We start from the raw sequence: 121896 nt of genomic DNA, 5'->3' as shown, positions 1-121896 counted from the left end.
TGTATGACCTTAAAATAGGCATTAGGCAGATTTGAGGTATTCAGTCTGCTGTGGAATCTAGCCCACAGTGTTTCTGCCTTTTCTTTGAGTTGAAACTGTTTTTTGATTATTATTATTTTTTTGTTTGTTTTTTGTTTTTTGTTTCAAAACACAGGCAAAAACATTAATCACTGAAGGCAATACTAACAGGGGCAGCATAGGGCACACATTAGCAGTGAGAGAAATATTGGCTGTGTAAATGCAATACTTTATTCAACATTACATACTACTCCAAAACTGTTGTTTTGGAGGGTTGAAAGGTGTATTTTCAGGACAGCTAGTAAATACGGTATAGAATGATTTCTGATCCATATTATGGGATTGTGTTTTAAATATTTTTAAAATAATTTGTTTGGAATTTCATCATGCAATTTCTACACATCTGTTTTTTAACTGTGTGCTGTTTCACAAACTGACATGAAATCACCTAACCTGTTCACAGATGTATTTCATTCCAGAAATACAGAGGAGAGAATAACAATATTTGCAAATGCTGTTACTGGTCTGGGTACCCCAGAGCACCATCCTCAGAAAGGGCTCTTTTGGACTAGTTGCATCTAGAGGATGGACAGAGAGCTAGGTTATTTCTTTTAAAGTTGTTTTTTGAATAAAAATAAAGTTTCTTATTTTTTGAGACAGGTAGCCTCCAGCCAACCTTTAAAACCCAACTGTTTTCCATTCTCATTTTTCTTCTCTCTCTCTCTTTTTTTTTTTTTTTCTTCTCATTATTATCATTTCTTTCTTGTTTGCAAACACTCATTCTATCCTAGCAGGATCTACTTACATCCTGCAGTGGGACAATACGCCCCCAAGAGAGTTGGGTTTACAAGAACCTGGTATGTCCCATTTTCCAGCTGTGGACAAGTGAGTCTCAGGGAAAGGAAAATGACGTGTCTAAAATCACACAGTGAGATTAATGATAGAGACAAACATTGAACATTTAGGCAGTAGTCAGATGATCACTAAGGTTGGATTTCTGCATTACTGGACCACCTGGCAATACAAAGTTGGTGCAGAGAGGTATGCATTCCTTTTGAAACATTCACAGCACATAAGATAGTGCTTATGTCAGCTGGTGCCATGAAATAGCCCAGACTACATGAATACCATATGTCATTCATTCTCATCTCTCAGTTTCAGTTTGGGATGATGGACTGTTGAATTGTGGTAGGAAAGTTAGCTCCTACTTATGAGGCAGTTATTACCGCAGGAAAAAACGTAGAAGGTCATTGTGTCACAAGAAACTATTTTCTCACCATTGAGTGCCAGGGCATCACAGTTTCCAGGATGCAGCAGGTGCCAACATGGATTTATTTCTGGCTATGCCCCTGAAAGGGGCCCTGTCCTGCTTAGAAGCTGCTCATAGAGATGTGCAGCTGAGATGAGCAGGGAGTAGTACTTCGTGGTTATCCTGGGCTGCAAGAGCAGGGAAGGAGGAATGGGGGACAAAACTGATTTTTGCAAAACCCATTTTTGGTTGCTGATAAAACCAGGTACAGCAAGGCCCAGGAGTCTCTGGCTCCCCTTCCATGAAACATCTGGATCTGTGAGAAGAGCTATGAGTACCCGAAGTTTATACTTCAAATACAGGCTGATCAGCAATATGGGGAGAATTTGAGAACACAGGTGTTCCCAAAGGTCTGCTTGCAGCTGTTTCTGAGAAAGGTGTTCAATGAACACTGAGGAGAAAGGGACTTTGGTTATCTGGGAGGTGGCAGCTCTTGGCTCTTAACATTCTGTTCCCAATCAGTTTGGGGCTGAAAAGTAAGCAAGACAGTGCTGAAGTTCAGTATGGTGTTTGGAAGGCTCATGATGTGAGTGTGACATGCAGAGTCAAAACGAGCATTGCTTAACTGAATATGCATCCTTTCTCTCTGTCTTGTGACTTCTCCTGATTGCTTATCAGGTTCTTGGTCTTTGCTACGATGTGCTGGGGTCATCTTCAGCTGGTCTCACAGTCTTCATGAAGCTTGTTATTTATACCCCTCAACTGATTGGTGGCCTAGAGACAGGAGAGTCTGCTGTCATTGTCATTGACCCATGTCATTAGGTGGTTCCAAAAATATCCCATGCCACACTTACTGCTCCTGAGAACCCTAGTATACCACTTGTATTTGATTGGGGTTGTCTTTCCCAGTGCAGGGAACAGGAAGTTAGCAGAAAGGGACTGGTGAAATACTGAAGGGATACAGAGGGGATCTGCTACTGGAGTGGGGTGGTCACCTAATACTCAATTAAGTCAAAAATTGTGATAAGTTCCATTAAACTTTTAAAATAAATACCAATTATTTGCACTTTTGGTCATCTTGTTTCTGACCTGGGTTTAGGTGCTCTGAAACTGCAGTAGCCATAGTATCTAACCATCTCCTTGGCTTCTCTACATAACTAGGTCATATGTACTCTCCCAAGTTCAGCCAAACCGAGATCATTGCAACACATTCAAAGATGGTGTGATACATTTGACCATATATCATTCTTCTTCAGATCCTGATTGGCTGAGCAGAGAGGGACAGGTTATGTATCAATCCAAAAAAAAACATTCTTAGCAATGTTTTAGTCGGATAATATTTCTGTATACCTATGTTTATTAGCATATAAATGTAGTTCATTTCGAGCTTGCAACTGTGACTGAAACACTAGAACAGATTGCAGCCAGAGCTGTAAAAGGGTTTGGTCTGCACAAGGGCATGAGCTAGCCATCACATGGGAGACACTACTGGTCAGGAAATAACGGTGTAGTCAGATTTACTACTGCAAGTGCACCAGGAGAAGTTTAAGAAATTACTTCTCCCAGCTCTTCATGGCTACTTTTCAATTTTATGACAGAGCTGCCAGCATGATCCTGCTTCAGTTCATCCAGCTCAACCTAAACCAGAGATGAAGGTGATTTGAGAAGACCTGGCTGATTAAGCATTGAATCTACTAGGATTTACATAATCTGTTCTGGTGGCTCAACAGTGGGTTGGTAATCACCAGCTGAAAGATGGTAAATGACAACTGTGGACAGTAATGAATAGTTAGAGGTCATAACATCTTGAAGGCTCCAATTACTGCCATCGCAACTCTGTGACTATGCCTGAAGATACAGTGTGGGAGTGACTTGACTCTGCCAGTGACTAAGCAATTAGCCCCAAAGGCAACATGGCACATTTCTCTGTGCCTCCATTTCCCATCTGTGAAAGGAGAATAGTGCTGTACATTCACTTTTTCTTAGTACATTCTGCTTTGACACCAAGTGTAAGGATTCAACAGTAAACAGGAATTTCTCAAATGCATCACAAGGGACCTAGGAACCTACTGAAATATAACTAAAACAGTAGTTAGAAATTATCAGAGATGCAGCCATTTCTTTGCAATAACAACAGTTACACTTCATCTCTTTCATATTCTCTTTTTCATATAGACATATCAGAAAGCTCTTATTTCCCTGTATTGAGATCACAAGGCAAACATTTTCTTGGAGCAAAATGCCTGCTAAAACATTTTGGTTTATGTAAAGGCACAAAGTGGTATTACCTATGGGGCTTCAGGCTTCAGGGGCCTCCAGGCAAAATACTCTACATGCTGAAGAGGAAATGCAGTTACTGAAGTCAAGTTTATGTTTTTTAACCTATTTTTCTTGAGATAACTTTGTCAGATTGTCAAACAAACTCTCCAAAGGGATTTGAGTCACAACCACATTAAACTGGAATCCAATCTTGTTATGCTGGCCTCAGCAAGTGGATATTACCTCTGAGCAAGCCTGCACTGTATTAAGCTACCTTCTGTTTCTTCAACCTAAGCCGTGAAAGTATAATCATATTTCCTTTTGAAAATGACTTGTTTTTCTTCATTACAGAAACAGGATTGATTTTCCTACAGAGTGTTACACTTGTCGAAGCAGTCATAATCAAATTTCAGTAAAATGTCCCTACACAAGTAATTCCCACAATTAAAACTGGAACCTTTCTGAATACCTGTCGTGCTGGATTCTAATCACTGTATTTATTTGGAATAGGCCCACTGAGAACATGGGCCAAATCCACAACTTGTGCAATGTCACTGGAGATCTGTAGATACCAATTGTGGGTACAACTACCTACTTGCAGTGAAATAAACAGAGTCACTCATTAATACTGGTATGACAAAAGGAAAAAAAAACAAACACAAAACTGGTTCAATAGATCAAAATAAATTCCCTTTCATATCTGTGAATGAAAGAAGATATATATATATATATTTAATCAGTATCCCAAACATTCCCTCATCTAACCTCATCTATTTAATAAAATAAAGTGGAGGTGGAAAGAATAATGTTAATGTTTTGGTACTTAGCTTAGGAGACAGTTCAGTGGCCTGAGAACTCCCACACTAAGCCATGGTAAGAGTGCACTAGCTCTACAGGCTATATTTTGGGTGAAGAGCCTTGCAATTTAATGAAGACGTGGGTCAGCCTTGAAGAACTCATGGGCTAAGACTGCATCCCTTTGTGGGACTCTCAAGTGCTGCCTTCGCTTCCTCTTCAGCAAATCCATGACTTCATTGTGAAATCTTGTTGTTAAGCTGCCATGTTTTCTTGTACAAGATATGGAACATGTGATCTACGCAAAATTCAGTTTTGAAAAAAAGTTTTTAAATACCTTTTCTGATGCTTTTCATTTTTGCAAGTGTGCTTTTCCACTTTTTCTTCCCTTCTCCCTTTTCCACAATATCCTGTCTCAAGTGTGCTCTACATCTTTGGAGGCTTTTCTTCTTTGTCTTCCTCCATTGGAAAAGTCACAACTGAATAGACATTACTTTGAAGAGGTTTTTCCAGGATTGCTGAAAAAGTCCTCCTGAAGTCACCTGCCCTTTTGTACCGGCGAAGGGGAGATTGAAATCAAACCCAGCAAAGAGGTGCAAACCAGTCTGTGATATTATTACAATGAATTCTGCGGGTCAATCCCGAGACCCACAGCAATTACTTATAGCCCTAGTATGTGTAAACCAATTTGTTCAAATTCACCTTTCCTGGATGAAGCTTCTGAGAGGAGGCAAATAAGGCTGTTTTCCCAATCACACCCTGCCTTTCCCATGCACCAGTAGCCAACAAGGCAGGCACAACCCTCCTTCAAGTGACTGATACTCATTCACATGCTCTGAGCATCCCTCTTTTCTCTCATAGACACACACAAACACGCTCATGTGCATACGCACACACCTGCAAAATGCTGAGAACCTAAGTCGAGCAAATGATTAAGGCAAAATATGTTTTAAAGAAACAGTTGAATCATAGCTCTCACTGCTTGGCAGCAGATAGGTGATATAAAACTAGCTATAAACTTGCCCTAAAGGGAAGCTCTGGATTTTCTCCATTACAGGGGGGTCAATGTTTAAAACAGGGCAAACAAGAGTGCTGCTGAATTTGCAGCTCCACCTATTTTCTGAAGGTCAAGTAGCCTGACCTCCTTACAGCCACTCACACAGAAGCAAGTGAAAATAAACAAAGTATTTGCCAGCATTCCTTTTGCTTACATCCACTTAGTATTATCTATTGTATTCATTCCATTGGAGAACATCATGTTATTAAGGGAGGCCAGCTCTGCCAAGTGTTAGTCCCCCAGAGGGGACTCACCCATGTGTTAAACATTTTAGCTCTCATAATAGAAGGCTATGCTCTATATTTCAATGACAATTCACTTAGTGTTTACAGATGAAATACTTGGGAGTGCATCCCAGCAAGCAGTGTTTGGTTTTCATACTGAGAGAGTGAGCAGTAAAAAATGTAGTGCACACTGATTGTGAGACAGATGTGTCTTGTGGCAGTTAGCAAACCAGACACTCAAGTTCATCTCAGGCACTTAATGTGTACATCAGCCTTGCTGAGTTATGGAGAGCTCTAAGCACATTTTACTTCTAGAGGCAGCAAGTAGCTGGGAGAGTGGGGTGGCTGGAGAGCTTCAGAAATGTAGCCTTCCTTTACAGTTAGGCAAACGAACTGCTCCTTTCTACACATGGTCATTCTGAAGGCATCCTGTGATAGAAAAGATGGAAATATCTCCAGTTGCTTGTTCTGCTTTAAAGGGGAGAACAGACTTCACATAACTTTGTTGCTGTAAGCAAAAAGGATGTGAACATCAGGGGGAAAAAAAGCAGGGAAGAGTGGAGGGAACAGCAGATTCCCCATGGAGTCATTCACCAACTCTCTTCTAAAGCAGCCTGGCATCCAGAAGCGGCATGCACTTTGGAGGTATGTTCCAGTTTCAGTTTCCTTTAAGTAGGTTTGACTTTGTCACATTTAAAGTGAATGTATTGCCTTGTTGACATGAAAGTTGTGATGACACACCACCCTAATTGTTTGCTGCTCTAGAGAAGCGCAAACCTGCAGACGATGCTCTATGACATGTTTTTGTGCTTCTCTTTGTTATAGTTTTCCAGCAACTGATCATCACAGCAAGTCAACCTGCAAATAAGTACTCCTGAGCACTTTAATGAGGCCCTTATCCGTGGTCAACTTAGGAATACTCATTGGGCTCTCCCCTGTTGAACAGCAGCAACTCCAAATAACCCTCCCATTAAAATGAATGCGCTGCTGTCAGAGATGTCAGGTTGAAGGGGTGGCAGGCTTCTGAAGCCAGTTATTGCATCATTCTTCTGCGGGGCCAAGGTACAATGCCTACCAGAGTGATTAGAGCAATTACTCAGCACTGTTTGTCACAGTCAATCACATCTGACCAGCATGAATGCAGCCCTGACCTAGACCTGCCTTTCTGGCAAAGCATTAGTATTGGTTGTCATCTTTCTCTTCAGTAGCTCCATGCATGCACCTAAGTTGGAAATGCACTAAGAAAACTTCCTAGCAATTATTTCTCTTTCATTTCTCTCCTTGATAGACCTCTCCAATCATCTGGTGCATGCATTCTTTCCCTTTTGTCTTTCTGTGTGTGTTCCTGCTGACATACATTGTGACTTTCTACCCACAAGTTAACTAGCTAAACCTACTGCTTGGAAGTCACTAACATCACCCCTTCTCTTTTGTTGCTGAGAAACCCCAGTCTTAATGAGTCCAGGTCTCTGTAAATCTCCTTTACAACAATACAATCCAGTATGAATATTTTGTAGTAGGCTCCATAAAGTTTAAAACATACAGTAAAAACTTGAGGTCAGGTAAAAAATGTTTTTTGATTTCTTTTTGTACTGCTGGAATTAGGATATTTAGAAATTCTGCTTGAGCCCCTGACTTGAGTTGCCTGGCATCTGTACAGGGGTACTAGTTCTCACTCATGCTCTTCATTACATCTTAAGCTTTGCTTGAGATATTGCTAGATGAATCATGCAGAAAAACGAGAACAAGCCAATCTCCTGCTCCCTGCTCTTTTGCTTTTCCTACACGGACACAAACATGCAGTTGTGCTGCACCTCTGAACTGCCACCCTCTTTTCTCCTTTTTTCCTGTGCACATACAAAAAAGATTCTTCATCAGTTGTAACAAAGAAAGAGCCAAAAGGCATTGAGATATATGTTTCAGGAGGCCCTCTGATCACAAACAATTTCACTAGCTACGTTGTCACATTAGGACAGTAATTTCAGTATTGCTTTTAAAACAGTTGTTCAAAGCTATCAGTTACCAATACGCTATTAAACACAAAATGCTTTGTAATTATTTTTCCAGGAAGTGGCTACAAACTACGCAGTTTATAGTATATACTGTGTTCTATGATTGTCTAAGGACCCTAAAGTTTAGAAAGGTTCCCAAATGCTTTGCTAAAGCCAGGAAGCAGGAAACATGTCACTGGAGATGATTCTTTCACATGCCCCTTGAATTATCTTAACTTGGTCGAGGCATTCAGCACTCTGATACTTTTTGGATACCATGGATAAAGGTATTGGGATGCTGGGCACAGCAAAGAGCATTTCAGCTCTCCAACTTCAGGGATAAAAGTCTAGAATGCTTTGTAGTTCGTTAGATCCTTAAATCCTTAGAAAAGGTTTAAGGATAAAAACCTACAGTTGGATTGAAAATAATACACATTTGCAATAATAGAACAAACTTACAAATAGATGAAATAAGAAAATGAATTATTAAGATTATACTTAATAAGTACCATTTTAGCCGATTTAGCTTCTCAACTGCTTGTCAGGCTATTTAGCCTTTACAACATACCCCAGGGCTGGCATATACTGGAAAAATATTAAAGGTATATCTTTTTTCTTGCTAGTAAAAATGGTAGCTAGAGCCATCCAGTGCAACTGCCCTGCATAATTTTTTTCTTCTCTAGCTCAGAAAAGAGTAATTGTTTCTTCTTATTTACTCTTCATTATTGACAACAAGGAAGTAAGGCAGGGGATCAATTCAATTCTTTTACCTTTTCTTTAAGGTTAACAATTGCTTATTTTAATTGGCAAATTCCTGGCTTCAGCTTTAATCTGTCTATTCTTGCAATCTAGGACACAATAGCAAAGCTTTGTAAATCTTACAGCAATTGTCAGTAGATGCATCTTATTAAATGTAACTGTACTCAGCCTTATTTAACAGCAACCTATGGGTTCAAATTCAAAATGAAGGATGAAGCCCCGGGTGGGATTAGACTGATTTGGTAACAACCCCATACTTGCTGTTAGTTAAGGGAGTTCACCGGGGTCCTTCCATGCTTAGCTTAGAAGGCAAAGTCAGAGGGTAATTCTGAGGGTAGCCAGAACCACTCCAAAGCTCTGTCATCTGACTCAGTCTCATGCTGACCATTTACACAACGGTTGTGACATTTCTTGAGTCTGAGGCAGGAAAAAAAGAAACCGCTGGTACTAAAATGTTTTAACAAATTATTACTACAAAATGGATGCTCATGAAGGCAATATGACATATAGAATAACTAAAGAAATTTGAAGGTTCAAAATCTTGAACGTAAGTATTCTTGAATATAAGAAATGAGTTTAATTGCATGGCTGCACAATGGGGTTTAACCAATCAACCTTTTTCTGCTGTGTGGCTAACAGGTTGCTACATGGGCATTGCCATTTCTGCTGCAACTTTTCTCCCTGTAAGTGGTTTCAGTATAAGTGCTCTTATCCATAGAGACCACATCGAATGTTGTGATTCTCCATGTGGGTGAATCCCTTGCAGGACCAGAGCTGTAACAGAGCTAAAGAAGTTGGCAAATGTTCTTTCTTGTTGTCTGCTCTCAGGTTTGCAGATTGTGCAGATGGCCATGCTTCTCTTGTTGGTAAAAGACCTTACTGTGTTAAAGGACCCTATTTATGAAACTCAAGAAAACAGTAAAGAATAGTGAAGTCGGTTGAAGTACTAAGTACACATATAGAGCACAGCTAGGCCATCGGCTTGGTAGATTTTTCAAAATATGAAATAATAAATAATAAACATAAATAATAAATATAAACTCCACAAGATTCACCTATCCATTCATCACCTATTCATATTTAACAGTAATTAAACAGTAATTGCATGCATGTCCTGATATTTTCCTAAAATGTTTTGGAGTTCAACTTTAATTTGCCTCTCACATCGGCAGTTCTCCCACTGTGAGATGGCCAATAAGTTCAATCAAAGACTTTTTTTTATAAACAAAAGTCCCTGCGAAAACAAACTAAACTCTTAAACTAAACAACTTTCCTCGTGCAATAACTTCACTACTTGACTGAACTAATGACATAGTGCTACACTCAAATTAATTGTTGGCCCTTACCTAGTGGAAGAATGGCAGGTCTTGGTGATTCTGTAAAGTTTTGCAAATGATGAGGAAAAGGCAAAGAAAAAGAAGTCAGGTTGTTGCATCTGACTCCACTGCAGCTGATTGCACCTGGCAGTCCATCTCCATCTGAGTTGGTAGCTGTCTGAGTACAGTACAAGGCTCTGTCTTTTAGCATCTATTAGGTCTGAATGGATTTAATAAATTCAGATACCAGCTTTCTTTCTCCTTCTTTATTGACTTTTCTTTGATAACAACTGACTTCTCTCCATGTAGCTGAATTATCATTATTGTTACTAATCACTGTCAAGTGCCCAGTGTTGTACAAGACAAAAGTAGTCTCTTTTACCAAAGAATTTGTGATAAAAATATAGAATTACTGACTATACCATGATCAGTCTTGAGATGATGACTGTACTTAACCCTCTGCCAGAAGAATTTACCAAAATGATAAATAGCAAAAAATTAGTTTTTCCAAACCTTGTAGAGAGTTTACACTTCTCTGCTCGTGCTTTTGGAGCACCTTGGGGATCATTAGCACTACTGACAAGTGCATGGGCGTACCCAGGTTGGTTTCAAGTGATCTGAGTGGCTGGATGTGGCAGCCTGGAGCCCTACCTGAGTTAGTTACTCTGCTAAGAATCGAAAGGTTAAAGCTTTTATGAGAATGGATTGCAGTTATTATATGCAGTGCTCAAGCTGACTAGCAGCACAAAATAGTTGTTTTATTATTGTACTTCAAAGTGCTCCCCCCCTTTTAGGTATAAGCTCGCAGTGGCACGAGCTTCAGCAAATCCCCAAGATAAGCCCAGAACTCAGAAAGGCACCTCTTTAAATAAATAAATAAAATAATATTAATAAAAAAGCAGCAGTTACCTTTGAGCAGACACTTCTATTTGTGTAGATGTGCTGGGCCAGTGGTCACCCTCCAGCTCTATACTGACCCAGCAGTGCAAAGGAGAAAAGCTATTAGCTGAATAAATTTGTGGCCACAGTAAATCTAACAATAGAGCCCCAAATTCCACATCAAACATGTTTTGGCTATAGGATGCAAAGTACTGCACCAGGATAAACTCACTCCACCATTTCAAATGTTCTAAAAAGTGTTTTGATGGATTAAGTTGGTAGTTCTGAGTTTCTGTCAAGTTACATACTGTCTGTTTCATTCAAAGGTTTGCTTGTAAGCTAGCATCTGATCCATCTCAGTTCAGTACCAAGTCCACACAAAATAAAACTTGCACAAACACTGTATCATGTATGGCCTATTGAACACAAAAGCAGTCCTGTACATGTGCATATCTGGATAACATCTGTACCACACTGTGCTCCAGCGCGGAAGGTCTGATATGAGGAGTGCAGAACATCGTCTTCATCTTTAGTGTGGGAAGTAATTGGGAAGAAATGTTTCCCTTGGCCCGAAACCAACCTCAAGAATCCTCACCCTGGTCTAAGCTAAATGTAATATTAATCACATATTAACAGTCTGTTCCCATGGTTATGGAAAGTGTGTTCCTTTGTATCTGCTGTTGGTAGCTTCTAATTCTCCAAATTCTCTGTAGAGACTTGGCTGTAGCTGATCTGGGTCTATGAAGTCTGCTCCTATTTTTCCACTCACTGTTAAATTCAGCTTCTAAAATCACATGTATACCAAATACAGGTTATCCTTGTAGGAAACCTACAACAAACTGTGATAATTATAAGCTTTGGTCTGGTAGTCAAACCAAGGAAATAATTTTGGTTTCATCAGAAAAAAAATTCTTAACTTTTTGTTGGAGGGAAAAGAATTTCCCTCTTTGCTCTACCTGTGCTGATAGAACAAGGTACTTGCTTTTGTGTTCATTTTTGTCCCTATGGTGGTTTTAAATTGAGTAAGGATACAGTTAACTTTGATGTAATCTTATTTGAAAATATTCAACTGAAATACTCTGCCTTTCTCAATTTTGCATATTCTGAGATAAGTTGTTTCAGAGAAGCAGACTTTTCTGGACAATAGATTATGTTACCTAAAAATTCTGCCTCGTTGTAGGCTTCCCCTCTCCTGTTTCTCACAGTTTAGTTTATTCTTTTACAGTTCACTCACTGGAGAGAAATTTTGTTCTTTCACAGTTACAGTCACATACACTAGAAGGGTTTGGGACCTGATGGAAGAGACCTGTCCAATTTGCTGTCTCTTAATACTATTATGGGAAGAAAAGAACAATTGCTAAAGAGAATAACAAAACAGAATATGGAGCTATATCACGGTGACTTGTAATATGCAAATCAAATTTTCTACAGTAAGCATTTACTTCTCCTTCTGTAACTTTTCTCTCTAAACATTCTAGGTTGATGATTTATACTTTTCTCATACTTGTAAAACCTAACCTAGTTATAGCTAGATGTGTGAGTACTGTTTTAGGCTTTATGTACCGTGTTACTGTGTTACAGAGATTCCCTTTTGCCTTCACATCATATTTCCAGCACATAGTTCTGTTATTGCTTATCACAAAATTTGAGACCTTGACTCTGAGAAGACCTCTTGAGGTCTTCCAGACAGGTGCTACTTCCCCAGTATCTTAATTACACTCTTCCCTGGAGTGAATACACAGTAGGCAGTCTGCATTTATAATTTAACCCTTCAAAAACTTGCAATAATAAAGGAGATACACACAGACAGTTTGCATAGGATATTAAAGCAATTATTCTGTTCCTATATAGCATGAAGAATTTAGATTTGGATACAGCAATAAACTCTATACACTTCACATGCCTCAATTTTTATGTCACTCCCAAAAGAGCTTTGATTCAGGCCAGTCCCAAATCACTTTTTCAACATAACTTTCTGTTGGGACCATTGAGTCTCTGCTTTTATCTCTCTGCTCTAAATGAACTTGCTCTGGAATTAGCTGCTTCCTGATTTAAAGTCTTTCTCTATGACAAGAATAAATTCCTCTTATTGCCTTGCTTGGCATGTACTTCCAGTCTTGCTATGTGAGACTTTCAAGTTTTCACAGGCAGTACTTTTGCTTCCTACATGGGATTTTAAATTTGTATTTATATATAATTTTATTTTCTATAGTTACTTCTCCCTCAGAACAAAATAGATGGATTACTTTCCTGACTTCAACCAGTAGTTGCTACACAGAGTTTGCATTTCAGTAGATCACTGATGTTGAATACATCGTGATGAATACGTGTTGAATACATGTGTTGATACAGCACAGATAGCACAGTAGAGATCCTACTTACTCTGATACATTTCATGATACTGTAATTTCACAGTAAAATTAGAATCCATAGGCTGCAGAGAGATTCCTCAACTTGTCACAGTTTTGTTTTACCAAAGAAGTAGTAATGAAGCTAAATATCAAATTGAATTAACAGCTTGAAGATGATTTTAAAAAGGGAAAAGGGCTCATGTAGGTTGCCTGAAGTCATGGAAGCAGAGTACAGAACCACCAGGACAGAAGAATCATCTGGTTCTTCCATGCCAACTATCACTGCTTACTTATCTGCTACTCTGTGATTTAACAAATTTAGATCTGAATTTTTTCAGCAAAACATAGCCAACAATGAGTGGGATTAGTGTATAATTCCAGCTTTAAATTTTTCCAATTTTAAAAAGATTTCTGTTAGAAACATGCATCTGGGTGAACACCATAAAGCTAATGCAGCAGTGGATGAGACTGGGTGATTAGTTTAGTAATACTTCACTTCTTGCTTTTTTATTTCAAGAAAGGCATATTAAAAAACAAACGAACAAATTAAACCTGCACAGGTCTTATGCAGAAAGTATTTGCTTTTCTCACTGCATAAATAAAAAACTGAATAACTTTCTAATGATGAGTACTAAGCTTTTCAAAAAATGACAAGGAGAAAATTGTGCCAAAGTAAATACACAAAAAGTGCCTCTTAAAAAAGACTCTGTCATTGCAATTTACCTGTTCTCTTGATATGCAGGACCTGAAGGACACTTGCTATAGGAACTTAAATAGGTTTTAAAATATCTTTTTTTGTTGTTGTTTTACCAGGGACTTTTCAAAAAAGTATGGTGTTTTTGCTTGGAATTTTATTTCCTTCTAAAGTAAAGGAGGAGAACACAAGACCTCTGAATATTTAAGTCTTTGATGATGGTTTCAAACTTCCAATGAAGCTGGTGATTCCTTGTTTTTCAGCCCAGTTAATTCTGCAGCCAAGTGTAACAGCCATTTTTGCAGACAAAATATATTGCTTTTTAATATATTTACATCAGGGGTGATCCTGCCCTCCTTGCTAATGCAAAACCTACAGTTCAGCTTCACATCAGGCATTTCTTGTCACCAATTTATTCTCAAAATTATTGATACTATTCTTACCAGAGTTCAAACTCCCCTTTCTTTATGATTTTAAGTCACATCTGCAGTGTCTTTTCTGTCCCTGAAGGTTGATGACTTGGGGCCAAGCAATATGTTCACGTTCTGGTAGTCTGTCCTCTCCTTCTTGCCTGACTTCCACAGAGCCTTGTTGTTGACTATCGTGTATGCAGTGCTGGCAGTTAAGGGACAAGTTCCTTGCTGAGAAATGTCACAACTTGGCAATACAGTGTCTTTATAGATACTTTTGGCTTTAACTGCATGGTAGCCTTTGTGGCTGGGAACACAGAATTCTCCAGTTCCACTTAAAGAATCTTTAATTAAAATGCTGACAGGTTTTTGGCTGGTATTGTTTAGTACTAGCAATGCACATGGATTTCTCCCTAGCAAGTCCTCCCTCTTTTGACCATGTTGTTGCTGTTATTTTTACCATCATCATTAGGCTTCTGCTTTGAAATGATGCCATGTGGATTAACAGATAATTTATAACTAAATTGTATAAGTCACATATACAGCACCTTCTGCAACTGAAATAGGCAATAGAGTCCAATTTTCTGAGGTTGGTAGTATTTCAGATATCAGTGAAGAGTAAGCTAAACTGTGTCCAATATTGCTATCCCCAGTGTAACTGCAGCTGTTATTAAGGGCCAGTACAGAATGTGGTCATACACATGGCCTCTGAATGGAAAACCAGCACTGTCTTTAAAAGAAAACTTTGCCTGAGATAAATTTAAATCAGATATCCACAGGAGCTTCACCTGCCTATTTTGAAACATTCAAGAGAATTGAAAACTTCAGTGACTGGAGCTTCCTGATTACAGCTTCCTGATTAGGTGTCCTCTCCAAGATGGGTGGCAGAAAACACCCATGTCTCCTAAAAGCAATATTCCTGTTTCACACAAGGACAAATTTGTGTTCACAGAAGTAACTGAGTCAAAAATGGTGATATGGGAGATCTGTAGCAGAGGTACTAACAGAACTCATATCTTCATTTTTCAGTGCTGTGTTTTGTGTATTGGAAGATACCCACATTTCTGTACAGCAAGTATTTCTGGAAATTCCTGTGATTCTTATTGTCCTCCTTTGATCATGTAGAATACCATGACAGTTGTTGGGAATAGACCCATAATAGGTTTCTTTTAGTATTTTCTACCAAGTAGAGAAGCACAGACATCCTAGAGGGGACTATCTTTACTTCAGGCAAGGAGAGTGCAAACACTTGGTCTTGAATAATTTGGTGCTTGCTGCCCATTCCCCAGTCCTGTTATTAGCAGAACTCGTTCTCAATGCATTGCAAATCTGTAGTCACTCGGGAAGAACAGTGGCATCATTGGTGCAGGTCGTTCATTAACTGTGGGTGGGGTGTACAGCTAGCACTGCCCTCAGTAGTTTAGAGAGTACATGGTGATAACTTCAGATAGAAGATGACTGAGCACTGGAAGTAACTTATGCATCAGTTTGATGCTGCAGTTTGTGATCAGGATCTTCAGAACACAAGATGACAGTCTTGAAACAAACGTAATCAGATGACCTCTATCTCATATATTCATGCTTGCACGATGAACTTCCATAAAATAAACCACAACATTTTGGGGGGCATATCCTGATGGGAAGAGCTATAGATAGGTATTTATTTTAATTTAAATAGATAAGGTCTCCTGCGTCTTAGTGTGGCTTATTTAGTTCAGCACTTCAGCTGGTTGTTTGCCATGTCATGCTGATCTAGGACTGTTCTCCTATCAATTCTAAAGCTTTTGACATACTGCATTCAAGATCATTTTGGATTAGTGGGAATTCTAGACCCTAAACTTTTGATTACTTGTGACACCTCATTCATTTGGTCCACAAGCATGTACCAATGGATGATTTTATTCAAATTAAAAATTTCATTTCCTCTCCATCACATTTGGATTTATTTTTCACCCCCCATCCCCATGCTAGAAATATACACAGAATATACACGCATGCAGCCAGTAGGACTTACAGACACACATCCACAGTAACATGATTCGATATCACTAACTGTAACAGGAGAAGAGCAGTAATGCTCAGGTCCCTAAGTGGATGTGGCATTGTTTAAGCCTCAGGCATACAAATTAAAGCACCTAGTAGCTGGCGTAATTTGCTTGGTCAAATATCAGGACAATTTTTCCACTAGCTCCATTCTAAGGAAAAAAAAACAAACAACACACACACACAAACTTTGAAAGCAGCCTCTCCTTTCTTCTATTCCCTGTATCCTGAAACGGATTTGAAGACAGTGGAATAGCTGCTGGTATTGGAAATAAAATGGTACTAGAAAGTAAACAAAGCATAGCAGTAGCAAGTCACAGAGGCCAAAATAGACTTTAGGCATGAGGACATTTCCCTCACTCTTCAGAAAAGACCATGCTCAAGGAAAAAAGGAAAAATATTTGGCCAAGTAAACTTGGTCAAAAGTTACTGAGGTTAAAACAAAACAAAACAAAACAAAACAACAACAAAAAAATAGTTGTAGGCCCTTTAATAAGCAGCTTTCTTATTGCAGCACAATTAGGTAACTAACATGGCAGTTGAAATTCAATGAGAATTGGTACTTAGTTCCCTTAAAGTGTCTTTTCCTCGAGCATCTGTTATTCCCACTACCTAGGAATTACAGTGTCTCTAATCACAAACTTAATTTATCACAGCATCATTATTCAGGTTTCCCCTTATTTGGTTAATTTGACAAACTGCAAAACATGGGTCTATTGCAGGCCAGAAATGTCCAAGTGTGAAAAACAAGCTTTTTTTTTTTTTTGGTATTGTTGTGTACACTTACTACTTGGCTATGTTGTTTATTGTCTCAGGTAGTCAGAGAAGTGAGCTTGTGAGCCTGCCAAGCATCTCCCAGAATAGGTGGATCACTGGTAACATTAGCATCTTCTCATTGATAGCTCTTCCCTGTAATCCCTGACATTACTGTCAGTATTTGACTTCACAGACAAGAGCAGCACAATCAGTGGTACAACTGCACTTCTTATTTCAGCTGATAGCCACACTCATGGATAGCCAATGCAATCCACTCCTCAACCATAGGTCCCTGTTAGCATCTCTTTATGCTGTCCAATAAGCCATCCATTTTCCATTGCCAGGTAAAGAACGAGAGGGCATTCCAGCAAAACAACACTTGTATGGTTGTTTCTCAGAGAAGAAATGTGCTGAAATGAAGTCGCGCTGAATCCTGAGTTGCTTACTCGGTTTGTCCTGTGTGGGTTTTTTTTGGTTAAGTTGTGACTGAACACAGTAGGAATTTGTTTTGTGAACACCAAAAGAGAGACTTTTATATGCGTTTGAGCAGTCATAACAGAACTCAGTTGGGCTACAAGGTATTAAAAAAAGAAAATGCAGAAAAATTAAAGAAAAACTGCTGAAAGAACTCAGAAATGGCTGTTGTTGATATTGCCTTTTCCATTTTTTTTTTTTAACTTCTCCTTTGAAAATACTAGGACCTTCCAGTCTCTTGCTTCTCATACACATTTATTCCAGTGTGACCACAGCTGAGATACTTTGGAAAGCTTTCTTGTAATTTATTACAATGTTTTCTTCATCAGGAGATGAGGAGAACTGTTTCAAGAGGGAGTTTCATTGCATTTAAAATTCTAAAGTTCATTCTATTCCATATAATAAACATCACCACAATGCCGGAACTGATAGCACAGCCTGCTAAACAGAACAGGTAACTTATAGAAAAAAATCCATGTGTCATGGCAATGGCTGAAACTATATATCTAGCATCATCTTAGCTTCGAGACTGTCATTATCCCTTACCTTGACAGTAGCATTTCATTTCAATTCACAGTTTTTCTGACTTCCTCCACAACTTGAAACCTCCTTTTTTTAAAAAACTCTTGGCCCAAAATGGGAATCATGGACAGAGAGCGGTGAAGGGATCTGCCCAGACTCACACAGCAGATCAGGAGCAGAGACAGGAGCTGCACTCCTGATCTCTGACCCCATCCACCAGCAAGCTCACAGCAATGTGTAAAGGGCTGGCAGAAGGTGGTACAGGTTTCCCCAGGGACCTGAGCAACATGAGACCACAGGTTTATAAGTGGAAACTGATCCAGACATCTAGCTCACAAAATCCAAGCCCTGTGTACCTCCTCACATGGCTTCTCAGCACCCTTAGAGGAGGTCTGTTCTTCAGCTCTGCCAGTTTTCCTCAGTACTGAAATGATGCTGCCTCTCAGCTGCTGCAATCTTTGACCTCTCCCACATAGAAGTTAACAAAGTGCCCTGCTGTGGGACACGTGGAAGTGTCCACTGGGAAACCACCAAGAACTGACCAAATTAATTTCAAATACGCTGAACCCGACTGACATGAATTGAGATCTGCTTTCATCTCCGGTCTCCTCATAGATTATCATATATGCCAAAATAAAATAGACGATGTATACAACATCCTAAACTCACTCCACTGAGAGCTGGCTACATAATTAACTGGAAGAAAAAGAGCATCTTGCTTTACTCTTTTTACAATATGAATTTGACAGGCTGGTGACAGAACATTTTTTATCTCTTGGCAATATTTTTCAATTTCTCTCTTCCTCATCATTTTCCTTGAAACAGCTCAGTTTGGTATATAATTTATATGGGCAACACTATACAAAGTGAATGTGTTCTCCTGTTTCTGTACGCACAATAGTCTTTGAAAGCAAGGACAGTAACTAAAGTGCCTAAAGATGAGTATGTCATAGAGCCTGGCTTCGGGTTCCTGGTCTTGAAATCTTATAGTAATTTTTCAAAATGAATTTCAGAAACGCCATGCAGAGACTGACTTTAGTTTGTTACGGGAATCTGTGGAAGCTCTGACTCACAGAGGGGATACTACCTTGCAACTCAGTACTACATTTTGAGTTCAGAAAAAACACCTAAAGCAGTTGTGTCATAAAGATGTTCTTTGTGAAAGTAGGGAAATGATATTCAAAATACTAATGAATTTCTAACGTATGTATGGTAAAAAGTAAGCAACTTATGGAACAGAATTGAGAAAATATTGCATTCCTTATGTCAGCAACAAGTTTTTTTTCCCTTATCAACATATGATTTTTCCTCCACTCTGTTGCTGTCACTGTTCCTCTCCCATATGTGCATAAAGGTCATGATCCAGAACTCCCTAGACTGTACCCCTGAGTAGTAGAGCATAATGATGGCGCAAGACATAATTATTTAGCAGCTTGATCAACTTGTCTATTAAGTTCATAAGTTGTTTACTTTCTAAAAGGTAAATTATAATCTACAGGAGCAGAGACTACCTCTTTTTTTTTTTTTTCTTATGCTTTACACTGATATTAACAAAATAGACCCTCTACAGTCCCTTCCAAACTGGATGTTTGGAAGTTTTGCTGATGCGATATGACAACTTTAATATTAAAACATACAATACATTGATAGTAACTGTCTTACCTTGTGTTTCAACTAAACGACAGTATTCAGTCCTAAAACAGAAAACAAAACAAAACAACAAAACCCTAAGCAATCCAACCCCAAACTGATCACTTATAGCTTTTCACAAAATTGAAAAATATCTGAAACACATGTTGGGGTCTGAGTCATCTATTTGTGCAACCAACTTGGGATAGACATATGGTTTACAAAAAAGATGCATAGAAGATATATTGGATAAATTAATCAATATTTAGTTTATATCTGTTTTACTGGGCTTATCTTCATTAAATTAATATGTCTTTTTTTGTGTGTGGTCATGGAGTGCTTTGCATAAAAACCTCCTTGGTAAGCTGAGCTTTCCCATACAAACCCCAGCCAAATTCATCTTTCTTCCTGAAACCACAGTTTGCTTCTTGGCATGAAATCCATGACTGAAATGCTGATGACGACTCCCAGAGAAATCTTCCAAACATGCTTCATAATATCATGTATGATATAGTGACAAGCTATATGTTTCCCAGGCACTCAGACTGAAAATGGAAATGTATAAATCTTTGTGGAAGTTTCAGTAATTTTTAATAATTTGTTCTTTTGTGGCATTCCTATGTGAATGATATATTTGTCCTAGAGCAATGTGAATTCATTTCCCCACATCTATAATATCTGCAGTAAGCTAAATTAAAAATACATTTGTACTTGTACAGTTAAATGATCATATTTAATGAAATGTCGGAGATGAATCTTAGCGAATAGTCAGGAAATAATTCAAGAAAGAGCAGCATTTCATTACTGGCAGTCGGGGAAAAGCAAAGAGATTAAACAAATGGTTTACTCCTCTGAGACATCTGAGGAGGCAGGGGCAGGTGGGAACATCAGACCTCAGCGGGGGCTTTTACCTGGGAAAGGGGAGTTTCACACCTAACTCTTGGCCAGTGGAGAAAGCTGGGGCACCTGGCTGGATGTGGCTGTGGGTGAGGCATTGGTGGCAATGGTAGAACATCCTGAGCTGGAGGGCACCCACAGGGACCATTGACTCCAGCTCTGCTGGGTGGCAGGGTGGCGGCAGCTGCGGCTGGCCAGGGTTAATGGGGGACACATGGAGCTCAAGGGGCCCGCTAGGAGGACAGGGAGCCAGGGGCACTGCTCAGGGGGGGAAGGAAGAGTTTTCCTTATGGCAATGAGAAACAGTGGAAAGGTGAAGTGCAGACTGAGTTGTTAAAGCCATCCAGGTATTTTATTTCCATGAGAATTAGGGCTCTGTTGAAAAACTCCCTGGGGAGCTATTGGTCTCTTTCACCAATCGTCCATTGTTAAAAAATTTGGCCTCCAGCCCCTTGGGGAAACCTGTCTGGTTGGGAGCATGGCTGCCCTTACCTCTCTGTTTAATTGACGGGGAGAAATAAACACTTACCAAAGAGATTCAGATCTCAGGTACGCTGGCTCGGTCTTTGCCATGCTTGATTTCTGTTGGGTAAGGAGCAGAGAGCAGTGAGGCACCCACCTCACCTATGCTTCAGCCAGTTATGATGTGAATCCAGCCCTCTGCCCCTCTACCTGTGTTTGTCAGATGGGAACACTTGCAGTGCTTCTCACCCACCCTCCATCTCTTTTGATTCTTTAAACTGCAAGATCTTCAGGCTACAGACCACCACAGACTAGGTCAGGTCTGTGTAGAGGGTGTGGCCCAACCAATTGCTCTGTGCTACTGTAGAATGACTGCTACAAATGTATGAAAGAAACTAAATCAACATCCATAAATAGGATCAACATTTTAACTGATTAATTTTCTCAAGTTCTGTAACAAATCCTCTGGGAGCACTGAAGCCATCTGAATATCAGAATTAAATTCCAAACCAAAGATACAAATCTAACGAGACATGTAGAAATGACAGAGAACACACTGATTTTCCGGATTCAGCAGACAATACAAATGAAAGAAGACAGAAAGAAGGTATGAAAAAATTCCATATCACAAGAATGGTCTCAAGAAAATGCAGGAGTGCTGATCTTCATGTCACATAAAAGTACTTCTATAGTATTTTAAAGATATGAACGGTCCTTGATAATTTTCAGGGACATGAAATAAGTGAGATATGCATACTCCAGCACTGAATTAATAACAGAGGGTAATATGTACACATACATATATATAGGTACACATAGCTGACAGTGCAATGGTGACAAGGGTGTGAAGACACAAGGAATTTCTAGTCAAATCCATGCAAGTGTGCATACCTATGGGCTGCCATTTCTTCCTTTCTGAATTCTATCCTCTCTAGGACACTGCAACCACAATGTTTTTATGAAAGAGAGCTGAGCTTCTTGTACCTCATTCTCCTTTTGTTTTTCTTTTGCTTGTTTTTATAGCAATAGCAAATTAAGAAAGCAGATAAAATAAGTTAGTCTAGCTTACACATCTGTGACCATATAATGTTTAAAATAAACACCTGAATGCATAGAGGAATTTACTTGAGATTCTGATTCGCAAGTGAAAAAGAAAAGACTGCTGGATTAGTTAAGCAATTAATCAGGTGTACAAAGCCATCTGAATTCTCTGAACAACACATTGTAGAAGAACTCAGATCATGCATATGAAATTGAATCATGGAAATATGGTTGAGGCACATCATGTTTGAATGAGGAGGGTGCCAATCACTTCTGTTTGTCAAGCTCCTTTGTGATGTGAGTCACCAAACTTAAGGAGACAAAGGGTCTGAGCGTGGGTCAGCATAATTCTCATGTCTGCTCTGATTACTTTCAGGGATATACATAGACACTTGCCACACATTTCTAAGCAGGTTCTTGCTTTTGAAGTCATCTCTCTTTTCTCTTTTGGACTTGGGAGAGAAGGACTGGAAATAGGTTCAAAGCACAGTTGCAAAATTTGTTCTGCTGTAACTTGTCACCATTACCTGTTACTGTTCTCCATTACAGAGCCTGAGGTCTCAGAGGTTTTTGTGGCAGGAGACAAAAGGGCTTTCTACACAGGAATACTGCCAATGCTTTTTTGTGCCACATGATTTGGGGCTGGGAACTTATACAGTAGATTCTCCAACAAGATATTTTTCTCCTAATTGCTGCAAAATACATATTCACCTACTTAATGAAACACAGAATGATAATACTGAAAGATGTTATCAAACTGTCACCTTTCAATTCCATTGAACTCTGTTTGGATAAAGATGTGCTTCAAATCTACTTTACATTTGTAATTTAAACAGGACAAAATATGCCACAGGCAATTTTACACAGCAATATTATTTTAATTTTCCTTTTTTGTATCAAGTTACAAAAGGGGATTATTCAAAATAAAACTGAAGCAACACTACATTTTTAAATTCTTAGGAATCCTGGAAGATTTCTCAATATTCAGAGTGTAAATAACCCATGAGAAAACAAAAAAAGACATTCAACACACACAAACTTTCTTAAGTAGAAAATTTGCATGGTGACTCTTGCATTTAGTAATTCTCAGCAGAATTGCAGAGGTGCGCAATGAAGTTTTGAGTTTCAAGCTCTGATTCAGCAAATTGTTTTATCATCTGCACAATTTTAATCTGATATTCTTTTTTTTTTTTTACTGAGTTTTACTTCAGTTACTTCAGTTTACTCAGCTGACTCCTTAATGCTGTTGATATTTCTCTCTCTCCCATCCTACTGTCCAATCCCTACTAATCCTCTATGTTATCATGTATTCACTTTCCCTTAGTTTTGTTCCTTCAGGCTTCTTAATCACAACAATCCTTGAGGTACCAGAAACAGCACAACATTCTACATCACAAACAGCAGGTCCTGTGAAAACCTCTGCCAGGAACCAACCTTCCTCAAAGTGTGTTGTATTAGGAGCACTGCAAAGAGCAGTGAAGAATGGCTGCTCAGGACAGGCAAGTTCAAACTGGGAGGCAGCAGCAGCCACAGTTGTGTTTCCGTAGGAGAAAAATGAGCTTGTGCATTCGATAAACCACAACAACATCTTAAGATCTCATCCCAGCTGCACCAGAACAGCAGGAATCAAAATACTTGTTAATGTTGTAATATGTTTGCTTTCAATCAGACAACAGAAGAATTCATTCCATTTGCTCAATATTTTGCCCTTGTGAACTCCATTGCCACAATAGCTTTGTAAGCACATCTGAGCAATTCCACAGTGGGTTTTACATCTGTGGTAAGTCGTATCTGCTGTGCCTATATGCAGGACTTGTGTTTTAAAGAGACTGGAGTGAATGATTCTTCCCCAAATTTGATTCTGTAAAAAGCTACTTGACTGCTCCAAGTGATCTTTTTTATTCTTCATCTTAGTTTACTCTTAAGGGTTTTTCGTTTCATCTTTTTCTGCTGTCCTAATGTACACAAATCACTTTTAGAGATAGTGTCATGCGTATGAAGGGAGCAATTTATCAATACAGACACCTCTTTGATGAAGGATGGTTTGTCTTTACAAAGCTGGACAGCCCCAGCTGAATTTCAATTTGCTATGGCATGCAAGGGATTTAGGGGATTAAGGTTGGTGAGAGGCTTTAAGCATCAACCAGCTTATTATTGCTGAAGGAATATATGATTTGAAAACCTTGCTTGTCTTGATTTTTTTTTCTTTAGTATGTAGGGATGAGGTGGAGAGGGATGAGTAAGAAAAGCAATAACCCAACCTACTTGATGATTTAACAGTGAAATTTATTTTTTTTTTCAGTCACACTGCCTAGTTTTGATGGGACAAGTAGAGCTTACAGGGCCACATCCAGTTGACATCAACTAAATATCTGACTGATAATATTTTACCACTAATAATGGATACAAACATTTGTAATAAAAACAAAGCTGTAGGGGAGGGAGAGACTGGAGAAGGCAAGAAATATAAGTCATAAGCATTTATGTAAATGAAGAGGTGGTGAACCGCTACAAATAAGTATCATTGTGAACATAGTGTATTGTCTGCTCTTTGATACAAGTAAATTGCTAAGGAATAATGTTTCCAGATGCAAAAATGTATTAAATATCTCATTCACCTGCTCTTTGTTGGAATGACAGAGTGGAAGGAAGCCCAAAGGAATCTAGTGGCTTAAAGCTATGTTAGTTACTTTGTGCACCATGATATTAATTAATTACTGGTAAATACAAAAATGCTGTGAATCAATCACCATGAAGTCTAACATTAAAGTAAGCACTATGATTTTTTTATTGAAGTCTGATTCTTTTAAGTAACTAAAACATTACAGGACTCATTTATGTGTTATGCTAACACAGAGCCATTGTGGTAAGTGTTACACTCACATGAAACACAGTGCTGGGGAAAATTACAACCGTGAGTCCCTTCCCAGGGCAAAATTCGCAGTATTCAGTTCTGAAGATCAGGTCTAGCTGCCACCAAAAATGTCTCTTTTCTTCAGCAGGATATGGGATAGATCTGTACTTGTACAGAAAGCAAAAGAAATTTCAGTGTGAAGTAGCTTTTTCCTTCTCTTTCCCTTCTGTTCTCCCCTCAGTTCTCATGTTCACAGAGCTGGAGACTAAAGCCCTGCCTCTGTTCTCAGAGCAGAACAGCACTGCAGACAGGGGATGGCTGTTTTAAATAAATAAATAAATAAATTTATTTTTGCAATCAAGTCCATCTCTCAAAAGAGTTTCCTGGTGAGCAGCTATCAGGTCTTCCTCACACCCTCCTTGATGTGGTCTAATGAGTATTTAAGTGTTTTTCACAAGATGTGGAAACATTTCAGCAGGAGATAAAGCCTCCTCAGAATATTCCCATTTCAGAACCTTTCCCAGAAGAGCAGAGATTTGAACTAGGATCTTTTCCAATCCAGGCACTCTATGGTACACTAGGGGAGCAGAATAACACTGCCCCAGTTCTAAGACTGTACTACATTATTCTCCATGAAAATTAATAATTATTGCTAGCATAAAGTCTTCAATTTGAAATAAGATGCTTTCCTTCCCTTTCCAACATCTTAAACCATATTATATACATTGTATTATTATTATATATATTTGGATTTTATTTATTCATTTTATTTATTTATTTTATATGTTTTTGACCATTGCCTTACCCCTGGAAGTGTTTAAGGCCAGGTTGGATGGGGCTTTGAGCAGCCTGGTCTAGTGGAAAGTGTCCCTGCTCATGGTAGGTGTGTTGGAATTAGACGGTCTTTACAATCCCTTCCAAACCAAACCATTCTGTAATTCTATGATTCTATGGCTAAATCACTATCTATCCACACAGTGCTACATGTAGGCTTCTCCATGTCCCCTTGTGGCCATAATGGTCCCTTCCTCTACAGCATGGACCATAACAAATCAGGATAAAACACACCTCATGGCTGTGCTATATTATCTCTGCTAAGGTTTTAAAAAGGAGTGCCAATTAACTACCCTCAGTCTAGTATCCTCTGGGCTGTGCATAGTTGTTGTCTCTGAGTTTTGCCAAGGACTTTGAATTTGTTTTTGTTTACTGTAGACCTCATTATTTTGTTTGCTTGTTATTTTTATACAACCTCTTACAAGCTTAGCATAGTTTGTGTGTAGAGTTGTACATCTCATAGAAATCCTAACACATCACTTACATCTACTGCATTACAAGAGAGATATGTCCTGAAATGAAGATGCAGGCCTTTGAGGAAGTGTTACACAACTCATGGCATGGAGAGTAGGTCTTTCTGGATATAGACAAAAAATGTCTTCATGACATCAAGGAAAGTCCAAATGTATTTGAGACCCAGGTCTTTTTCCACCATGATTGAAATGTTCAGCTCCCCTGTGCTGCTCTCCTTCCATATAGCCACATTACTTACTCCAGAAAGCTTGTGCTCTTTCTAATTTTATCAGTTGTCTCAATACAAAATACAACATTTCTCCATAATGCTTGTTTCCTCTAGGGTAGAAAGGCACTGCTTTCTGTACTGTTTATCCTCTGTTAAGCCACCCACATGTTCCTTTCCTGTTCACAGCGTTGTTTATTGCAATGTGTACACTGACTGAACCCTCCACACGGTGGTATCCTTTAATACTCCACACTTCTACAGGGGTTATGATGTATGTAATGCTGTTCTTTTCCCTTATGTGGACTCTCACATACGCCTGCACGGGTAGTTCAGCACAGATCTATTTTTCTAAACATATCACTTTGCAAATTATTACCACAACATCCCATAATCAATAAAACAGTTTGGGGAAAATACATACAGTTATATATCTAGCAGCGTTAATGAAATATCTACCTTCTATTTCAGGCCAGGCAACAGGAGACAAGTGGGGGGGGTGGGGGGGTGGGGGGGGGGTGGGGAGACAACCAAGAAAAATCAGATTTTCTATAATTATATAAATTACAGCAAGAATGACTGTAATCACCTAAAATGCCTCTGGGGAGTTGGATTAGCAGAAGACAATTTCTCAGATCCATACTCCAGGGTTTAAACCTTGGGTTGGGATTCAGAATTAGACTAACAAGCTAAAATAATTAACCCTTGGAAAGCCAAAATATGTAAGGCAGAGGTGTACTATCTGTACACTATCAGTTTCTGGCTAAAGGGGAGGAATGCATGATTGATATTGTTTTATAATTGCTGTGGATCTTTATATTTGGCCAGGCTGGTCAGATCTCAACTTCAGTCCAAACTGAGCATTCTTCACTGAAAAAACTTCCCAGTTTCTCTCCTTTTTACCTCCAATAAAAAAAGCAACAGCCACTCAAACAAATAACCCTTAAAGACAACAACAAACTACCTTCAGTAATATATGTCTATTGATAAATATATGGTAAAATTTTTGATACAGAACTAATCCTAGTTGATATGAAAGCAAACAAAAATATTGTAAAGGAAATTCAGAAGTTGTCTAGGAAAATAAAATAGATGTGTGGTTAGGATATGAAAGTAGATAAGCAAAAAAAAGAAAATTAAAAAAAAAAAAAGCAATTCCCTCATTTATTTATTTATTCTTTAGAAGAATGAGACTTCTTGAAAGAAAACCTCTTGTCTGTCCTATGGATAATGTCTTTAATAGAAGAATTAAAACACTCCAGGGACATCCTCTCCACACTTTCCAGTTTTGCAGTGGGAGCATGGCTGGCGCAGTAGAGGAGAGCAGACTGAGCAGGTAAGAGGTGCCTGTTTCTCTGTGTGGATGTTTCCCTGGCTGTGGACAGTAAAATTTCTAAATACCTAAATAGACAGTAATATTTCTAAATACCTCAGCTTGGATTTCACACCAGAAAGAGTCAAAGCTTTGACCCTAAGCAGAACTGTGAGTGCATAGAGTTGTATTAATGCTATCTGAACCTCCTTCTTTGTGTTGCAAGTTTTGTGCTTCACCTGGAATCTCAGTCTGGATTTGAATCCAATATACTGCCACAAAGTATAGTTATCTGAAACTTGAAGCTACTGAATCTGCTACTGCTTGTAAAGACAAGATGTCCCTGTCCAACAATGAAAACATCAATAATTCTCTTAGTCATAGTGAAGCATTTTTTCCATGCAGATATTGCTTTGAGAATAGAAATTCATATGAAAAAACATCAATCAGGGAGTTCACACAAATGAATACCTTACAGCCCCAGTGGTAGCCCATCTTTGGCAGCCAGTATTGAAGATTAATGCTGATAAACACTACATTCAACATAACGTGATTTCTGAAAATAAATCAATTTATTGGATTCCCAGACATATGTATTTTGTAGTCAACCATTGATTACTGACTCAGCTGATTCTGGTGTTCATTCATCACATCTGCTTGTATAAAAACTGAACTATTCTCTTTCAGGACTTCATCTAATATATAGAACAATTACTTGTGAAGCAGCGCTGTTCAAGTTAAAAGACATTACATTTGATAGCTGCACACTGAAGTGGCTCCATTTACGTAGCACAAATGTGACAGAGATAGATATAGTTTGTGGAGATAAGTATTGTGAATCAAAGAGGCACTGTTGCACTTTGAACTGTACTGAATGCTTCGTGCTGCATATTAGGGATGATACTTTACTGTTTGAAGATATTGTCTGTGTTTATGACATTAATTTCTTACCAAAAAAAGATAAAGTGTCTCACTCTTGCTAGCGAACAAGAAGTGAAAGTTCTTGTGTCCAAATCCTTGCCTTTTAATCACAGCATATTTCCACTATAAGTACTCTTACTCAGTAGTCCAGCAGACTTTGCAAAAATAACAGATCTGTAAGCAAATTAATGCAAAAGGAAGGATGGTAAAAGGGCAAATCATTTTGATGAGATTAGTTTGTAGGAATGGCAAGATAACTCCCTAAGTTATTGTTGATTCTTTCTTCTTTTTACCTAAAAAGCCAGGCTTTCTTATTCAAGTCCCAATTTTGTGCAAGTCCTTAAACAGGTGAGTGGCTCTATGAACTTGAATTAGATAGGTTTCATACATCATGTTAGGCACACACTTAAGACCTAGCTGAACCAAAGCATCAGCTCTGCTGAGTAAAAAAAAGTGTCCTAGGTATACATTTCTGTATTTCATTAATCTCATCATTGCTGATAGGCACTGTAGTCAAGGATAAAATGACTGATGACACCTTTATTGTATAAAGCACAGTTTTCCACAAAGCAAAAATGCACTGCTTTCTTATCATCTATGCCTAGAGTCACAGAAAGCATCTCTATGATCAGCACTTTTGTATTTCTGGGGGAAGGATGTTTGGTTATTCCATAATTTTATTAAAACTGGTGAGAACATGATGACAGGGATAGAGAGAATGCAGTCAATGAAAGCTGGAAGCAGTGTTTTTCAGGAGTTCATACTGTTGAATAGGAAAGCTAGATTCAACTTCAGCAATTACAGAGTCACAGACTCACAGAATCATCTAGGTTGGAAGAGACCTCCAAGATCACCGAGTCCAACCTCTGACCTAACACTAACAAGTCCTCCACTAAACCATATCACTAAGTTCAACAGCTAAACGTCTCTTAAAGACCTCCAGGGATGGTGACTGAATCACTTCCCTGGGCAGCCCATTCCAGTGCCTAACAACCCTTTCAGTAAAGAAGTTCTTCCTAATATCCAACCTAAACCTTCCCTGGCACAACTTTCGCCCATTCCCCCTTGTCCTGTCACCAGGCACGTGGGAGAACAGACCAACCCCTACCTTGCTAAAAGTTTTGCATTTTTTTATAGGAAAGGTTTACATTTTTATTGGGCTATCAGAAATGAAAGAGAAATTGTTTTCTCATTTTTTACCTGGTAAATTATTTATCATTGGGAAAATATTTTTGAGTTCTGCACTGTTTGTCACATCCTAGAGACTCTTTTTTTTTTTTTTTTTCCTGAAATGATCCTAGGTCTTCATTAAGAGAAGTATTAACCAAAATGCTCTGGAAGCAGCAGGTAATTTAGCTGAATGCACAACACCTTATTTTCTTTTGTGCTTTCTCTAACCCTTTTCTCTAATCTGCTTCTGTCCACAAGGTTCCAAGCTTGTTGTCCATACCACTGGCTTGTCCATCGCTAGAGATTCCTCAGCAAAAGTCCTATTTGTCCATGGAGTTAGATGTTGTACCTTCTTTACTGATGACAGCAAAATTCCAGGTGTCTGTTTTGTGTCTGTTTTCAGTCACCAGACTTTGCTAGTGACTGTATACACTAAACTGTACACACTTGAAATTCATTGTGCAAAGGCTCCTTCTCTCAGCTGACCCCTTGCTGTGTTCTTAGGAAGTTAGATACAGCTGTTATGAAATGCTGGTTAGCAAAACCTGCTAGTCTGGAGGGAGAGAGGTGCATTATGCAATGCAAATTCATTATGATCATTACTATTATTATTTACACCAAATAACTCATAGCTGTTTATGAAAAAGCCACTACAATCAGTATGTTAGGGTCTACAGAGCAATTTCACTCACACTGACACTATTTAAGAAGGGCTAGACCTCCCAGAAAAGATCTTTCAGTTCTGCTTTGGAACTAAATGTAATAGTCTTTTTAATACTGTATGAACAAAAGGAAGATAATCTTCTGAATGCAATGCAAAGGAAGTCAGAGCCCAACACCCAAAGAGTTTTGTTTTAACAAGGGACCAATTAAAAGCCTTTGATCACCAGATCTGAATGTTCATGAAAGAGAATGTAAAATAAATAGAATGAAGAACACAGCCATGAATGGTTTTGTGAATTAGATTAATTTGTTTAAAAATCATAAGTGAAAATTCAGCTTGATCAAAAATGATTGCTAGACAGTCTAAAGGCATCATGATGAGAAAACGTGCTGTTCTAGGAACACCTAGAAAAAATGTGCATGCAGTCTTTAGTCTGGAAATAGAAGAAAAGATCCTGCTTACATTTCCAGCTGCAAAACTGTTTTTCAGGAAGCAGGATGAAGCACAGATTAAGCAAGAGAAAAAGAAATACATGAGCATTGTGGAAAATAGATGGGATTTCATTCTGAAGATGTAGTTCTGGGAACAGCAGAACTAATGACACCTGTTTTCCCAATGGCTTTGTGTCTTGTGGTTGACTTCAGACCTGCAGGACTCACATAAAACAACACATCTAGAGCAGCCTTTGCCTGCCAATTTAATACTTCCTGTGGCTATTGGCTCCTATTTACTAGTCTTACTCTAGTTAAGCAGTTAGTATCTGTCAGAAAGAAATGGAGAATGGGAGGATGATTTTGTTAAGTCTGCCAGAGTATACGTAAGGATGGTAGGATCCTTGTCAGTACGGAGAGGAAGAAAGTCTGCCCAGTCCATATACTCTAAACATACAATCCGATTATAGTAGCATGACAGGTAACACACCAGGGGCCATCACCTCTTGCAATCACTTTTTGCTTTGCAGGATGTGCTTCCAGTAATTATGTATGACAATCCAGTAATTACGTATGACAATTTAAATGTGTAAAAATGGGTGACTCAATGCCCATAGGAACTGCCAGTATTGCACTTGGTCCCATACAGCCAGTGGTGCCCTAAGAACAATTGCCGCTATTTTGGCATATCCCTGGTGGAGCTGTGTCTTGGAGTCACGATATCACAAGTAGTCATCTAGAGCACAGTTTGCCTTTGTCTCTATGTGTACAGTTGAGCATTTCAATGCAGGGCACAAGGAAAGGGGATTTAGATTCCTACAAAATTAAAACGATGATATTTTCCATACAAATAACACTAGTGTAATGTCTGTATGTGAAGCGAGTCATCATAAACTGAGCTGCAAAATTTCTAACGCTCAGCTGTTCTAAAATTGTGCAGTGACTTCAGTGGTGTTACTTTTCCATTTACAACTGCAGAGAATCTGTAGAATGGTCTTTGATTAAAAAAGTAGATTATTCTTGGCGTACATATTATTCTATTCCATTCAATTTTTTTCCTCAGTATTTATATATATATATATAGAGTAATATAGAGTAAACCTCATTATACTTTGAAAGTCTTTGTGTTCATTGGTATTGTGAACAAATTTTTAATTGCCTCACTGAACTGCTACCATACAGTCAAGACAATAACACAACTGCCATTGATTACTGACATTTTATTTACTCTCATTTTTCTGTACAATCCAGGTTTCTTTTCTGTTGTTTCAAACTAAGCCAATTGCGGAACTGACATGTTCTTCAACGACAGCTCCATCAGTCTCCAACTATAACAATAATAGCACCTTTAAATTAGATTGAAGTTTTGCTTCCAAAATGGCTTTTACAGTGAAGGCATCTCTCCTCTCTGTACTGCACTGCTTGCATGTTTATGACAACCTGACTGTAATTGCAGCTGAGAAAGAATTTAGGTTTAAAAGCTGTTAGTCCCAGATGTACAACCGAATTCGAGTCTTCATTACAGAAAACATGGCAGATGGAAGAAAACCAGACAAGGTCGGAGCTGTTCAAGAAGCAGCAAGAGGAAAAGGTGATTATCCAGGCAAAAGCCCACAGGTACCTTGCCTTGTTGAGCTGTCTTTTACTGGGGAAAAGCTACATCTGCGAGGAATGCTGCTGTCCTTTTAGAGGTATTGTGTGGAGGCAAATGCCAGGGAGATTTATGTGGTTCATTCTCTGACCTGTGATAATGCATCATTAGAGCCCTCCGTGTTTTCCACCTTTGTGAACAGAGACTCATAACGGGGACAATCATGAAAAAAATCAGAAGAGAAGTAGCAGCAGCGGCAGCAGGGGGAAGAGTGGCTCAAGCACACAGAACTTCACTCAGGAGTTGAACAGAGAGATCTTTTTTATGTTGTACCTTCACATCAGTTTAAGAACTTCATCCCTCCCTACCTATCTGTCCAAACCTCAGGCTCATTGACAGAATCAGAACATAACACAAAGCCCAAAAAATCTCCCACAAAAAATCTCCTTGTTTAACCCTTCACTTTCTTGGTGAGCATTATAATATATTTAGAGGCATAAGAAACTTATAGGGAGAGCTGAGGTCACTTGTGGTCCCCTTGGAGAGCTCTACTGGGTCCTCTGAAGTGAAATGATAAAAGCGAAAACTATTTCATGGCCCTGTGTACCTTTGCTTTTATCCTGACCCCAGGCAATTTTTTTATTTAGCATGCTGAAATGCAGGACTGCTGCTCTAGCTGACTGACTGAGGAATAAGTTTGTATCTATTTAACTGAACCAGACTAGCATCCCCTCTTCTCTGGCCGTAGATGGATATGGATTCAAGCAGTTGTAATGCTTTTTTGAGAACATTACTGAGACATTTTAATCACGGCTTGCTGCACTGGTAGATTAGTACCCAACGCAATGACCTTCTTTTTGCTGTGGACATGAACATGCCAGAAAACCAAACTGTACTATTATTTGTCTTGAACCAATAAATTAGGTTTAAATAAACAAGAGAGACAAGTGCAATGCACTTTGAAAATCTGAATGCACCTGTTTTGTAGTGGAAAATGGAATGTTCTTTTTTTTTTTTTTTTTTTTTTTCCCCCACAGAAGTGTTCCTGCCTGTGTTTGTCTCTTAGGGGACAACACTATAACCTGAATTTATGCATGGCTTCCTACATATTTTGCACTAGGAGATTATTAAGAAACAAAACAACAAAAAAAATCGGTGTGGTTAGGAGGTATTAGAATACATTAGTCTGATTTTCTGTCTCCTCCACTGCACTGAAGTCCAATACCACAAATGTGCACAAGAAAATGTATTGTTGGGAGGCAGAAGCATGGAGAAAAGAGGTATGTGAAAGACTTATAACCACATGTAAGATTAACCATTAACATGAACTGCAAGGGCCACATGCTCCATTCCTTTGCGCTGTTGTTTTGGCACTCCATTGAGGAAAAATAAGCACAAAGTACTTCCACATCAAGAAACCTGTGATCTGCACCCACCTTATATTCTGTAGCTACACAGAAAGAAAGGGCTGATTGTGAAAAGGGAAACTAGTTCCCCTGAGCCCACAATATTTCAGAATATTCCAGCCCAGGGTTTTCTCAATTATTCTCCTGTGTGTATACAGAATGAGATGCATTTTACAACACAGTGGTGGTTGTAACAGCATGTACCAACAGATGGAGAAGTTAGCAATCCCCTAGGGAGCTCTGCCACCTTCTTTGTCTTGGGAAAGAAGAGAGTAGCATCTTGCAGCTTTGTGGACAGGTGCAAGAGGATCTGCTGCCCTTCTCTGTAGGGAAAAGGTGCTGGGTTGGATGTATTTTTTCACATTCCACATTTAAGTAGCTGGTTCATCATCAACAGAACTGTCCTACAATTCAAAAATCCCTGTCTTATACATCTAATGTGTTGTCCTCCAGACAGAAACAGCAACATAATGCATACCTTCCCCATTGACCAGAGTGTGATTCCACGTGTGAAAGTCAGAGGCCATGGCATGTTTGTTCTGTGCTCATGTTCCCAAATGGGAATCACTGTGGTCCAAAAAGAAGCCTGCCTAGTAAGCAAGAAAGGAAGGTTTTATCTTTTAGAAATTTTAGAGGGTTTGCTTGGTTTTTGGTTACTCTTTACATGCTTCTGATGGCACAGAAAATAAATAATTCAAAAGAAAAAAACAAGAAAAACAACTAATCAACATAAAAAGGTGGCAATTTGATTTTGGTGAGGCATAACAGATGTTTTGCTCAAGCACAGTTGTATAATACATGCGTGAAAAAGAAAATGTTTTATTTCTCCTGTGTCCTGAAAGACATTTAGTAAAAATAATTTTATTACTACCAGGTGTCTGTCTCAGGTGGTCAGGTAAAAAAGTGAAAATATTTTTGCAATAGTTGTAAACAACTTTACAGTATCTTAATCACTCATGGTTAAGATTGAGATAGTGCAGAAGTTTTTGATGCACAAGATCAATGCAAGGCAAAACAGATTGCAATAAATTCTCTGATACTTCTGCCTACTTATGTTTGGCCTGTGCAGTCAGGCACTCCTGTGGAGAAAATGCAACTGGTCACTGATGTTTTAGGCATCTTGGCATGCAGAAGCCTATTAGAAAAACATTACGTGCCACAGAACAAAAGTGTATCAGGGCTGTGTGAAACCAGTGCTCCCATTGCTTTTAATCTTCCACTGCTGGATCTGCAGTATTGGCACCAATGATGAAAAATATCCTAGCAAGGTTGCTAGCCAAGGATGCAGAATTATTGGGAAAGCAAAGGCTTTTCAACAACCTGAAGAACCTGTTGTTTGTTTTATGTTGCCAGTCAAGGTTCAAGATCATTTGAGCCTTAGCTAAGGCTTCCTAAAAGGTTAAGTGATTTAGCGTTCATTCCCATTTCTACTGAAGATTTTGACTAGGATTTCAAAAATTTTGCTAGATGGTCATTTCTTCTCTCTTGCAAAATGGATGCCTTCAGAAGGCAAGTAATTTCAGCAGTGGGTAGTAAGTGAATACGAAACACTGCATTTCAGTAGAAATTAGATACTTACAACTCTTTGATGCCCTTGAGATTCACAGTTAATAAGAATGCTAATAATAATACAGATTAGAAATAAAGGATATTTGTCTGTCTTAAATGTCTTTTCAGCTGAATACCTAGAAGCCCTCCAAATGTGCAACATTCTTTCTTTTTTTTTATAAATGTGAAGCCAAGCCAAAGGAAGATTGCAGCCGTGTGATAACATCCACTGATACATTTCTAAACAGAAGTACATTACAGCAATGAAACAAACAAACAAGCAACATTGTAGGAAAAGAAAGTCAGATTTACTCAAAAAAAGAAGAGGGAGAGATGTATTTCCTGAGTTTTGCACTCAGGAGGTGCACCCATTTGTAGCAATGCTTTTGTTCTCTGTCTGTATTGCTGTGGTGCAAACATGCAGGAATGTGTGGCTCACCTGCTGTTGTCCCTAGCAGACCATTTGGATGAGAGGGGCTTCTGCAGCCATGCTGCTGCCAGCAGCTCAAGCTGGCCAGAGCAGGCCAAGGGGCTGCAACTGCAGCCTCCCCAACGGCGGGTAACTCCCCATGTAACAGCTGCAGGGTGATCATATTGAAAGTTCCACATTTGGCATTTTGTTTTACTTTCAGATGATTTGTCAAGAAAATAATTAAAGCATTAGAAATCTGATGTTCCATGCAAAAATCTGATTTTCATAAACATTGTTTGTATTTTTTCTCCATGCCCTTTTTTTGATCATTGTTTCTTTAAATATGAAGAGGAACTAGGAGTTCTTTGGGCACCTTTTTTTTCTTTCTTTTTTTTTTTTTTTTTTGGATCGTTTAGCCTTCTTTTATTACCTGCAGTGCAGCAACAATATGCCAGAAACAAAATCATACATGCAAAAAATGCAGCCACTATCGTGTGATACTGCTACAGGTGCTACTTGGAAAAGAGGAATGAAGTTTTTCATTTGGTAGCTTCAGTGGCATGCAATTGTTTCAGGAAGAGGTCTCATGAAATAAGTGGGAACATTACGTGGGAAAGTAACTTTGAAGGTCACTGAGGCAAAGGAAATAAATATATTATTTCTGAGGAGAGAGAGCAGAAATCAAGACAGAAGACAGCCAATTAATGAGAAGAGTAATCACTATGTGGGGAGGATAAGGCAGAAGGGCTTGCATAACACCAGTTCCTGTGCTGGTAGTTGTCATACTAAAGATATTGCTACTTTATAAGTGTGGATCCTCTACTGATCAAGAGTTATAACCTTCAAGGTAAGGCAGCTTTAGCATGTACACTAACCTCAAACCACCTACCTTTCAAACAGCATCAAGCTTTAACTACACATCAGTGTCAAAATGACCCTGCTCCCTCTCACTTCACCTTCTCCCTTCCAGGCAATACTCTTGCAAAAGATTTGGTAGGTTATCACGGGAAATACCAAACAAATTAACAGCAGTAAGAAAAGGGGATTCATTCTAGGATATCTTACAGAGCTAAAAGATAGTGAACCTGTTCAGCACAAAGGAATAATATTTGGTGTCAGAAGTAAATTGCTCTCATCCATTAGTATTACATTTAATATATTTGTTGATTCTGGAGATATTACATGCATGGATGAACTCACACCACTCTTCCAAACCTTGGTGTTGATGTATTCACACTTCAGAGCTTTTCAATGTGACAACAGTTTGGAAAAAGAAGAGAAGAGCTTTGCCCACTTACTTCCTGATGTCATCATATGGCATCTTTAAACAAATAAATGCAGCAAGTGTTAAAAAAACACACATGTGACTAGCTTGCAAGATATCCTTAAATCTTCTTAACTCGTAACTATTCCCTTCTCATGCACAGAGGTCAAATTAGTTTTCTAACAACATACACTAAGATGATAGCAGATCCAGGCATCTGGACTCACTGCTCCAACAAAAGCAAAACTTCCAACTTGAGCAGTGCTGGAGAGCCTTGCAAGAGGGGAATATATATATTTAAACTCCTCCAAATGATATGAAATCCACCTCATTGTTCACACACTTCTGGAATTAAAAAATCGTATCTATATAGTCATAGTCTAGAAAATAATGTTCCAAGAATTCTTCATGTAAATCTTGACATTAAACCAATCTTACCCTTGTCTTGCCACTTGAATCATTTATTTAAGCCGTGATAATAAAAGGTGTCAGCAATTCAGTTGCAAGCTCTTGAAGATTTCTGCACGCATTGACCTTTAAGTGTTTGCATCTTGACAGGTGAGCTGTTCTTAATGTCTCCTATGAGATATGGTGGGGGCAAGGGGTCAGGCATGCTAATGATAAAATTACCATTTACCTTTTACCTCACCAGTCTCAGTGCCTGACATTATAAATGTAGGTAACCTTTCACCTGAAGGCTCTCTTTCTTCTGCACTGCTAGAGATTATGGAGAAATGAATGTGCTTGCAGTTGCAGAAGAAGCATCAGTCATGAAAAAAGGTGCTTTTGGTGATCCTTTCCCTTTAATTTTCATTTTTGTTATTTTAAACCAAAACGATATTTTTAGAAAAAGTATGAAGAGGTGTATTCTATTTTATTTTATCAAAGAGATAGCTATCTGGTTGTTTCTATCCCAGGATGCTACTTCTACTCGAGCCTATTCTGTTCCTTCTTATTAAGATGAAAGCACTATTTGTTAATTGATTAATGCAACTGGATCTGGATGAGGGGATCAAGTGCACCCTCAGTAAGTTTGTAGACGACACCAAGTTAGATGCGTGTGTTGATCTGCTCGAGGGTAGGAAGGCTCTGCAGGAGGATCTGGATAGGCTGGAGCGATGGGCTGAGGCCAACTGTATGAAGTTCAACAAGGCCAAGTGCCGGGTCCTGCACCTGGGGCACAACAACCCCAAGCAGCGCTACAGACTGGTAGATGAGTGGTTAGAGAGCTGCCTGGCAGAGAAGGACCTGGGAGTATTGGTTGATAGTTGGCTGAATATGAGCCAGCAGTGTGCTCAGGTGGCCAAGAAGGCCAACAGCATGCTGGCTTGCATAAGAAGCAGTGTGGCCAGCAGGTCTAGGGAAGTGATTGTGCCCCTGTACTCGGCTCTGGAGAGGCCACACCTCGAGTACTGTGTTCAGTTTTGGGCCCCTCGCTATAAGATGGACATCAAGGTGCTCGAGCGAGTCCAGAGAAAGGCAACGAAGCTTGTCAGGGGTCTGGAGAACAAGTCTTATGAGGAGCGGCTGAGGGAGCTGGGATTGTTCAGTCTGGAAAAGAGGAGGCTCAGGGGCGACCTTATTGCATTCTACAGGTACCTTAAAGGAGGCTGTAGCGAGGTGGGTGTTGGTCTATTCTCCCACGTGCCTGGTGACAGGACGAGGGGGAATGGGCTAAGGTTGCACCAGGGGAGGTTTAGGTTGGATATTAGGAAGAACTTCTTTACTGAAAGGGTTGTTAGGCATTGGAATGGGCTGCCCAGAGAAGTGATTCAGTCACCATCCCTGGAGGTCTTTAAAAGACGTTTAGATGTTGAACTTAGTGATATGGTTTAGTGGAGGACTTGTTAGTGTTAGGTCAGAGGTTGGACTCGGTGATCTTGGAGGTCTCTTCCAACCCAGATGATTCTGTGATTCTGTGAACTGATATCACAGCAGTCAACAAGGTTTCTCTCAGGGATAAGCAGTCGCATTAATAAGATTGTATTGAAGATGCTCATTATTTGACATAACCCAACAGAATCGACTTGTTCACATTCACATCCTGGTCCCAGTTCTCCTGAGCTTCAGGAATTTTCAGACCAGAGTAAAGATACTTCTTCCAAAGGTGGTACTTTTCAATCAGTGGTGATGGATGCACAAAAAGAGCCTTGATAGGAGTCTGAAGACTATGGAAGGATTGCTGATCTCCCATACATTTATGAAGTGCCTGATTGCTCAGAAGTAAAAATCCTAATGGCATTTTCAAACTCACTTATGTGCTTTTTGAAAGTGAGCCTTATTGACTTTCAAGGATACCTGTTCTCCCACATCATTCAGGTGCTTTTGAAAACCAGCTATCGATATTTTATGTGTGGCCACCTTCTTATTACATGATACGTTTCAGAATTATGAGTAGCAGTTTCTTCCTTCTAACACATACACATAATATTTTCTTTCACCTAATACATACATTTCTGAGAAACAGGGGCCACCTTTCACAGATGAAGAATTAAGGCAGAGAGACAGGTTAAGAACTCTGACATACAGTTATGGTGTGTTGTTGAGGAACATCTGGGTGCAGCAAAATCTTTTGGTAGGTTCTTCCACATTTTGGGTGCAGTTGATCTCTTGCACAGAGTTTATCATTGGTGGCAGTTGCTGCTAAAAGTGTCCTTGCATTCAGATATGGTTTACTGAGCATCTCTTTTTCTACCATCTTTTGTTTGTATCAGCACAGGGACTGAGACAAGCAAATTATCTTTCTCGGGTCTACCAGAATCAAAGCCCAGAAATATAATACATCTCTTCAGAGCATTGGCCCTCATGGACCAAATTTCTTTTCTTAAGGGACACCTCCTACAGAAAGTAATACAATCTGATATGCTAGGAAGCTTAAGTGACAAGAGCACGGAGTATTTACTTTTCCATGTTAAAAAAAAAAAAAAAAAAATTCTAAAAGCCACGCATACTGTGGGTAGGACAACTACCATCTCTAGGAGAAATGTTAGAGAGGGTGCTAATGCCAGAGCCTGTATTTGGTTGATTCACTGGAGGTGATTCATTTCATCATTTGAAATATGTATTCTTCTTGCTGAAGTTAAAGAACATGAGGATGGAATACTTAAGAAGAGACAGACATAGAAAATGAGATTCCGGTCATTTCAGTGATCAAGAGCCAAATGATCAAAAGCTTTAATAAAATTACCTCCCAAGAAGAACAGCTCCTTTCTGATAAATACAATCATGCAACTGCTGGTATAAATCATACACATTTAAGACTATATAGTTCAAATATATATATTTATATTCATCTTAGTGAAATTTGGTGTACCTGTGAATCTTCAGGCACAAGTCTTGTTGCATTTTTTTCATGTACTAAGGATATACATTTTGAAAAATCTTCATTCAGATATATCAGCCTTAATAAAATCATACTCTGGGAAGCCTGTAAAAATTGTTTTATCTTCTTCATATCAGAAGACCTGAGTAGATCTATTTCTGGTTTTACCTTTTCATATAGAGACAAACACAGAGTTCAAGCATCTAATAAATGAAAGGCACAACTTAATCACTGTACTAAGCTGGCAGAGTAAGGAACAGCCTCAGTTTGTACCAGATTGAAAGGACAGTCAGTTTACAAAGCTGAAAAAAAACACACAATCCACCAGAAGAAATGTTGTCCATCCAAGAAAAGTTCATAGCTCCTCTCTCACATAAACCTGCACTGCTTCTACCGTCAGGGACTTTGTGAAGTAGCGAAGCAGGACAGAAAGCACAGGAAAAGCCTTCTTCTGGGAAGCTTGTGCTTAAATCAAATGTGTTGAAAAGACACAGACAGGGATGTCATTCAGGCTGGATAACTGGGCAGAGTTATTTCCAGGCTTATCAGATCATGTTCCACTTGCCTGAATACTCGTTTTACTTCTGTGCGTCAACACAAACTCAGTTGCCAGCACCAAAACCAAGATTCATTTCCTCAGCACAAAGGTCTTAACTGTGCTTTTCAGCAGGTTTTACTCCTATCCCTGTGCCCATGTTTCTTCTGGAATGGATTGCAGCTCTTGCATTCAAATTCTGCATTCACCGTGGCATAACTTCCCTCTAGTTATGGCTTAGACCACAGAGGCACACAGACTCAGACAGATAAGTAATAAATTTCAGAACAGTACAAGAAGTTGCAGAGAACCACAGAATTGCTGTCAATGTTTATGATTGGATTTTACAGGTTGTGACATAATTTCATCCGTTTATCCATTTTTTCCTGAGACCAGGAGTCTGGTCCATGGTCTGGTCTGCTCCATGCCTCTGAAAACTTTCAAGCACATAGTATCAAATCTGTTAAGGAGAAAATATTCTGCTAGGAAAATATTTCTTTCCCCACCTCCAGTATGTAGCACATTGAAGGATAAATACGAGCCAAGTTCATTCAGTCTGGTAATCAATTTATGAATCTGATAGCTAGAAACAGAGCAGTACTGTGACCTCTTAAGGGCAGATGCCTACACTGACAGAGCACACTCATTTAGCCCTCACAAATCCTGCGATGTTTCTCAGCATGGACCAACATGATCCTTGCAAAGCCATCCCAGTAAGAACCCCCAAATGCTGGATTAAGCTCTGTCTCATCTCCTCTGTGTTCAATGAATATATATGATGCTAACTAGCTTGAAGGAATCTTTCTTTTGATTTCCCAAGGGATATCCACAGAAGGTTTGATCCTGCAATACACTGAACCTGCTGAACATTTAAGGAAGCCAGAGGAATTTGAAAGTGTAAAGCAATCTCCTGGCTAAAGATATGAAGAGGAGATGTGTTGCACCAGCAGTGTCTTATGCAATGTCATGCAAAATATTTCCAGGATGGTATCTAATAAGACACACACTTCCTGAAGGGAACTCTTGCCAGGTATACCACATTCCTGAACATGCAAAGAGTATCTGGTTTCATGTCAAGGACCAAGTCAAATCAGAAGACTTTCTATGGTATCACTAGCTGTGTAGCTCACACCTATTAAGTCCAACAGGAAACATATTTTGCAGATTGACTAGAAAACTAAGATGATAGGACACATTTTAAATACAGATGTCTCCACTTGAGAGTACTTTTATTGTTTCTTAAAGCTTTCAAAACAACATTAATCATGCAAAAAGGCAAAAATGTGGCATGCCAGTTCAGGAATGGAAGAAAAGGAAACTGACTTTTTCACAGAAAGGTTTATGTCAACACGTTTCTGAAAATTTATCAGTAGTCAAATAACTCTAGTGACAGATTGAGCATTCCAGCAGGGACTGTGGAATGTAAAACATTGTGTTTATATTACATAGTTTATGGGAAAATATAGTCTGTTAATACAAAGAGTAAACAGATAGGTCTTTTATATTTCACAAAGGCACTTTTTTTTTTTCTCAGTTAAAATAAAAATAAAAATTATAGCAATGTTGATGGGAAAGCTTACTTGTAATTTAGAAACACTTTGAAATGTGTTCAGTTTGACAGAAAAAAAAAAAAAAAGAGAATTTTATAGTAGCTCATCCCCAGTATTCAAAGCTTGCTTTATTCTGGGGAAAGACTGGAACTTCGGAGAAGGACAGAAGGACTTTGGATCTAACCCTTATATGTGAAGGAATGACCTTTACCTCTTGCTATGCTTTGTACACCACCAGACTCATGGAAACTGCTTACAAATCAATAAATGGATTTTGTCTTTTTGTAAGTATCTGTAGCAGGAGGGATTTGTTTAAATGAAAAAGGCATAGTTCATTCTTTCACCTTCTAGATTCCTCATGATGGATAAGATTTAATCAGGGGATGAATTAAACATCTTACTTTTGGCATGCTATGTCATACAGATGTTTCTCAATTGTGAAATAACTGAGTTGTGCATGTGTGTGTGTGTACATACAGGTATGTATGCAGGTGTAAATGTACATAAGCATGCAGAAGTGCATCTCCTTAGCAGCAATGAAAGCACATAATCAATGCAGATTACATTTAAATCCAGTCTGGTAATCCTCTGCAGAAAAGCTGGAAGGATAGTTGGTACTTCAGAGGTTCCGCTGACCACTTCTTCCTACTCTGGAGATGCTGAATGGAAGTCTCAGGTGCAGCATTGCCAAAACTGTGCCCCAGAACTGCTCCTGTCTGCCTAGGACTGTGGTGCGAAATGGCCTTCACCCCTCATGTAAATCCTGTGTCTCCAGCCAGCCTTCCTGCAAAGCTGGTTGGAGACCAGCTAAGAATTTGGATCTACAGATTGAGGGAGGGAGAGATGAAGTGTAACAGTGAATGTCAGACTGTATTTCCAGTTACATCAGACCAAGCCTACAGTAAGTTTGTTTAAAGCAAGGATATCTTTTTTTTTCCAGATTTTCTTTGGTGTAGCAGAAAAGAGAGTTTGTCCCTGAGTATTTATGTCTTTCAAAAATCTCAGTCAGGCAGAAAACACTTTTTAGTCAGTCTCTGAGATGCTAATGAAACCCAGAGTAACCCACTGATATGCAAAGTATCTCATTTAATGGATTTACACACACACACACAGATATACATACACAGTGAAACTGAAAAAAAAAATCTAAATCTAAGGCAAAAGAAAAATCCTCAGGACTAGATACAGTACTCTTTAAGTACAGAGCTGTTTAAAATATCAATCTCCTTATTGTAATTTGATGTGTGAAATTCAGGCGTGCATTTACAATTCAGATCCCGTTCCTTAGGGATTCCCATTTAGGGCCTGTTCTTATGATTTATTTAGTGCCTTTCTTCACTTACTTATGCTTGAGATCGTTAGGTATAATGCACATATATGCACAGAGATAAAATGTTTATCATCATTACTTCAATGAAGTCATTTGCCATGCCTGACACCCTCTAATGTCCCAAGTGCTTCAACCCACTGGCTCATTTGCCTGGCCTTGCTCTCTCTCCAATTTTTCATCTCAAATTCTCAATGTGTTCCCTTCATCAATCACGGAAGTTTAGCGGGTAGCAGGAGGGAAGGCAGCAGAATAATTACCCAAATATAACAAAAGAAGGTCCCCTCTGTGCTGCAGGAGGGACGTGGGAAGGACAGAAAATGCATGAGTGTGTACTTCATGCTCCCTTGAAAACATTAATGATGTTTAATGGAAGGCAAAGAACCCAGTGGAAGCCAGCGTGGTCTCAAAACTGTGCCCCACATCACTAGTCTGAGGACCTGGTGCCTTCCTTTGTTTCCTCTGGCTGCTCTGCTTCCCACTGTCCCCGGCTGCCAGCATTTCCCCACCGTTGACATCTGCAGTCAGGAACCACATTGAATGTACTCCCTTTGATCTATTTTTCAAAAAACAGGATCCAAATCACCGTGCCCTGACTACATTCAGCTAATTGGCCCTTGCTTTCGATGACATCCGTGGAGTGGGGCTGAGCAAATTGAAGATGAAAGTGTGGGCAGGGGTGGGGGCAGGGGGAAGTCAGCATGGCCCGGGGCACAAAATCACACAACTGGGGAGAGGCAAGGAGGCTGAGGGGTCTGGGGCAGCCCTCAGGTGGCTCTGTGTGAGGTGGCTTTTCTGCTTGGAGAGGAAGAAGATTGTGCTTTCATATCCCTCGGCCTCCCCGGTGCAGAAACCAACTGCAGCATGGTATTTCCCCATGACTTGAAAGCAGGAATGTACAGGCCTGGCAGACCACATTGCCAGGGAGGCAGACCCTGTAGATGTTCACACTCAGGGAAACAAATGTTTTTAGGGTTTCCTCAGAGCTTGGTGAAATGATGGTTGCTGTTGTGTGCTACATCAGGGAAGAAGCAAATCGGTGCAGCATTCAAACATTAGACGTACCACTGTGGCTTGCCCTAGTTAGGACTCCAGAAAAATGAGCTTGATAAAATGATAGTCCAGAGTTGGGTCAAATTAAAAAAGAAAAGTGTCTCATAGGCCACAAAACCAGCACACAGTAAAAAGCAATCCTCTTGAAACAGAATCAAACAACATGAGATGGAAATGAACAACTATTTTTTTTTTTCCCAGTATGTCCATGCTGGGCTTTGAACGTTTGCTCGAACATTAATACTCACCACACTCAAAATACAACCAGTAGTGACAAATAGCAGAAAGAATACTCACAGGTCTCTGAATGCTCCTGGACACTTCAAAGAATACAAAATAAACAAATAAACATAGTAAAAACCTCATTTTTCTTTCAGAGCATCTTTCTCCCTTTCCCCAAATATGAAGAACGTTGTTTGCAGTGCACCCAGAGGATGGGGCTCATAGATGATCACGGAAAAACTTTCCTGTGGGGTGAATGCGATCTCCACAGAAAATGCCATAACAATGGCTGTCTTTAATGAAAACTTGGGAGATTTGGTCCTGGAATGCATCTACTGAGAGAGACAGACATCCTACCAGGGAATTCCCAAGCTGTTTGTTTGCACACAACTAAAGTGAAAAAAAGGGAAGATGAACTACTCATACTGGGATAATGGTTAAAGTCAGCACCTCTAAAGAAAAGTAAATTTTTGTGATTTATTTTTTTAGGGAAAAGAATAAGCCTATACAATGTGATACTTGTAATCTCCTCCAGTTTAAAGTGTGGCTGTGTAGAGATGTACTGATCTGGGGATCATATCTGGTCCTTCATGAACCTTCCCATATGAAATTCTGCAATCTTTTTTGAATTCATCTAGCGCATTAGTCTACACAACATCTGATAGTAATGAGTTCCACAATTTGATGAGACATTATATGGAAAGAAAACAATGGACTTTTCTAGATCTTTGATAGAGATTTACCATTTCCGTCCTCCTGTAACTGAGAATTGTGCTGGTTTTCATGTCTTTTCTAAGCACCTCAAAACCAAATTAGAAGATTCTATCTTTCTTGACTAGCCATCTTGGAATTATACATTGGGACCTTTTTCTGCTTTTTAGAACTGGCCAATTCCAGCTTAACAAACATTCAACAGTCACTCATTTTTCCTGCTACACAGTTTGGTCTATCTTCTTCTTTCTGAGCCTGCAGGAGGAGATGATTAGAAATACTATACTTGAAGATGATTATGAAGGAGATGAGATAAGGTTATGATTGTTGCTTCAATCACTACAGTTGGAAGAGGATTTGAGCCACAACATTAGCAAGTGATGGTTTTGTTATTTTTTTTTTATTATTCTGAAATATAAAAATTGTGCAATGTAGCACTGAAATTGAAAGGCTATGGAGAAAATATAAAGTTACAGAGGAAACGATGAAAATAAATTCCTCCAAACAGAAAATGAATTAACATTCATTCTAGGGGAATGGATAGACATGCAAAAAAACATCCAGGTATACTACTTCTCTGTTTGTTTGTTAATATTTAATGAGTTTGTTAAACTCATTTTTTGTTTATTAATACTTTTCATTAAAGCAATACTTGGAGTGATTTAAACACTAAAACAAGTGTCCACCATGTAATTTGCTACCCTGCATGTCATAAATGGTAAGCATTACGGAAATTAAGATATTCTATCAAAAAGTACTCAGAAATCTACTCAAACTCTGGAAAAAAAAATCAAAAGGAATTTAATTTTGTTTTTGTTTTTGTTTTTAGTCTGATGTAAAATGTTCTGGATTTGTGGACTATCAAATGTCCATCCAGCAGCATTGCCTTATTTTCCAACTGGGACTTACAGTTCTTGGCAGCCGTTCTGTACCTTTTACTCTCATAAATACTTTCCCAAGAGTAGGTAGCATGTGGCTCAATATATTGAAATTGTATGAGACTGCCACTCACATTTACTCTATGTCAGATTCAGCTCTTCTAGATGAAATGTACTGTGTAAATAAGAAATAGAGGAGAGATAACAGTTCAGAAATTGTTCTTTGTTTAAAAGCTAGGATGCTCCATCTACTTTCTCCAAGCAATTGGCCTCACTCTATTTTATCAGTGTAAATTGATGCAATGTACCTGAGAACAGAGGTGCTCTGGATGGTAAACATAGTATTGTCTTTTATTTTTGGCCTTGCCAACAACTGTGACATCCATTTTGCCATCTACTTAATGTAATCATAAACATCTTTAGACAGTCAAGACAGATGTTTGCTGAGGATGGGAGGTGGTCTGTCCATGCAGCAGCAGGCGTGGCTTGTGGTCCTGGCCAGGACAGAAGCAGTGACTCCACCTAGCTCTCCAGCCCTTCCTTTCCCAGGGTAAGAAAGATGTGACCCACAGGTGCCTCTTTCTTGAGAAAACAACATTTTTCTCCACTTCTGCTGCTGGGGGCATCTTGAGCCAGCTCTGCTAAGTTTGTTTCATATGAGATGGTCCGCACCTCTCAAGCTTCACAGTTCAAACAGAGGAAATTAAACAGTCAGAAGCTCCAGATGTGGCACTGTACTCCTCTTCTCTGCACTCCTCATTGTTACAATATCTTTGGATTGTTTTGATATCACATTTAGAAAGTGCCCAGATATTTCCTTTCCATCAATGTCCCTCCCCTATGCTCAATGAAACCTGTTCTCTGTGAAACAGGTTTTCCCCTTTCTTGGGATTCAGAAACTACAGCAATAAAACCCCTCTTTACTGCCATGCCAAAAGGATAAATGCAGTCTTGCAGGGCTCCTAGGTGAACTGGGACATTAATGAGTAGGGAAACAGCAGTGAAGATGATGGCTAACCAATCAATAATGACTGAATTACAGTTTAAAAACTGGATGTGTTAGGTAGTTATTAACAATGTAATTATTCATAAATGTGCCTAATTATTCATAATTATTCAGAAACCTTATTACTTCCCTGATTGTCATAAGTGATCTCCGAGGCCAATTATTATTTGATTATGGCCACAGGACTCTATGTTGGTATTACTTCTTTTGTCCTAGAAAAGTACAGAGAAAGCTAGTGAAGTGAAATTAATGGAGGACTACTGGCATTGAGTAGTTCTTTAAGAAGAACAAGTCTGATTTGAAAACCTCTGTTACCTTTCTTTTTAGCCTTTTCTTCAGGTTTCTTTGTTTCCTTTATTACAGAAGCTGCTGCTGCCTAATTAGGATTTTCTTGTTGTAATTGCTGCATTTGATATCTTAATAGCATTACAGTGAGTGTGCAGGAGGAAGGGGGAAAGGGGCAGAGGGACTATCAATGCACATGTTTGTGAAGAAACTGAAAGCTCCCCAGGCTGTATGACTGAACCAGAAAGGCCCAGGAGCCAAATCCCAGCTAGTTCAGGTATCTTGTAACTCAGCGGGAAGCTCTGTCAGATCTGGGTACAGAGTTCCTCACCACTGATGGTAGGAATGACAGCAACATCTTTCCCTTTAAACAAACAGTTAAGCTTGATTGGAATAATTTCCACAAAAGTGGGGTGAGGAAAATTTATTTTACATTTATCATGTAATGCTTAACTTACTGTTACAGACCAGGGAACTCCAACCAAACTGCAAGCTTGGTCAGATGCTGAACCAGATGTAGTCAGGGTGCTGATGTAATCAGACCTTATCATCAGAAAATCTGGGATTTTTGTCAGAAGATGCTGCACTAATCAAAGAGGAGCATCAGCTTCTTTCCACTTTCTTTTCTCCCCTGAAAACATTAGACCCATTATATTGTGGGGCGGCATTAGTCACGTTAAATTAGCATATAGATGAGTTCTGGGGGTAGGAAGGAGGGGGAGATAGGTTATGATAACCTGATGCTGTAATGCAGAAATCTTTTGGCTTATATATCAAGCCCCACAGAGCCCTGAGCTTGTTACACAGGGGAAAATTGCAGTTTCCCAACAGGGATGCAACCAGCTTCTTTTGTGTAATTTTACTGACAGTGTTTAATAAGAAAATACACACCCAAGCACTGAAGAATCAAGAACCGGGCTCCACAAAATTATCCAACTGTCTTAAAAATCATGAGATTTAAACCCCCTTTTTAGGTTCCTTTTTTCCCTTCTGGTTTCTGAACCAGAAGGGTTGGAAATCTTTTCTTCAAACCAATAGCCAAGATTGTCCTTTTAATGACTTTAGGGGTATAAAGGAAAACATTAGACACTGCAAGAGCTGTCAGGACCATTAGTGGCTCACAACCACTACAGTGTGAAAAGAAGGGCTGCCCAGCTGCGTGGTCATTTCAGCATCCCATGATCCAGAGTGTATGCGTCGTAGCAGGGGGTTCAAATGGAAGTACTGCAGTTCCTCTAACCCTTCCCCCTCCCATTATCAAAAAGTCTGTGACTAGGTACTGTCATGCATACATATTTAAGTGCCGTCCTCTGGCCAGATTCTGACCTCAGTTACACCTCTGTATCCCCAGAGCTGATTCAGTGATGGCAGTAGAATCTGTGAAAATGAGACCACTGTCCTCCAAAGGTACTCTCACAGCTGAAGATAGGGTGGAAAATAGTTGCATGCTGAGAGAAAGTTACCAAATATAAGAAAAAAAAATAACTCAGCAGCAGCTGAAACGTCTAATATGTATACACACTGTTCTGTTTTTTGTTTGTTTGAAAATCCCTTAGAAAGGTTAGCAGGAATTTTCTTCTTTTCATCAGACTATGTGATATAAAGTTAAACACTGGTAACCCTCTTTTGCAACATTTTCTACAGTTTCTGTGATCAGGAATAAAGACATGACAGAAATACAGGTGCAGAGTTGACTCCCTTCTGAGCACTTTTTGAAGTTAGGACTATACAGTCTTCTGTTAAAGGCCTCTGAGTAGTTGGCAATGGGTCTCAAATAACACAAGTTGCTGTGCTGAAAGTAGTATGAGAGGAATACACTTTTCAAGGTGTCTCTGAGTAAGAAAAAGGGCTTTGCATGGTGCATGTTCAATGTCTAGGTTCTTACAAAAAAAAAGTAGTGGGGAACATGAGGTTTATGTTTTGTTTAGAACGTATAAACAAATTCAGAAAATACTAGTCTTTAGATGAAGACTGAAGACTTCTTCCTACATCAGAAGTCTTCATTTCGTTGTGAAAGTGAACTTTCTTTGGTCATGCTTGCATATCTTTAGTCTTTTCTCATAAAAATCATGACAGCAATTCCATTTCTACATTTCTGTTGGAAATCAGTGCCCAGTTTGAAGACTCGGGATACTTCCAGGAGGATGTAACAAAGCCTGACACAGCAAGACAGAACTTTTGAAAAGCTCTTCAGCAAGTTCTGGCAGAACGAAAATCAGGAATCTTATTCTGCCTCAGTTCAATCCAAATCAGAGTATATCATAATACAGGATCCAAATCTCAGAGAATTGAGTTAGGACGCAGTCTCAGGTTTTGCAAGAGAGTTTACATATGTAAACAGTCAAATTTGCCTAGTGAATACGTATTATTTGTTTCTCATCAGTCCAGAGAAGAGGATGCATTGGTAAAAAATGTTTCTCATTTGGTAACTGAGCATAATTGGTGGAGCAGAGAAGAAAGTCTGACACATACTTTTTTAACATGGCTGCAGATTTCTGACTTGTAAGACAAGCCATAGCTACCCACACTGTCTTGTGCCTCCCTGACTTGCAATAAAGTACATTTCACTGCACGCTAAAGGATAAGACTTAGTTGGCTCTTAACACATTTGATGACAGTCATGTTTTGCAGAGGACCACTGCCTGGGGAATTAAAAAGGTATTTTCTTTCCATGAGTGTGAAAACCCAAGACTGTTTTTCACTAAGCAAAACAAACAGGCATCAGGTATTCTAACAATGAATTTAGTCCTCTTAGAAAAGCTAAGCAAAGTTCCATGCAAACTCTCACAGGCAGCATAGACTACAGACCTTTAGAAAAAAAAACAAACCAAACCAAAACAACAACAACAACAACAACAAAACAAAAAACACAATGAGATAAAATGGTTGTAAGTGTGTGTGTTATTTGCTCCCCCTCCTCTTGTGTCTTTAAAGGGTTGGAAATGGAAGAATGTGACTGCAGAGCATAATGGGTCAACACTGCAACTCTGATCGCTGGAGCATACACTCCAAATTTTACGCTACATTAGGTAGATTTTAAAACCTAATCTGCTCCTACTAATGTTTTATTGGTAATTCTATGAAAGTACAGATTGCTTGACAATAAGGGGGACATGAGAGAGGTACCTGGTAATCCACAACTTTGTGACACCCCAGTGACCTAGCACTTCAACGCATCCAGCACATCTCAGCTCATGTGGGTGCACTGTAACAAGCCTCCTTTCAGGTCTCATTCCCTTCTGCTGTGATAGTGAAGGCTATTCATTTAACCATTTAAATTTTTTTCTTTGGTGTCCACACAACTCTGATGTATTGATCTAGTAAGAGTGCATTCTGCATTCAAAGGTTAATGCATTGGCATGATTTGAAAACACGCTCCTGTGTTCAAATACCATGTGAGGAATTGCGAAGTTTTTGGCTAAATCTCTGACAGGGCTGTTGAAATGCTGTGCTAAAATACTACTCACACGTTTTCCACTGATCCCTAAATACTGCAGTAAAAACAGAACATCAGCAGCAAAAGACACTGGAGCTGCCACATTATGACACTATATGCTGAACTAAGTTAGGTTTTTGATTAACTCTTTCTAAAGCCCCAGATGCATATTCCCACTGTAACCCTTGTGTTTACACTGGTGTTCGGTTTTGCCACGGAGTGCTTTCAGGAATTAAACAGCTAAAAACTATTTGGTTTTGTATGGCTAACTTTGGACTGGTCTAGTTCTTTGGATTGACTTGTCAAAGGATCAGAGGCATGCCAGGGCTGGTACAAGAAAACACACAGGACTGTATGGCTGGCAGAGAGAAGAAAGCTGGTAGAGAGGTTCCATCACCATTGGAGATGCAGCTTCATGTCCAGGGGCCTGACCTCCAGCAGCATCATGACCAGAGCACTCCCCTCAGAGCTAGGTGCAAGTCACCCCGTGGACAGATGGGACTGTACCCAGACTGTGGCTGAACCTGCTACCTGGAGACCTGCTACATGGAGAGAGCAGAGTAGTGGGGTAGCGTATCTTCTGATCGGGCTTGTTTGTGTGTGAAGCCTGATCATCGTCTGGCTCTTGACAGACCTCATAGAAGAGATGAGGAGGAATTTGCTGCTTGCAGATCCAGGAAGGGCTTCAACATGAGCTGTGCCCGTCTGTCATGTCTGAAGCACTTCTGGTCTTGTCAGGAAACAGGCCTGTTGGTGGCAAGTAAGCATTACACCTTGAAATGATGGTGCTGGAGATTTCAGGTGCTGCGAAAGTCAGTTCTGCAGATGGTTTCAGGATTAAATGTGATATTAGGCATCTAAGGTGAGGAAAGTGTAATTCTCATATCTCCACAACTGTATCAAGATCCAAAGCAACTGAGAGCATCTCATTTGGTTTACCTTTTTTTGAAATGTTAACCAGCAATCCTTTCTAATAGAAGTGGGGATGGAAGGGTTGGACCTTTATTCAGTTGACCTTCCATGCAATTTAGAGAACACTTTGTGAACCTTCATTTCCTATTCCATGCCTACTGTAAGCTCTGCTCTCCTATAATTGTGTACTTCTTCTGGACAAACTTTAATTTATAGTTATTTTACTTCCTCTGTTTTATTCTAATAATTGTCTTACAGATGTATTATAAATAATCAGGGTCCCGTACATTACAAACAAGTGCACAGAGGCCCAGATTGAACAGTCAGGTTGTAATTCAGTCTCCAGGCTGAGAGGTTTGCTACCATACCCAAACCCTTAAGCTATATTCTTTAGTGTGGGACATTAGCAGGATCCCTCGATTGAATTACAGCATTGTATTCCATCTGGGACTCAGTATTGTAGTGTACTTAACATTGTACTACATAGGGAGGCATGAGAGTAATGGAATTTTACAGTAATAAGATTTTTTTTTTTATTAAATGAAAAATAGGCCTATAGGATACCCAGTTATGTAGCATTAGCAGAATTAGAAATAAAGATCTCTTAAAAACATACTTGAAAAATAAGCAAATGTTTTATTTTCTAAATATCATAACGTGCTTGTAATATACAACCAACATGCTGCAGTACTAAAGCTTTCTCAAAATGTAGAACTTATTATGGAGTTTTTATCACAATAATTACAATTACTATCAATATTAATATTTGATTTTGGAAACAAAGACCCCCCCCTCCCCCCTCCATTCAGCGAAGTATTTTGATACATGCCTCAATTCATCCTCACAAACACTAAGCTTATGTACATGCTTCATTAATCAGTCATTTTAAAGATGCTTTCTGAAATCAGTGCTAAAAGTTATTTTTCCTTTTTCATTCTGCCTAACAAATCTATATACCAGAGAAAGGCTGGTAGAATAGCACTCACAAACAAGTAAAAGAAGGGTTAACGTCAGTTCAAAATCTGCTGACTGACTTGGATAATATCATATCATGTAATTAACACAAAACAGACTAGAAAAGTTCAAATTTTTATAAGAAAAGAAGTCAAAAACCAGGCAGCAACAACAGAAATAACTCCCTATATATTTTTCTTTTTAATTAATATTTCATGACCAGTTAACTAGCAGTCTGTTATCTTCCTAATAAAAGCATTAAAACCAATAAAAAATATTTATTGCCACATTTTTAAGTTTTAATCAAGGGCAACCCCCTCAACATATTCTTTTTAAGCTCCGTGACATGGTGAATGATTAAGCTAAAAAAAAAAAGCATTTTATGCTAAAAAGAAAATGCTGAGCATTGGTTAGTTAATTAACAGTGTCCTTTGGAAGTGCAATAAATCTTGGAAATGAGGAAGAAATAGAGATAATAGTCTGAAAGATATAGTGTGCAACTCAAGTTCCGATTTCACTGTGCTAATATCAGTTTTGTCATTGGCTTCAAGATTCAGAATTTTCCCTTTGGTCCTTACGGCAGAGATGGGGAGTGTTTGGGGATCTCAGGACTCCTCTGGGAAATGCTGGGACTTGAGGTGTCCAACAACACAAACTGGAGAAAATGCAAGTACAAGCACTATGGGCTTTATTGGCCAAAATAAAATCTTAACAAGCCCCTAATGTACAGTGGAACAAATTTTCAATCACTGGAGGGTTATAATTGGGCAAATTGAAGTAAGCAGACAAATCCAGTCCATTCAGATGTGCTCTAACTGGCTTTTACTTCATTTTACCCTTCATTGTTACCATCTCCCTGGTTATTATTCAAATAACCAGTTTTTACCAATTTCTCAAAGAAAACATTTTAACCTTTAGGCATGGATAAAGTAAATTTATGTTACTACCACCATTACTACAACTACTACCACTATTACTCTTGTTGTTGCTGTTGTTGCTAATTATTACATGAATAAATGTTCATAAAAAGCAATAAAAACAATCTGAATAATGTTTTGGCAAAGGTTTTACAAGAGACCTTGTCATGTTTCAAAGAAATACATTGGGCAGGCACATTTCTTGATCTTCCAGGAAGGATTTAACTGGGAAGGAATTCAGATAGAGCTCTCAGTCTAGAGTTCTTTGCAGAGCTAGTATCCCAAATACCATGACAGACTAAAGGAAAAGACAAAGGTAGGGATGAAGTTAAAATTGAAAATGTGAGAGACGTGATATTGCAAGCTTTCTGGTTTCCTGAGGGACATAGACAGAAGTAGCCTGCAAGTCTTGCCATCTAAAAATTTTAGTGCTTCCTCCTTCCCTGTCCTGCCCCAGGTAGTCACCCTGTGGCACAGCCAAGAGAATGACATGCACCGGCACCTCAGGCTTCATCCTGGACCTGGGAGCAGGGATGATGCTGCAGAGGCTCATGTTCTGTTCCATGGCCACTAGCATGGGGCAGGAACTTTTGGCAGAGTGACAGAAAAGAGCAGGAAAGAGCACGGCAAAGAGCAGAATGCCTCACACTCCAGTAAATACATCCATCGCTTGGTCTGTCAGAGCCCATAGGTAGACTGGCACTGAAGCCAAGAGCTGATTCAGGTAGAAAGATTTTATCCACTTGGGGCTTGGACAATACAGAGCTGAAACTTTTAGCTGTTATGGACAAGTATATCCCCTTTTATTTAGTACTACTGACTTAGAGTCTTTGCCCCAAATATATTTTCATTAAAAAAATAAATAAATCTCATAATCTAGTTTGTTCCTATCTAAAATGGGCATGAAATCATGAACGTGATCCTATACGTTGCCAAACAACACACAATAATTCCTGTATGTTCCAGTTTCCCAGTGAAGAACAAAATGTATTGTACCACAAGTCCTTCTTATATATCTCTGCATTTGCAATGTGCAAGTTTATTTCCTTATGATCTGTAATCTGCCTGCCCTTTCAGGAGCAATCCCACATTAAATATTTTAAAATTTACAGATTAGTATTTGATTTAATAGATTCTAGACTTAAAATAACTTTGATAAAGCTGAATGATTAGTCAGGATTAACTCAAAGCCAGATTAAACTGACTTGTACTGCTGAGGAAGTGAAATAATATTATTTTTGTAGGAAGGTTTCTCCCTTTTTTGGTCACACTTTATGTTATTCTTCAAGCTATGAGAAGTGTAGAAAGGGTTACTTAATTATTTGCAGCTGTTTTAATAAATAGACTATAACAGCACAATAGCATATAACCAACTATAATTCCACACACTGGTAAGTATCTATTGTATCCACTGATCATATCTAAAATGGGCTTATAACAGCCATTAATTATTTATTAACCCTTTATAAACCACTTAGAAGTGAAATGTAAATATCAAGAACAGTCTTGTGGGAGCCAAGGATAATTTTTCACAGCAGGTAATTGGTATTTTCAGCTTGTACATGTGATAACTCTGCATCTCATGGACAAGGGTGTAGTTAGTGAGAATCTATGTATTTTTGTACATTCTTGTAAAAAAATTAAGTCCTTGACTACTGCATGCTTTAGTCATGGTTCCATTTACAGCTGTGCTCAGGGAGTGCAGCCATTTTGTACTTGGATGTGCTGCTGTAGAATCACAAACCACAATCACATGAATCCTATTATAAAAATAATACTTCTCTAATAACATGATATAAAGTTTTCAGGACTCTGAATATTCAATACAACGCTCTATTTGTTCTGAAAAATAAAAAGTCATTGACAAAGTTTTTATTTTTTTATTTTTTTTCTCTCTCTCTCTCCCTAAATTTCAATATCTGGGGATCTTTAAGTCACTTTGCTCTGACATCTGAAGTACAAAGGTGTTAGCAGAGATCACTAATTCTTAGAAATCAAGAAGTGGATCAGAAAAAAAATGAATATCAAAAGACACATCCTGCTTTATAATATTTTCAGTACCAGGGCTAAAAGTCAAAAAAAGTATTTCCAACATCTTCTATGTAATGCTCAACCCCTCTCCTCTCCTCTCCTCTCCTCTCCTCTCCTCTCCTCTCCTCTCCTCTCCTCTCCTCTCCTCTCCTCTCCTCTCCTCTCCTCTCCTCTCCTCTCCTCTCCTCTCCTCTCCTCTCCTCTCCTCTCCTCTCCTCTCCTCTCCTCTCCTCTCCTCTCCTCTCCTCTCCTCTCCTCTCCTCTCCTCTCCTTTCTCAACTTTCAAAATACTTTTAAACAGATTCGAATGTACATATTACTAATTTTACTAAACTTGCTGGAAACATAAGTGACAGAGTTTTAAACACACAACACTGGTATAACATAGTTCCATTTTTAACAAAGACAAAATTCACTACTTGACTTTAAGGAAAAAAAGACAGAACACTGATGTGTTTATGAAAAACCTGACATTTTATTGCACAAGCAATGCAGGAAGTCAACCTTCTTTCTTTTATTTCTGATTCTCAGCTTCTGAGCTACTGTAATCAACAGTAGTGATTGCAATTGGGTTATTATACTGGGCTCTGCATATCACACTGCTCAATCTCAGGAAGTATACTTTCATGATCAGGCCCATGGTTTATCTCAGCAAGAACAACTCACTTTTAAGGTGTGTCACCCACAATTAGTTTTAAATACTACCTGCAGTGAAATTAATTCTGATGCAGAAGGAGCGTGTATGGTGTACACAATACTTGCTTTTGTATTCATGCCTGGTATAAGCTATCTGTGCAGGACTGACAGCATCCTTGTTATCATCTAGAGGACAGTCTTCAACGGTCAATCAAAACCCCAAGGTTGAAAGAAGCAGACATAATGCCAATCAACGTCTTCTCGTTAAAACTGATTTCAGATCGTAAATTGACTCTCCTTGACCAGAATGAATCTGGATGTTTGTGTAGCATGTAAGGCATTCCTCAGACAGTTGGTAGCACCAGCAGCAAATTGTACAACATTCTGTGTGTCCAGAGAGTCAGATGAATTCTCCTTCATGGAATATTCCTTGTTCTCTGGGACCTACAAAGGGATTAGTCTTCAGTTGTTTTCATTTTATTAATTAATAAGGGTGATATTTAAATGCCTCTGAGATACCATTGGTAAGGATGACTTCTACATCAGCTGACTGGCTCTCAGGTCATACTCACTGCTACAAATTCTCCTGGTATATATGTTTTTCTTCTTCCTTTTTTCCTAATGTCACTCTCACCCCTTCTAAAAAAAAATCCTACATCATTGAAGTCAGGGTGTCTTGCCAATGGGGGCTTTCTCTAGACTCTACTACATAGCAGTGCACAATATTCTTGTTCGGCACATCATACTTCCCTTCACATTTTTGTACAATGAATCTGTCAACTTTTTCTGGTTTTGCATCTTTGGTTTGTAATACAAAAAATATTGCATTGCTTTTATTTTTCCCTCTCTTCTTATTCTACAGAATTGCTTTTCTTTCCATGACATTGAATCAATCACTTCTTTAAAAGCAAACCAACTTTTTTGTTTGTTTGTTTTGTTTTTGTTTTGGGGGTGGGGTGGGGAACAATAATAGAACCACACTAACCCCACAGTGTAGCAGTACAAAATGGATTTAAAGAATTTCAGCCTGCTAAACATCCATGTATTTCCATTGATGACTGAATTACAATGTTGGAGGTATAAAGTAATTCACCTCCTGGAGGGTCATTTTCCAATCTTGAAAAAAGAGAATTCCCTGAAACTAGGCAACTTTTGTGCCACCTTGTGGCCCCTCCTGTCTAAATAACAAATGCATTTTAAATTCCCTTATCTAAAGTTTTAAGTCTTTAAGTACATTGGAAACTTTCAGAAGTAGTAAACTATGAAGTAAGGAGTCAAAAAACACTGCTTAAATTATGAAGAGTTTCCTTCTTTGCTATCTTTTCTCACAAATTTTATTTGGCTATTTACCCCTCCAGGCACTTGTCCATGCCTTGCCTTTGCATAGCAGAGGTGATTATCACAAATGGTAATCTTTTTGTTACTACAGCATATTTCTGGGTTGAGATCTTGTCATTTCCAGACACTTTTCACTTAGGCATTTCAACGCTCTCAGCAGGTAAGTCCTGAGTTCACCCTTATTCTATTGTAGAAAATGGATCAAATTATCACCACCGTGTCATTCAGTAAAGTCAGTGTAGTAGCAAAGGTGATGAACCTTTCCAAATAATTATACTGTAAGCTGTACTAGCCACAGTATTTCAAGCGTTGCTGCCTGAGCTCAGTCTCCTCCATCTGTATTTGGGCACCAAAACTGCAGCAGAGTTAACAAGTTCCCAGAAGCTGCAAAGATGGACAGACCCCATTGGATTCAGAAGGAATTTGAGATGCTAAAAATGCCAGCCATCCCACATCTGGTCACAAGATAACTGCTGTGATGATCTTACGAGTGTGTTGCGTCTCCATAGTCCCACTAGGCTGCACCTCCGACACTGAACGCCAGTATTCAGTCTAGCCAGGCTGGCTCCTTATCAAGGCACACATGCAAGCCTAAGGCTAAGTGTAGAGTGCTTTCATAAACTGCAACTGAAAATGAATAGGGACAGCCATCAGTGGGAAAATCTGTCTTAAGCTGTGTGTAAAAGGCTGTGCACTTTACCTACATCATCCCATAATGACAGAGTTTCACAGACTCACTGAGGACCAACCCAACAGATCTGCTGCTGGAAATGGGCAGTCTGACACAACCCTGTTTGCTAGCCAGATTTTCTCCTGCAGTCTCCTGCAGATGGTATCAGAACACCATCTGGACACGACTCAGAAATGCAACATCTAAACACCGCTTTAGTCAGTAAGAACTGGGTCATGGGTTCTCTTTGTAGCTCTCCTTCTGGCATTCACCTGACAGAGTCTGACAGGTACTCTCTCCAGAGCGGGAACTTGATGAGATTCCTTCAATTAGAAGATCAAACCTCTTCCTCAAGTTTCCACTGTACCCAGGGATACTCTATTTGGAAAAGGACTTTATTATGATGATATTCATTTACAAAGTCCACCGATTTGAGAAATGGTCCAAATAATAAGTGCTGTCAGAGTAATTACAAGACTATGAGGCTAGCAGTGGTGGTGTTTGTTCTGCTAATTGAACTTAATTTACTGTGAAGATTTACAGTGGCTCCTGTAGCTTTGAGTGCACTGAGTTGTGGTTCTGCTGTTTATACCAGGGGGAGAAGATTATCAGGTAGCCCAGTGAGAACCATTACTGAAATGATCCTACATGGCAGGCTTTCCAGTGTTTTTTTGGACACAGCCAGCAGTGTGGGTAGCTATGCTGCTTCAGGGTGGCACATGAAGTGGGCCCTCTGCCTGCAGCTGTTGGGAATCCACCTTCTACATAAGGTGCGACAGGAAAGCCAGCAAGCTCCATATTACCCTTTTCTACTTGCTCTGCAAACGAGCATGGTGCTATGTATGTTTGTATCTGGAATGACTACATTTCAACGCATGGGAGTGCCACTGAGTGCATGTTGAAAAACTCTGTTCTGTTTCCTTCCTTGCATATGGCCTTAAACTGGGCTTTCTAATCATGGTGATTTACCGATGTTTTTGCCAGGCTCAAAACTGGATGGCAGTTTGCAATGGATGCTGGCAGACAACCATGCTAGGGTGATTACATATCTATAGGTAACCATGAGGAGAAGCATATCTGAGGGAATGCCTACAAAACTGGAATGGCCATGCATGTGTCCTCTGCTTGTAACTGAGCCATATGTTTACTTGTTGCATGGGGGATTCTCATTTTGTGGGAACTCATGGGGTTCTTCAGGAGGGAAGAGCTCATAGTGAAGGAAAGGAAAAAAATGATTTGGGGTAAAAAAGAAGAGGGGTAAAAGAGAACTTAGAAAGAAAAAACAAAACAAAACAAAACAAAACAACAACAACAAACAAAAAAAAGGAGACACACTGAACCACAACCCCAGCTGTCACAGACTGATTTTCAGGCTACTTCCCAAGGAATAAGCTTATGGAAACATTTTCTTTCTGCACTCACATGTGTGTATTTCTTGTTTCCATGGTAGCTTTTGAGGCTACTGACCAATATCAGTAGAATTTCACGGAACAGTAGATCTCTGAGAGATTAAGTACCTTTTACGAGGGCAGGCTGAAGGAGAAAGATCCTACTGATATTCCAGTCCAAGGAAAACACTTGAATCAGAGTTTACACTTTCTCAGACAGGAAAATTAAAAAAATGTGAATCTGTAAATGGTCAACTGGAGTGGCTTTATTAAATTATTATTATTAATAATGATAATTATTATTATTATAATTTGGGAGCTATCTTTTTGCCCTTTAAAAGCAGGGTAGGACCACAGTGGCTGCACTCAGATCCCTGAAATCACCATCACTATTCTGATTTAGATCAGCAGAGCTGACATTAGCTGAGCTGTGTTTACCTTCCCCCTTCCTCCCCATACAGAACGATGGACCTGAGATATCCAAGAGGTCAGCAATGTTAAAAGCTTTTAATGGATGGACTCATGACCATCAAGCAAGTCTGACATCTGAGTATGGGCTGGAGAAAATCCAGTGTTGTGACAGGTGCCAATTTGAAGGCAGCTGTTAAAGAATCTCCTCTCAAATAGCAATGCAGATGACAGGAGGTATTGCACTGGGTAAGCCCTCTCCTCTTTGTCTCTTCTGCCTGTTACCTGTTCTGCATTACTGAGGCTGACAAGACCCATAATAAGATCACCTGCCTGTTTTTCTTCCCCTTCCTCCCTCCCCTAGACAGAGATCAGTGCAGGCATGGGGAAGAAAGAGGATTGATTTAGATGGACCTAAGAAAGGTGTTCTCATCTGAAACCAGGTGTTCCTAATGCCTGCCATAAGATTTATTACAGTCTGCATCAGGCAGCCCACACTGAGCATTCCTAAGTAATTGGGATTCCATATTCTATCGGCTGATGGGCACTGACCTCTGCTTGCAAGCTCTCTTAAGTGTCTGAGCTTCTTTATTCCAGCTTCCACCCCCCAACCTACCTCTTCTGTCACATCCCGGCAGATATTTTATGACATGTTGCCTTGCCAGGAAGCCAGCACAAACAATATTACCCTGCACCCAGCCTGGGGCTACTGTAAGAAATGGTCAGGTATCTGAAGTTTAAGCTAAATAGTATATCTTAATGAGATCATGTGAGCTACAGATCAAAAGCATAACCAAAAGTTAAAAAGTTCAAGCAGCTGTGTGTGTGCAATAAGACTGAAGCAACTTTCCACAGAGTTCTTCCACAAGGTTACAAGAGAAGAAGTGGCTCAAAGGGACCGGGAAGAAGAAAATACCCCTCTTGAGTAGTTTCCACTTCAAAATAATGCAAGGAAGGTGTTATCCACTGCTATATAAAATGAGCCTTATGCTATGCAGGTACTGACTGTCCTTTTGACAAGACCAGGAGTACAACATTTCTTTACTCACTGTGGTTTCCATTGAAAAATTTACTTTTGTTTTGGATCTTTTTTGGTACTTTTGTGCACTTGTTGATCCTGTTAAATTGTTGGTTTAAATGGAACTAAGATCCAATATATCTCAAAAAACTGGTTGTTGGCTTGTGACAGTAATATTATAACTGTTGAACTAGTCCTCTTATAGTTTCCTACTGATCACTGGCTCTCATTCATTATAATTTCAACAACTTTTGTTCCAGTTCTGCAGGTCTAGGACCTACCTACCACCAGTAGGTAGCAGATATTCTTCACATCAGGACAAGGGAGGTACATCATTTTGTAGTTTTGCTCAAACAAGAAAGATGATAAACTGAAAGAATGACCATTCTTCTTACCTTAAGTTATACAGTTCCCACTCTAACAATAAAAAATAAAATATATATATATATAAAAAAATCTTTGCAACCAGTACTCTCACATGGAAATAAGGCCTTTACACGTACATGGATTAGAGAGTGTCTAGAAATTCTCCAACTGCAGCTAACTGGTTTTCCAAACTGTATAGAAAATCTAGAATCTGTTACAAGGAAGACTAAAAGAAGTTGCACAAAGCTGTTAGCTTTGTTTCTGCCATACTTTGGTTTTCATAATACTTTGTTTCTAGTCAGTCATTTACTGTGGATTAAACAAGTGTATTTCTAAAATGTCAGAATTTAAAAGATCAGCATTTGGCACAATTTGGAAAAGCACTGCAGTTTTTGTTCTGTAGCAAATGATTTTCATTTAACTAGCGAGTGAATACTTGAAAATCAGGTATTGCACAACAGAGTTTGTGTATTTTCTTTTTTACTTTTTTTTTTTTTAATTGATAGAGGAGGACGCACTGCTCTGGTGTAGCTCTAAAATGTTCTTAACTATCACAAGAATATTTTTTAAGTTTCACAGCTGGTCTTCAGCGGCCTTGATAGCGGTGGACATATTCCAGGCTGTATCTGGTCATATACCATCCATATAAGGATTCACATTTACAACAGCCATAGAACTCTGTAATTCATGAGCTATTTTCCTCTTTGTTTTCACTATAGCTTTTCTTAAAATAAAGAATCACAGAAAATAATAGTAAGTGCAATGACAAAAATGATAAAATCTACATGATAAAATTCCATAGTTGAAAGCTTTATCATCAGTTGTTAGTGAAACTTAGCTTGTACAGCAGCAGCTTTTCAGTTGTTTAATTACATACTATTTTTCAAACACTAATGTGGCCCGATGGCAAATATTTAATTGATAAAATATAATACAAATGCTTGTAGAATCTCTGTGCTCTGCATTATGCAGTGTATGCCAAATGGAGCACATGAAAACAGTTTCCACAGCAATCTCAAGCAACTGAACATACGAAAAATGAAAGCATAAAGAAAATGAAAAAAAAAATCCTGGCTTAAATAAATAGTTAACATTAATTTTCAAATATAGTTCTTGCAGTAAACATAAACCTATCAGTGATAGGTCAGAATCCTGGAAGAACTCCTGCAATAATAATCAAAACTGGGGACTAATTTAAGAGAATCAGATCTTTTTAAGAATTTTCTGTGAGACTTTATGCAACAGGCAATAACTCGTACGCATTATCCAATTCCCCTTCTGAATGGGGAAAAAAAAAAGTCTTCCCTTCTAAATTAAAGTTGTGTGAATTTCTAACATGTCGTTAGTAACAATACTCTGCTACTGTTTATCTGTACTTGGACTGGGGGAACACTTTATCCTCCTTCCTCAGAATAAAAGGGGAGTAAAAAGTAGCACCCCTCTGAGAGAGGTGAAAACTGCTGAAAGTTACCTTTGTAAAGATAGTCAGCACCTGTAAACACACAGAATCAGTTTGACTCCACAGGAAAAGTGAAGATATCCCTGAGGACACCGTGATCCTTCCCAACTTCTCATGCTTGAACTTCACCTTCATGATGAACAATAATGAACTATCACCTGCAGAGCCAGGTTCAGCACGGCAATAGTTCGTGGTATCGTTAAACATCATTTAAAGGCACAAACATATATGTTTTGATATATTCATGCCATAGGATACCACTGTCTTTTTCTGTCCCAGACAGAAATATTGGGCCTTGGACTTTATATTAGAAGTGTGATTCTGTGATTCTGTGAAGTCACATTTTGCTGAGTGGTATATGCCTAATCTACCTACACAAGTAAAAGAGTGGTTTTGCTGAGAAGCTTTACATAAGACATCAAAATGAAAGATGCACCTAGATGATAGAAGCAGCAGGAGGGCTATGCTGTTTAATAACTACATTTACACTAACACTTCTACCCGGCTAGCTCTGTTATTTTCATACTGTTAGCATTTTGAGTTACGCTTTCACAAAACCTTTAAATGTAGGCCAGTTTGAATTCATCAGAACTATTTGGACATCTTTGTTACGTATCAATGCCAAATGCAGTTAACTTTGAAGGCTAATAGATATTTAACAACCCATCTTGGTGCAGACAGACTCTGACATGCTGATTTACCTGTTATAACTGATTAGCATTTTGATGTTCAGGAAGATGTCAGAAGGCTAAACTCTAGCCAAAAGGAATTCTTTTAAAGCTGATCTTTTGTTTGTGGCAACCATCCTGCTGATCTTCTTTAAAATCAATGGTAAGATCAACAATGACTGTGAAAATCCTTAAGTTCCCTGCACACAGTTGTTAAATATTATCAAACCAAAGGTGTCACTAGCCGCAGTGTGTGAAGAGATTTAGATTTTTATAAAAGTTGAGATAGTTTCCGAGAGTCTTACATGCAGACTATTAGTAACATCTATGACATCCATTATCACAGTTTCTAAATGGATTTTCCTGGCTAAATGTATTTTCCTTGATAAATGTATTGTGTAGACAATGTGCTTCAACTTCATATTATAGGCAAAGACTGATGTCCGATCACTCAGTCCTGTCCAGTCCCAATGGGATACAATTTTCTGCTGTCAATGAAAACTCTATTTTGGAAGTTAGTATAAAAGTATGAACAACAAAATAAGGCATCCAAATTCCCCACTTGGGTACTAAGATTAGAAATCAAATAAATAGATGCTCATTTTATCTGCTGATTCTAACAACATCAGAGTGGATATTTTAGTCATTTTGTTAGAAACAGCTGGTGTGAAAGAGTGCACTTTATACATACTAATATAGTAAGAGCTTGCTATGGCATTGCTGCCTCTTGTATTCTAGACAATCCTCTCGTATTCTAGACAATTTGAAATCACAGCAAAACTTCTGCCATTTTCAGCTGTAACCTGAAGCCATTCACTGTTCCTTTCTCCTCACATTAAAACACAATTCACTGAGAAATATCAAAAAACAAGGCAAAAAGGTACAGATCACAGGACTAAAAGCAGGCCTACAACTCTGGATTTCAAGACAGCAGACTTTGGCCTCTTCAAGGATCTCCTTGGAAGAATCTCAGGGGCATGGTCCTGGAGAGAAGATAGGTCCAGGAGAGCTGGTTGATTTTCAAGGATCACCTCTTTCAAGCTTGTCCCAACAGGAAGAATCAAGGCTGCATAGATGAACAAGAAGCTTCTGATGAAACTCAAACATAAAAAGAAAGTGTACAAGAGGTAAAAGCATGGACAGATGACCCAGGAGGAATATACAGACAGTATACAAAAATGGGTAAGAAACGCCAAAACCCATCAAATTGAATCTTGGAATGGATATGAAGGGCAACAAGAACGGCTTGTACTAGGACATCAGCAGCAAAGGGAAGACCAGGGAAAATGTGGGCCTTCTGCTGAATGAGGCAGTTGATCTTGTGACAAAAAAATACATAATTGACCAAGGTAATCAATGCCCTCTTCGCTTTGGTCTTTACCGGCAAGACCAGCCTTCAGGAATTCCAGGTTTCTCAGACCAGTAGGAAAAAAGTCCAGAGCAAGGAACACTTATCCTCTGTGGAAGAGGACTGGATTAGGGATCATTTAAAAAAAACAGACATACACAAGTCCGTGGGATCTGATGGGATGCACCCACAAGGCTAGTCAGCCTCACTGGAGTCCCCCAGAAGGTAAAGCAGCAAATTCTCTTGGACACCATTTTCAAGAACACGGAGGACAAGAAGCATGGATTTATGTAGTGGAAATCATGCTAAACCAATCTGATTTCCTTCTATGATGAGACAACTAGCTTGGTAGACGAGGAATGAGCAGTTTGTTGTTTACATTGGCTTTAATAAGGCTTTGACACTGTCTGCTGTAACATCTTTATAGACAAATTGATGAAGTATAAACTAGACGAGTGGACAATAAGGTGGGCTCATAAATGGTTGAAATGCAAGACTCAAAGAGTGGGGATCAGTGCCACAAAGTTCAGATGGAGGCCAGACATTAGTGGGGTATCCAAGATGTCAATACTGGGGCCAATAGTGTTTAACATCTTCATTAATGGCCAAATTTTGGGACACAGTGCACCCCCAGCTAGTGTGCAGATTATACAAAACCAGTGGTGGCTGACACTCCAGATGGTTGTGCTACCATTCAGGAGGACCTGGACAAGCTGGAGAAACAGACTGATAGGAACCTCACAAAGTCCTGAAACCTGGGAATTAATAACCCCATGTACCAGTACACCAGCTGGAAAGCAGCTCTGCAGAAAAGGACCTGTGGGTCTTGGTGGACACCAAGTTGACCATGAGTTGACCATGACCATGTGGCAAAGAAAAACAAAAGCCTTGTGGACTGCATTTGGCAGTACATTGCCAGTAGGCTGAGGGATGTGATCCTTCCCCTCTTCTCAGTCCAGCTTGCACACATCTGGAGTGATTGGTGCAGTTCTGGACTTCTCAGTAAAAGAAACATTGGAACAAATGCAGCATATGGCCACAAGGATGATAAGGGACTGGAGCATCTGTCATCGGGAGAGGCTGAGGGAGTGTTGGACTGGAACATCTCCAAAGGTCCCTTCCAATCTTGACAATTCAGTGATTCTGTGAAAGCCTACAATACAAATACTTCTATTGTCAAGCAGTAACAGTGAAGGAGGATTAAAACGTTTGCAGAGAAGCTCTGGAGAACTATTTAAAGCAACCCTGTAAATAAACAAAAATCAAAATCTCTCCTTATTGTGCCCCACATTTAAACATAAAATTTAGTCATAACTGATTCTTGCTGAAGGGAAAATACTGACTTTTACTTTAGGTTAAATAACTTGTTTACGGAGAACCATTAAGTTATTTACATTAGCACTGATTAGATAGGCTACTCTGAACTTACTATCTGGGAAAGGATTAGTGTTCCTATTTAGCAATTGGAGAAATTAAGGCACAGTGGCATTCCTGAGGTCATTTATCATTTTCGGTGACTATTTCAGAACAAAACACAGATTTCCTGACTCCCTCCCTAGGACTTCTCTCCAGAAAAGATCTGCAGTGAACATCAGGCTATTCTCATGTTGCTGTAGAATGATTTTGATTTCTGGCAGGGAAACACACTCTTGTTCCATGGCCTTTATTAAAGTTTAAAAGAAGTGTTGAATTTTTTTCTGTTTCATGCTGAGGAGGGAAGAGACAAACTTCTCTGAGCTGACCTTTATGAGATGTTGTGTTGCCTCAAGGCCTGTCATTAAACATAGCAGCAGGCACTAATGTTTATGATAGAACATTAAAAAAGGATCTAGACAATGGGAACCCCTCTTTACTTTTCTGCTGCACCCTGATTTCCTAAAAATACATGTATGTTATAAAGGATCATTTAATATTTTGAATGTGCACATATTTTATACCCATAGAAGAATTGTGCGTTATTTGTACACATCTATGGATGTTCTAAAAGTTGAAAACATCTCATCAGGACCCTTGTCAAGAGGAACATATGCCTGTGGTTTTATCACTGCTCTGCTGGTCTGTTTAGATCAGTAAAACTTCAGGCCCCAGTTTTCCTTTTGCCATCTGTGCATTATAATCACGAGCATGGAGGTTAAAAAAAAAAAAAGGGAATAAAAAAATACTTTCTTCTACTAAATAACTGCTGCCTTCATAAGATCACATCTTCTGATTTTTTTCATAACCATTTTCTTTTGGTGCATTTAAGGCCTGAAAGTAGTGACCCTGTTGCTAAGCAACTGCAATGTGTAGGCCTCAGCCCTGGTAGTTGAGTCAGAAAAAGGTCAATTAATGTGGCAGGCCTGTCCTTATCAATATGCTACTGTGGCACCAACTTCTATTTCTTTACAGTAATATGTCATAGTAAGTTTTGTAGGTCTTTATACTGTGGTTCTCCTTTTGAATAAAAGCATAACTAAGACTTGAGGGTATGTCTGATATAACAGAAAATGTAACCATAAAAAAAAGAAACCCAGAATAGAAATCATCTGACTGCTGACTATCCTGCTGTGCTGCCTGAGGCACTTACACATTTCCATTGAGTTATTTTATGATCAGGCCAGTATGTTATTGAAATATTATCTCTTTAGCCTTTCTCATTCTGATAAGAAATGACAGGCTCTCAGAACAGTAATACACATGGAGAACAAAATATGGAGCTGTGGAGGAAATTCAGTTGGGGTAAGGAACAGCTGCTTGAGCATATTCATATTAAAACTTCCTCACCACTCCTGTGCTGAATTTTAAATAGCTGTCCTTTTTTTTTTTTTTTTAAATTTATTTATTTATTTATCTTTATAGTGAAGTGAGCATCAGAAAGCCTTACTACCACCACCACAGCCACCACTATTATGACTACTACCACTACAACAAAATTTTGTCTTGGATTATGAACTACTTTCTCTAAGGAAAGTCCCCTTCATTTGGAAACACTGTTCTTTCAAAAGGCAGTGAACTGCTCATCTCTAAATTCTAAATATTTAAAGTATTTGGAGACCTAACCTAAAACCTATTGATTCTTCCTCGTTTGCCAATTGATCAGGCTCCTGACTGCCCCTTGGGAAGCTCTCAAAACATTACAGCTGCTCAGACTCCTACACAGGAGGTTGCTGGCAGCAGCTCTGTTCATTTGGGGATCAGCAGGTGCCAAAGTCAGCCACCTGCCTCTTTTCCAGGATGCACTGTGTCTGGACTAGTATCTCCAGGGGCCACCTCCTCTCCCATGTACTCAGGGTGGGACTCAAGAAGTGTTCTGGCTGCTCCTGTAGCCAGTAGTTTCTGGTTTGGCAGCACCCTGCAAGATCAAGGCACGGCTGGCAGTGTAAAATGCGTGGGCTCATGTAGCTGTTCATTAGGTGATACTGGAACAATCAGTGCTCAACAAGCTGCCCTAAGGAGAAACTAGTTTTTTTTTTACACCACATTTTGTAAACACAGAGTGCTTTGCCAACATTACTTATCAATATTCTTTTTCTGAGCTCCATCGGGACCACAGGACAGCTCAGCCTTTCTTACTTTGACAGCCTTGTCTACCCAGACACCGTGCTATCAGAACTGACGCTTGGTGCAGATGTTGATGGGCTGGGAGGGCCATTTATTGCCTGCTCATTGCCCTTCCTTCAGGCTTATCCCAACACCTGTGGCAGGGAAAAATGTTCTGAGCAAGTTCCAAGTGCTTAATTATGTGTTAATTCCAGCAATAAATGAGGATAGCATCTAGTTAAGGATGATGGTTTCCAAGAGTGATCCTTATGGTGAGATAGCAGGGTAGAGGAGTTTGGTCAGGCTCTTTCTAACATCTGTTAGCATCCCCTACAAACTATCCCATTCTGCAGAAAATAGGAGTAAAGAAAAGGCACCTAATCCCATAGCTACTTCACAGAGACAGCCTCTAGCAGGCCACTTTGTTACTATGCAACTAACAAAGAAAGAAAAATGGAAAGCAATCGAAACTGCAACCATCCATACCTTATTTGCAGTCACTTCATGATTTCAGGTGCATAAATGCTACCTTGTTAATTACTGTTTATAGATAAGAATAAAACTAAAGGTCTCACTCCCTGCTACAAAAGCATAACTATCCCTTTTCTGTTCCATGCCTCCTACCAACGAAACATAATTTGCTTTCACAAAATTCCTTCTGACTGCACGTTAATGTGAGACTAGAGTCAGAGCCTACTGTTGTCGCCCTGCTTCAGAGAGTGGGATTAGTTACTCCCTCTGTTCTTCTGCCCCATCTATGTAATGGCACAAACTGACCTCCAGCTAATTTGGAGTGAGGACTCTCAGCTGTTCAGATTGGTTCCCCTGCAGTTACAATACTCGCGTGTGTTTTATTTCGTTTTATAGCATTAATGGAGAAGCAGATGTTGCGTTCCTCCCTGCAAATGCTATACAGTGAATCATCTTAGCCTCTCTGTAAAATTTTAACTTAATGGAGTCCTGGCATTTGTGATGAGCTGAGGAACTTAATTTTATAGAACAACCTATTGAACAAGCTGTTCTTGGACATTCCCATCTCAACTAAATGTTAAAAGTATTAAAATTCACATTAGCACAAGAGGAAATTTTGCATGGGTAATCCTTTAATACAGTGTTTTATGGCTCTATTAGCTGCACAGCAGCTGGTGACATGATGAATTTAATCCATTAAAAAATTCAGTAAGAGGTTTAAAAGTCAGCTTTTTAAAACATAATCTTGCTGCAAGGAAAGAGAACTTCTCCTCAGGGCCAGAGACATGGTGAGTTCACAGTGTGGCAGGTATAGGAAATACACCTGCATGACAAGCTCTCGTATGCTTATAGTTTCACAACTAGCAGAGAGCTTATGGTGATGAGAAAGAACTCAGGAGCACAAGGGAATCTTAAGGAGAATGTTTAAGTAATGTATCTGTCCAGCTTTCTCTCTAACTCCCTTTATTATTATTATTATTAATTATTAATTATTAATTATTATTATTATTATTATTATTATTATTAATTTCTGTTAAAGGATTTAATACTGTAGAGCTAAAAGTTTGCCATTCTGGTTCTTACATATGTATTCTGAACAAAAGCACAGGAACTATTTACTTCCCTCTGGAAGATTTACTACCTGACAGAAGCTGGTAGAGCTAGAAAATTCCTGTATTTGCTACACTAAGAAAAGTACAGATTTCTGAAAGATCCTTTCTTTTTTTTTTTCTTCTTTTTTTTTTCTTTTCAGTACAAAGAAAGAAGTTAGTATGTTTGTGTCACGTGTTTTATAAATGTATATTAGTACACAGTGTTGCTAAATTGTTATTTTATCACAATATTTCATAATCTTCTTGAGCAAGCTCCTAAAACCACATAATTTTTGTAAAAATATGAGCTTGCATTGAATAGCTTTTTTAAAAAGTATCTTGTCTTTGCAGAGGGATGACAGGAGAACATGATAAATTGAATTCTTACAGGCTTGTAACCTGAAGAATTAAAAAAAAGTACTTAAAATAATTATTAAGCTGCATGACTTTTAGGACATTTTAACTATTTTAGGAGTCATTTTCCAAAACTGTTGGCAGCATTATTATCACGTAGCCTTACTCCTTGCCAGTTTTCTGGAATCATCACTTTATGAAATGACATTACTCAAAACTATTTTACACAGACTATTTTACCCAGTTGTTTCAGTCATGGTTTTCTCATAGAGATTTTTCATCAATATCTACATTTTCCTGGACGAATTATTTTGCCAGTTGCTCAGCAGGTATAAATTTGCCCCAGTCTGGCATCTGTCAATATGGATGCCACAGTAATTATGACTCTTCTCCCCAGTCATCCTAATAATTTTTAATATTTCACCTTAATATTGATTGGGTATCTGCACGTGAGTTTTTTTTTTTTTTTTAATCTTTTCCTGTTTACCTCCCCCTAATTTTGATGAAGAAATATGTTTTTTTTTTCTTTTTTTTCTTTTTTCTTTTTTTTTTCTTCATTTACAAATGTGGCTGATACCTAATATAATTTTCAAAGCTACTGATGATCTGTAAGATATTTTCAGATCCCTGCAACTCTTCTGAAATGATTTCAGAAGTGAATGCCTTGTGGGTGACAAAGGCTTTGCAGGAAATAACCTGCTAATAACAATGACTTTGAACAACCTGTAGAGTGTAACATTTTTAACTGGCAAAATGAGATGAATTAGGGTTATCTTGCCCTTTGCTTAAACAAATTCTGCTTCAAGAAAATCATGTGAATAAGCATGACTTTTCTGAAAAGGGCTGGGGAGGACAGGCAATCACAATCCTTAGTCCACAGCAGAAGTTGTGGCTGGGAAATTGCGGAGGTTCACAGGTACAGTATAAAGAGTGCTGGGTCACTCAGGGAGACTTAGGAAGAGAAATCAGGGAAAATATTGAATGGGATGAAACAGGTCATATAGCAGAAGGTTTGAGGTGTGTCTGAGTTTTGATCAAGAAAAATTTGAACAAATCTTGATAAATCTTATTTAACGTACATCTGATTATGATCTATGATGTACTGCTGCAGACTGTAAAACAATAAAGGGCACTTTAAGTAAACAATTAAGCTGTTCTTTTGTCAATTCAGCTATACCAAGCAAGACCCCACAGAACTTCATGTAAATTCTTTACCCAGTTCTAGAAGAAGTCCAAAGGCATAAAATGCTTTTCTTCTCTGTATCCTTCTCCCTCTTCCTACTGCCTTAAATAGCAGTTGAATTGAAAGTGAGAAAGAACTGTACAAAGACATCATGCTCAGACTAGTTTAGAGCAAAACTGGGGGAAATGTGTTTTTTGTTCATTGTATTTGATATTACATGACATAGTTTTATTTGATTTTTCTCTATAGGACTTTGTGCTTCTTGCATTTCATCTGGGTGCATATAAAGATAAGCTCTTTTTTTTGTTTTTTAGGACTGTAAAAAAGAGAACTTGATAGAAAGAAACACATGAAGAATATAGTCACTTAAAAAACAAAAACAAAACCTAAAAAATCCACCCCAATATAATGTGTATTCTAATTTGAGCTAAAAAAGGGCATATCTACATACTTAAGTGCATGCTGTTGTGCATTACCTGTGACCACACTCAAGCCTAATTCTTGATTTATTGTCTAAGAACATCCAGATAAGAAATATAATTGCTATGTGTAGATACGCACCAACTAAAGGTTAAGGAGATTCATCCACAGAAAGCAATTAAAGTATTTTATTTCCTTTTTCCTACTTTCTTCTGTATCTTTTGTCATGTACTTTCTGATCACTTGGAGACTGCATTTCACTAAATAAAGCTTGTGTAAATTCTCTGTTTTGCAACTACAATACATCTCTACTATAATTGGTCAGGTACTATGACAGCATCATCCTCACATTTTTAGAGAACCTTCCAACGTGAAACTATGTATGATGCTGCATTACAGTACCTTATGTTCCTCCTGCTTCATAAAGTCTAAATTTGTCTGTATGTGTGGGGGTCAATAATGCATTTGACTGCATCCTGACTCATGCATTTTTGCATATGTTTATTGCTGTGCCTGACATTTTTTCTCCATTGCTATTGGCTGTCTTCTACATGATGAATTGGGAAGAATTTGGGAATAATTGTCCTCTTATATTTTGCCAGATCTTTTAAAAAGCTGTGCTCAGTGCAACCAGTTTTGTGGGTCAACATAGAACAGTTTCCCATGTATTAAACTGACTGTTCTTGATGTGCACATCTAACCGTCACAGTATATTATTAGGGTGGTATATTTAATAAACACAAAACACCTGCTTGGCTGTTCTTAACAAAATTCTGAGTTTTTACTAAGGACAAAAATAATCTAAAAAAAAGAAAGAGATCAAAATAGCAAATAAAACCTGTTTAGAGCTCACAAGCTCCTGAAGATATTTGCCATGCTTTTCCTTAAAACCCATTTCAAGATAAATTGGTGTGAAGGTTACAACACTAGCTGAGAGAATGTATTGTCCTTTATCCCCTTTGTCCCCTGTTTAGAATGTATCCACAGCTTTTTGTTGCTGTTGTTGTTGATTACAGTAGTGTGCAAAGCAATTCACATCTCCAAGAGCCCAGAATAAGCTTCTTTGAGCTGAATATACTTAGTACAGAAGTCAAAATCTAAATTCAAACTATTCTGCATCAGCAAATACAGTAAAGAGAAATAGCTTATTTGCCCTTTTAGAGTCATGAAACTTGTTACAACACACCCTTAACAATGCGTTTTATTTAAAATTGGGTTTGTAAGAATAGCATTTACTGGAAAACTTGATTCCTTTTTCCTTGTTACAGTGTGTATCACAGGTGGCTGATTTATAGATATTCAAATAATCGACTGTATTACAAACTTTCGGTACCAATGATTTTTAATATAAAGATTTGATGCAGGGAAGCGAGGAGTGAAGAAAGATTTAGGACATCCAGTTATTTATATGCAATATATATATATATATATATATATATGGATATATATATACACATGCATACATACAAATATATATAAACACTTTGCATTTAAGAACTGTGAAAACATGATAAAACGTCAGTTAATAAAGGGACATATCCTCTCTCCAAGGTAGGCATTGCTGTTACACTCAGCACGCACAAATATCAGGGAAGAGGTTATCAAATGTAAATGGGAGGTTCTTCATGTTTTTATTGTTGAGACACACAGTTCAAAGTGTTTACTATATTGCATAAAAGTATGTGCCTATAGGCAATTTCTGAAAGCATGCATTCTACTTATTACAATAATGAAGTATTACAACCTTTATTTTATTACTGCAAACTGCCTGATCAGAAGTACAATTTAAAGACTTCTTATACCTCTTCCTTGCTTATGTCATTTAACTTTCTTTTAAGTTTAGGTTGTACATTCTTTTGCATTTTACATTTAAACCATGTTCTAATTCAGTGTGACAGTTTTGCCCGTTTGACAACTCCATTTTCTGGAACAATAAGAATATTGTGATATATTTCAATACTAGAATTTCAGATATCTTTAGTTTGCCACTTACCTACTTATCAACAAACCTTAAAGAATGTTAATTATCCCTTTACACTTTATGTAAAAACAAAGTAATGGCTTTGTCATTGACTAATCATTGATTAAATCATCTCTGTGGACTGCATCAAAAGGCAAGACAAACTTGACTATTCACACTGCTTTGTGCTAGCAGCTTCTCAAGTGGACCAGACACAGATGTAATTATTTATGCTGGGTATTGTAGAAATGAAGCCTTAATCTAGAAAAGCCTCAAAATCAATGAAAATGGATTTATTAGTATAAAACCTAGGTAGATTGGACCAAGCAACTTCATGTTTTCAAAGTTTACACTTACTGTAATTACCTGCTTCTCATTTACAATGTTAATTTCACATCAAATCAGTGTTATATTTACAATGGCAAAGTATTGCAAAAAGCCACATACATAAGGAGAAATAAGGCTTACAAGTTATTTAAATTACGACGTTTCTTTCTTAATTCCATCCCTTTAGATCAGTATTTAAGGCTGTGCAGCCAGCACACGCACTTTGAACAACATCTATGCATAGTCTCAGCTCTTATTGGACTCCTTACTGCAAGAGTTCAAACAGCAAGTAACAGGGTCAGGAATGCATTTGCTTTCTTCTTTCAGCCTTCAGTTATCCTTCATCTTAAGTTAACCCCTTATGTTGTTTTCCCTAGAGCCCTAGCTGGAAGAGTATCATTTGTAAAGAAGGCATGGAAATAGTTTACTGTGGCTATCCAATGAGGCCTCTGAAAAGCTGTTTTCCTTTGTGAAGAACTACAAACCATCAGTGACAAAAATGATCTTTTAAGTTGTCAAGAAAGGCCACAAAGGTATTGCAGGAAAATAAGAAGCACCTTGGAAATGGCTCAAAAAAGAGGATGTGGAATCTCCCACCTGTGAAGGGGCAAACAAAGCAAGCTGTGAAAAAATGAGATCTGACGTGTGTCATATGTCAAGAAGACAGAGTAGATAACAAGATCTGACATGAAGGAAGATGCCTTTGTCAAATTCCCAGAAGTTCCAGAGCTGGGGACACCTTGCTAAAGGCAGATGAGATTGGGAAAGATGAATGTACCTTGCCACTTTTCAAAGGTCAGGACTATGCAACAGCATGAGTGAAGCATTGCCACAGCTGCCACATAATCTAGGTAGAGAAAGAAAACTTTCATTCCTTCCTGCAACACAAAAATTGAAGGTAATCTAATAATTAGCCTATTACAGGATAGTCAATCATTTAACTACTGAAAATCAGGGGAGACATATTCTAATCTCATTTCACTTGAGAAATTCTGTTGCCTTTATTGGCAGAATTTGTGCCACTGATGGGAAATATCTCATTCTGACTTCAAGAGCAGTTGTTCTCTTGCGGCCTGATTCATTAAGTTAATGGGACACTTTCTCTTGAGTCCTCGGAGAATAAAATCCGTGCACTGATAAATCTCAGTAATTTCAGAAGTTCATCTAATCAAAGGTGATCTGAATGTCTTCCATCCAATTACTACACCAAAGACAATCAGTTTCATATCACTTCTAGATACTGTGTTGTCAGCTGGGCCCATCAAGCCACGAAAAACATTTCCTTTTACTTTATTGTCCATGCGTGTGCTTGCCTGTTGCTTCTGCCAACCCATAAAGAAAAAAAAGGAAGGGTGGTGAGAAGGCAAAGAGTGTTCTTTATTTCAGTACAAAGAAGTGGATTTAGAGTTTAGGAAAGATTCAGGGTTTGATGTCATTTTGTCTAACTCCCTACAACTGTTCCTGGGTTCTGAGCTCCAAAGTTCAAAATACCTTTTCAGTGAAAATTCAATATTTTCTCATTTTCTGTGATATCTTTATCCCAGATACTCCCAGAAGGAGTGTGGTGACTCCTCACTCTTTTCTCACAGTTATCACCTTTCTACCCTTCACGTCCCTTTGTTTCTGCTAAACAACTAATACATGTGGCTGTTTCTTCCATTTGTTAATTCATTTCTATTATCAGGTTGCTGACTCTTCTGTACATTTTCACTACCTGTAACTTCAGTTTTAGACAGCTATGTATATCTGAGGAACCCTCTCTTGAATAGAAGAAGGTCAAAGTGATCTTTGCTTGTGATACACAATAATTCATTGTCCTTATGTTACAAACTATGACCAAGCCTATTGCTATGTGTTTTACAATGTTTAATGTACCCATGTGGTATTCAGGAAAGGTCTTGCAGTAAAAGCAGTAATCCTCATTTCACCAATGGAATTTAAATCAGGAAAATCCCACCTGTTTTATACTTACCAAGCATTGGTGATTAGATTATATTATGTACGCTTGCAGCGTAGGGGAAAATAGGCTTGTTGAAATCGATATATAAGCAGTTGCACTGTTTGTAGCAACTCTGTGCCAACTTCATGTCTCTTTGTCATGCTGTCTCAGATTGGTTGTCCTTATCTGCAGCACTGCGCAGCTCTGTTTTTCTTGAGAAGCACTGGAAATTAGGTATTGCACACACACAAAAGGAGGGTGCCTTGCTTGTTGAATTTGGCTGTTTTGCTTGCAAAGTATTGCGGAGGAGAAGAAGGTAGTAGAAAAGGTAACATAAGAAATTGCCATACAGCATTGGTCTCCTTCTGCACTGAGTGACTGCTAATCTTTCACATTTTAGCACATCTAATGGAGATGAGAGATGGAACAGCTAAACTAGTCTCATTTACAATAGGTAACCTAACTGGGGTCATGTGTTTGGCCCGAGCAATTGTCAATGCATTAACAAGGTCTGCATTTAAAGGAAGGGAGAACAAAAGGGATAAAAGTCAAAATTTATCTTACGAGGGACCAACTAAAGCAAATGTTCCTAGTTCCATCAAGGGCGTTTCTTCCATTAAATGAGCACATAGGAAAGAGAGACATTGTTCAAGTACAAGTATTCAGTTTGCAGCAAGTCACAAATCACACTTCATTTATCAGGCCTACAGATGACAGGATATCATCAAATCCCTGGAGAGTCATATTCATTAAAAAGAAATCTTAAGTAATTACAACAATTAATTGACTTGAAACAGTTTCGGGTGGAGAAGGTTTACATAATTCATTTGCCAGACAAAACAAGCCTTATGAAGTCAGGGCAACACATTATTTAGAAGCATAGCCCCTTTCCTGTCCTCTTGAAAAGCACAAAATCACACCAAACACCTAGAGAAAACTGACATGGACAAACAAAAACAAAAAAAGTCAGAAAAAGTGCCTCAACTTCTATAACTATAAAAGAGATAATGCTTCACTGACTTGCTCATACCTTTACTTAAAATATGAGAATGAAATATTCTCCCATTTCTCCTTGGATTTATTCTAAATGGAAGATTCCTAAGGGTTAATTATTTAATAGCAGATTTGGGAAAAAAGACAAATTAAAACACTTCACACAGCCACCATACAATGCAAATATTATGTATGTCTAGGTTCAGGTGCAGCTTGAAGTTTTCCTCCAGGTTGTGAAGTGTGCAGATGTATGTTGCTCCTGCCTGTTGTCTGCTCCTGAATTTGTAGGCATCAGAATGCCATTCTCATGATGTACCAGCAGTGAACAGAAAAATGAACAAGAAAATAACAAGAACGTTTTTTGTGCTCTCTAATCTGCCTATTTCTATGTCCTGGTTTCAGTTAGGGTAGAGTTAATTTTCCTCCTAGTAGCTGGTAGGGTGCTATGTTTTGCATTTAGGATGAGAAGAGCGCTGATAACATGCTGATGTTTTAATTGTTGCAGAGCACTGCTTACACTAAGCCAAGGACTTTTCAGCTTCTCGCTCTGTCCTGCCAGCGGGCAGGCTAGGGGTGCAGCAGGAGCTGGGAGGGGACAGACCCAGGACAGCTGACCCAAACTGGCCAAAGGGGTATTCCACACCATCTGACGTCATGATAAACAATATATAGGGGTGGCTAGCCGGGGTGGGGGGGGCGGCTGCTTGGGGATAGGCTGGGAATGGGTCAGTGGGTGGTGAGCAATTGCATTGTGCATTACTTGTTTCATACACATTATTAGTAGTAGTACTATAATCATTATTATTATTGTTACTATTATTTTCCTGTCTTAACAAACTGTCTTTATCTCAACTCACAGGCTTAACTTTCCCGTTTCTCTCCCCCATCCCAGAGAGGGAGGGGGGAGGGTGAGTGAACGGCTGTGTGGTGTTTAGCTGCCGACTGGGTTAAACCACAACATTCTACATTTTACTTGCTTTTTTTGTGGTCTTTTTTTTTTCTTCCCTAAATTTTACAAATTGAGGCAGACATTTTTCTGTTCTATGTGTTTTCAGTCTCTGATACAATATAGTATTAACCCAAGAGTAGGACTTCTGGGTTTTACTTGAAAACAGGTGCAGCACCGAGACTTCCACAGTAATCCAAACTTCATAGACTGAGAAAGTTCTCTCAGTGCTCAAGACAGTTGTTTTACACGTTATCGTTTCTATGGGTGGCCCCAGTTGGAGTCCATTTCTCTGTACATACATACCAGTATCTTTGGGGAAATGAAGGAAAAGAATAGTCACACTTTACAAAATATATTTTCAAGAATAATGGCCATAGTAACTGCATGCCAGAAAATCTCTGGGATGTTTATGAAAGTATCTAAAGTCAATGTGTAGGTATGCAATTAATTTATCGTATAGTTTCACTTGAAAAGCAAGTCAAGTATATTATTGTGAGATTTAAAAAACTCCTTTCCTATATCATTAAGTAAGACAAATCTGCAACTCCACCTAAAATCTGCTAATGCCTAATTCAAATGGTTAATGAAACACAGTATCAGTGTATCAGTGAAAAGACTGACAACAATCAGTGTCCATATTTGACAAGGAAGAATGCCATGTTTTTAACCTGACTTTTACAGACCACCTCAGTTCCCCAGTTTCTGGCCTCTACTATCTGCCTGCTATCACTAGCAGAAATCCTTGTTTCATTTCCAAGCTCCTCCCATGTTGTCTGTAGAAAAAGAACTTACTTCTGGTAGTGCCAGGGGAGTACACTGGGAGAACAAGTGAAGAATTGCCCATGTTTACTGGTTGTCTACAATTTCAGGAGTCTAATTTCAGACAAATTCTGTATAATTTCCAGATATTCTGAATATTCTTCAAGTCACCATTGCCTTCCTCTGCAGTAGGTAGTTTGAGCTACCTGCCACAGTGGAAAATCCCCCACATTTCTGAATTATGATATGGCATATTTTCTTTGTGTACAAACTTAAAATGATAACAAACCTGGTTTACGTCAATTTTATTCCTCTGATAAAATCCAAGTACTGCAAATCTTTTTTTCGTAACTCATCAACCAGTTAGTTTCTATCCATCAAAATAAGGTAACATCGATGAGTCACATTCCCTTAAATTTTTATATGATTTGTAGGTTTAATGCATAATTCACAAAGACAAACTACAAATTTTCTGGTATATACCAGCAAGACCAAGTCAGGATTTCAAATATAGGCAGCAGGTTTCTCTCTGACTCATCATAGTAGGCAGCATAAAAAAAGAACAGAATATAAAAAAAACCACAACTATACGTGTTCTTTCTGAACGTTTCACAGAAGAGAGACAACAAACCCATCAAAAGTAAAGCATCATGACTGCAGCAATGATTAATGAGATGATAAGTGCAAGGGAAAAAAAAAAAAGAAAAAAGATTATTTTCTACCTTAATGTACAATCACAATATTCTGCACATTTTTTTTTTTCAATATAGTATACAGTTCTCATGTTCTGGAGCCTACAGATGCATTTTGAGTAGCATAGGGATGTGTTTTGGTAGCACAGATAATCTGCATGCTAAGTTTCAGACCATTACAAATGCAAACAACAAAGAAATAAGACCTACTAAACCTTTGATTAGGTAAGCAAGCAAAGTAAAAAACTTACTGACATGCGAAAACGGTCTTGACCTCTGATTGCAGGACGCAGCCAGCTTCATGGCCGAATCCCACCACAGGTCCCACCGATGCAGTTCCCACCTGGAACAAGCAGGTGCGCTTCAGCGTTGGGCCATGAAATATTTGCCTGTCAAAGCTCACTTTAAAAAGAAAAACTCTGCCTTGTATCCCTAAACTATCTTGTGGGAGTATCGCCATGGGGGTCGACAAGCTCGGTGGTTGGTGATAGTTGGACTCATAACGATGAAGCCATGAGGAATGTAAACAAGCTAGAAGGAGCAAAGAAGGGCGATTCATGAGACGCCTTGCTGTCTCAAACTGCTTGTTCTCCAACCGTTAAGACATGGAAGTGGCTAAATATTTGCTGTTGCTGGGCAAAGTTGTTAACCAATGACTAGCTAGTGGGAAAGTACTGCTTGTAGAGCTAATGGTATAAGAAGGGAGCCTGTCCTCAATAAAGTGGTAGTTGAAGTTATTGATCCCTAAACTTACCCTAGTGTCTGTGTGGTCATTATGCCACACTATCTCATCTTGGGAGCCTAGATCCAGATATGCCTTGGAGTGGTGAAGAGGCTCAATAGTTTGTATTTCCAAGCACTTCCTTTGTTTCCCTCCAAAAAGCTCAGATCCTTTCTACTGTCTTCCCTCCCTACCCACTTCAGGGGACATCTCAGGCTTATGTCATCTGGGAAGGGTCCCACATGCCTTTCAAAATACAAAAAAGCACAGGATAGCCTCCAGAGCAGGGGTTCTGGTAGGAGCCCAAACCTGCACACAGCACAGCCACAACTCCCCTCTCCCCTAGGGCTGGGGCTGTCTCCTCACCACAGCTCCCAGAGAGATCCTCGAGATGGCAGTGACTTTCCAGGGGGCCTGTTTTTAGGAGAGCCCCTTGGGAGACACTTCTCCCCTCAGACAAGGAGTAAGGGTGCAAATCAGGGAGCTAAGACTGCACCCAGAATATTTCTTCTTGCAAGTTTATTTTCCTCAAGACATCCCTGGCCCCTGCCACATTACCTTGCCATCCATGGTTGGCCCCCAGCACCAAACACATGCAGCCTCCACATTTCTCAGTGGTCTGGTATATACACAGAGCCCTGCCAGCACTGGTACTGAAAGCAAGGACCCCCACCACTGCACGGCACTAGTGCCACGATGCACCTTGCCTTTTTTTGTTAAACAATTTTAGCAGGATGGAGTTTAAACCCCAAGCCTCCCCCTGCCACCATCTTGGGCACCCTCCTCCTCCTCAGCAAACTGTACCTACTACTGCTGGACCTTCCTCAATGACCCTTCCCTGCTGCCCATCAGCAGAGTGTGTTGATGAAATTTGTAGTGGCAGCCACCTCCCAGGCTGGCTCAGATGGTGGAACAGGGCTCTTCCTCACAGCTGCCACCATGCTTTCCACCTCACAAAGTGCCAGGGCAGCTGGAGAGGCCTGAGCTGGCAGCTAAAACGTGGGGCCTTACCATCCTGTTGTTGCATTCATCTATTCGGATTTCAATGTTTTTCCTCAGTACCCGTGAAATAGGAGGGACATTGTTTTGGATGAAGTACACTTATTTTACAACCCGTTTTGGGTCATGTCAAACCAGTTTTATGAAAAGAGGTAAAACTATTTTAGCCTTTCTGTCAGTCACAGTGGTGGAAGTCAAAATGAAACCTGGAGTGGAAGAGGCCTTTGTTTTTGTACATGTTGTTTTGTCTAAACACATTAGTACATCGTAGGTATCTCTGGGTGATACCAGTGATAAACATGTATCTGCTGTCTATGAAATGGATAAAATCTGTTCTGTATCTGTACAACTGCTTTTATCTTATACTGTTTGAACTCAGCAGACACTACCTCACCAGCCCTTTCTTTTTCTTCTCAGTTACAGTTGCGATCTTACCACCTTCATCAGAACCAGAAACACTGGAGGAATGGGACTGAAGGAGACATACAAAAGGTAAAATACTTGTGATGAGAAAAACCTTCCCTTTGTCACGTAGACTAATTTCTTACAGATGTGTTATTCTCCTAATAGAAAAGCGGAATGTAAAATTGAAAGGATGTAATTGAAAATATTAATTTATATATTCAGTAGTACAAATGCAGAAATATAAAAATGACATTGACGTGACATCCATATGCCTAATGTTTGTGTGCACATCAGGTATTAGCACTAAGAGATGTGTTAGATGTGGGCTATGCATATGGTGGACTAGATCTCCAGCTGCAATAAATCAGTTAACCATGCAAAATCAGGTCAATGTACCTAAGCTTTATGCCATCTAGATTTATGCCATCTAAGGATCATAAGGTTTATGCCATCTAAAGATCTCACAAGGTATATGTGTATGTGTATGACAAAGAAAATGCTGACATTTCTCAACTTTAAACATTTAATCAAACCCATCTACCTATATACACCCGGTATGAATACAAACCACACCTTGTAGATAATCTATGGAAATACATCTAGTCTTCTTTGTGTAGAGAGGAAAATTATTTCCAGTTTGAGCTGTTAAGACATTCAGAAATTAAAATGAAGGAAACCAGAACAGAACTTTCCTATAGAAACTTTGGCTTTAAAGCAAAACAAAACAGGCCTGAACAGGAAAGGGTTTTTGTAGAGAAAACCCCATGTCAGGAACCGTTTCAGGAGTCTTATGGGAAAACAGCTCAATATGAATTTTACACTGCAAGCTCAGAAGTACTACTTAACTCCCATTGAAAGCACATGGAACTTAGTCCTCATTTCACCTCCACTCTTGTTAAGGAAACAGAGAGGTTTTAGAAATGTGTATAAGCCAAATAGCACAGATAATCAAAGTAACATAGAAGAACAAAAATAATTTCTTGGTGTGAAGCACGTTTACCACAGGTATGTCAAACCTAACAGAAAGGGTAGCTGTTGTTCAGCTAGTGTAAATCATTGCAACTCTGTTAGCTTTAGTAAACTTGCACTATCAGGGTATATGACCCTCTTTGTGTTTCTTTCATAAGCACAGCGGTAATGACTAAAAAATGCAGAAAATTACCTGGAGATTTTTACATTTTTTAAGAGCGTGCAGTATTAATCCAAAATCCTTTGTCCTCTGTGGGAGATTTTAATTGAATCTATAGGTTTTGAATTGCTATGTTCAAGCTAAGCATGAATCTACAGCCATGTTATAAACCCTAAAAAAATGGTGTTTTGTAAAAAAAAAAAAAGGTGTTTGTAATGGAATTGCTGACAGATCTTTAACCATAGTAGTGCTAGCAGGAGTCACTATAATGTTGTAAATAAGGTGAATAGGCTCTTCTTATCTAATTTCACAGCTGAGCAGTGTATTGCCAGATAAATCAAATCAGGGTAAATGGCTTCATCTAATAAACTGGGTCAACATATAATGTATTTGTTCAGGTTTGCACTTTCATTGATTCTCATTTGATTTAAGAAGAGATATTTCAGTTTGTGTTTACAACATTTTTAAATATCTCTTTTCCCCCTTCCCTAGAGAACAAGCAAGCAGGAGAGAGAGTATGCAAGCTAGTAGCTTCACAAAAAATGTCAAGTTTCCTCTAAGTTCTGCTTCCTGTTCTTATGCATCTGGGAAAGGATGGGGGTGGGGAATAAAGGAGTTTCTATATCTTATCTGCATTTTCTCAATAATGTTTTAGTGATGTTTGCTAATGTATCATTCATTAACCATCAGCCACTATAAAAAACATAATCTATCTCACAAAGTGGACATTATTATCGCATTAAATCATTTCACAATATACCTGAACGGTTCCACATGAGGGGCCTGGCCTGACTGAGCTCAAATGCCTTGGGGGCAAACTCTTCAGCAGTAATGAGATACGAGGTCTGTCTGTGATGAATATGATATTACTCGTGTCAGTGGCTGTGGACTGCACAGAGAATATTTCTTCTTACATTTTTTTTTCCCTATTGCAAAAGAACTCAGGCAAAGCACTATTAACCCAGTAAATGAAGCTCTAAAGATCACAGAGTGTGCCCATTAGTCGACAAGATTGTGACTAATCCAATTTTTCTTGCAGGGAGCAATTCTGATGCTTCTGTAACATCTGGGGATGGCAGGGCCTGCATTACTGATGAGCCTGGCTGTTTTTCTTCTACCTTTTTCTTCATCCAAGAACAATTAGTGCACACACTTGTTTTACTGCTTTTCTTCCTTTTCCCTTATTTTTCTCCACTCCTTATACCATGATGACTGCTTTGGAGGTGGTTAAAATAATATCCCAGGCTGACAGAAGAGGAGAGGGTGAGGACTGTGAAGGAGGCTAAAAAAGAAACCCTTTGTGTTTGTAGGAGTGCAAAGAGAAAATGTGCTTTTTCACTACAGGGAAAGGATTAGGGTCCTGAAAAACAAGCACAAAAAGGGCTTAGAGCCTTTATCTTACCAGACACCATTAAAGGCATGCTGTCTTAAATTGTCCCTGAATTGGAAGAGGGTATGTCATCTTGCTTCTACTTACTCTAGTAAAGCATTATATGTTATTCTTTGTGTCGTAGCATTATATGTCAGTAACAGTAAAATCCTCCTTTTCTGATTTATTGTTAATTATGCAAATTCATTCTAATATAAACTGTCACTTAGAACAGGCTTAGGTCATTTCATTTAAATGACATCTCAAAAATATTTTATGATACTAAAAAATCTATCAAATGCTAATGGCTAGTGTATGTAGATTTTAAATGGTGATTTTTTTGTTTTCAAGAACAAATCTTACCTGTACTTGTTCAAGGATGCAAAAGATGCTAAACACCAGTAAAGTTCTGCTCTATGGATAGGGAAAAATGTAATCAGATAGAGGAAGAATGGAATAAGACCAGTTTACTGTAATTTCATTTGCATTGTTACATGGTGTGAAAATATTTATGGATAGAAAATAATTCTGGGAATTCTGCATCCAGTTGTTTAAATATTTGTATGAAGGTGTTGTTGTTCTCATATATCAGCTGCAATCTATGAATTTTAGTGGTGCGTATACTGTAGCTTCAACCTTAATCTCCTTGTAGATCACTGTTGCAAGACTATTTTATTGGGTTCCACGCTAAGAATTAAAGTTTGACCAAGACTCAAAGTGTCCAAGCTAGAACTCTACCTCTCTCAAAAGCTGATATTTCGTTTTTATTATTTCGTTATTTTATTACAATTCTCTGTGGTAATATTTCTGCAGAGAACAGTGGATGTCTAACATATTCCAGGTTTTCTGGGTTCTGGAAGCAGAAACACCTTTTTCACAGCATGCTTGTTCTGTTTCTAACTGAAAGCAGAATACACAGATGTATATGAACAAGAAAGAAAGAGCTGCCTTTAGACTAGAACTTTTCCTCTTTTCTAAAGCCCAAGCATAATGAGAATTCTGTTAGCTGTCAATAGCAATTTTACAGTGGATCGTGAGTTTATTATTAAATAAATCTGGAGAATGTCTCTAAGTGACTTCAGTAAGGGTCTTGAAGAGTTGGTGCTATTCAATATGAGGAAGACTAATATTAAATGTTAGATTGACATCAGTATTTGCTAATGTTACTAACAGTGTAAATACACTAAATAGGAAGGAACAAGGTAAGAGGTCTGAAGGTATTTTAAACACCCTGGTGCCTTTGCCATGAAAGAGAAATACATGTTAATTCAGAGAAATGGAAAAAAGTCAGGGTGTTGTGAACCAAACATGGGAGTGTATATTGCATAGAACAGTCATGTGAGATAGTGACAAAGGAAAGGATCGAGGCAAGAAATAAATTTGATGCTATCAGTCCAGCTGAAATACCAAAAGCTGACAATCCAGACAGTGGCTTTCATCATCAGGAAATGGAGAGAATAGTAACACAAAGAGGAAATGCCACTACTGCCTTTAAGAAGCTGTAGTTTAGTTTCACAGGGAATAATCTTGTTTAATTTGAGGTACTATTTATCATTCAACAAGAAAGTAAATGATATGTTTTGCCATGCAGTTAAGAGAGAATGTACCAAAAATATGCATTTTGTTACAAATCCTTCTTTCAGAGATTAGCCTAAGTAAATTATATATATCTTGAACTCTTCTTTAATTACCCATGTAGACTGGAAAATCTCTTTCTCTCATGTTTGCAGTTTTGTCCAGGGTTTGAGTTTACAGGGAGATTTATGTTAGGTACTATTGAATGCAGTATATGTAACAAACTGCAGTATATATATAACTGAATGCATAGTTATCTGTTGTTATTGAATGAAACTCTGTCTACTCCAAGTTGGCAACAAAATCACTATCGAACTCACTGAGCCAGGGTTTTATACAGTTTCATTTCAGCATCTTTAAAGCTGTTCATCTAATTCTGTTGCTGTCTATATTTTCCCCAGTATAACTAAAAGCGAGTTCACCCAGTGATGCTAGGAGATTATATGTAATGTCAGAATATTGCCATGCCACTTTCCAGAACAAATTTACTGGGAACTTGGCCAAATGTGTCTTACATGCATTTCCTGGCAGCTATATGCATGTAGTATTGAAAATGAGTCTGTGAGACAGAAAAGACTTGTGCATGTGACTAAAGTGGTTAAGTATGCAGGTACTTGTTGGATTAGGCCTTTAAAGTGGATCTTGCCTAATGGCCATAACAGTTACAGATGTAAGTCATGAATCAAACAGAATTAGTTGATGTGTGATAATATTACACTGCTGCGTGAAGAGATGCACTTATTTTTGTCTTCTCATAAACAACAAACACCATACATCTTAACATCAAATTTTTATATTATTGTCTAAGAATTTTAGTTTTATTATTATTTTTTTTGTAATTATTATTATTATTTTGTTGTTTTGATGTTATTATTTGTAAGGAGCCAACCTTGAGTTTCATTCAAATATCCAAATGTAGTAAACTGTCAGCTGGCCTTTGTGAAACTGCAGCAAAACTACTGTTGACCTCATTGGGATGAGGTTTTCACCCACATTTCCAGCATGGTTTGAACTGTGACAAGCAAATTCAAACTCAGGTATGAGATGACAGCAAAGGAGGTGGTTTTTTTTGTTTGTTTGTTTGTTTTTCAGTGTAAGAGATTGCTAAGCTGCCCAAAGGGTGCAGAGTGCTACTTTCTTACGTAAAACCTGTCTGTAGAAATGTTTGAGACCTCTTGCACTTCCTTGTGCCTGGATGACACCACCAGCAATAGAATCTGACAACTGTCCTTGCATGAAGTGTTTGTTACAACACACACAATTGCAAAACATAGCCTTGAACTGCATTTTGGTAATGGATCATTAAAAATTGCCCAACAGTTGAACTCAGTAATAATGAAACATTTTTTTTTTCCTCTACTGTTTATCATCATACTTGGTCATTGATATATGATACATTTTTGCTGTATCAAAACCAATTGTTTTCTCTCTTAAATTCTAAAAGAACTGTTGCAACTCCGTTTAATGTTGTCTCCAAAGCCTAATTTTACATTTTACAAGTCCACATCTTGAATTATTTTCCTGCCAGTTAAATTAGCAGTGAAATCCAAATACTGTAGGGTCCTGAACAGAACGTATGGAATCACTGAACTGTGTTCTGCTTAGGGAATGAGCTAGTAGATATTGAACCTTGCTTGTAGTCAATTTATTACTGAAGAATGTTATTTGACTGCTTCTAAAAAACCCTTAGGTGTTTGGTCATAAATCAGGTCCTAACAATTTAGATAGAAGAGCATTCCTAAAGACAGTTGTTAAGCAAACTCGGCAGCATGTAGCTGGGAACAAAAGCTGGGCAGCGCCAAGGCTGCCACCGTATATCTCATCTACATTTTCAGTTATGCTAACAATTTTTAAGTGACTTTAAGTAAGCATGTCTGTCCTATAACTAGAGTGTTGCATGGGCAATTTAAATGTTTAAGTCTTTTTGAATAGGCCTTACAAGAGTGTAGCTACGGTTACTGCTACAGGTAAGTGGATGTGCACAGTCTCTGCACTCTAGCCTCAGTAGCATTACATAATTCATTTTAGAAGCTACACTTAAAAAAGCACAGAACTAGGATATTTCTCCCTTGACTTCACTGAGAACTACTGAGCCTTAATTTTCCCTGAAAAATATAAAAAAGATATGGTGTATTTTGTCACCTAATATAGAACAAGGTGCTTCACTTTTGACAGAGGCATTGAAAGTTAGAATAGATGTCACAAAACAGCAAGAAGAAGGGAAAGGTTATGGAGGGTGTTATCCTGATTTACATGCAAGTGGGTTCTCAGGTGTTATGGCCATTTGAGTAAAACAAAAAACTATTTGAAAATGATCATACAGGAAGAGACAACAGGTATGTAAGAGGAAAACAGTCAAACTTATGGAATGCAGTTGTGCTAATCTAAAGGGAGCTCCATCCCTTTGTTCAGGAATGACTACAGTTTTCTCAGTGCCATCCTGGAAGATGACTGAATTAAGTTTGTGCCTGATTCTGATAGAACTAATGGGAAAGAGGCGAGCAACATATTTTTAAAAGATAGTACAGTAAGTGGACGTGAACCTGATCACGTAGTAATGCTCTATTAATTAAGACCATCAGGAGGCATTAGGAAGGAAAAGTGGAAGAGACGGAAATATTTAAAAAAATTATTCAAGATATTATTTATGAGCTCTATTTCTAGGACTGCAGCTAGTCTGATACCTCTCTCCAAAATAAATGATGGGGACTGATGCTGTGTAATAAGACAATTTACAAATAGAAATGAAAGAAATGTTTATAATTTTGACCTTACTGACTCCAGTAAGATCAGTCTTTTACTGGTTTAATATTGTTTCACAGTTTGTGCTGTTAAATCAAAAGGTTATCTATAATACATCTGGCACGATTAATGCAAAGGATCAGGGGTATTCAACAGACATTTATTCATTATTAATATAGATAATAAAGGATCATTTATGAGGCTACAGATGAGATTTTTATCATCAAAAGCTTAAAAAGGGAAATTTATTTTTGCTTCAGGACAGAGATGAAAAGAGTCAGTAATGGGAAATGTGAGAATCAACACAAAACTGTCAAATTTATTCTTTTCCTGAAGACAGCTAGCACTTGATAGCAACAGATTAAAAATAAAATAAAATAAAATAAATAAAATAAAATAAAATACAATAAAATGTTTTTGCTGTAAAACCTCTATTGATAGGGAGGGGCTTTCTGTGCAAGTGTGGTTTGCTCTGTTCCTGTCCTTTATAAAGATGGTTGTCTCTTTTCCCTCAGGTGTGATTTCCAATTCCTTATGAAAAGACCTACAAAGGGACAGCGTATCATTGTCTCAAGACTTTCTGGGAGGTGTTTGAAAGAGGACTTGACAAAAATCAGGTCTAGGGAGTCATGTAGAAGTCAGAATAGTGAGTTTTCTGGTTTAGGAATGTGAGTCTGTGCCATATGATGGCAGAACTAAATAGTATTAGAAGGATGTGCACATGCAAAATGGAAATAACAGAAGGAACCAAATACTGATTTATTTTGCTTGTGTGTGTGTCTGGTAATTACTGTTATTTACAAAAGGAAAAAGAACCCCTCCAATAGTGCTACTGAAGATGTTTATAAAGTGGCAGATCTTGATTCACTGGAGCCAGAGGAGATTTCTTAATGTCACAAGATCCTTAGTATTTGTGGAGACTGCATTACCAGGATTGCAATCACCTACCTATTAAAGTATCCCCTGTAAAATGGTGAAAGTCAGGATATTCAGAGTTAAGGCTAAAACTCTCTCCTCATTTCACCTATCAGTTTTATCTAGGGCAGTTGCTTGCATCAGCTTCTAGGGTTCTCAGAACATTCAATTATCTTGTTTCCCATATGATCTGCAATACTCAAGTGGATTTGGAATTTGATGAAGTTGTTTCTGATCTGAGGGTATGGAGTGACCAGTCTGCTTGAGATGACCTTAAATTATCACTAGGAACACTGATAGCAGTAAAATAGAAATAGATGCACCGGAAAATTAATTTCATTACTTGGATACTATCCTTGTGTTGTCTAAAGTTTGGGTACAATTTACGGTTCCTTTTTCCCATATTTTCTTTAGCCTTCATTTCCAAAAAAGAGTTTACATTCCCCTCACAGTTTGTGGAATCTTCTATAAATTGTGTAGCTTTTTCTCAGTTAAACAGATGAAACCAGGCAAGCAATATAGAAATGAGCCAGAGGTAAATTTGAGTTATGTGATTGTGATTTTTTTTTTTGACAAGTTTCTGCCTTTTTTCCCATAATGCCATTGAAAAATAAATATTCTGTGTGGTCCACTTGAGTCAGACCTGGAAAACAAGCCTTTTCTAAAACTTGATCTGATAGAGAAAACCCCACAGGATCCTGTCTGAAAGTGAAAACTTAGATCCCCTTCTCCTTCCCTCCAAACTGAATAAGGTTTGAATGTTTTGTATTTGAAACTGTGAATGACATTTGAATATAAATTAAACAGTTTATAGGCAAACAAAATGAGTTCTCCCTTCTTTCTGCCCAAAGGTTGAGAACAGAGATTGGCCCCTGAATGAGCGTGAGAACTCCAAATATTCATCACATGTCAGAATCTGTTGTACAATGAGGTATCACAGAGGTCAATAAGAAACAGAGCAGAGCACAATGGGAATTTTTGTGTCAAACTTTCTTACTTTTAGTTGCCATTCTAGCCTCTAACTCAAGCATGATGACAGGTAAGCCCTGACTAATCTAGCTGAGCCTAATAAATTACCTCCCCAGCTGTGCATTTCAACCTTCTTCAGATATTACTGTTAACACAATGAGTTACCAGGATTCAAAGTGCATGTGCCTCAGCTGCTTTCCTGCAGAGCTGACTGAACTAAGCTACTCATCTCTGTGGGAAAGCAGCTATAAGGTGAGCACATACTGCATTCTTCTGGCTTTGTTGTGGGAGCAGTCATGTCCAGTGTAACAAACAAGTGGGGGACAGCAGCATGTTAAATCCTTCTAGCTGTCTGCTAAGAGAAATTATTTAAAATCTGGCTGAGTAGATCCCAGGCAGCATTAGTCCAAATTCCAGCACTCAGGTAGGCCACAGTAACTGCATGGACTTCTGAAATCAGTGAAAAAAAATAGTCCTCACAGAGCAATTACAGGATTTGGGCCATAATAATAAAAGAAAAAAGAAAAAAAACGACTAAACTTCCAAAGTCTAGGTTTGCTCATTACATGGAATTTTTCCTTGTAAAACCTTCTTTGGACATCTCTTGACATGTGTAAAAGAAGAAAAAATAACAAAATAAATTTCTGGCTCCAGGCCTGGCCCTGTGTTGCAGATGAATTTTAACTTTTGATAATCCATAGGAGTTTATACTGAAAAGGGAGCATTTTGAATAACAACTTAATTTAGACAAACTGTTTTCTTTCATAAATTCCTTCTCTTATCTCTCCATGTGTCTCTATCAGGAATAGGTTAATATATCACATGAAGTCATTGTTAGTCCCAGGTGCAGAATATTCTGCCAACGAGCAGCTACATGTCTGATTAAAGAAATTACCTCGGCAACATCTGTAGTCACTCCTGGATGCTAATGGAGACCTGTGAACATGTACTGATGACCTTCAAGGTCCAAAAAGCTTAGAGAGGGCATAAGAAGGTCAAAGAAGCAAAGCAGCTGGCAACTTTGAAAACTGTGGGCTATTTTTTCACTTGGACACTGTCTTTTATTTCAGTTGGGACAGGGATCACAAAAGATCAAATCCTATATGACATCTAATATAGATGCCAATGTCTTTTCTATCAGGGAAGCTTCTTAAAACTCATGAGAAGAAATCAGAAAGACCAGATGTGTAGAAAGTGAGGAGAAAGTGATTGATACATTAGACAAATACATACCTGCCCAAGTCATTAACATGAGGGAGGGAGGAAGGATACCATGGTTAATGCACAGAGAAAATGCTTTATATAGAAATATCTCTGAAAGCATTCAGCTAATTAAAGGCCTGAAACAAGAAAGTATTACTCACATGAGTAGTCAAAATGGTAATCAAACCACCACTATAAGGACAACTCATGAGTAAAGGTTTTCTGTCAAGGCCTGTGTGAAGTAAATGCACGAAAACCCTGCACTGATGATTAAATCCTGTGCTTGTTAAAATGTAATAATTCCAGTGACAGGGAAGAGATTTGATTAGTGTGCTTGGACAGGAAGGCATTATTATGAACGAGTGATTTATGGTATAAAGCAGCACAAAATTTTCAGATTTTTTTGTACGTTTCAACAGAATCCAAAGGTATTTTTTTCACAGAGTAAGACCATGAGAAATTAAAAGCATTCATTAATTTTAGTGAAGAAACACTTCTGTTGTTTATGAGTTAAAAACAAACAAACAAACAACTTTTTTCAAGTGTAAATATTGGGTTGGTGTTGGGTGGTGTAAATTTTTATTTTTTTTTCAGGGGGGTATAAATTAAAAAATGAGCAAAAAAGTTTCTCTTGAATAATAGAGGGATTCCATGCAGCCAGGTGGTATAAGATGTGTGCAAGATTTATTATTTGTACTGCAGATTGTAAAGAATAATTGTACCTTTTAGCTGAGTGTATGTTTCATGGAATATCAAATATAGTCCACTGAGATCATTGAGAATCTTTCTGCCAGTGTGGTGGACTTTAGACCAAACCAAACCAACAGAGATGTTAGCTCTTCACAGAATACTTCTGTTATACATTTAAAAGAAAATTAATCAGGATTTATTCTGTCCTGAGATTACCAAGAGTAGGTAACAGAGACACATCGCAAGCCCTCTTTGACTGACCATGTTGTGCTCTTGTGATTTGTATAGCAAGGCATCTTCTAAGGTAATATAAATTCTATATATATACAAATATACAAATTCTAAGCCAATATAAATTAGTTACTTATACTTCATACATGCTAATAACATATTAGTATATTAATAGCATATTAGTATATATGAAGATATAGTCTTCATAGTGTTGATTAATACAAGATGAGGATCAGGGTCTGCTGTACCCTTGGAAACTAGCTTCCATTGTTGTTTTTACCAATAAACTACCACCTTTCTCCTGGTGCTCTTACCCCATGTCAGTATATTAAGAACAAGCATGAAACCTTTTTCTAGGGGTCTAGGTAGTGTCCTGTGACACTAAACAAACTTTTGTTTTGTTTGTTTGCTAAACAAACCAATGTTGAAAGTTAAGACTACAGAATGAAGTACTCTGGAGTTAAAAATACTAGAAAGAGTATGGGTTGTGCAGAATGAAAATTAAGACTATAGGAAGATTCTTCTAAAAGAGATAAAATTCAGTGTAGGTACATGTAACTGGCACATGGGGGAAAAAAAGCATTCCCAGATTCACATATCTTTCGTTATCTCTCAGGAACCAGATATTACGACAACAAAATCAGTATTTACATGACAGCACCAAAACAGTTATCAAATGGTCAAAGAAAGAAACAAAATCTTAGCACTAGAAAGAATGAGACATGTAACCTGAAAATGTTAATAGACCTCTGCAGGTTTGTATCTAGAATACTATGAGCAGTTCTGGTCTCTACTGTCTCTAATTTCAAAAGAATCCAACAGAGCTGGATTGTGTCTGCAGGAGGACAACAAGGGTGACCAGGTATAGGATGGAATGTCCATACAGGGAATATTACAGGCCTTGTTCATTTGCCTGCACAGAAGTATCTAGCACCAGTTGAGATACCTTTGAATAACTGAGACATTCACACATTGCCAGCAGATATAATAAAGAACTTTGTATGTACACCCTTTTGATGTGGTAGTTAGGATGTATATATAAGGGTATCTCAGGTAGAATTAGAAACCAGTGTGAGGGCAACTGAATCAAACCAAAGCTCATTGGTCCAGGAGCTTTATTTAAGCTCAGGCCAGTCCCTTCCTGAACTACATCATAAGCATACCTCTCTCCAGAGCAGTCTCCAAGCTTGTCTCGTGCATGGACTTCGAAATCATATTTGTAGGCTTATCTCCAGTTCCATCTCCAGCTCTGTCTCTTGCTACTCCTGACTGGAACCCCCTAGTAGGACTCTGGATAGACCCTGGACTTGATTTGTGTCATTTGGCTTGTCAGGGACAGTTGATGGAGACTATTATCTCCACCCGGGTCTACCCACCTCACCCACCAGCCCTGTGGAATGGCATCCTAGTTTGGGAGACCATTTCCTAGGCTGTGGTCACCCTCATCTCCCAGCTCAATCCCTGTTGTGGAGCAGCCCTGCTCTTATTGCTCCCTGACAATTTTTTTCCCCATGAGCATAGCAAAGCAGAGGAGTAGGCTGCCCGGAGAGGTTGTACAGCCTTCTTTCTCAAAGCTTTTCCACCACAGATTGGATGGAGCACTGACTAGTCTACCCTCACCCTGCTTTGAGAAGGAGGTTGGTCTACATGGTCTCCCAAGAGACCAACAGGAATTATCCTATTAATACTGAATGGAGAAATGTTGATTTTTTTTTTTTTATTTCATCTTCCAATACAAGAATTATTGGGATATCAAAGGAATTGGACAAATTCAAGACAATGGAAAGTGTTTTTATTTTTTATTTTTATTTTTATCTTTATCTTTATCTTTATCTTTATCTTTATCTTATCTTTATCTTTATCTTTATCTTATCTTTATCTTTATCTTTATCTTATCTTTATCTTTATCTTTATTTTTATCTTTATTTTATTTATTTATTTCCTACAGAATTTCTTGCCTTTACGATAACTGTGAAATTTGAGGCTTACATGTAGTCAAGATCTAGACAAGCTCATGGAGGAAAAATCCAGTAAGGATTTCATAAACAGAAACTACCTTTGATTCTGGAAGTCTCAGAGTTGCAAATTTTCAGAAACTTGATGGATATTCAAGGCTACTATTATTTTAGACTTATTTCTAGTCAGCATACATGGTGCGACCAGCCAGTCCACACCCCACAGTTTTTCCCACAGCCCACAGAAAAAGAGATTATTTTCCAGTTGCAGACAAGGCAGAGGGAGGTGAAGCAACAGGCAAGGACTGCAGTTGTTGCAGTCACACAACATGACAGCATCATGGGAAATCAGGCTTCTTTACAGCTGCTCATTGTGAAACTGCTTGCTGCAGATACTTCATAGCAGCATCCTGGAGACTGCGGTTAAATCCCTGGCATTCTGAAATGGATCCTGCATTTATATCATGCAAGAATGATAATAATCAGTTTCTCTTAGTCATTTTCTTTTTGTTGCAAACCTAGATTTTGGTAGGATTCTTTCTTAATGGATATTCATAAGACGTATATCACATTATCACTTGGAAATTAGGAGACATTTCTTCTCAGAAAGAGCAGTCAGGCATTGGAACAGGTTGCCCAGGGAGGTGGTGGACTCACCATCCCTGGAGGTGTTTAAGGAAAGGTTGGACTTGGTGCTCAGGGACATGGTCTAGTGGGTGACATTGGTGGTAGGGGAATGGTTGGACCAGATGGTCTTGGACGTCTTTTCTAACCTTAAAGATTCTATGATTATGATCATGATTTCACATAAGGACATTATATAAAACAATAATCCAAGTAAACTAGCAACTATGTGATGCAGGTAATATGCTTTGTGCAGGTGAGAAGGAGGCAAATAACATGTTCAGATCTGATATTATTTATACAAACATTCTCTGTTCGGAGACATCTCTTCATGAGCAGTCACTGTGGCCTAGTCTTCAAGCCTATTCCTTGTGAAATGTTATTACAACTAATGGTGGTCCAATCAGTTTCTTGTAGTTAAACAGTTTACAGAATCAAGAACAGTTATAAACTGTTTATATCTCAGAAGAAAATCAGCCTTGTTGGGAAATAAATATTTCTCTTATTTATACTTTTTTTTTGATAACAGAAAAAATGAGAACTGATTTTGTAAAGCATAGGAGTGCCCTATTAAGATACATACAAAGTTAATGAGAAAAGCAGTCAGTCAGCTAGTTCACTTCTCTTTTCTCTGTACCCAGCATCCATTTTCAAACAACCTCCATTTGGTTCACAAAGCAAAATGAAATTGGACAGGTTACACCACATTGCAGTAAGTCTTTGTCACAAAAAGGTATTCAACAGCATAATGAAGTAAGAAATATGTTAAAACTGGTATATCCAAAGTATCCATGTGCATTCCTGAGATACATATCAACATACATTTTATTAGTAATACTAATAAAGGCCAGGCACGGGTGCAGCAGGCCTTAGTTTCTGTCTCTGGGGACTTTCATCTTTAATATAGTCTCTTAAAAATACATGCATTGCTACATTTTTCATTACCCTTAATTTTTTCATCAATCACGTTAATTTATACAGGGGACACTTAATAATAGCTAATTAACACTTATGACTTTTTAAATTAAAAGACCTTTGGAGAGATTACTGCTGATTGCGAAAAGGTTTTTGTTCCTCCCATTAAAAAAAGACGGAAAGTGAGACCGAAGATGTGGCTCGGGCATATGAGGGGAACTTCTCTCTTGCTTCACCGATCACACAACAAATGAAAACAGCAAAGGCCTGCACAAAGGTAATAGTGCTATTAGCCTCCACTCCTGAAAGGTGCCATTATTTTAACTGATTATTAAGCAGCATATGTATTATTCAGAGTGACCTTTAAATAGCTGAAAATTAAATTATAATTTACTGGGGAGATATCTAAAACCATGTAGCTATTATTACCATAAAAAGGACCATGAGCTTGTACAATCTTCTGAAAATATATTTTTATTATTACCAAATGTAGTTAAGAGAGAAAAAACATTGAATTCTGAGGGATTTGAGGGATCTGAAGTAAGAGGGATTTCATGGATATAAATATTTTTGAATAAAACCCCTGTTCTTACAGTGAGAACTTGCTCATGTTTAATTTTTTGACTGTATTCACTTTTATACGTATCAGGGAACTGTTCTGATTCACACCACTTTCCTTCTCTAGTAACATCAGTAAGATTACTTCCTTTAAAAAAAAAAAAAGCATATATCATCATTCAATATATGTAGTAAACAGTTCCCACATTCTCTAAATCTTTATGATTTGACCACATTGCTTTACTTTCAAGCAGCAGCGAGAGCTTGTTGGTTTTGTTGTTGTTCTTATTGTCATTGTTATTATTGTTATTATTGTTGTTGTGATGATGATGATGATGATCATGATGACGATGATGATAATGATGATGTCTCACCATTAGATGCCTCCAAATCCTGACAGACCCCATGGAAATATTCAGCATCTGTAACATCTATTAGGTCTTACATCAGTCTGCTGATGACGGGGGGAATCCAGTTTAGGAAGACTATATTCCACACCATTAAAGAAATCTCTAATCACCTCCTCTGGATGTGGCACCACTACAGCTGCCTGAGGGCCCAAGGAAAGGCTGACTAACATGCCCAGTGCTTCCTCCTACATTCACCCAAGGCCGTGATGCTTCTTCTCTCTAAGAATGAGAATATATGGCTGCCTGTAGCAAACAGTGTTTATGGGTATGTTTTCTAGATAATATGAAGGCAGGTTCACACAGTTTGAAAAGACTGATATCATTCCTGTATAAGAGTCTCCAAACCATTCCCTCTGTTCTTAGGTATAAAGCAAAGTGCCACCTCGGAAGCAGCATTTTGTAGTCCATATCTCATATTAATCACCGTGCTTCACATGGCTTGGTTATCACAAATTAAAATGGTACAGGATAGTTTTCTGCTACAAATCAGACTCAATAAAAATCAAATCCACAACCATATGGATGTGAAGGATTAAAAAAATCTAAATGTATTAATGAAGTTGATTGAGCATAACAGTTTCTGCTTAATAACCTTCTATGAATTGTTTTGGGTCTCTTGGGTATCATTTCAGCAGATAAATACAACTGCACAATACCATATACTATCAGAGATTTCTAAGTCTACCTGTAGGGTCAGCCTGTGGCATTGACAAGTTGGCAGGAACAATCAAGAAAATAAAAATTGCACCCACCCTAGATATACATGCCTCACTCCACAAAATTAGTAGAATAGTGATTTTTTTTAATTGGAAATGTGAGAACAACTGTGTTTCAAACTGAAATTGCTTTTACACTTAGGCTATATCTACTTTTACTTTGAAATGAGTGCATTGTTTCCACAGGAGACCCATTTTCTTGGAAAAGCACAGGGGAATTGATGAAAATCAAAATCATCTCTGGTTTCAAAATTCTTAGATTAAACTATAGAAAAAGTTTAAATATTCAATATTGAGTCTTAAAATAATTTTCATTGCATTCTATTAAAACATAGCATATTCTGTAACAAAAATTCTAAAAATAAAAGTGATACATAAAGATTAATTTCTTTTTCATTATCAGAACAATCTTCATCACAATCTGTAGGACTATCTGTGGGCTTAAACCAAAAATACAGATGGGGCTAATATTATCTCTAATTTTCGTAGATCACGTAGCCTTTAAAATTCAATTTGTCTGGCTCATAAAAAAGAAAGACCTGAAACAAGCAGTGATATATTTTACTGATGAAACACAACATATAATTGTATATATATATATATGATATATATATATATAAGATACAGATTCTGAGAGAACATTCTGAGAGAATGGATAGATACAACTTTTTAAATAAATTAGATTTTTAATTAATTATTTACTCATTTAGAATAGAAGGGTTGACTCTAAAAGCACAATGAGCTGGAATTATCTCAAGATACTCAAACAATATTCAAAAACAAACAAACAAAGAAAAAACAAAGAAAGAACATCAAAACTGTAGAATAACCAATATTGCAGAATAGTTTACGTTGTCTCTGAAGTCCACGGATCTCAGCCTGCACATGGTGGTCATTTTTCCACCACAGGACTAATTGTTCTTCCAGATGGCTGGAACCAACATCATGTTGATCAAAGAAGCAAAATTATGTTTTCAGAAAATAAGATGTTGATCTTTGCAATAATGTGAACAAATAGTCATAATGAAACAGCACATTCTATTGTATCAGAGCCATAGAGGTCAAATAGAGTAAATTTGCAGTGAAAGGATGATGGATAATGTCGTAGGTTTTTGTAAAACATTTCTTTTTCTATTGGCCCCAGAGGAGTTTGGATGAGGCTAATCACACTGGCTGTGAAATTCACTGCTGACCTGGAACAACTAAGAGTAGTACTTTGAAGCCTTTTGTGAGGCATCTTTTCTGTGACTCTTAACTTTTGCTGTTCATTTCTCTGGCAGCTCCAAACTGGAGAAAGCAGCTGGCCAACAGGGGTGCCAGTTCTTCTGGAGAATGCCTGCTTGTTTTGCTTGCCCCTTCAGTTAAGATTTTCTGCATTAACAAAATACCGAGCCACTGAACCACATATGGGAAAACTGGCATCAGATGTCAAGACAGTCTTAGAGCTGAGGCAGCAGGAGCTAGCAGCAGTGTTGTCAGAGGTAACATTTGCTAGCATGGCTGTATGGTGGGACTTGTAGTGAGGGCATTTGCTCAGCTCTCATCGGAGGAAGCAGGACAGGAACCAAAGCAGTACAAGAGAAGAAACTTGCAGCTCACTTAAAGAGTGAGTTGCAAGTCAGTGCAATGACTTTCAAACTGCTTAACATCCTTGGAGCAGGATTCACATATAAATGATGTCATTCAAGTGTATTTGCCATAAAGCTTTGCCAGTAACCACCTCAGCATTATCCATTTTGATATCACCCCATGCTGTGACAACACATATGAACAAAGAGAGTTTTACTGTGTTCTACTGAGTAGAACAAAAATAATTGTAAGTAAGAATAAAAAGCAAATACTGATCATTATATATTGGCAACTTGGTAATGGCCAACATAGTTATAATCAACATCCCTCATGTTAGAATTTCATGCTGCAAGTGCCTTCATAGCTTTAAATAAAAATGCCGTGGTACAGTGTGTTGAATTACCAAATATCCGAATAATGATAATTTAAAAGGAACTTGAAAAAGCCAAGCTTTACAGTTTTTAAAATAGTTTACAATTATTTTTGATTGAACCAAGACAGTTTTAAATCTTTTTCTTTAATCCATGTTTATAGAAAGTTACTGATTTTTCCCACCCTACCAGTAGATGATCATTTTAACATAATTTTCAGTAGCTGTACCAGTGATTCATACTTTACTCTCTCCAAAGATCTCAAATATTAAACAGATTGTAGCAGAAGAAATCCTGATCCTGCAAAAAGCAATAGGTGCTGGAGCCATCATCCCTAAAGATCAGGAGGGGAGACAAATGTTTAAACCCTTGATTTTCTTTTATCAGAAAGGTAATAACAATATCTCACATAACTTGTGACAACAAGAATGCAAGGGAGGGTAGAATTCATGAGAAGTGGTAGTTTGCTCTCAAATACAGGAGGGATTTTTTCCTGTAGTATTTTTATAAGTAAACAGTGGTTTACCAGCTAGTTCATCTCTCTACTTACTTATCTAACAATTTTAAATCATTACCCACTGTGTTACATAGAAAAACAACAGAAATAGTGAAGGCCCTGGTAGATTTCCTTAAATCTTTGGCAAATCTTCCTTTTTTGGTTCTTTCTGGGAAGTGTGGGGGAGTTTAAGGTTCAGAGTGGGTAGGCAGTTAAGGTTCAGGGGCTTAATCTACATGTTTGACTCAAACTGGAGTTTCCCTGAAGATTTCACTGTTTTTCCTGGAGAACTTAACGTTTGTCTGATCCCTTTAGAATCCACTCAGTTGAAGATATTCCCAGCACTTATGTGCTACTTCTAGGATTTTGTGAGCTTCCTTGTCGCAAAGGAGCACTGCTGTCATGGCAGTGCATAAATCAGAACTGGAACTTTGGTGTAAATGGGGCTGAATCCAGTAATTGCTTTAAAAGTCTTTGCGATTCACATTGAATCAGAACAGAAGAGAAGCAGTTAGAGCAGTTCAAAGAACATACCACGCTTTGATGTTGCCAGGGATGGATGTATTATTGCTTGAGGTTGTAAGAGCAAAGCTTTACATGGACATTGGACATTAGATGGGAGCCAGTGGAGGGATATGATCACTGTCCTGCAGTGCTCACAGCAGACTGAACCCTGAAAATTCACCGCTATGTTCTCTGCCATCTCCAGCCCATTCACACTTTCAATGGGCAGCTCTGATGAGTCTCAGTTACTCGAGTATTTGCCAGTGGCTAAATCCTCAGCCAGGGGGAAGGGAGATAATTTCCTTTTCAGTTTTAGGGTGAAGGAAAGTTCCTCAGGAAGCTGATGCTATTTTCTTCTCCATGCTTAATGAGCCTTAGAAAACACCAGCATTTTCTTGATATACAGAAGTTGTTTGTCTTTGGCATGTGGGGACACAATCCCTGGCCACATCTTTGAGTGTTGCCTGAGCTCAACCACAGCCAGCTTCTTCATCCTGGAGCTAGCTCCTTGAAATTTGACATGTAATAAATGCTGGGCTTGGATATTGCTAGCAGTTTGTCTGAGGGAAAATGGAGAACAGTCAATTTACTAGGGTGTGTGGCTGCTGGTGTGGTTAAATGGGCTCCTGAGCTTAACAGACACTGTAGCTTGCTAGATATCCCAAATTATGGAGGTTTATATCACACAACCAACCTCGGTGTCCCACAGGAAAACTGTATGGGGCATAGGTCCTCTTACACAGTTGCTTTTCTGGATAGTTGGCAGCCTGGTTTGCAGTGTGTCAGGGTAACAGGCACTGCAGGAGTCTAACTGAGGAGGCACACCTGAGGTAGTCTCTCTGAACGTGCATCAATTTTCTATCTGGAACTGTCAAAAATCTCCATTCAGCACTGTGCATAAGGCCTCCAAAATCTTTTATGACAGCTTTGGTCATGGAAAGATCCTTCAGGGTGTAGGCCAGCAACTGGACTCAGACTTCAGTCTGAAACTCCGGTGTGTCTGACATTTGTAGTCCAGCTCTGTGAATTGAGAAAACAAGTCTACTGCCTTTATAGGGTGAAGTTAATTCATTGTACTGCTTACAAGCTCACATACATATGAGGACGAAATCAGATTCATCTTGCAGGGTGTACAGAAATAATTTTATAATAGATGCATAGTATGGAAAAAATAGGCAACATAATAAGAAGAATAAAATCAATAATAATAATAGTAATTAACAATTCCTTTCCCTTTTCCAGAACAGGCAAGGAAGAGTTAAAACAGTTTGCACCAATTATTGACTACAAGATCTGCAAATGATTGCATAAAATTTCCAAAATATGCCTGCAAGCTTCTATTATTGATGTTGTGCCCCGGGACATGCACATATGGATTTAATTGTCTAAAGTGTTTTATTAATTAAATTGCTATGATTTACCTCTCCCATGTTAGCATTTACAGTTTATGAAACAGCTCGTAATTAGGAAATGACTATACTGATGTTGCTTGTTTACTTTGCAAGCAATACATAATAGTGCCACATTCCTCTTTTAAACCCACCCTCCCAGGCTACCTTTTTTCTAGCCCGATTAATAGGCAACTGCTGCTGGTGCGTTAAATTGCTTTTTGGATATGTGTAGGGGAGAAGATAACTGCTAGGGTTACTGCACAGCAGCATCCTTTTTCCTAGAACAGAAACTTCATCCAGAGCTCACTGAAATTAACAGACATCTTACCCACGTCAGTGTGTTTTGGGTCTGTCTCAACAAGCCAAAATGAGGATTTCTGGAAAAAGGAAAGGGAAAGGGAAAGGGAAAGGGAAAGGGAAAGGGAAAGGGAAAGGGAAAGGGAAAGGGAAAGGGAAAGGGAAAGGGAAAGGGAAAGGGAAAGGGAAAGGGAAAGGGAAAGGGAAAGGGAAAGGGAAAGGGAAAGGGAAAGGGAAAGGGAACAAACACAAGTCACCAGAATTATGCAAAGAAAAGAAGAACATATGTGGGAAGAGAATCAGGACTTAAGATGTTTGCATGGCAACTGGCATTGTCTTCTGAAAAAATGAGTTCACCCTTTCCTACAAAACAAAATCTTGGCCAGCTTTAGACTTCGTTTTGCTAGTGGTTAGTAGATGGTATTTACTAGACAGTAGAAGATAAAACAGTGTTTGGCCTGTCTAATACAATGGGCATTAGCAGCCCTGAACTGTTTTCATGGCTTTGTTAAAACATAAAGTTGTCTTACAAATGATTCCTACCCCTGTGCCTCACTGAGCATTTGGTGTGTGGCAAGTTATATTTCCAAGAGGCAAATTAATCATGGATCTCTATGTGTAAAAGTTATTTGGGGAGAAATCATTAAATGGGATTTACCGACACTGTTGCATTGACTTTGATTGTATTTGATGCACGAGTGAGACCATGTCCATCTGCAGTCTGACTGATAAGTTGGTTTCTTTCTCCTTCTTTGCTGTCTGTGTATTAGGAACAGAAAGTTACTGTCATGTAGCAATGCACTGTAAGATAGCTAAAACCAGATAAAAAGGTCGGACTCCAGAGCCTTATTTCATACTTTTAAACATCTCTTTAGTTTTTCAAAATGTTCTTCAAAGCAATTCTGCTTAGTACTATGAGACCTGCTAGGCAGACAACATATTTGAAAAACAGATCCTTTCTGCAGGTGCAAGAATATGACCATCTGAGAACACTGAACAAAACATTACTGTCACAACTCACAGAGGTCCTTACATGTAGCTACCACTACCCTTTGGAGGAATCCCTATTTTCCTGTGGACCACAGTGGGAGTCTACAAAGGTTTAGTATCTGCCAGGCCAACTTCAATGCTTGCGAATAGCTCACCATCCTCCCTACCCACATGCAGAACTAGAGACAACCACTCAGCCATGGGAATCATTTTGAGGTCAGCAGCAGTGGCTAGTGTTGTGCTCATCTATTCCAGCCTGTTTGGTGCAATGCCATCATGGGCAGTGATACGGGCAGAGTGCTCCCACAGCAGGACTTGCTGCAAGCACAGGCAAGGAGGCAGCTGCCTAGGATGGCTGGCTGCCAGGGGCAGCAAAACAACCCAAGGATGGTGGGTTAATTTCTTTACCAAATGAAGCTTGCTGATACTGCTTCTGCTGTTGTCATTTGAGAGCTTAGAGGATTAAGGACCAGGTGGGGAGGGGGACGGTTGGCAGCTATCAATCCTTCCTGCAGACTGAAGCTCCCATCCCTCCCATTTCCCCTGGGGCAGCAAGAGCAAAAAGCATGCTTCCGCTGTGCTCTCTAACACCAAAGTATCATCTCTTCTATTTCCCATTCCTATGGCTCAGCTTTCATTCCCAGATAGGCAAATTTGCCTTCCCCGCAGCTGGGAAGCTTTGTGTGGACTATGCCTAAACTATGCCACTGGCTGCGCTCTTTCTGAATTCTAGTGCACAAAGTCACTTTCCTTGACATCATGTGCACGCTTCAGGCATCCCACACCTTCACAAGGTGATTTCATCTGGATTCCAATTAGAAGCCTGTGAAGAAATGTATTTGTTGCTCTGCTCTTTTCATCGTAAATATTATGACTTTGGTTTGCCAATGAAATATTGAAGCTGGTATCTGTACAACTAAAATACCAATTATACTGTTTTTCAGTTTCATTTTGTCCTTCACTCCTTTATAAACTCCTTCACTATACCTAATATAAGCAAGAACAGTCAGAAGAAAATATAGTCAGGAGAAAAAAAAAAAAAGAAAAGATAGGGAGAGAAAAGCATGAAATCATGAAATCCTCAAAGATAGATAGCATCTAACATTTATAGGACACAGAAAACCACTTAGTACCCGCACTTGGTACAATGCTCAGCTCCATGAGGGCAACAGCAGTGTATCTGCTCTAGTAACAGTTTTGCCTCTCCATAATATTAATTGATTGAATTTCAAATGGCAACATCAGTGTCAGCATGCTGTCTTCAAATCCCTGCCATGATTTTCAGTGTGTGTACAGAGTGTTTCCTACCGGAAAGCACCTGAGGCAGAAGGTGGACAGCCTCTAGCTGGTGCAGAGCTCTGTGTAATTGCTATGCTCGGCAGCTGTAAGTCCTGGAGTGGTTTCCCCCAGTGGAACAACTAACCTTTGCTCCTGCGTTCATCACAGACAATGTAATGGGCAGCTTCTGCTGATTTGGGGTAATGTCCCTGTGCACTCCCAAGACCTGATGCAGTTGTTGGCTTCTAAACTAAAAAAAGACATAGGAAAACTAATGAAGTATATATAAAGAGAAGACAGCTTCTAAAGGCATGCATAAAAATCTTGCCACCAAACGACGTTCTTCAAGAATAAATTGTAACTTCCTAACTGAGGCCTTGATCCAAGGCCCAAGAGAGTTGGGGAGAATGCTTTGTGCTGACTTCTTCTGGCTGTGGGTCAAGTCCTTAGAGCAAAATTTTCTTTTCTCATCATAACTTAGAGCAGTGACACAGAGAATCCCTGATTAAAAAATGAAAATATACAAATAAAACAATAAATACCTTAAATTGCACTTTGAAAGAAATAAGGACTGTGAGTTTTTCCTATTCTTTTTTTCCATCTTAAAAAACAAAACAAACAAACAAAAAAACTAACAACATTCAAAACTGTGAAGTAATGCACATCACCGTGATCACAAGTTTAAGAGTCCATCTGTTGATAGGCAGGCCCAGCTTGTCAGAAATGCCTTCTTGCACAGAAGGCCCAAATGAAGTGGCCGGGGCCTTGAGAAGGATCCTCAGGTGACATCTAGTGCTGCAGTTCTCTGGTGGTGTTAGGGCAGCATGTGCCAGCCCTGCCCCTCCTAAGGCTTCTGGAGGCACTCCACACATCACTTGGAGCTCATTTCTAAGTCAGCAAAAACTGAGCATTACAGGTGCCTTTTTGTGAGCCTTCACTTGCAAATTTGGCCCCACAGACCTCTCTGCTGAGTAGCCCCAGATGAATACTATTCTGACAGCAAGATTAAAAGTGGAAACCACACTTAGCACCCATGTAAAGATAAATTTATGTCATTTTCCTCTCCAATTTTATCTCTTGCGACAGTATTAATCGTCCCCAAGTGACATATTTTTACGATGGCCTTTTCTTTATTAAGTGCAGAGCAAAACCTGTATTTCTCCAGAGCACTGAGGGACCACTGGTGTGAATTTGTCATTAACATGCTAAAGAGTTCTGCTGCATGAGCAGTGTGACCTGTTCGTTTGTATGTTAATAGAACTCGTGTCTAGAAAGATTTGAAGGCGGTCTTCTGGCAGACACACAGTGCTCATTAGGACAAAGAAAAGGCCTCCTGTGAAATAATAATAATAATTAATACTTTTCCACTTCTGTAGTGCCTTTCATTCAAACAACTCCAAGCATCCCGCAAATTAGGCATCACAGCAGTTCTGGGAAGTGGCAACTTCCCAACTACTGATCTGCCTCAGGAACTCATGGGGTGGAGATGGGGAAGGAGAGAGATTTGTCCCAGACTTCCCGTGGAGTCAAGCGGGAGAGCTGTGAAGAGCACCTGGAGTCCTGATGCACACGCCCCTGTAGCCTGACAGTAAGGTGGCACTGCTGTGTACAGTGCAAAGAAGCAGAGTGGTTATAGAGGGTCAAGAAAAAAATTTCTTAACACCAAAAAAATGTATCAGTTATTATGTTTCACTCTGGATTCCTGAAATGAGCTTCTATATAAATGTAGAAATGAAAGTGGCCTGGTTTTCGGTGATACTGAGCATATGTGGCTAAACCTCAGCCTAATTCTGGGCATTTTGATGTGAATGCAGATATCGGACTGAAAGTTGCTGGATTTCAAACAGTTGGCTGTATAGAGTCACAGGAAACAGAAACTGTGCTCCTGGCTCTTATTTGGTGTACAGCTGATGTGTGTGACATTTGTATTGCGGTGAAGGTGTAACATATTTGTATTAGGACATCTCATAGGACCGTGTCACATTGCAAAGACATACTTCTGGCAGAGAGACAGACTGATGAGAGGAGCTGGAAAACGCTGGAAGCTACAGGCCGTGGCTAGTAACTTATTTCTGTAGGAGACATTTCCTGTCATATACGGAATCACAGAATCATCTAGGTTGGAAGAGACCTCCAAGATCACCAAGCCTAACCTCTGACCTAACACTAACAAGTCCTCCACTAAACCATATCACTAAGTTCAACATCTAAACGTCTTTTAAAGACCTCCAGGGATGGTGACTCAACCACTTCCCTGGGCAGCCCATTCCAGTGCCTAACAACCCTTTCAGTAAAGAAGTTCTTCCTAACATCCAACCTAAACCTCCCCTGGTGCAACTTTAGCCCATTCCCCCTCGTCCTGTCACCAGGCATGTGGGAGAATAGACCAACACCCACCTCGCTACAACCTCCTTTAAGGTACCTGTAGAATGCAATAAGGTCACCCCTGAGCCTCCTCTTTTCCAGACTGAACAATCCCAGCTCCCTCAGCCGCTCCTCATAAGACTTGTTCTCCAGACCCCTGACAAGCTTTCTTGCCCTTCTCTGGACTTGCTTGAGCACCTTGATGTCCTTCTTACAGCGAGGGGCCCAAAACTGAACACAGTACTCGAGGTGTGGCCTCTCCAGAGTCGAGTACAGGGGGACAATTACTTCCGTAGCCCTGCTGGCCACACTGTTTGTTATGCAAGCCAGCATGCTGTTGGCCTTCTTGGCCACCTGAGCACACTGCTGGCTCATATTCAGCTGACTATCAACCAATACTCCCAGGTCCTTCTCTGCCAGGCAGCTCTTTAACCACTCATCTACCAGTCTGTAGCGCTGCTTGGGGTTGTTGTGCCCCAGGTGCAGGACCTGGCACTTGGCCTTGTTGAACTTCATACAGTTGGCCTCAGCCCATCGCTCCAGCCTATCCAGATCCTCCTGCAGAGCCTTCCTACCCTCGAACAGATCGACACATGCACCTAACTTGGTGTCATCTGCAAACTTACTGAGGGTGCAATCAATCCCCTCATCCAGATCACTGATAAAGACGTTAAAGAGAACTGGCCCCAGTACTGAGCCCTGGGGGACTCCACTAGTGACCGGCCTCCAACTGGATTTGACTCCATTCACCACGACTCTTTGGGCCCAGCTACCCAGCCAGTTTCTAACCCAACGAAGCGTACGGCAGTCCAAGCCACGAGCAGCCAGTTTCTCGAGGAGAATGTTGTGGGGAACTGTGTCAAAAGCCTTACTGAAGTCAAGGTAAACCACATCCACAGCCTTTCCCTCATCCACCAAGCGCGTTACTTTGTCATAGAAGGAGATCAGGTTCATCAAGCAGGACCTGCCTTTCATAAACCCATGCTGACTGGGCCTGATCACCTGCTTGCCCTGCAAGTGCTGTGTGATGACACTCAAGATAATCTACTCCATGAGCTTCCCTGGCACTGAGGTCAAACTAACAGGCCTATAGTTTCCCGGGTCTACCTTCTGGCCCTTCTTGTAGATGGACGTCACATTTGCTAGCCACCAGTCAACTGGGACCTCCCCCAATAGCCAGGACTGCTGATAAATGATGGAAAGCAGCTTGGCCAGCTCTTCCACCAGTTCTCACAGTACCCTTGGGTGGATCCCATCCGGCCCCATTGACTTGCATACGTCTAAGTGCTGTAGTAGGTCGCCAACCATTTCCTCATGGATTTTGAGGGCCACATCCTGCTCCCCATCCCCTTCCACCAGCTCAGGGTACTGGGTATCTAGAGAACAACTGGTCTTGCTGCTAAAGACTGAGGCAAAGAAGGCATTAAACACCTCAGCCTTTTCCTCGTCTCTTGTCACTAAGTTTCTCCCCGCATCCAGTAAAGGACGGAGATTCTCCTTAGTCCTCCTTTTCATGTTAATGTATTTATAAAAACATTTTCTGTTATCCTTCTGATCACTCATGCCTTTCCTGTGATTCCTACTCCTAGCGGAGTTGAGAGGTGCAGAAGGAATTGAGAGGTTGAGAAGGAGCAGCTTGAGAGGTGTCACTTGAGGGTAGGAGTGATAAAGGCCTACAGAAGTACTCAGAGGCTTTCCTCACACTCACTGAGGAACATAAGTCCTTCTGTCAGCACAGACTTGTACCTATAGGGGGTGATAGGAACATCTGTCCCATCAAGCTTAACCTCTGCAGGGTGGAAATGGATACATAAGCATACTCCTATCAGCTCTATCAAACACTTTTGAAATAAACTCAAAAGGCTTACTGGACAGAATGGACAATGTTGTGTCTTTTATCATCTAGGTAGTATTATGGGGAAGGAATAGGAGGAAAGAAAAATAATTGCTTTTTCTGACTAGATTCAGATGCAAAAATGTCCCCCTGTCCCCCCCTCTGCACCCACGCGCACACACATGCACACACAACCACCGGGAAATCTGTGAATTGCACATTCCTAGCTCAGTACTTGTAGACAGCTTTTCATATCATGTGAACAGGGCAAATGGGCTGAATTAAATTTATTAGGTCAGGGCAAGATAACAAAGTCCACAATGGGCTGAATTAAATTTATTAGGTCAGGGCAAGATAACAAAGTCCACCTTGTAGTGTTGCTCTGTCCTCAGGTTTGAAGATTTTGCAGATCAAGATGCCCTTAATTCCACTTGTCAGTCATTTGTATGAACTGACAAATAGGGAAAAGTAGTTGCATATGCAGAGTAGAAACAGTTACGTCTTTAAACAGAGGGACAGTATGTGGCTCGTCTCTATACCAGTGTTTATCTATGCACTTCATGTTGTATTTGCAATGGATGTTGAGCAGACCATGAAGCAAATAGTGTCTTTGCCCTGAAGAGCATCTAATCTAAGGAGCAAGGAGAAACGTCATATATATAATTACTTTGCCATAGGAATGAGACTGCTTCATCTGGCAAATTACAAGAGTACATATTTGAAGGAATAATTTATTGGAAGAAAGTAACTTGCTTTACTGAAATAACAGCAAGTACCTGGAAAGAGATAGACTAAAAAAAATTAAAAGTGATTTCATAGGCAAGAATCAGAAAAGACCTGGAACACGCACCAAGCATTTTCTCATTGTATTCAGATGAAGCCAGAAGCTGGCACATACAGAAGATGCTGTAACTGTTAAGTTATGATTGGACTAGATGATCATGGAGGTCTTTGCCAACCTTAAGGATTCTACAGTTCTATGAAGATATGGTTTATTTGTTTCTTTAGATTCAGTTGGAAAGAAAATAAGCATCTAAAACTGCTGCATACTCTCTCATCCAAATCAAAATTTAGACAGGCTATGCAGAAATTCTTCCTGTTTTCTTCAAGGATTCCCCTTCCCCCTCCCCCCCCCCACCTCCTCCCCCCTTTTTTTTTGCGAAGGATTAAGGTTGTCTGCCACTCAAGAATATACCAAATGATATCATTTATCCAGCAAAGCAAATGTCAGACAAAGCCCAGAAATATCAGTTGTTAAATTATCAGTGAGTCTAATAACAGTTTTTTGTTTGATTTTTTGTTTAATGCTAAAGGAAAATAAGAAAGCAGAAGAATTGAAAGAACATTGGGCAAATTCCACTTGGTTCCCTTTATGGTTCAAGCAATGGTTTGGAGTTTCCTTGAGTTCATGGTAGCAAAATAAAACAAATCATACTCTTGCCATGTGGATTGGAAACCATGTCTAGCAACAGAGGAAAAGCAGAATGGCAGAGACTCAAAAAAGAACTGGGAGAAAACACAATATTTTGGAGCAGGCTTTGTATAAATGAAGGTATTTTGGGGCATCTTTACTTATGCCCATGTTCATGTGATACAGAGTTCATTCAGACTAAGGCCCTCAGCTAATTCACTTGCTGTCACATCATAGCTTTAGACAATTTAGACAGCTTTAGACAATTGCAATCCTGAATATTTTAAATATATAGTGTGCATAACTGATAGTGTCATGCCAAAATCAGCAATACACTGCTGATTTCAGTAACCCAGTTTAGAAGAGGAGGATCAGTTAAAGAAAAGTTAGCATTAGCTCGCAAAAGCACTTATGACCTGTTTCCAAAGGGCAATGACAGAGCACTGATGTGGTTTAACCCGGTTGGCAGCTAAACACCACACAGCTGTGGTGGATCTCTGGGATGGGGGAGAGAAACGGGAAAGTTAAGCCTGTGAGTTGAGATAAAGACAGTTTATTAAGACAGGAAAATAATAATAATAATAACGATAATAGTACTACTGCTACTAATGTGTATTAAACAAGTGATGCACAGTGCAATTGCTCACCACCCGCTGACCGATGCCCAGCCTATCCCCGAGCAGCCGGCCCCCCCACCCCAGCCAGCCACCCCCATATATTGTTTAGCATGACGCCAGATGGTATGGAATACCCCTTTGGCCAGTTTGGGTCAGCTGTCCTGGGTCTGTCCCCTCCCAGCTCCTGCTGCACCCCCAGCCTGCCCGCTGGCAGGACAGAGCGAGAAGCTGAAAAGTCCTCGGCTTAGTGTAAGCAGTGCTCTGCAACAATTAAAACATCAGCATGTTATCAGCACTCTTCTCATCCTAAATGCAAAACATAGCACCCTACCAGCTACTAGGAGGGAAATTAACTCTGTCCTAACTGAATCTAGGACATGCACTTTGGTAAAAGAATTAATATGACTTAGATTAGGGTTTAAAGTGGCTCTGGAAATTATCTGTCATCTAGAAGTAAGAGAGCTGATATCTGTCTTAGTAAAGTTGTGAGATGTACATTTTTTTGTAGGTTCTATCATTGGGTATTTACTTTTTTCCTGAGAATCAAATACATTTTAAAATACATTATTAAATATCAATTAAGCAGCCAGGTTCTCATTTAGTTTAAAAGGAAAACCTGCAAACCCCTGTCTGTTGTGTGCTCCAGGCTCAGGGGGCTATGCAGGAGCACAGCTAGTGGAAAAGAGAAGGAAGAAACAGAGGATGCTTAACATTCAGACTTTGTCCACAGCTGATAATTTATTGGAACTCATCTGTAACAAGGCCTGGCACTGATTTATAAGTTGATTTGAAAAATAAATAAAAGTGATAGAAACCTGCATTCGGTTTTAATGATAGACTGTTGCAGCGTGAAAAGTAAGGATATGAAACATTGCAAGGAAATTAGATATTATGCCCTGAAGACAACTGCAGCTACCAGCCCATTAATTGTTAGATATTTATTATTAAAAATTTCTTTTCATGAGTGACTGCAGAATATTTGTGCTCTTAAAGTTGTTGAGTTCTGACATGAATGGAGTGTATGAAGCTCATTTTTTTTCTCATCTTTTCTCTGTGTGTGTATGTGTTTGTGGAGCTGACAAGGTAGCTGACCCCCAAATGTGATGAATCTTTACTGCACAATTACAAACACTCAAGTGCTGCCTCTGAATTAATACTGAATAGGATAATGAATGCTGGGAAGTTTGTTTCTGCTCTGAATCTCAATAGCAAGGGGCCTGTGGGTGCCCTTAAACGGCTCTCTCTGGAAGCACAGAGGACCCGACTGTTCTCAGTGAAATGAACAGCATCTCCAAGGGGCTCTGAGGGTTCGCATCCATAGCCTACCATTGCGTGGGTGCTCCCAGAATGCCACTGATCACTTGCCAGGTGCTGCAGAAAGGAGGAGACAGGTAGCTAGAAAACAAACAAACAAAAAACAGCCATGTGTATCAGCCAAACCTAAAGGAAGGTACGTAAAGTATTAAAGTATTTTAACAAGTGCTCTAAAGCTCTTGGCAAACTGAAGCATTTTATCATGTCTTAAAAATACAGAGGACATTTGATCAAATAAATTCTAAACAGAATTTAGTTTCAGAACAGAAAACAGTTCACAGAAAAGCAAGACCACCTAATACATTCTCCTACTTCTCCATCCTTGTATTACAGAACAACCAGCATTGCTGATCTTTTAAGGAAGCAATACCTGAGAGAGAGAGTATGCATCTGACTGATGCATATGAGGCATGGCACAGGGAGCTGAGTGCCTGCGTGCTGATTGCCACACTGCTGGCTGAGCATGCGTGCTGACCCACCTGTATATATACAGACAATAATTTGCCCTTTCTTTTAAAAGCATTTTGAGATCAACTACTGCAAATGGGAGACAGACAGGGAGAGCAAAACAGAATGTTTTATTATTACATAGTTATGTTTCAGTAGTACCTACAGTTAAGAGACGTTAAAAAATACATGAGGAATGGTCCCTACCTCAATTGGCCTGTGATCTACCTCTCTCTCATTCTGCTATGAATTATTAAGAGCAGTAATAGCAATTAAGTGGGATAATAATGTGGTTACAGAAACTTTTTGGAGGAAGATCACATTTTAAACATTTGATACTCAGAATGTCTGAGGCAAGCATTATGATCCTGGGCTTGTATGGCATTCTGAACTTAACAGGGAACTCTTACTCTACTACAGGGAAAACAATGTGTGCATCCTTGTTCCTCCTTCCCTTCCAAATTATATAAGGCAGTTCATCCCCATTTCTCCATCCTCCTTTCACTTGGAAAACCACCTCTCTAAAGAAACATGCACTATACAAGTGAGGTTTTCAAAAACTGAGCAGGGATGCTTTCAGCCCATAGTAAAAAGTACCTGGTACTTCGTCTTTGTGGTGTGAACATTTTTCTCTGTAATGACATATCATCTACAGTCTACCTAAGAGTTATTTCCTCCTGTTTCTAATGAAGATAAAATCTGGGAGGCCACATTTCATTTACAGAACATGGGTTTAGAAAGGAGGAACATTTTACGCAGTGCAAAGACGACAGGCAGCTATTAAAGAAGATTCACAGTTGTAGGCAAATATACTAATGGTGGGGTTAGCTCTTGAAATGAGAATTTATAACATGCCTTAACCTAATCCCTCATTAAGATAATTTATTCCCACCCTCAAGGTTTCACATCACAGCTCACATTAGGCAAATAATTAGTAACAAACAATTCATTTGATCAATTTCAACTCTTCTTTTTTAATGAATTGTCAGCCCACACAGTACAATTTTCTCAAATATATTTATTATTCAACATTATTTGCCAATTTTTGTTACAAATTTGTAGTCTGTTGTTTATTCAGGAGGAGGTGGGTGCTAGACAGGGCATTGTGAGTGGATGCAGAAGTCACATGGCATAACCCTGTTCTCTGTCTGGGAAGTGGGATATAGAGATGAATTTTGTGAATACTCAGGCTTTCAAAATTTGAACTAAATAAAGTTGAGTGCACATACATTTTAATCCATAACTCACATATGACGATGGCAGTTCTTTGCTTTGCAGTCACATTGTTTTAAAGACTCACAGCTCCTTTTTATAGCGAGCTGGGAAAAGGATCTACTTCTATTTTGCTGCTGTGAGATAGCATCCTGCCATAGAGAAGGCTGCAAACCTTTGTGCTAGTTAAGATAGCCTTAGGAAGTTACTGCATAGGAAATGTTTCCTGAATGAATCTCCAGCAAGCGTCCAATGCTTACGGAAGCACTGACTAAGCTCTTTGCCCAGCTGCCCTTCTGCCACTGTGGAGAAACCTGTGGTAGCCTACTTCGTAAACGTGGCATCTAGAGGACTGACAGTCTGTGAAATGAATTGGGGTCTCTGACACGGCTATATCTGGGCCACCACCACAGAAGCCCTGGAAGGTATTTTCAAACTACATTTTTCATGTGGTTTCAGCCAGAATGAGAGTTATCACACTAATGAAATTCTTGCATCCCTGTCAGCTGATGGGAATAAAGCCACACAATGCCATTTCCTAAAACAGCAGCATAAAGCCACTGACTGAATGCGTAGCCTATAAAAAAAAGAAAAATACAATGTATAATAAACAGTCATGGTATAAACGCACCAGACTGGGGAGTTGCAGGGCTGCATCAGATTCATCCCATACAGCATTCCTGTGCCAACGTTTCTCTCTTCTGTGCCTGTGGAGTTTTTTGTTGCTCTTCATGTGAGGACGACCGCCTGTTGATTGTGTTGGAAGCTAAAGGACTGATTCTGAAGATGTTGAAGGCCAGCTTCTTACTGCTAGGTTGTTTAAGGACCAGCGAGGCACAGTTAGGTGTGTGTGCCACCCTTTACAGTGGTAAGTAGGTGGTTTAAAGACTGTCACTAGACAGTACTGCAAAATTAGAAAATTCATTGAAGATTATGTTCCAAGACAATCAGGTAGCAAATGCAACTGAAGTGCTCAGCCTCACCTCAGCCTTACAGTGATAAAAAGCTGCAACTACTCAGCAACATAGAAGCATTTTAGCACCTGAAACTAAACACTTTATAAACAATGTAATACATTTTCCTGCAATGCTTTATCCTTCGCATGCCTGGATACAAAGCAAAAAAGCTGCATGGGGGATTTTTTGAGAGAGGGTGAAGTGTCAAACTATACTGTTCTGGCTGGGGACAGTTACAATTTCCCCGTAAAATTTATGTTCTGTGCATAACATTATCAAAACCCTAACTCAATTTTAATTTAGCTCACGAGTTTCCTTAGGATAAACTATTAGAAATCCGTTACATGAATGCCAGTTAAGAAACTCAAATGAAGTATTAGTACACAGTATTTCTAATGAAGACATCATTAAAAAAATAAAAAGACAACACATACACATCACCCCTTACTTCAAAAATGGCTAAAGCAAAGAAAAACAAGTACATATTTTGACCATTTTTCCCCCTTTGCTTGCAGTTGAGGTACAGTTTTAGAGGACTTTTAGAGTGGCCAGCTATCCAAAGCATGGCTTAACCTATTTCTCCACATTGAAAAGGCAGTTTAGACCTCCTGCTAAATCCCCATCCCAGTATAACTTTGGAGGAGAAACAAGTGTCATGAACAGATTCACTGCTATTGATGCTTCAGCTACAATACTGGGGAAGGATAAATAACAAAATTAAATGAAATCATTTGTAAAAGTGCTTATTCATTTTTATACCATAAAACTGGTAACATGTTGCATCTTTTAGAGAAAACATACACACACAAGACTTAACTCTATTCTTTCTTTCACTTCTCTACTACTTGCTAGGAAAATGCCTAAGTAGACTGTTGTACAAAGTGGTGGGATACTGTCCCTCAAAATTTTGCTCCACATACTTCAACATAGCCTATAATTTAGTATCTCTGGCAAGATTACATCCTTCTCAAGAAAAGAAGAACTGAAATAGACTCCAGCAGCCAAGACGACTGGTCTGGTAACAAGACCACTGGATAAAATACTCCTGTTCACAGTACTCCTGCGAATCCAGTTCTTTATTTCTTTTGGCTTTTAGTGGTATCATTGACTAAAAAGATGTAATATGCCATCTTAGATCAAACACTTTTTTGTTATGCACAAATTGTTCTTCCTCAAGTTTTGTTTTCCTGAAGTAATCTGATGTTGCTGCCACCAAAATATTCCTTACACACTTACTCCAAGAAGTAAAGCTGCCCTCAGCTCAAGCCAAATGCTACAGAAGTATAGTTATTCCAGTTGACCTGTGGAGTTTGAGTTTAAATTGCTGTAACTCAGTCCCAGGAAGGAGTTCTATTTCAGTTCAGCAGATTTTAAGCTCAGCATTTTTAAAGCAAATGCTTTAAGAATTGTTACTTATTCTGGGTAAGAAGCAAGTTTCATGCACATTAAATGTACGAGGTCATAGTAGCACTCTGTCCTTCATTTAGAAGGGAAAGGTCTCTTAAATACTTCTACTTTAGGGAAGATGCTCTCTCTTCTCTCTGGGCAGAACAGAAGCACTAGCTTCTTTTCTGAGGTTTCTGTTCTCCTTGGAAATGTAAGTAACACTTACAGTCTTATTGCACTGAAATAACAATAGCTCTGCAGTCTGTGCTGCTCATATGACAAAAGGCATTACAGTACATTGTGCAATGGACTACATTCAATAGAATTTGGATGAAGCTGTAGTTACTGCACATCTTGCAAACTAACAATAAAGTTTTTTATAGACAACCATAGAGAAACAGGGAGATGCATCTGAACAGAAGTTTATTAATCCCGTGTTTAAAAAAAATCTGTAGTGTCAGCTATAGACTTCTGAGTAACAAACCCAAGTAAATCACCTGATTTGCTTTTGGATACCAGCATTCCAGAGGCAAAGAGACTAAATTAGGTTAGAGTCATAACCATCAGTTATTCCATGCAGTCAAAATAAATCAACAATTGACTACACACATTGAGAGCTAGTCAGGATGTAGCTCATACATTAACCAAAATGAAATTACACCTGTTAGAAAAATGTGTTTTTATCACTAGAATAATAAGAAATATAAATCTGTGCTTAATAGGAAGAGCATGTTACTCCCTACAGCAATGTGCAGCTCACAGGCTACTAGAACTTGTGCTTTGGTAGTTGGATATTAATAGACTCTACAAGCAATGGCACTTGATATGATGTTTCTCCTTCATCTTTTCATGCAAAGAGAGCTCCAAGGTTATGAGACTACATGAGTATTCAAGGAAGTATGGCTGCATCTCTTTGCATGAAGAAATAGTACATATACCATTGGCTCAGAAGGATAACAAAAGAATAAGGAATAAGCCCATGAACACTCCATAGTGGCTCATTTGTCATGGTATAAAATAGTAGAAAAATTACTTGTATAAAACTAGTAACCAGGATACCAGGCTTTAAACTGATATTCTCCAGTTAGAATAGAGGAGAGAAAAAAAGAAAAGGGCAAGAGCAGATGCACAAATACAGAGATAAAACTATAAGCAATCTGGTGTAGGTTGCTCCCTGACAAAAAGGAACAGCACTCTTCTGAAGGACCACTTCCTCATGTAGCTATCTCAGCTTCTTCTGTTGCTGCCTTACAAAATCCATGGGCAGAAAAAAAAAACAAAAAAAACTTATTTTTGTGAGAAATAACAGAGGTAATGGATGCACTGCCATCCCTCCCTGCTGGGGCAATTTTGAAAGGATGATGTGTTATATACCATTCTATTTGCTGTTGTGATAAGCTTCAGACATGTACCATTATTTACTACACGAGGCTGAGAAAATAACACAGGTTAGCAATTCTATTGAAGAGAAGTTATAACAGAAATGAACAAATGGAAGAAGAGATGCAGAAAGCTACTTCCATGAGTCTCAGTAAGTGCACTAAACTGAGAGGATAAAGGCTAAACACTGAAAACTACTTACAAAAAAAACTGTCTTGCATAATAGTAATTTGGAAAAAAATACAATAAAAAAATTGAACTGAAGCTCCCTAATCTGTGCAAACAGAAGTTATCTATGCTTTTAAAAAAAAATACATTTTATCACATAGTCATTACCAGAAAGAGAATAGTTAAACTCCATCCAGTCATAGCTCTGAAAGAAGAAATCTAGGACCCCAAAAAAGCCTCATACTAAAGCACGCACAGCTTCCTTCTTCAGTCACCTGCATGTGTACCAAACATGATTCACAAGCATGGCACAGCTACTCTCAACTCTGAAGGACTTGCAAAGATGATGACTGAGAGGAGCCATCCTATTTCCAAACACGAAATCTCAAAATGCCAAAAGTGAATGTTTCTGGTCAAAGTTTACGTTTGAGATGAATCTGTCTTCAAGGTGGATCTTCACAGACTGCGAGGGAAGCTTTGCACACATGGAGGCAGTACAGAGCACTCTTCTGTGGGGTTTGAATTTGGCATTTTCCAAGCAGGAGAGCAGTTAAGGCTCAAGAGGATTTAGAAATTTTTCTTAGATTACTTTGAAAAATCCTAGTCCTGATTCTTAGTGTCATTACTGAAGCCTGTGTTGTATCTGTTGCATTCAACATTATACAATGGAAAAATAGGATAGCCAAACATTAACACTCTTGCTGTCCAGTGCATCTGGATTTTCATTTCTCTCCTTCACTTTCTTTCCTCATCCTACCACAGTGGAGAAATATAGCCAGTAAAAGAAACTGCACTGCACCTTTCTGATACACAGCTATACCTCTGTTCTCCATATGAATTCAGCTCTCAAAAGAAAACTAACTATCCCAAGTACTGACATTTCTATTTAGAAACCAAATAGGTATCATATGTATACAGTCCATGCTTCAAATTGTTGGGGGAAAACGAGCTTTTATCTGGGAAAGTGTGAGAAGTATTGAAGTTGTCCTGCAATGCAAAAATTACCCAGTCTGACATTGTCAATTCATACGGCCTCTACCTACATGCCTTGGGATCCAAAAGCATGAGGCAATACATGGCCTCATATCAGGCAAGCATGCAATCCTGGCTGTTTAATCATGGGCTGCTTTAATCCCAGGAGAAATGGAGTTTGGAAACCAAGCTTGTATAGTCACACACGAGTCACTAAGTAAGGATAAGGAGTTCAGGGAAATTATGTGTGATTCATACCACAGATTAGCCACTTTTTACTCACTTCTTACCTATATAGCTATGTAGAATCTGTTTTCTTTTGTTAAAATCAAGGATGCTGATACTGCTTAACAGCAAGAATATGGTCTTCATTCAAAGAAGCCCAAGCCCTCTGTCAGATTTTAGCATCAATTGCATTGCACTGGATAGTGTAAACTGGGCATAGCACACCAACAGCTGTTAACCTGCACTGCTTATTAAGGGCAGTTTTTAGTCTATTTCTCACTAAAATGATTTTCCAGTACCCAAATTTGGAGAGTAGGCAAAATAAATAATCCTAACTTTAGGCTGGTGCAACAAAAGATTAAAGGCATGTTAAAGCCTAAAGAGCTTAAATACTGTGTAGTTGTTGCCTGAAGCCTACGTGAACTCTGCTTTATGCATTAAAGCCTTTCAGGGGCCCCAAATCCTCTTTGTAGAAATGTCTGTGATTGTCCAAATCTCGTGACGGCAAATATCTATCTTAAACTAAAACACCCACCAAGTTCAAAATAAATAGGTATACCTTTACCTGTATGCAAGAATAAGCAGATTTACAGGATTAAGCATGAGAATATTGATATAGCAGGCTACATCTAAAGACACAGTGAGCCACAGAGAAGCCATTTATCTTTCAACAGCACTGCTCGCCACTGGATGATATGGCTTTTCTCTCCTCAGTCACAGTAGTATGAGCCATGCCAACCCCTCAACTCTTCTGATAGGGTACTTTTAAACCACAGATGGGGCACTTGAATTCCTATTGCTGTTTCACTCACGAGGGACAACTATTTAGCTGGACCTGGCCATTCAAATTAAAGTTAAGACAGGTGTAACTCGCTTATCTGTACATTTGGGTGTCTCTACTTTCTATACATAGCCTGTAACATAAACTACTTCCTGAGAACAGACTGTAGTGTCCTTATTTTCTCTGCTGAGAGCTGTTTACTTGTAATGCTTAGTCCTGCAAAATACTGTGCTACTTCTCATGTAATCAAACCAGTATGAGTTCTTGCAGTTTTGAAGTCACACATAAGCACAACATGCGGAAATACCTTTGTAGTATGTAGCCAGAAATGCATAGAAGACTGGGCTGCAGAGCTTCTTATGTGCTGTTGGGGTTCAAGCATTCGACCTGCCATAGTAGTTTGGTTTTGATTTTATATGGGACTAGGACTGCTATAGAACAAAGATTTCTGCTCACGTAAATGCCTGATATAGCACAATGTTTAAGTGGAATTTATACCTGCGTTTTGAAGAATTCAGAAGGCACCTATCACAGCTGACCACGTTGATGCAAAAACAGTGGAAATTAACAGGCAGCAAGCAGCGTAACAACAGTTTTAACAGATACATCGTGCAGTATCACATGCTGTACTAAATCATGCCAGAGTGTGGTACGAGCTAAATGCAGAAAAACAAGAGCAACTTTAAACACCTTTAAGGAATACATTCAATAGTTCTGTCCTGACAACATCAAATTAATCTACCAATTTCTTGCATTTGCTTCACATACTTCACTTTGCACTAGAACAGGTTGCCCAGGACCATGTCCAGAAAGTTTTTGAGTATGTGTAGTTTGCATCCTTAGAGAATCTCTCTAGGCAACAAATACCAGTGCTGTCATGCTTTCAGTATAAAAAGCAAAGTGTTTCCTGATGTTCAGGTGGGAGGTCCTGTCTTTCAGTTTGTGCCCATTGCTGCCTGTCCTGTCACTGGGCACCCCGAAAAGAGCCTGTCTCTGTCTTCTTTGCTGCCACCCCTCCTTCAGGTATTTATACACATTGATAAGATCCTCCCCCCCCCCCCCCCCCAAGACTCCCCTTCTGAAAGCTCAGCTTTTCTTTGTAGCATACTCCAGTCCCTTGTACCTCCAAAACTCCCTTGTCCTGGGAAGCCTGGAACTGGACATAGTACTCCAGGTGTAATGAAAAAATTGCAAGGTAATACTTTAAATATAACATAAAGAGCAAGAGAAGAGGAAGCACAAAGCTGAGAAATCTAACAGAGAGACATATTAAATATCCAGAAGTGTAGAGAAGCAATACACTACTACCACATTTAAGAAAAAATTTAAAAAGCAATTGATCCAGATATAGAAGAGTTACACTAGCACTACATTCTAAGGTAATGCTCTTCATTGCATTACTGTCTTTTTGTTTCTATGAGTGAAGATCAAAAAGATACAAATCTGGCATTATGCTCAGTTCCTTTTGTTATAACAATTTCTTACAGCTTTCAAATGACAGCAGCTTTGGCCAGTTGAAAAGTGGACAAAACTTGGACCAGTAACCTGAAAGCAAAGGATACGCTTCACCTACCACTACTACTTCTGTCCTGTTTGTAGAAAACAGGACAAATCAAAAACACAGTAACAATGCACAAAATGCAAAGAAGCTTTAAACAAAAAACACAGGAAGCCTATTTTATGGCTTCCTGAATTTAACTTTAAATCATGCTAGCACAGACCACAGAATAGAAACAATTTAAGATCTCCAATGCTGAGGTAAGAGAAACTGAGTTTATATTGGTACTGTTTCATTTCAGG

General features: G+C 38.9%; 1 protein-coding gene across 2 annotated transcripts; it reads left to right on the top strand.

Annotated features, from left to right (window-relative positions):
* Positions 1 to 5839: 5839 nt before the first annotated feature.
* On the top strand, positions 5840 to 102981 carry LOC308189333 (uncharacterized protein). Of its 2 annotated transcripts, XM_080579268.1 has the most exons (5): positions 5840 to 6247; positions 80294 to 80363; positions 82145 to 82219; positions 96625 to 96726; positions 97388 to 102981. In XM_080579268.1, exons 1-5 carry the CDS (start codon positions 6183 to 6185, stop codon positions 97433 to 97435), a joined length of 360 nt encoding a protein of 119 aa, XP_080435394.1. In that variant the 5' UTR covers positions 5840 to 6182; the 3' UTR covers positions 97436 to 102981. The 2 variants fall into 2 exon arrangements, 1 of the variants encoding a protein (XP_080435394.1); XR_013946298.1 differs by lacking the exons at positions 5840 to 6247; positions 96625 to 96726; positions 97388 to 102981 and adding exons at positions 78311 to 78343; positions 84301 to 85341.
* Positions 102982 to 121896: the final 18915 nt, after the last annotated feature.

Source organism: Anser brachyrhynchus, assembly GCF_964034855.1.
Source record: "Anser brachyrhynchus genome assembly, chromosome: 2".
NCBI classification, from domain to species: Eukaryota; Metazoa; Chordata; class Aves; order Anseriformes; family Anatidae; genus Anser; species Anser brachyrhynchus.
The sequence above is the reverse complement of the archived record's forward strand: the minus strand, read 5'-3'. Positions and strand labels throughout refer to the sequence as shown.

Excerpts from the sequence above, each read along its gene's own strand:
- LOC308189333 (XM_080579268.1), top strand. The coding sequence starts at position 6,183 with ATGGAGTCATTCACCAACTCTCTTCTAAAGCAGCCTGGCATCCAGAAG. Across the intron at positions 6,248-80,293 it reads AAGCGGCATGCACTTTGGAG|GACGCAGCCAGCTTCATGGC; the intron begins GTATGTTCCAGT and ends CTCTGATTGCAG. Across the intron at positions 82,220-96,624 it reads CTGAAGGAGACATACAAAAG|ACGGAAAGTGAGACCGAAGA; the intron begins GTAAAATACTTG and ends CATTAAAAAAAG.